The 144,179-nt window shown below is 39.0% G+C and overlaps 2 protein-coding genes and 1 non-coding gene across 7 annotated transcripts; 1 reads left to right on the top strand and 2 right to left on the bottom strand.

Moving 5' to 3' along the window:
* Positions 1-40,470: 40,470 nt before the first annotated feature.
* Positions 40,471-41,712, top strand: GPR151 (G protein-coupled receptor 151). Its single transcript, XM_037163349.2, has one exon. The coding sequence runs from the start codon at positions 40,471-40,473 to the stop codon at positions 41,710-41,712; it is 1,242 nt and encodes a 413-aa protein (XP_037019244.2).
* A 3,172-nt stretch (positions 41,713-44,884) lies between these two features.
* On the bottom strand, positions 44,885-107,124 carry TCERG1 (transcription elongation regulator 1). 5 transcript variants are annotated; one of them, XR_005084967.2, is made up of 24 exons: positions 107,018-107,124; positions 100,600-100,825; positions 97,666-97,818; positions 96,313-96,700; positions 91,046-91,288; positions 87,186-87,248; positions 85,849-86,049; positions 85,015-85,127; positions 84,151-84,239; positions 74,777-74,937; positions 73,568-73,624; positions 73,347-73,413; positions 72,223-72,273; positions 70,730-70,865; positions 69,830-69,919; positions 61,916-62,034; positions 56,952-57,102; positions 52,359-52,523; positions 51,670-51,852; positions 49,257-49,436; positions 48,500-48,583; positions 47,121-47,221; positions 46,208-46,301; positions 45,853-45,940 (listed from the first exon to the last, which is right to left on the bottom strand). XR_005084967.2 is itself a non-coding variant. In XM_037163334.2 (23 exons), exons 1-23 carry the CDS (start codon positions 107,074-107,076, stop codon positions 45,739-45,741), a joined length of 3,282 nt encoding a protein of 1,093 aa, XP_037019229.2. In that variant the 5' UTR covers positions 107,077-107,124; the 3' UTR covers positions 44,885-45,738. The 5 variants fall into 5 exon arrangements, 4 of the variants coding, with proteins under 4 accessions (XP_037019229.2, XP_037019231.2, XP_037019230.2 ...); XM_037163334.2 differs by lacking the exon at positions 46,208-46,301 and having other exon boundaries at positions 44,885-45,940; XM_037163336.2 differs by lacking the exons at positions 46,208-46,301; positions 87,186-87,248 and having other exon boundaries at positions 44,885-45,940.
* A 17,921-nt stretch (positions 107,125-125,045) lies between these two features.
* Positions 125,046-125,152, bottom strand: LOC119062378 (U6 spliceosomal RNA). The gene has a single exon (XR_005084968.1). It is a non-coding gene; the product is annotated as a U6 spliceosomal RNA (small nuclear RNA).
* Positions 125,153-144,179: the final 19,027 nt, after the last annotated feature.

The raw sequence follows: 144,179 nt of genomic DNA on the forward strand, positions 1-144,179 counted from the left end.
GTATTTCTCTCCCTCTCTCCTTCCCTTCTTCTCTAAAGATAAATAAATACAATCTTAAATAAAATAAAATAAAATAAAATAAAATAAAATAATATCTGAGAGCTACAGTGAAGCCCCAGGAAAAACCAAGAATTTGGTTCAATGTTGCATGGAATATATTTACTTAACTACATTTATGACCTTCAGTTGGGAAGGGTACAAACAATTCATTTAAATTTTATCAAAAAAATGCAATTGGTGACAGAGAGTAAACCATTTGGTCCATATTCATTTCAGCAGTCACAAAAATGATTTGTACAAAGCCCATCGTGGGCTTGACTTGCATGTCTTAAGTAGAATACGCTTTTTTGCTTGAAATAAAAGGCACGAGAAAATTCTATGCCAGAAGCTTCTTTTCATTCAAATATCACCTAGTCCTATGCTACCTTCTACTCATTGCCGAGTGGAAAAGTTCAGTAGGTGATTCTCTCTCACACACTCCACGAAGCTGATATTTCAGCACAATTTTTTAACAGCATGCTAAACAGAAAAGGCACTTTCTGAGACACCTTTTATTTCATCTTTTACTAAAAAGAGAACACTAAGAGCCTGATCAAAAAAGTAGATGGGATTTGTTGAAAACCCGCTTCATATGAAATATTTTCTTCCCTAGTGATTTGAAGGAATGCAGTACTCTGTAATCAGTAAGATTTGACTACTACTTTGTAATCAAATAGAATACACGTGAAACCGTCAACGTGTATTTTTAGTTTTACATTCACTTAATGCTCACAAACTGATAGAGTATGATTTATGTAGTACGACATACTTAACATTTCTTAGCTATGCTACTATTTTCTCCTAGATAAAAATGCATTGAAGTAAACTATGGGTTAGAAGTTTCCTCAATTTCACAGATACCATAGTCCTATGCCAGCATATGTTGGGACACAAGTAATTGGTAGTTCTCTTACTGTATTATTTACCTAACAAGTGATGCTGGAAAAAAAAACACTTCAACAGAAGCGCTAGGAAAGTCTATTACCAAAAATAGCACTGAGTTTGTGTTCTACTGAAATGAGTTCCTCGCCTTACCTGTGGAAACGTATCAGACAGAGTTTGCCTAAAACAGGCTTTGTAACAAACTTGATCATTCCCAAGTGATTTCAAGTTTCCAACCATTCATAATGGTTCTAAAGAAGAGAAATAAACCTGGTTAAAGAAAGTAGACTGTTCAACTCCTTTTCATTTTGACACTCAGAAACTCATTTGTCCAGGTCTAGTTTAGGTTTAGGGTCAGGTTTAGCGTTAGGGCTAGGGTTAAGGTTAGGGTTAGGGTTAGGGTTAGGGTTAGGGTTAGGGTTAGGATTAGGGCTAGGGAAAGGGCTAGGGCTAGGCTTATGTTTAGAAGAAGGGTTAGGGTGAGAGATAGTGTTAATGTTAGGGCTACAGTTAGGGTTAGGGTTAGAGTTAGGATGTGCTTTAGAGTTTGGTTCACGGTAAGGGTTAGGGTTAGGGTTAGGGTGTGCTTTAGGGTTTGGTTGATGGTAAGGGTTAGGGCTAGGGTTAGTGTTAGCATTAGAGTTTGGTTTAGGAATAGGGTCATGGTAAGGTTAGGGTAAGGGTTAGGGTTAGGTTTATGGCTTGGGCTAAGGCTAGGGTTAGGGTTGGTGTTAGGGCTAAGGCCTAACACCTTAGCGGCGTTAGGGTTAGGGTTATGTGTAGAGCTAGGTCTAGTGTTAGGTTTAAGTTTAGGGTTAAGGTTAGGGTTTGGTTTAGTGTTAGGGTCAGGGTCAGGTTTTAGATCAGGGTTAGGGTGAGGCTTAGAGTTAAGGTAAGGATTAGGGTTACAGTTAGGGTTAGTGTTAGGGTTAGGGTTATGAGTAGGGCTAGGTCTAGGTTTAGGGTTAAGAAGGTAGGGTCAGGGTTAGCATTAGGGCTAAGTTTAGTGCAAAAATTAGGGCTAGTGCTCGGGCTATGGATACAGCTGCAGCTAAGGCTAGTTTTAGGATAGGGTTAACGTTAAGGTAGTGTTAGGGTTAGGTTTGAGGTTAGGGTTTGGGCTAGGGCTAGGGCTACGGTTAGGGTTAGGGTTTAGTTTAGGGTTAGAGTCAGAGTAAGGGTTAGGATTAAGGTTCGGGTGAGGCTTAGGGTTAGGGTAAGGATTAGCATTAGGGTTATAATTTAAGGTAGGGTTAGGGTTAAGGTGAAGCTTAGGACTAGGATTAGGGTTTGGGCTAGGTCTAGGGCTAGGGTAGGATTAGGGTGAGGGTTAGGGCTATGGCTATGGCTAGAGCTAGGGCTAAGGCTAGGGCTACGGTTAAATTAGGGTTAGGGTTAGGTATAGGTTTAGGTTTAGGGTTAGGGTTTGGGCTAGGGCTTCCTAGAGTTAGGGCTAGGGCTAAAGCTTGGGCTAGGGTTAGGGTTAGGGTTTTGGCTAGGGTTAGGGCTGTGTTTGGGTTCGGGTTAGTGTTAGTGTTTTAGTTTGGGTTATGGGTAGACCCAGGTTTAGGGTTAGTGTTAGGAATAGGGTTAAAGATAGGGTTAGAATTTGGTTTAGGGTTAGGTGTAGGTTTAGGGTTAGGTCTAGATTCAGGGTGATGGTTAGGGTTAGGGTTTGGGTGAGATTTAGTTTTAGGGTAAGGATTAGGTTTAGGGTCAGGGTTATAGGTAGGGCTAGGTCTAGGGTTAGGGTTAGGAAAAGGTTTAAGGCTAGAATTAGGGCTATGGGTAGGATTAGTTTTAGAGTTAGGGTGTGCTTTAGTGTTTGGGTAAGGGTAAAGTTTAGGGCTAGGGTTAGTGTTAGCCTTAGGGTTTGGTCCAGTGTTAGGGTCATGGTAAAGGTTAGGGCTAGGTCTAGGGTTAGGGTTAGGGACAAGGTTAGGGTTAGGGTCAGGGTAAGGGTTTGAACTATGGTTAGGGTTAGGACTAGGTCTAGATTCAGGGTTATAGTTAGGGTGAGGCTTTGGGATAGGGTGAAAATTAGGGTTAGGTTTAGAATTTGGGGTAAAGTTAGGGTTAGGGTGAATCTTAGGTCTAGGGTTCGGGTTAGGCCTAGGGTTAGAATGAGGGTTAGGATTAAGGCTAGGGCTATGGCTAGAGCTAGGACTAGGGCTAGGGCGAGGGTTATTGTTAAAATTGGGGCTAGGGCTAAGGCTAGGATAGAGCTAGGGTTAAGGGTAGAACTAGGGTTAGAGTTAGGTTTATGGTTAGGGTTAGGTTTTAGGTCAGGGTCAGGGTTAGGGCTAGGGTTAGTGTACAGGTTAGGGCTAGGCCAAGGCCTAGGGCCAGGGTTATGGTAAGAATTAGGGTTAGGGTTAGGGTTAGGGTTGGGGCAAGGGTTAGGGTTAGGATAATGGCTGGGGCTAGAGCTACGGTTAGGTTTAGGATTATGGTTAAAGCTAGGTCTAGATTCATTGTTACACACAGGGTTAGGGTTAGGGTGAGGCTTAGGGTTAGGGTTAGATTTAGGTATAGAGTTAGAATTTGGGGTAGGTTTAAGGTTAGGGTTAGGAGTAGAGGTAGTTCTAGGGCTAGGGCTAGGGCTAGGGCTAGAATTAGGCTAGGGCTAGGTTTAGGGTTAGGGTTAGAACTAGTGTTAGAGCTAGGGTTAGGATTAGGGTTAGGGTTACAACTAGGGCTAGCGTTAGGGCTAAAATTAGGGTGAGGGTTAGAGAAAGGTTTAGTGTCAGGGTCAGGGCCTGGGCTAGAATTAGAGTTAGGGTTAGGGTTAGAATTAGGGTTATGGGTATGGTTAGGTTTAGGGTTAAAATTAAGATTAGTGTTAGGGATAGGTTTAGGGTTAGGTCTGTGGCTAGGGTAAGGGTTAGGGATAGGGTTAGTTTTAGGGTTAGGGTTAGGGCCCGACATTAGGGCTAAGGTTAGGGTTAGTAGTGTTAGTGTTAAGGTCAAGGGTTAGGGTTAGAGATAGGGTTAGTTTTAGGGTTAGGGTTGGGGCTAGGGCTAGTGTTAGGGTGCGAGCAAGGGTTATGGTTAGAACTAAGGTTAGGTTTAGGGTTAGGGGTAATGCTAGGGATAGGATTAGGGTTAGTTTTAGGGCTAGGCTTAGGCTTAGGGTTATAGTTAAGTCTTTGGTTATGGATTTTGTTCGGGCGAGGTCTAGTTCTTGGAAAGGTTAGGATTAGGGTTAGAGCTATGACTAGAGCTAGGGTTATGATTAGGACTAAGGTTAGTGCTAGGGGTAGACTTAGCTTTAGGACAAGGGTAGGTTTAGTGTTAGATTGTGCTTTAGGCTTTGGGTAAGGATAAAGTTTAGGGCTAGGCTTAGGGTTAGGGGTAGGGTTTGGTTTAGCATTAGGGTCATGGTAAGGGTTAGGGCTAGGCTTAGGGTTCAGGTTAGGGCTGGTGCTGTGGCTACAGATAGATTTTGGATTAGGGTTAGAGCTAGGTCTAGATTCATTATTATCCTTAGGGTATGGTTAGGGTGACTTTCAGGGTTAGGGTTGGATTTAGGGTTAGGGTTAGAATTTGGGGTAGGGTTAGGGTAAGGATGAGGCTTAGGGCTAGGGTTAGCATTAGGGCTAGGTCTAGGGCTAAGGTTAGGTTTAGGGTGAGGTTAGGTTAGGGTTAGGTCTAGGGCCGTGTCTTGAGCTAGGGCTAAGGCTATGCCTAGGGTTAGGGTTAGGATTATGGTTATGATTCGGTTTAGGGTAAGGACTTTGCCCAGGGCTAGGGCTAGATTTAGAATTAGGATTCAGGCTATGGCAGGGATTGGGGCTAGGGTTATATTTAGAATAAGGGTAAAGGTGAGGGATAGGGTTAGTGTTAGAGCTACAGTTAAGGTTAGGTTTAGAATTAGGGTCACAGTGTTCTTTAGGGTTTGGGTCAGGGTAAGGGTTAGGGCTAGGTTTACTGTTAGGTTTAGGGTTAGCGTCATGGTAAGGGTTAGGGTTAGGGTTAGGGCCTGTGCTAGGTCTACAGTTAGAGTTAGGATTAGGGTTAGATCTAGATCTACATCTATTGTTACTGTTAGGGTTAGGATTAGGGTGAGGCTTAGGTTTAGGTTTAGATTTAGGGTTAGGGTTAGAATTTGGGGTAAGGATAGGGTTAGGGTTAGGCCTAGAGTTAGTGCTATGTCTAGCGCTAGGGCTAAGGCTAGGGGTAGGGTTAAGTTTAGGGTTAGGGTTAGGGTTATAGTAATGGTTATTATTAGGGTTAGGGCTAGGGCTAGGCCTAGATTTAGAGCTAGAATTAGCATTAGGGTTAGGGTTGTGGTTAGGTTTAGTGTTAGGGTTAGGGCTAGTGTTATGGTTTTGGCTAGGATTAGGGCTAGGACAAGGCTAGGGCTAGGGTTGTGTTTAGAATTAGGGTTAGGGTTAGGATTAGGGATAGGGCTTGGGTTAGGTTTACAGTTAGGGTTAGGTGTTGAGTGAGGGTGATGTTTAGGCTTATTGTTAGGCCTGGGTCTAGGGTTAGGGTTTGGTTTAAATTAGAGTTAGGGCTACGTCTAGGGTTATGGTTAGGGTTAAATTTAGGTTTAGGGGTAAGGTTAAGGTTAGGGTTAAGTTTAGAGCTACAGCTATGGTTGGACAACTAGCGTTTTATGGTTGGAATTAGGGTTAGGTTTAGGGCTAGGGCTAGGGTTATCATTAGGGCTAGGACTAGGTTTTTGCCAAGGTTAGGGTTAGTGCTAGAAGTATGGCTAGGGATAGTGTTAGTGCTAGGTTAGGGTTAGGATTAGGGTAAAGGTTAGGGTTAGTTGTAGGTTTAGGGTTTGGTCTAGGGCTAGGGCTAGGGTTAGGGTTAGTGTTATGTGCAGGGCTAGGGCTAATTTAGGGTTAGAATTAGAAATAGGTTTCAGAGTAAGGTTAGAATTTGGTTTAAATTTAGGGTCAGAGTTAGGGCTAGGGCTCAGGGTATGGCTGGAGCTAGGCTAAGTCTGAGGCCAGGTTTAGGGTTAGGGTTAAAGGTAGGGTTAGTGTTAGGTTAGGGTTTAGGCTAGAGCTAGAGCTAGGGTTAGGGTTAGTGTTAGGGTTACGGTCTGGTTTAGGTTTAGAGACAGGGTAAGTGTTAGAATTAGGGTTAGTGTGAGGCTTATGGTTAGAGTAAGGATTAGGGTTTGGTTTAGGTTTGGGGGTAGTGTTAGGGTTAGGGAGAGGCATAAGGCTAGTGTTAGGTGTATGGTTAGGGTTAGGGTTAGGGTGAGGGTTAGGGCCCTTGATCAGTCTATGGATTGAGCTAGGGCTAAGGGTAGGGCTAGGGTTAGAGTTAGGGGTAGGGATAGCATTAGGTTTGGGGTTAGGTTTGGGGCTAGGTTTAGGGTCATGGTAAGGGTTAGGGCTAGGTCTGGGGTCAGGGTTAGAAATAGAGTTTGGTTAGGGTTAGGGCCACCGTTAGGGTTAGGCTTAGGGTGTGCTTTAGTGTTTGGGTCAGGGTAAGTGTTAGGGCTAGGGTTAGTGTTAGCATTAGGGTTTGGTCTAGCATTAGGTCATGGTAAGTGTTAGGGGTTTGTCTAGGATTAGGGTTAGGGCTAAGGCTAGGTCAAGAATAAGGGTTAGGTTTAAGGTAAGTGTTAGGCTGAGGGTTTTATTTTATTTCTTTTAATTTTTAAAAATTCATTTAATTATTGTTCAAGTACAGTTTTCTGTTTTTTACTCCCATTCCAGCCCACCCTCCCTCAGTGCTCCTCACCTCCCTCCCATTTCCACCCCCATTGTTGTTGCCCATGTGTCCTTTGTACTAGTTTCTGTAAATCCTTTTCCTTTTTCCCCTGTAATTCCCTCCCTTCTCCCCGCTGGTCACTGTCCCCTTGTTCTCTATTTCAGTTTCTTTGTTTTTATTTTGCTTGCCTGTTTGTTTTCTTGTTTGGCTTTCTGTTTAAGGTGAGATCATATGGTATTTGTCTTTCAACACCTGGCTTATTTCACTCAGCATAATACTTTCCAGTTTCATCCATGCTGCTCCTTCTTTCTTTCTGCTGCACAGAATTCCATTGTGTATATATATACCAGAATTTTTTGACCCATTCATTTACTGACGGGCACCTAGGTTGCTTCCAGCACTTGGCTATTGTAAATTGTGCTGCTATGAACATTTGGGTGCACAGGCTCTTTTGGATTGGTGTTTTAGGGTTCTTAGGATATAATCCCAGCAGTGGGGTTGCTGGATCAAAAGGCAGGTCCATTTTTAGTTGTTTTTTTAAAAATTCCATAGTGTTTTCCACAGTGGTTGTACCAGTCGGCAATCCCACCAACAATGGATTAGGGTCCCCTCTTCTCCACAACCTCTCCAACACTTGTTGTTTGTTGCTTTGTTTATGATGGCCATTCAGACCGGTGTAAAGTGGTATGTCATTGTGGTTTTAATTTGCATCTCTCTATTAGCTAGTGATATTGAACATCTTTTCATGTGTACCTGGATCTTCTGTATGTCCTCCTTGGAGAAATGTCTGTTCAAGTCCTTTGCCCACTTTTTAATTGGGTTGCTTGTCTTCTTTAGAGTGGAGTTGGTTAAGTAAGTTCTTTGTATATTTTGGAGATTAAACCCTTGTCTAATATATCATTGGCAAATATGTTTTTCCATACACTTCGATCTCTTTTTATTTTAATACTCTTTTCTTTAGCCGTGCAAAAGCTTTTAATTTTGATAAGATCCCATTTGTTTATTCTTTCCTTTACATTCCTTGCTCTAGGGGACATATCGGTAAAAAAGTTGCTGCGTGAAATATCTGAGATTTTCTTGCCAATGTTCTCCTTTGGGACTTTAATGGTGTCATGGCTTATATTTAAGTCTTTTATCCACCTTGAATTTATTTTGGTGTATGGTGTAAGTTGTTGCTCGAGTTTCATTTTTTTTGCACATAGCTCTCCAGTTGTCCCAACACCATTGGTTGAAGAGGCTAGTATTAGTCCATTTTATGTTGCTGCCCCCTTTGTCAAATATTAATTGGCCATAGAGATTTGGGTTTATTTCTGGGCTCTGTGTTCTGTTCCATTTTGATGATGTTAATTCTTCCAATTTATGAATATGGTATATGTTTCCATTTGTTTGTGTCTTCCCTGATTTCTTTCTTCAGTGTTGTGTAGTTTTCTGCATACAGGTCTTTTACGTCCTTGGTTAGGTTTATTCCTAGGTATTTTATTTTTCTTTTTGCTATATCAAATGGGATTATTTTTCTTGACTTCTGCTTCTGCTGTTTCATTGTTGGTATACAAAAATGCCTTTGATTTCTGGATATTGACTTTGTATCCTGCTGTTTTGCCAAATTCACTTCTTAGGTTGAGCAGTTTTGGGGTAGAGTCTATAGGATTTTCCATGTACACTATCATGTCATCTGCAAACAGTGACAGTTTTGTTTCCTCCTTTCTAAATTGGATGCCTTTTTTTTTTCCTTTTTCTTGTCTGGTCACTGTGGCTAAAACTTGCAATACTATATTGAATAGAAGTGGTGAAAGTGGACAACCTTGTCTTGTTCCTGATCTTAGTGGAAAAAATTTTAGTTTTTGCCCATTGAATATGATGTTGGCTGTAGGTCTTTCATATATGGCCTTTATTATGTTGAGGAATGCTCCCTCTATTCCCACTTTTCTGAGTGTTTGTATCATAAATGGGTGTTGTACCTTGTCAAAAGGTTTTTTCCATGTCTATTGATATGATCATGTAGTTTTTCTCTTTGCTTTTGTTTATATGATGCATTACATTTACTGATTTGCAAATATTGAAACATCTATGCATCCCTGGGATGAATCCCCCTTGGTCATGGTGAATGATCTTTTTAATGTGTTGTTGGATGCAGTTTGCCAATATTTTGTTGAGGATTGTAGCATCTATGTTCATCAGCGATATTGGCCTGAAGTTTTCTTTCTTTGTCGTATCTTTATCTGGTCTTGAAATTAGGATGATGCTGGATTCATAAAAAGAGTTTGGAATTCTTCCATCATTTTGGTTTTTTGGAATAGCCTGTGAAGAATAGGAGTTAGGTCTTCCTTAAATGCCTTGTAGTATTCTCCTGCAAAACCATCTGGTCCAGGGCTTTTGTGCTTAGGGAGATTTTTGGTTACTGCTTCAATCTCATTTGCTGTTATTGGTCTATTCAGGCTTTCTGCTTCTTCTTCATTGAGTTTTTGAAGATTATATTTTTCTAGAAATGTGTCCATTTCACCTAGGTTTTCAAATTTCTTGGCATACAGTTCTTCATAATAATTTCTTACAATCCTTTGTATTTCTGTGGGGTCAGTTGTAATCTCTCCCCTTTCATTTCTGATTGTGTTTATTTGGGTTCTGCTCTCTTCTTTTCTTGATGAGCCTGCTTAAAGGCTTGTCTATTCTGTTTATCTTTTCAAAAAACCAGCTCCTGGATTCATTGATCCTTAGAATTGTGCTTTTAGTCTCTATGTCATTTAATTCTGCTCTGATCTTGGTTATTTCCTTTCTTCTCCTTGCCCTGGGCTGTCTTTGTGGTTGTTCCTCAAGTTCATGTGGGCGTAGGTTTAGGTTGTTTGTTTGAAATGTTTCTATCTTTCTTAGGTAGGCCTATATTGCTATGAACTTCCCTCTCAGGACTGCCTTCGCTGTGTCCCATTAGTTTGGGTTTGTCATGAGTTCATTTTCATTTGTTTCCAGAAACTTTTTGATTTCTTCCCTAATTTCATTCTTGACCCATTCATTGTTTAGTAGCATGCCATTCAGTCTCCATGATTTTAGGTGTTTGGGGTTTTTCCCTTTGGGGATGGTTTCCAGTTTCAGTCCCTTGTGGTCAGAGAAAATGCTTGGTATGATTTCAATATTCTTGGATTTGTCAAGGCTCGTTTCGTGTCCTAACATGTGGTCTATCTTCGAGAATGTTCCATGTGCATTTGAAAAGAATGTGTATTTAGCTTCTTTGGGATGAAGGGTTGTATATATATTAGTTAAGTCCAATTCATCTAGGGTGTTGTTTAATGCCACAATATCATTGTTCATATTTTGTTTGGAAGATATGTCCATTTTTGGCAGTGGGGTGTTTAAATCCCCAACTATAATGTGTGTTGCTGTCAATATCTTTCTTGAAGTCCTCTAAGATTATTAAAAATATTTTATTTGTTTTTAGAGAGAGAGGGGAAGGGAAGGAGAAAGAGGGGAAGAGAAACATTAATGTGTGGTTGCCTCTCATATGTTCTTTACTGGGGACCTGGCCTGCTACCCAGGCATGTGCCCTGATTGAGAATCGAACCGGTGACCCTTTGCTTCACAGGCCCGTGCTCAATCCACTGAGCCACACCAGCCAGGGCAATTTTCTTTATATATTTGGGGGTTCCTATGTTGGGTGCATATATATTTATGATGTTAATGTCTTCTTGGTGGATTCTTTCCTTGAGTATTATGAAGTGACCTTCTGGGTCTCTCTTTATGGCCCTTTTTTTGAAGTCTATTTTGTCAGATATGAGAATTGCTACCCCAGCTTTTTTTTCTGTCCATTTGCTTGGTAAATTTGTTTCCAGCCTTTCACTTTTAGTCTGTGATGGTCTTTTATCCTGAGGTGGGTCTCTTGTAGGCAGCATATGTGAAGGTCATGCTTTCTTATCCATTCAGCTATTCTATGCCTTTTGATTGGAGCATTTAATCCATTTACATTTAAGGTTATTATTGATATGTACTTATTCACTGCCATCTTTGTACCTGTGTTCCTTTCTGTCTCCCTCTTTTCCTTCCTTTCCTTAAAGCAGTCCTTTTAGTATTTCTTGTAGAGCTGGTTTGGTGGAGGCATATTCTTTTAGACTTCTTTTGTCTTGGAAGCTCTTTATTTGGCCTTCTATCTTGATTGAGAGCCTTGCTGGGTAAACGTTGTAGGCCTCTGGTTCTCATTACTTGGAATATTTCTTGCCATTCTCTTCTTTCTTGAAGTATTTCCATTGAGAAGTCAGTAGCTAACCTTATTGGGGCTCCATAGTATGTTACTTCTTTTTTCTCCCTTGCTGCCTTTAAGATTCTGTCTTTGTCTTGGGATTGAAGTGGGCTTCCTTGGGTTCCTCTTGAGTGGGACTCTCTGTAATTTCTGGATTTCTGTGATTTTTTTCTCTCATCAAATTAGAGAAATTTTTTCTCATTACTCTTTCAAATATGTTTTCTATCCCTTGTTCTTCTTCTTCTCCTTCTGGTATATCTATTATTTGGATATTATTACGTTTCATATTGTCTTGTATTTCTCTTAATTCCTCTTCACTCTTTCTGAGTTTCTTTTCATTTCTGTCTCTTTCTGTGAGATGCTTTCTACTTTGTCCTCCAACTCACTAATCCTGTCTTCCGTCTCATTAATCCTATTTTTGAATACTTTCAACTGTGTTCTTCAATTCAGAAATTGTATTCTTCATTTCCTCTTGGCCCTTGCTAATAATTTCCATTTCCTTTTTCATGTTGATATAGTTTGTAGTGAGATCATTGTAGCTCCCTGTAGTTTCTGGTAGCTGATTGTGAGCTCTTTGAACTTCCTGATAACCAGTGCTTTGAATTCAATATCTGATAGTTGACTAGCCTCTATTTCATCTAACATTCTTTCTGAGAGTTCCTCTTTTCCTTTCATTTGGGGATTGTTTCTTTGTCTTCCCATTGTTTGTGAGACTCTTCTTGTTAGCCTCAGCTTCTTAGATTGATCTATTCTGACTCCCTGGGTTTATGTTGTGAACCTCTGTGGTAGAATACCGGTGAATTTCAGTGGTGCAGACTCCTTCAGGTATCTTGATGTTCTCTGTTTCTACCTACTACTTTTATTGTGTATGTCTAATCAGTTGGAGGGGGAGGCCAAATGGTTTATGACAGCAGAAGAGTTTTTTTATTATATTTATAGTCACAGCTGGTAGAGAGGAAATGGGCAATCTTTATATGTAGTGTTACCCGTATTCTTCAGTCCAAGTTACCACTTTTACGAGAGAATGGACAAAAGATAAGCCTCTTGTTGGGGAGGGAAGGCTTGTTAGTTGGAACTAGAAAGCATTGAGGTTTCAGACGGTCAGATTTTTGAGGTAAGGTGAGAAAAATAAGGGACATTAAATAGGTGTAGTGTGTGAGCGAACAAAGTCAACCACGACAGTATTATAGTTCAGGGAACAATGTAAGTGGGCTAAGATCGGCGTGGGGTGTTGTGTAGTATTTACATACATGCAACAACTATTCTTTACAATAATATTAGAGCAGCAATCATATGACAGAATCTATTGATCTGCCAAGAGTAGGGGGTACTAGACTTTCAATAGTGTGCTAACAGGGCAAGTGGGAGTAGAGGGCTTTAGAGGTTTAGCAAAACACTTAATGGAGGGGACAGGGGGAACCTGTCAAATAATACAATATAACCACCCAAGTAACTAGAAGCCTATACAGAAAGAGGAGGAATACAGAGATAATATTAAAATATAAAAGAAGTGAGAATAATGAAAAATATGCAACACCTCGTGGCTTCTCTGCTATAGGAATGTGAAATTTGCCTCTACTGTTGAGATTTCCCCACTTTGGATCCCATTCTGGTCCTTTCACCATTTCAACTGGTTTGTCTCACTTGTGGGTAAAGGGAAACAAAGAACGAAAAAATCAAACAAAAAGGCAGGAGAAGGGAGGCAAAAGTGGTAAGTTTGGAAAGAAAGAAAGAAGGACTAAAATGGGAAAAGAAAGGAGAGGATCAAAGTATAGAAAGATAAAGCAGTGATAAAATTAAAAATATATAAGATTACTAAACAAACGCACAAAAAAGTTACTAAAAAAGGGAAAAAACAAAACACAAACAAAAAACAATAACAGTAACAACAGAGAAACCCTTCCCTTGTTCGTTTCAAACTGTCCAGACAGGTTTTTCCGGTTGCAGCAGGATCTCTCTGTGGGCTGGGATGCCAGCGCAAGTGCGCACACCAGCCAGGCTACCAGAGTGGGGTGTGGGCGCCTGAACACTCCCCAAGCTGCTTGGGACCCACGGGTTCTGGTAGTGTCCTTCCCAATCTTGTGGCGGGACTCAACCGCTTCTGTGCCTGCACACACCGGCCAGTTGAAACTGGCAAGGTGCTTCCCAGTCCTGTGTGGGGGACTCAGAGGCTTCTGCGCCTGTGTGCACCCACCAAGCTGTCTGGGATCTGAGAAACCAGCAAGGTGCCTCCCAGCCCTGTGGTGGTGACCCTGAAGTCTCCGCACCCGCGTGTGTCTGCCAGGCAGTCCAGAACCTGTGAAACCGGCAGGGCGCTTCCCAGTCCTGTGGCAAGTTCCCAAATGCCTCCACTTTCCCCCTGGCTCACTGCAAGGCTGGGTGGGATGCAAGCCAAGCTGTCCTGGTAGGAGAACACCTCAGTCCACTTTCAAAAAATCCCAAAACTCTCCAGACAGCCTGCCTCTCAGTTCAGCCCAGTTCCCAGCGAGACCAGTGAGGCCAATGCGTCTCTCAGTTCTCCCAGGCTTGCGACCACAGAGTCTGCAGTTGAACTGGGACCTCTGTCTTTGTAACCCTCCCTGATAATGCAAGCAGGCAAGCAGACAGGTCTCTGCCTGGTGTTGTCCAGTTTTGCTTATACGGGGAGTAGGGGAGCTGCTGGCCCACGCTGGTGGCCACTGGGGCCGCTGGGTGCCCAGGCTCCTGTGGCAGACACCCCTGGTGTTGGTCTCAGACCAATGGCTCTGGTCCCTGGCCATAAAGGCAGCACCAGGGCTACCTGGCCTGGGGCGCAAGCCCCCACCGCTTTGTCTTTACTCCGGTCCCAAGACCCCACTGACTTGCTGCTTTCTGGTGTTTCAGTGTCCGTCACAATCTCTGTTCTTTTAATTTCACAAATGTTGGATAACCGATGGATTAGTGCACTGCTGCTCTATAGATCTGCCAGGATTTTCACCCATGAGTACGGGAGCTAGAATCTGCTCCATCCTACTCCATCACCATCTTCCCAGCACCTCCATATTTTTCTGTTTGGTCATTTTTTCTTCCTTCTGGTCTACTCCCTTGATTTGATTCCCAGTTTCCTTTCCATCACTATTGGTTTCCTGTGCATTTCCCTTCATTTCAATTAGTTTAGCCTTCATATGTTCCTCTAATTTGTGGCTAAAATCAACCAGTTCTGTGAGCATCCTGATCACTAGTGTTTTGAACTGTGCCTCTGATAGGTTAGCAATTTCTTGTTCACTTAGATTTATCAGCTCTGGGGCTCTGAGTTCTTCTTGAGCCATGTTTTGATCTGTTCGCACCTGTTATGTTTGAGGAGAGGCACCTTAGATGTTCACCAGGGTGGGGCAACTCATTCTCTGCTTTGTGATGCTGTATGTGGGGACGGGATCAGAGAGGGAGCAATAGTGGTCCTCTCTGCTCCCTCACACCCAGTCCACCTCACCACTCCCGCCCCCCCCACACACACACAAATGTGCAGCTGCCATGCACAAGGGCCTGCTCGGTCTGTGTCAATGCTCACTTCTTTGCTAGTTTATCTGCGTTCAAATGTGTGACCTCGGTTAGCCTGCCACCTGCACTGGGGCCTGCGCAGTCTGTCTCAATGCTTGTCTTTTTGCTGGTTTATCTGTGCACAAATGCGTGATCGAGGTCAGCCAGCCACCCCGCGCCTTCCCTGGGTCCACCCATCACTACCCAGCACCTGGGATCTGCGCCCTTGGCTGCCTGCGTGCCTGAGTCAGGGGACCTTTTTTGCCTGACCCGCTCCGCTGCTGGGCCCGCCCCTCTCACTGGTTTTCTGAGCGGTTGGTTGTTGTTGGACTCCGTATTGTTTGATTTTATCTGGCTTGGCAACATTTATTGTTGTTAAAACTTTATTGTTTTTAGATTTGGTTGTGTGAGGAGGCAAAGTGTTTTCACCTATGTCTCCATCTTGACAGAAGTCCCCCCTTTATAAAAAATATATTTTATTGATTATGCCATTACAGTTGTCCTATTCCCCTTCTTCATTCCCCTCAACTCTGCACACCCCACCCCCATCATTCCCCTCACTTTCATTTATGTCCATTTGTTACAAGTTCTTTAGATTCTATGTTTCCCCTACTATTCTTGCCCTGCCCCCTGTCTATTTTCAACCTACCATCTATGCTTCTTGTTCTTTGTACCTTCTCCCCCATTCTCTTTCTCCCACTCCCCTGGTGATAATTCTCCATGTGATCTCCATTTCTATGGTTCCACTCCTGATCTAGCTGTCCTTTTAGATTGCTTTTAAGTGTGGTTTTTAATAACTGTGAGTTTACTGTCCTATCACTGTTCATATTTTTATCTTCTTTTTCTTAGATAAGTCCCTTTAACATTTCATATAATAAGGACTTGGTGATGATGAACTTCTTGAATTTGGCCTTATCTGAGAAGCACTTTATCTGCCCTTCCATTCTAAATGAAAGCTTTGCTGGATAGAGCAATCTTGGTTGTAGGTCTTTGGATTTCATGACTTGGAATATTTCTTTCCAGCCTCTTCTTGCCTGTAAGGTCTCTTTTGAGAAATCAGCTGACATTCTGCTGGGAACTCCTTTGTAGGTGACTGTTCCCTTATCTCTTGCTACTTCTAGGATTCTCTCCTTCATTTTAATCTTGGCTAATGTAATTATGATGTGCCTTGGTATGTTCCTTTTTGGGTCCAACTTCTTTGAAACTCTCTGAGCTTCCTGGATTTCCTGGAAGTCTATTTCCTTTGCCAGAATGAGGAAGTTCTCCTTTATTATTTGTTCAAATAAGTTTTCCACTTGTAGCTGTTTCTCTTCCCCTTCTGGTACCCCTATATTTCAGATGTTGGAGCATTTAAAGATGTCCTGGAGGTTCCTAAGTCTCTGCTCATGTTTTTAAATTCTTGTTTCTTCATTCTCTTCTGTTTGGTCATTTTTTCCTTCCTTCTGGTCCACACCCTTGATTTGAGTCCCAGTTTCCTTTCCATCACTATTGGTTTCCCATACATTTCCTTTCATTTCAATTAGTTTAACCTTCATATATTCCTCTAATTTGTGGCTAAAATCAACCAGTTCTGTGAGCATCCTGATCACCAGTGTTTTCAACTGTGCATCTGATAAGTTGGCTATCTCTTGGTCATTTAGAAGTATTGGCTCTGGGGCTTTGAGCTATTCTTGAGCCATAATGTTTTGGTCTGTTCCACCTGTTACATATGAGGGGCGGAGCTCTAAATGTTCACCAGGGTGGGGCAACCTAGTCACTGGGTTGTGATGCTGTATGTGGGGGCAGGGTCAGAGAGGGGCAATAGCGTTTGTTCCACTCTTTCTCAGATTTCAGTCCTCTCTGCTGCTTCCCGCAAGCAAACCTGACCCTCTGGTGCTGGCTCCCAGGTGTGTGGGCTGTGGACCCTCCAGGAGCTTGTGGGTCTCTCCAACAAACTCTCTGGGAGCCTCTCCTAGCACCTCAACCCCAAAAGTTTTTCCAATCAGTGCTTTCAGGCTCTAATTCCCGTCGCTGGGGCCCTAGCCTGAGCAGTCTGTCTCACTGCTCGCTCCTTTGCTTGTTTTATCTATGCACCAATGTGAGCACAGTCAGCCAGTCTCCTTGCGCCTTCACTGAGCCACCCCACACCTGGGATCTGCCAACCGCTGCCTGCACTCCTGGGTCTGTCCAGCAGATCTTTCCTGCTGCAACCCTGCTCCAAGAGCCACTGACTCCGCCCCTCTTACCAGTTTGGCTGAATGGTTCCTTGTTGTCAGACTTTCATACAGTTCAATTTTCTGTATTTTAGCTGCATTTTTGTTACTAAAACTTTATTGACTTTAAACTTGGTTGTGCAAGGAGAATCAGTGGTTTCACCTACACCTCCATCTTGGCCAGAAGTGTGAAGTATTTTTTTAAATGTTAATTTGTGATAAGTTTGATAGTGAAAGACTTTCTGAATGATCTTTCTTTCAGGGGATGAGTCAACACACACACGGGTATATGTCATCTATGAAATACAGTTAGGAACTATACCATAATTTTCCCCAAAGTATTTTTTTGGAAAAAAAAAACATTGCCTAACTGGGATATGCATATAGAATGTACTCTGTGACCTTGAACACAATTGTGAACGTCTAAGTGAATATGAACCCCAAAGTACAATTTTGGGACATCTAGAGTATTACACTCTCATCCTACAATAGTGAAATGTTTGAAATTTTCTAAGTCACCTGGGACTGGAAACATTTCCTTTGAAGCGGGTTTTCAAAAAAAGAAAAAAGCTATATACACTGTTTATTGCCTTCCAATGGGGCTGACTATACTGGAAGAGGAAACCAGTTGTATCTCAGAGTGTATGCGCTGTTTTCAGAACTCTGTTGAGGTATTTCTCTTAATTATGAATTCTTAGGATTGCTATTCTGTAAGAAGCATTTTTTAGGCCAAGTAAGTCTGTCTGCAGTGTTTATATGGCTCAGTCAATTACTCCTCTCAGGAACTGTGGAACTGGATGATGTCCTTGGTAATACATACTGTTGTTACCCTTTTGTTTGAAGTATTTTTCTAAAATGTCACTTTGTGATAAGTTTGATAGTGAAAGAGTTGCTGAATGACCTTTCTGTCAGCCAATGAGTCAGCTCTAACACAGGAATATGTCATCTATGAAATACAGTAAGCAACTATACCACAGTTTTTCCAACATTATTTTTCTGGGAGAAAACCATTGCCTAACTGGGACATGCATATAGAATGTACTCTGTGACCTTGAACGCAATTGTGAAGATCTAAGTGAATATGAAGCCCAAAGTACAATTTTGGGACTCCTAGAGCATTGAATTCTGATCCTACAATAGCAAAGGGTTTTAAATTCCCTAAGTGAAATGGGAATTGAAACATTTTGTACGAGGCGGGTTTTCAGAAAAAAAAAATCCACACTGTTTATTGCCTTCAGACAGGACTCACTATAGTGGAAGAGAAAAACAGTGGTGTCTCAGAGTGTATGCACTGTTTTCAGAACTCTGTTGAAGTATCTCTCTTAAATATGAATTCTTAAGAGTGCTGTTTTAAAAGAAGCAGGTTTTAAGCCAAGTCTGACTGCAGGGTTTATATGGCTTGGTCAATGTACTGCTCTCAGGAAATGTGGAACCAGATGATGTCCTTGGTAATACATACTGTTGTTACCCCTTCAGTTAAAGTATGTTTCTAAAATGTCACTTTTGAGATAAGTTTGATAGTGAAAGAGTTGCTGAGTGACCTTTCTCTCAGAGAATTAGTCAACTCACACACAGATGTCATCTATGAAATACAGTTACCAAGTATACCACCACTGTCCCAAAAGTATCTTTTTTCAGGAAAAAACCATCCCCTAACTGGGACATGCATATAGAATGTACTCTGTGACCTTGAATGCAATTGTGAAGGTCTAAGTGACTATGAACCCCAAAGTACAATTATGGGACATCTAGATCATTGCACTCTCATCCTACAACATTGAAATGTTTGAACTTTTCTAAGTTACCTTGGAATGGAAACATTTCATAGGCAGTAAGTTTCTTTAAAAAAAAAAAAGCTATGTAGTGACTGGTGGGGAGAGGGGAGGGAATTTCAGGAGAAAAGGGGGAAGGATTTACAAGAACTAGTATAAAGGACACATGGACAACAACTAAGGGGGGTGGAAATGAGAGGGAGATGGGGGGCACAGGGGGGTTGGCTGGGATGGGAGTAAAAGACAGAATACTGTATTCGAAAAATAAATTAAAATAATAATAATAATTTTTTAAAGCTATGTACACTGTTTATTGCCTTCCGATGGGGCTCACTATAGTGAAAAATGAAACCAGTGGTGTCTCAGAGTATATGCACTGTTTTCAGCACTCTGTTGAAGCATCATTCTTAAATATGAATTATCTGGAGTGCTGTTCTGTAAGAAGTGTTTTTTAAGCCAAGTCTGTCTGCAGTGTTTATATGGCTCGGTCAATGTACTCCTCACAGAATAAGTGGAAATGGATGGTGTCTCTGGTAATACATACTCTTTTTACCCCTTTGGTTGAAGTATTTTTCTGGAATGTCACTTTTGTGATAAGCTTGATAGCCAAAGAGCTTGTGAATGACCTTTCTGTCAGCTGACAAGTCAACTCACACACAGGAATATGTCATCTATGAAACCGAGTTATTAACTGTACCACAGTTTTCCCAAAAGTGTTTTTCTAGGAGAAAACTATCACCTAACTGAGACATGCATGTAGAATCTACTATGTAACTTTGAATGCAATTGTGAAGGTCTAAGTGAATATGAACACAAAAGTACAATTTTGGGACTCCTAGAGCATTGCACTCTGATAATACAATAGCAAAGAATTCTAATCTTTCTAAGTTACTTGGGAATGGAAACATTTCGTAGGAAGCAGGTTTTCAACAATAGCTATCTACACTGGTTATTTGTCTATTTCAAAGGGAGAGAGAAAACATTGAAAGCAAAATGGCTCCTACATGAAACTTGGTTTAATATTTTCAGACCCATATAGGAATCATGTTTTTTGCATAGTTTGAAGTCACATTAAATTCGTGGATCATAAAAGTCAGATTTAGGCTTTACAAAAACTCTAATCAAATTCTTTCATTTTAAAATCAAGGAGTCCGGAGGAGGGAGGAAGATGGCCACGAAGTAGGACAGAATGTACTCCAGCTCCCATACACGTGGGTGAAAAGCCTGGCCGAGCTACTGAGAAAAAGCGTAATTAAGTAATAGATCCACAGCATTTATGAAGTTGGGAGAGCAGCGATTGTGACAGACGTTGACATTCTGGTCAGTGGCAGGTTAGTGGCACATAGGGGAGTCGAGTGGAGACATGAGTGGCGGTGGGGCCAGCGCCCGAGGCCAGGCAGTCTTGGTGCTACGGCCCCTGCAGTGGGGCTGGGACAGGTGCAGGAGGCGTCCCTCTCGGGAGCGGGGGTACCAAGCGGCCCCAGTAGGCAATCAGCGAGGATCAGCAGTGTTCACCCCTCCTGCCTGGGCAGCTCCAGGCAGAGGTCTGTGTGACTGAGTTTACACAAAGAACAAAGAGCAACTTGAGAACAAAGGGTCGAGTTCATCTTTGGACCCTGATCCATGGCGGTTGGGGTTCAGAGACATTGGTCTGGGACTGGCGCTGGAGGCGTCCTCAGGGGGCGGGGGTACCAAGCGGCCCTGGTAGGCAACCAGCGAGGATCAGCAGTTTTCTCCCCTCTCTCCCGTCTAGGCAGTGCCAGGCATAGGCCTGTGCAATTGAGTTTACACAGAGAGCAGAGAACAACAAAAACAAAGGGCCATGTTCATCTGCAGACTCTGTGGTTGCCAGCCCTGGAGAATTGAGAGATGCATTGTTGCCACTGGTCTGGCTGGGGATTGGGCTGGGCTGAGAGGCAGGCTGTGTAGGGAGGCTTTATTATTATTATTATTATTATTATTATTATTATTATTATTATTATATATTTTGAAAGTTGGACCTAGCAAGATGGCGGTGGACTAGGACGGAGCAGATACCAGTTCCTAGTACGAAAGGGACAGAAACCTGTCCGATCGGAGGAGGTGAAACCAGCAAGCCAGCAGTTGCCAAGCATATATGAAAATAAGAGACCAGAAACCTCATCGATCATGGAGGAACCAGACGGTAGGGAGACAGCAGCGGTACAGTAGTCTCTAGGACGGAGAAAAGAGAAACAACTGGTGCAGGGTAGGGGAACCAGCGCCCAGTGGCGAGAGCCCAAAGGCGCACCGGAGAGCCTTCAATGCCCAGATGGCTCCCTCCCTAAGATTTTTGGGCTGGGGGCTTGCCAACTGGCCCAACCAGAAAGGAGCAGAGGTGATTTCAGTCTGTGCATAGTTCCGAGGTCCAGCGCCTGGTGGGAACTGTGTTTGGGAGAGTGCCTAACAGCCCCTGGGTCAGCGTTCAGCGCCCAGACGGCTCCCTCCCTGGGGTTTTTTCTGCCGGGCAGGCCGAGTGGCCCAGGCAAAGAGGTGTGGAAGAAATTTCAGCCTGCGCACAATTTGGGGAACTACTCACTCCACACGCAGTGTATCTGGGAGAGTGCCTGAGGGCGCCTAGGCCAACGTTCAGCACCTGGAAAGCTCCCTCCCTAGGATTTTTGGGCCCGGACCTGCCAAGAGACCAAACCAGAGGGGAGAAGAGGAGATTTCAGCCTTCACACACTGGGTCCAGCGCCCAGCTTGGTGCTGCTCCATCCCTAGGTTTTTTTTTTGGCGGAGGTTGGCCAGGGGACCCAGACAAACACAGGAGGAGAAGGGATACACACCACGCAGCGTGCCATGATGTGTGCACAGTTTCTAGTTCGGCGCCCAGTCCTCAGATCGGCTCCCAGCTTCCAGTCCACCCCTCTCAGACTATCTGGAAGGCCCTGGAGCTGAGGGGTCCTGGGAAAAGAGCTGAGACCCTCAACCCCCTCCCTTTCTGGCCAAGCAAGGTGGGGTGCCAGGAGAATCTTGTTTGATAGCGTTTGCAGAGAGGGTGCAGAGGACAAAGGGCCCCAACCAAGGACTCTGTAGTTGCCAGCCCAGGAGAACTCAGAGGTGCAGCCTGGGGCTCTGAATCCAGTAGACATGGTGGCCTGGTCTGCTTCACACCCAGCTTGGCAGTGAGCCCAGGATTGGGCAGAGGGCCTGGGGCTTCCCAACTGAACGGGGGCAGGTCTGTGCTCAATCCCGAGGGAACCAGGCAACTAGGCCGGTGCAGGTGCCCGCAAACACAGCAAACCAGACCATGGCCGTAACCCCGGGGAGGGGAGCACTGTGAAGAAGTCCTAGTTCCCCATTGTAGGGAGCTGGGGAGAGGCACCAAGTGTCTGGATCCTGAGAGGGGCTGGCTGAAAAAATCACAACAATCAACCCTCAGCCAACTGCAACCAGAAAAACCGGTTTGGCTAGTTTGAAGCCAACAAGTGACATTTTCTTTTCTGGTGTTTTTGAGGGATTATTTCTGTTTCTGCCTTTTTTGTTTTTTTTTGTTTGTTTGTTTCTTGTTTTTTGTTTTTGTTTTTTTTACTTTATTTTATTTTTCTTTTTTCTTTTTTTTTTACTTTTCTTCCTTCTCCATTCCTTTTCTTTATCTTTTTGCTTTTTAAAAGTAATCTGTTATTTATTTTAAATTTTATTACTGTTTCATCTTTCCATACTTTTGTCCTCTTTTCCCAGATTTTCTGTTTTATTTCTTTTTCTTTTCTTTCTAAACTTGCTGTTCTTTCTTCCATTCCCCTACCATTTTTTCTTTCTTCATTTTATTTCTTTCCTTGTCATTTCTTTCTTTTACCCACAAGAGTCACGATCAACTTGAAAATATGAAAAGACCAGAGCTGGACCCATAGAAGAGGCCTCCCAATAGTAGAGTCAGAGAGACAAATTGCATATTGTTGTAGGAGAGAAGCTAAAAGTTGCTGCATATTTGAGTAGGTGGAAGCAGAGAACGACAGGATAACCAAAAGAGACTGCAACACTGAAATTCACAGGCATTCCACCACAAAAATTCACACCATAAACCCAGGGTGTCAAAAGAGATTAATCTAAGAGGCTGAGGCTAACAAGAAGAGTCTCACAAACAATGGGAAGACAAAGAAACAATCCCCAAATGAAAGGAAAGGAGGAACCCTCAGAAAGAATGTCAGATGAAATAGAGGCAAGTCAACTATCAGATACTGAATTCAAACCACTGGTTATCAGGAAGTTCAAAGAGCTCACAATCAGCTACCAGAAACTACAGGGGAGCTATAATGACTCACTGTGAACTATATCAACATGAAACAGGAAATGAAAATTATTAGCAAGGGCCAAGAGGAAATGAAGAATACAATTTCTGGATTAAAAAACACAGTAGAAAGCATGAAAAATAGGGTAGATAAAACAGAAGATTGAATTAGTGAATTGGAGGACAAAGTAGAAAGCATCTCACAGAAAGAACAGGAAAGGGAAAAGAGGCTCAGAAAGAATGAAGAAGGATTAAGAGAAATGCAAGACAATATGAAACGTAATAATATCCGAATAATAGGAATACCAGAAGGAGAAGAAGAAGATCAAGGGATAGAAAACATATTGGAAAGAGCAATGAGAGAAAATTTCCCTAATTCGATAAAAGAAAAAGTCACACAAATCCAGGAATCACACAGAGTCCCAAACAAGAGGAACCCAAGTAGGCCCACTTCAAGACACATCATCATTAAAATGGCAATATTCCAAGACAAAGAGAGAATCTTAAAGGCAGCAAAGAAGAAAAAAGAAGTAACATACAAGGGAGCCCCAATAAAGATATCCACTGACTTCTCAATAGAAACACTCCAAGCAAGAAGAGAATGGCAAGAAATATTCCAAGTAATGAGAACCAGAGGCCTACAACCAAGGCTACTTTACCCAGCAAGGCTCTCAATCAAGACAGAAGGCCAAATAAAGAGCTTCCAAGACAAAAGAAGCCTAAAAGAATTTGCAGCCACCAAGCCACCTCTACAAGAAATACTAAAAGGTCTGCTTTAAGAAAACGAAGGAAAAGAGACACACCGAGAGGAACACAGGTACAAAAATGGCAATGAATAAGTACCTATCAATAATACCCTTAAATGTAAATGGATTAAATGCTCCAATCAAAAGACACAGAATAGCTGCATGAATAAAAAAGTATGACCCACACATATGCTGCCTACCAGAGACCCACCTCAGGACAAAAGACCATCACAGACTAAAAGTGAAAGGATGGAAACAAATTTTCCAAGCAAATTGACAAGAAAAAAAAAGCTGGGGTAGCAATTCTCATATCAGAAAAAATAGACTTCAAAAAAAGAGCCATAAAGAGTGACCCAGAAGGTCACTTCATAATACTCAAGGGAAGAATCCACCAAGAAGACATTAACATCATAAATATATATTCACCCAACATAGGAGCACAAAAATATATTTAAAAAATCTTAGAGGAATTCAAGAAAGATATAGACAGCAACACAATTATAGTGGGGGATTTTAACTCTTCACTATCAAAAATGGACAGATCTTCCAAACAAAATATCAACAAAGACATTGAGGCATTAAACAATGCCCTTGATGAAATGGACCTAACTGATTTATACAGAGCTCTTCATCCCAAAGAAGCTAAATACGCATTCTTTTCAAATGCACATGGAACATTCTTAAAGATAGACCACATGATAGGACACAAAACAAGCCTCAACAAATTCAAGAATATTGAAATCATACCAAGCATTTTCTCTGACCACAAGGGACTGAAACTGGAAACCAACCCCAAAGAAAAAAACCCAAAACACCCAAAATCATGGAGACTGAATGGTATGCTATTAAACAATGAATGGGTCAAGAATGAAATTAGGGAAGAAATCAAAAAGTTTCTCGAAACAAATGAAAATGATCTCACAACAACCCAAAACTTATGGGACACAGCGAAGGCAGTCCTGAGAGGGAAGTTTATAGCAATACAGGCCTACCTAAAGAAGATAGAAACATTTCAAACAAATGACCTTACTCTACGCCTGCAAGAACTCGAGGAAAAACAATAAAAACAGCCCAAAGGAAGTAGAAGGAAGGAAATAACTAAGATCAGAGCAGAACTAAACAACATAGAGACTAAAAGTACAATTCTAAGGATCAATGAATCCAGGACTTGGTTCTTTGAAAAGATAAACAAAATAGACAAGCCTTTAAGTAGGCTCATCAAGAAAAGAAGGGAACGGACACAAATAAACACAATCAGAAGTGAAAGAGGAGAGATTACAACTGATACCACAGAAATAGAAAGGATTGTAAGAAATTACTATGAAGAACTGTATGCCAAGAAATTTGAGAACCTAGGGGAAATGGACACATTTCTAGAAAAATATAATCTCCCAAAACTCAATGAAGAAGAAGCAGAAAGCCTGAATAGACCAATAACAGCAAAAGAAATTGAAGCAGTAATCAAAAAACTCCCATCACACAAAAGCCCCGGACCAGATGGGTTCACAGGAGAATTCTACAAAGCATTTAAAGAAGAGCTAACCCCCATTCTTCACAGACTATTCCAAAAAATCCAAAAGGATGGAAAACTCCCAAATTCCCTTTATGGAGCCAGCATCATCCTAATTCCAAAACCAGATAGAGCTAACACAAAGAAAGAAAACTTCAGGCCAATATTGCTGATGAACATAGATGCTAAAATCCTCAACAAAATATTGGCAAATCGCATCCAGCAATATATCTAAAAGATTATACACCATGACCAAGTGGGATTCATCCCAGGAAATGCAAGGATGGTTCAATATTCAAAAATCAGTAAAAGTTTTGTGAATCACATAAACAAAAGCAAAGACAAAAACCACATAATCATATCAATAGATGCGGAAAAAGCATTTGATAAGGTACGGCACCAATTTATGATAAAAACACTCAGCAAAGTGGGAATAGAGGGAGCGCTCCTCAATATAATAAAGGCAATTTATGAGAGACCTACAGCCAATATCATACTCAATGGGAAAAAACTAAAAGCTTTTCCACTAAGATCAGGAACAAGACAAGGATGTCCACTTTCACCACTTCTATTCAATATAGTATTAGAAGTTTTGGCCACAGCAATCAGGCAGGAAAAGGAAATAAAAGGCATCCAAATAGGAAAGGAGGAAACAAAACTGTCACTGTTTGCAGATGACATGATAGTGTACATGGAAAATCCTATAGACTCTACCCAAAAACTGCTCAAACTAATTAATGAATTTGGCAAAACAGCAGGATACAAAGTCAATATCCAGAAATCAAAGGCATTTTTGTATACCAACAATGAATCAGCAGAAGCAGAAATCAAGGAAAAAATCCCATTTGATATAGCAAAAAGAAAAATAAAACATCTGGGAATAAACCTAACCAAAGAGGTAAAAGACCTGTATGCAGAAAACTACACAGCACTGAAGAAAGAAATCAAGGAAGACACAAACAAATGGAAACATATACCTTGTTCATGGATTGGAAGAATTAACATCATCAAAATGTCCATACTACCCAAAGCAATATACAGATTCAATGCAACACCTATTAAAGTACCAATGGCATATTTCACAGACATAGAACAAACACTCCTAAAATTTATATGGAACCATAAACGAGCTCGAATAGCAGCTGCTCTTTTGAGAAAGAAGAATAAAGTAGGAGGGATCACAATACCTGATATCAAACTGTATTACAAAGCCACTGTAATGAAAACAGCCTGGTACTGGCATAAAAACAGGCACATAGACCAGTGGAACAGAACAGAGGGCCCAGAAATCAACCCAACTCTCTACAGTCAATTAATATTCAACAAAGGGGGCAGTAACATAAAATGAATTAAAGATAGCCTCTTCAACAAATGGTGTTAGGAGAACTGGACAGCTATGGGCAAAAAAATAAAACTTGAGCACCGACTTACACCATACATCAAAAAAAAAAATTCAAGGTGGATAAAAGACTTAAATATAAGTTGTGAAACCATTAAAGTCCTAGAGGAGAACATTGGCAAGAAAATCTCAGATATTTCATGCAGCAACTTCTTTACCGATATGTCCCCTAGAGCAAGGAATATAAAGGAAAGAATAAACAAATGGGATCTCATCAAAATAAAAAGCTTCTGCATGGCTAAAAAAAAGGTATTAAATTAGCAATACAACCAACTGTATGGGAGAATATATTTGCCAATGATACCACAGACAAAGGTTTAATCTCCAAAATATACAAAGAACTTATATGACTCCACTCTAAGAAGACAAATAACCCAATTAAAAGATGGGCAAAGGACTTGAACAGACACTTCTTCAAGGAGGACATACAGAGGATCCAGAGACACATGAAAAGATGCTCGATATCACTAGCCATCAGAGAGATGCAAATTAAAACCACAATGAGATACCACTTTACACTAGTCAGGATGGCTATCATAAACAAAGCAACAAACAACAAATGTTGGAGAGGTTGTGGGGAAAAGGGGACCTTAGTTCACTATTGGTGGGATTGCAAACTGGTACAACCATTATGGAAAACAGTATGAAATTTTCTCAGAAAAATAAAAATCGACCTGCCTTTTGACCCAGCAATTTCACTGCTAGGATTATATCCTAAGAATCCTAAAACATCAATTTCAAAGAACCTATGCAGCACAATGTTCATAGCAGCACAATTTACAATAGCCAAGAGTTGGAAGCAACCCAGGTGCCCATCAGTAAATAAATGGATCAAAAAATTGTGGTACATATACACAATGGAATTCTATGCAGCAGAGAGAAAGGAGCTACTACCCTTTGCAACAACATGGATGGAACTGGAAAGCATTATGCTGAGTGAAATAGTCCAGGTGATGAAAGACAAATAGCATATAATCTCACCTTTAACAGGAAGCTAAACAACAAAACAAACAAGCAAGCAGAATAAAAACAAAAGACAGTGAAACAGAGAATAGCGGGACAGTGACCAGAGAGGGAAGGGAATTTAAGGGGAAAAAAGGGGAGCGATTTGGAGGAACAAGTATGGAGGAGAGAACTAAGGGGGGTGGAATTGATAGGGAGGTGGGGCGCACGGGGCGGGATGGATTGGGATGGGAGAAATAGACAGAAAACTGTACTTGAAAAATAAGTCAAAAAAATAAAAAAAAAGAATCACCCATGTGTTTTTCATATACTTTCTTAATAACCAAGTAATCTGTATCTGTTGGCTCTTTTAGTCCATTTGGACTGCTATAACAAAACATGGGCATGACTCATGTTAGGTCTCGGTCGCTCAAGAAACCAGATGGATGCGGTGAACTAAGGGGCAGGGTTTATTAGCAGGGAAGAAGAGGAAAAGTGGAGCCAACCAAGGGAGGTTAAGACTTGCTTGATTGTTCTTGGGGCAGGGTTTTTAAGTGCAAAAACCCTTGAAGGGTAACTGGTTGGAGTATCAGAGTCTAACTGGCTAGAGCTGGTTTCTGGGTGCCATTTCTGCTGACCATTGTTCTTGATACATCTTGTCAGGCTCAAGTTAAAGGTGCATCCTGTTATGCTTGCTCAGCCGACCCCAGACTCCAGTCTCAGCCAGGCATCTGTTTGTCTTGGGTAGGGTCAGCAGGCATTTTCCCAGGCAGGCATTTTCCCAGGCTACAGTTTCCCATGGTACGGTTTTCCCACCTGGTGATTTTTTATTCCTCCTAGGCCTATCTAGGTCTGTCACCTTGTTTTATGGGGCTTTGCTTTATTGGGCTTCACATATGTCACGTTTCTTACAAATTGAAGGTAAGAGCCTACACCAGCAAGAAAGATTCCAACCCACTTCAATGTGAGGGTCTAAAACTGAACCCCCAGTATGTCTGAGGTAGGCCTGTCACAGACTGAGAGGCTTATAAACAACAGAATTTTATTTCTGACAGGTCTGGAGGCCACAAAGTCCAAGATCAGAGTGCCTGTGTGGTCAGGCAAGGGCCCTCCTCCCAGTCACAGACTTCTCATTCTGCCTTCCAATGTCAGAAGGGGCTGCTGAGTGAGTAGGGTGGTCTCTGTAAGGGCACTAGCTCCACCTATGAGGGCTCTGCCCACATCACCCATTCACCTGCCTGAGCCCTACCTCCCAGCACCATCCACCTGGGGGTCAGGGTTTCGGCACATGAATTGGAGGGCAGGGTGAGGACATAAACACTCAGATTGTAGCGGCAGCCAATAACCACATGCGCCTATTTTCATTTAAATTAAATTAAATGGACTATTCCATTCCTCACTGGCACAGCCTCGTTCCCTATCGGACAGTACAAAACAGAACATTTCATTCACGGAGGAAAGTGCTATGGGGCATGGCTGATCTAAGCTGCCAGAAGCAGGCAGGTGGGTGTGACATTCACAGGAAATTGGGGTTTTTGTTTGATTTTACTTTTAAATACATTGCTTGGGTTGATTACAGGAATATCAATAAGCAAATGGCCTGTGATCATTTGGTGATCAATATTCTTCAACAAACATCTTTAAAAATGCTGTTTTCCTTTTAAGTACAGTAGCTTAAAAGTTACAGGTCTACAAGCCTTGGAAGATAACTATGAAAGCCAACATTATTACCAAAAACTTCTTTGTCCTATTTAAGTGAACACTTAGAAGTTCAACTTTATACTGATAAGATAATATGTACATATGTAACTCAAATTTTGTGGTTTCCAATTTGTTCATATTCTCTATCCTCTTTCCTATTTCTCTAAATAAGGAATAAACAATAACCCTAACTCAGAACACCTGTTTCAACACCACTTTTACTTAGTATTTCTTATCAGGAAACTTGTTGCCTGTGGTTTCTACTATGACTTTAACCAAAGCTCTATGGGGAGCGGGAGTGGGGGGAGTTGCGGAGGGTTAAAATGTTGGATGGGCCAAAAAGTTTGTTTAGGTTTTTTTTGTCCAATGGCTCTCATAGTGCTTAGTTTTCTTTAACTTTATTTGAAATGATTTTGTTAGATTGTATTGTGACAGCTGTTATATCAGTGTGCATTTAAAAAAACGTATCAAAATTGGTAAATTTTTGTGCAGCCATTTTAATACTGAAGATGAAAGAAAATATGCAACATTTTCAGCATATTATACTTTATTATTTCAAGAAAGGTAAAAATGCAACTGAAACACACAAAAATATTTGTGCAGTGTATGAGAAGGTGCTATGACTGACTGATAGAATGTCAAAAGTGGTTTGCAGAGTTTCTTGGTACCATTGGTATTCTAGAGAAATAATTCTTTGTTGTGGGGCTGTCTTCTGCATTGGAAGATGTTCAGCAGCACCCCTGGAGTCTACCTACTAGAAGCCAATAGTGGAAGATAGCCAACATACTAAAAATATCCAAATCAATAATTATTGGTGAAAATGAAAAATGTGTCTTTTATTTCACAATGGATTCTTTGGACAACCCAATGGTTTTGTTCCAAAGCTTGAAGTGAGGAAGAGTGGTCATTACAAGGCTGGAGTGTCTGGAGTGCAAGAGAAGGAGATGGTTAAGATAAATCAGGAGAAATGGGTGCAGTCTGGCCTATGGAGAGTTCTATCTTAACTGAAGGAGCAATGAGAGTAAAAGGGAAGCACATGGAAGCAGGAAAACCGTGATCAAATCTGAGTGTTTGAGAGATGGCTCAGGTTGCTGTGCAGAGAATAAATAAGAAACAGCCTATTTTCGTTTGAATACTGTTTTCTTTAGCCATGCAGAAGCTTTTTAATTTGATGAGGTCCCATTTGTTTATTCTTTTCTTTATGTCCCTTGCTTTAGGGGACATATCAGTGAAGATATTGCTGCATGGAACATCTGAGATTTTTCTGCCAGTGTTTTCCTCTAGGGCTTTCAAATACCATGTGCTCTCACCTTGAACTGGAACATCATCAACAAAAGAAAAAAAGCCAACAAAATATAACCAGAGACATTGAAATTAAGAACAATCTAACAACAGCCAGAGGGGAGCAGAGAGGGGACAGTGGGGAGAAGGGTTTTCAGGAACTACTATAAAGGACACGTGGACAAAACCAAGGGGGAGGGTGGAAGCAAGGGGGGAGGCGGGTTTGGCTGGGGTGAAGGGGAGTGGTGGGGAGAAAATGCAGACAACTGTAATTGAACAATAATAAAGTAATTTTTTAAAAAAGGAACAGCCAATGGGGCCAGAGTAAATGCAGTGTATTTCAATACTCAGCAGTGTGGCACTAGTGCGTAAGGGCAGGCTCTGGGTCACCACGTTTCCCAGATCAGAGATGAGACACCATACTGACAAGCATGGAAGCACTCCCAAGGAAATGAGGCCGAATATTTAAAAGTAAAACAATACTGCAAAACCTGGAGTATGTGGTCATTCCCACAGCAGTAGGCTTATTATGAACACTTACTACAGACACTGAGTATAAATACCCCAAAATGTAATTTGTTTTGGAGGAGAACTGTCTGACAGGCAGGCAAACTTCTACCAAAAGGTTTCAAAACAAAAATGTGTCATCATCTTGCTTCATCACAAAGGAGATTTTTTCCTTAAAATGTTAAAGCCACTCTGTCTTTGTGTTTTATATTCCACTCTTCTCCCTTTTAAGGAAATACTATGGCAACTTCCTTTTATAAAAAGAAACAAATAGTCTTGGCCAGTTACAGACCTGGGATGCTATAGGTGTGGGCAGGCCACAGGCCACATTCACGTAATGTGGCTTGGAGGAGGGCAGGAGTGCTGAATGGTGCCTTAAAAGAAATTAAGCGATATTTCAAATCAGAACAGTATACAGGGAATCTGGAATGCTTTCTTCTATTGGGGGGAAAAAGAAAAAGCAGAGGACTTGGCAACACTGAGGCTTTCTTTCACAAAGCAGCCATCCGCCAGAACCGAAGGCATGCAAGCTGGTCCTTCCAGACCCAGAACTCCTTGCAGTTCACCAAGACCTGCACTGCCCGGTATGATCTTTGTATTTGCATCCACACAGGTTAAGTCGCACCTGTGTCATCAGCTACAAAATACTTTATTCCATTGCCCTCTGCTGGTCAATTTATGCAACTGCACAAAACTACCAAATTATTCCAGCTTTCCAACACCATACATATTCAAATAGAGAGACTGCTTTATTATTATTTTATATCATTACTATTACTATTGCTATTACCATTACTACCGCCATTCTCTTCTCTCTAGCAGATGAAATAGGACATGAAAGCCAAGAAATGCTTTGGGGCACCTGCAACTTAATCTCCACATTCTAAACTAGAAGCAGCCCAAGAATGCAAAATGCCCAACTTTTTTGCAGCTGAACTGGAAATCGAAAGGTCATTGCCAAGTGCACCTCATCGAAGACTCCTATGGAAATACAATAAAACCAACAGGTGGGTAATACCAATCCAAATTAGCAAAAACTGAGAATTAGAATTCTTATGGAAATTCTGTTTCATGCATTTCAAGTACACCTTGGAATCCCACAGAGCACTGTCCCTTTAAGCAGCTAATCAATGTAGAAGAATAAATAGTTTGTCTTCATCTATATATATTTGCTTACAGTGAATGAACTTTAATCTTTTAAGCTGTTTCCTGGGAATCCCTGAGGCCCTCTTGGGAGCACACAAGATCAAAACTATTTTCTAATGACACTAGAATGTTATTTGCCTTTTCCCAGTCTCTCATTCTTTCATGAGTGTACAGTGGAGCTTTCTAAAAGCTACCTGATAAGTGGTACTTCAGCAGATTGAGTGCAAAAGCAGATGGAGAATCCAGCCTTATTTTATTCAGCCGAGCACTAGAGAGATTTGCAAAAACATAAAACTATACCAGTCATCTCACAAACTTTTTCATTTTAAAAAGTGTAGTTATTTCTTATAAAATACTACTTATTGGGGGAGAGGGATATAAGGAGGATAAATGGTAATGGAAAAATACAATAAAAATAAAAGCAACAATAGCTAATTAAAAATATCACTTAATGTATCATGGAATGAGTTGATTATTCTTATTTAAAAATAAGTTAATATTTTAATTTTCTCGGGTTTAGTTTCAAATAAGGTGAATATTGACAGATCTAACAAACATAAAAAGCTCTTTGGGGCCCTCAGAAACTTGGAGAACCCCTGTTTTAAACAGTTTTCCTGTTGTTTACAAGATTAAACAACCTCTCTGAAAACTGATTTTACCTTAAATAAGTCATCTTGCATTACTAATCCAAAGAATGGGTCAAGGGTTCAGAATTCAGCCCTGAAAGTTCCCAGCAGGCTTCAGTGTTGCTGCCTCCTCTCGCCAAATCTTCAGTCTCCACTAGGGGCATCCCCTTCCACCCAACCTGTTCAAAGGCCAGGCTTTACAGTACTTGTGATAATTGCAACCCATTACTTTTTAAAATTTGATGAGCATTTACCACTTGCCCAGCCAGTAGCCTTCAATATCTTGCTAATGAATTAATGAAATGGGCTTAGAAGAGTGTCTGGACTGTGGCAAGCCCTCGTTAAATGTTGGTGACGATGGTGGTGACCACTGCCTTAGATAATCCTCTGTGGGATGGATTACAGATGAGAAAACTGAGGCACAGAAATGTCACCCAGTCAGGTTCACGCAGCCAATAAACTACAGACCTGGGATTCTAACCCAGTTCCAAGTTTTTTTTATTTTAATTTTTTTTAGTTTTTAAAAAAATTTTATTGATTATGCCATTATAATTGTTCTATTTCCCCCTTTATTCCCCTCCACCCTGCACCTCCTCTCCCACCATTCCCCCCCTTTAGTTTATGACCACGTGTCTCAAGTTTTCTAGAGTCTATATTTCCCCTACTATTCTTACCCTCCCCCTATCTATTTTCTACCTACCATCTATGCTACTTATTCTCTGTACCTTGTCACCCCTTCTCCTCCTCCCACTCCCCTGTTGCTAACCCTCCATAAGATCTTCATTTCTATGGTTCCACTCCTGATCTAGCTGTCCTCTTAGTTTGTTTTTGTTTTAGGTGTGGTTGTTAATAACTGTGAGTTTGTTGTCCTTTCACTGTTCATGTTTCTTTAACTTCTTTTTCTTAGATAAGTCCCTTTAACATTTCATATAATAAGGGCTTGGTGATGATGAACTTCTTGAATTTGATCTTATCTGAGAAGCACTTTATCTGTCCTTCCATTCTAAATGAAAGTTTTGCTGGATAGAGCAATCTTGGTTGTAGGTCTTTAGATTTCATGACTTGGAATACCTCTTTCCAGCCCCTTCTTGCCTGTAAGGTCTCTTTTGAGAAATCAGCTGACAGTCTGATGGGAACTCCTTTGTAGGTGACTGTCCCCTTGTCTCTTGCTGCTTCTAGGATTCTCTCCTTCATTTTAATCTTGGCTAATGTAATTATGGTGTGGCTTGGTGTGTTCCTCCTTGGGTCCAACTTCTTTGGGACTCTCTGAGCTTCCTGGACTTCCTGGAAGTCTATTTCCTTTGCCAGATTGGGGAAGTTCTCCTTTACTATTTGTTCAGATAAGTTTTCTACTTGTTGATCTTCCTCTTCCCCTTCTGGTACCCCTATAATTCAGATATTGGAACATTTAAAGATGTCCTGGAGGTTCCTAAGTCTCTCCTCATGTTTTTGAATTCTTGTTTCTTCATTCTCTTCTGTTTGGTCATTTTTTCCTTCCTTCTGGTCTGCTCCCTTGATTTGAGTCCCAGTTTCCTTTCCATCTCTATTGGTTTCCTATGCACTTTTCTTCATTTCAATTAGTTTAGCTTTCATTTGTTCCTCTAACTTGTGACTAAAATCAACCAGTTCTGTGAGCATCCTGACCACCAGTGTTTTGAACTGTGCATCTGAAAGTTTGGCTATTTCTCGGCCACTTAGAATTATGGGCTCTGGGGCTCTGAGTTCTTCTTGAGCCATGTTTTGGTCTGTTCATGCCCTTTATGTATGAGGAGCGGAGCCTTAGGTGTTCACCAGAGCAGGGCCGCCAGGTCGCTGGTTTGTGACACTGTATGTTGGGGTGGAGTCAGAGAGGGGCAATAGCAGTCCTCTCTGCTGCTTCCTGCAGCTGGAGCCTGCGCATTCTGTCTCAATGCTCACTCCTTTGCTGGTTTATCTGAGTGTGAATGTGTGACTGTGGTCAGCCTGCTGCCTTGCTCCCTCACTGGGTCTGCCCATTGCAACCCCATACCTGGGATCTGCCAACCACGACCCACGTGCCTGGGTCAGTCTGGCCAAGTTTTCCTGCACAACCCCACTCCATCAGCTGCTGACTCAGCCCCTCTTAGTGGTCTGGCTGAAGGGGTTGTTGTCGGGCTTCTGTATAGTTCAATTTTCTGTGTTTTAGCTGTGTTTTTTGTTACTAAAATTTTGTTGTCTTTAAACTTGGTTGTGCGAGAAGGCACAATGTTTCCACCTATGCCTCCATCTTGGCAGAAGTTCCCCAGTTCCAAGTTTTAAATCTATGAGGCAAACACTTCCGCTGTTCCTCACTGTACACCAAAATTTCTCACTCTTCTGGGCAGATGAATCAATCGTTTGAGGTTCTCGTTAAATGCAAGTTCTGATTCTGGGGTGAGACAGGGTACTTTGCATTTCTAACAAGCCCCCGAGCAATACCCACACTGCTAGTCCTTGATCCACAGTTTAGTCATTGATCCCCTCATGGGCATTTTAACTATTTCTTTTTTTTTAATATTTTATATATTTATATTTTCGAGAGAGTGGCAGGGAAGGAGAAAGAGTGGGAGAGAAATATCAATGTATGGTTGCCTCTTATGAGTCCCCTGCTGGGAACTGGCCTGCAACCCAGGCATGTGCCCTGACTGGGAATCGAACCGTGATACTCTGGTTCACAGGCCTGCGCTCAATCCACTGAGCTACGCCAGCCAGGGCCTGAACTATTTCTATCTAAGTGTTCATTTTCCTCTACCTGTACTCAAGTATCCTTTTCCTAATTAAAAGTATTTTTATCCACATCCCATTCAAAAATAGTCCTTATCTTTATTGACGTGTATTTTTGCTTTTGAGTTACACCCACCCGCTGAATGACTGGTATCTTCAGCTGTCACTAGGGGGCACTACCTGCTAAGCAATTGTTCGGGCTCAGAGGCAGAGTCTTTATAATTAGAGAGTCCTGCCATTGTATGAATACAGGAACCTATTATTAAAAATGGATGGTTACTGGAAAAATAAAATTGCAGTGGTGACCAGAAGTTTAGTTCTCAAACATAACATAGATGAAATAGCAAGAGACATTTTTAAGCCTGTCAAAATGAAATAAAAAAAAAACACACAAAATGACTTGGCCTTAGTGGAGGCTTTATGGCAAATAAAAACTGTTGATGAAAAACAAGAATAAAATTCAGGACTTGTCTGATTCCGGGAAATAAATCAGATACTAGAGGCAAGCTATTATTGGGTATTCTATAACATTTATCAATTGCACTCGAGGAGAGCCCTGCCTCATCTTCCCTCTAGGTCACCTGCACACACTCCACCCCCCATCAAAGTCTCTTGGGACACCAAGTTTCACACATTACACAATAAAAAATGAAGTAGATTTTTCAAGTGGCTTTCAAGCCACTTGAAACCAGCTCTTGGAGGCTGATCTGGTGGGAGGGGTGGGAGCAGAGCTGAGACCCAAGGTTGGGATTAGGTTGGCACCTTATTGGTTGTGGGACCACCAGAACGTCTAGCCTCTGGGTCCTTCAGTTTCTTTTACAAAACAATGACATTATCATCTCCTCTACCCAAAGTTTTAAAATTTTATGAGGGTAAAAATTATAGACATACTTTGTGAGAATAACTCAAACTTCTCAAATACACCTACTAAGCAATGAGGCATAAAGTGGTTTTAGGAGAAAAGTTTTAGAATTTCCTGAACTTTCAACAAGGATTTGTAATGAAAGACTGAAAAGTGTTAACTTTTGTTTGTTTTAATGCATTCAGCAGAAAGGCTGATTGTCAAACACTGTGCGCACAAGTTGAAATATGCATAGTCTTCCTTCCCTTCCATCCAAACATCTTGCCTTTCAAAGAGAACATTTTGTTATGGGGGAAGGATTTAAAACAATTTTTTTAACTTTTCTCCTCCCAAGAGTTACCATGAAGGGTGAAACCTACAGACAACAAGGGCTGCCTCTCCCGTTTGAAAGAGGAAGGCAAAGTCTGGGCCTTGGGGGTGGCAACGTACTCTGCTTTCTTGGCAAGCCACCCAGCAATCCTATTCACCACCATTCTCTAAAACTCAGCATTCCTTCCCAGGGCTCCTCCAGTCTGGGGATGTTTAAATCACGAGTGGAGATGCCACGCCACCTGCTGGACTTGAGAGGCATAGAACCAGCTTCAGTCTGCACCAAATGGAGTGCATTACATCAGTACACTCAGGATGGGCAAGACAGTGGAAAGATTAAATGCCCCAAACCACCGGTTTGGCTAAATTAAATGGGCAAATTGTATGGTATATGAATTATATATCAGTAAAGATATTTTTTAAAGAATGTGGAAAAGATTATTCTGCAAGGGGATGACGGCAGTGGAATTTTTATTCAACACCTAGATTTTCCTCTAAATGACAGCAGGTGTTGTTTAGTAGATCCCCCAGCAAATGACAGCCTACAAAACAAAACAGCTGGAGCCAAGAAAAGGTTGATCATGTCCAAAGCTTGAGTTTAACTGGGGATCCACCTAGATATTTCAGTCCTTCCCTTGCAGAAAGCCTGTTCTCTCAGGACAATGTGCCCCTACAAAATAGCAACCACTGTCATTATGACAGTGAAATCCATCCCTGGGAGTTCTCTCCAGTGTCTCTGGTTGACCAGGGCCTCTCATTACACTCTGGCAAAACTCATAACTGCCATTGTATTCTGCACCACAACAAAGAACAAATTCTTGCAAAAGGAAAAACAGGTGAAAGGAAACAACAGCACATTATCAATCACAGCTGTGTTTGATAGGACCATGAATGATTTTTTTTTTCAAGAAAGTTGGAAGTTCTTCCTAAGTTGACACAATGCAGCTACCCCTCATATTCTTATCAGCCTCCTGCTTTGCAAAGGGCCTTTACACCCACGTCTAGTCTTTATCCTCCGCACAGTCAAAATGTGAGGTCGCTACAAAGGCAACAACCCAGGCAGGGAAAAGGTGCAAAATGGCGTAAAGGGCAAAAAGCACCACCCTGGTCGCTGAGGCTCCTGAGGCCCAGCTGGAGTCCTGCTCCCAAGGAACCAGTGATGGAGAACAAGCCACTTACACTTTCTGAGTGTCTGTCACACCTGGAAAATAAAGGTTCCACCCAGACAATCTGGACAGTCCTTTTTCAGATCTGACAGCCTCATCTTTCAGGGACAAGGCTCAGCTCTGGCTCCCCAGTCTGTGGCACTGGAAACATACAGGATGGCCACCAAGCCTAGAACGTACACAAACACACAGTACACAGTCACAGACATTAAATAACAGGGCAAAGGAATCCCCTCTTTCCAGACTTGTCAACCACTTTGTGAGGAAGGGCAGTCGATCTCCTTCCATCATTTTTCCTGCAGTGGTCTTAACAGGAGAAAGGAGGAGTTGGAAGAGGACAGGGGACCATCTTGTTAGGAAGGGCCATGGAGCCCCAGCCAGACCTCCTTGGTGCTTACCTTAGCAATGGACTGTCACTTAGCTAGCACCTGCAGCACCAGATGACACTCCACAACACCAGATGCCAAATAACGGAGACATGCCACTTGAGAAGGCGCCACAACAAAAGACAGTCCACCAAAACAGGATAATGGAAGTCCAAAAAAGAGCACAGCCAGAGGACTGGAGAAAGGAAGCCTGCAAGAGCAAGGTCATGGGCACAGAAGGAAACACCAATCGTGCGATACAGCCTTTCATCCACTTCGGGAGTGGGAGTGAGGGCCAACTTAGGTCGTGCCGTGCGGACAGAGCCCAGGTGCTCAGCACACTGATGAACCGCAGCTGGTCAGCGAGGCCCTGCGGATCACTCTGCCCACCCTGGGCTTCACATGCAATGTGTGGAGCCTGACAACCTGGAGGCAGAAGAAGAGGTCAGCTCTGGGAGACCTGAAGTAAACCATGCTAATGTCCCTGATTAGAAGCAGCTGTTTGCCTGGGTGCTGCATACAAGAATACTGAATCCACAGCAGTGGATGGGCCCACAAAAGGCTCCACTGGAGATGAGCAGGCAGGTGCAGGGCAAAGCCCCAGCTCCGATTTTGTTCTCCAAGGAAGCCTTTGCCTGACTCTTCCTTACCAATTCTCAGGTTGCTCCAGGTGCCCCTGGTCCAGGCATCATCAGCCAGGACACTTGTAGTGTTGTCATTGACCTTTCTTGGTTGGCTATCTCCTCGACTAGATTGTAGCTTCTCAAGGAAATAGACTCTCTACCACACTGGACTTTCAGGGGCTGGTGTCATGGATGACAAAGAGGAAGGGGCTCAATGCTTTGTATTCAGTGCCAAAGGGCTTGACATACACTTGCACAGCTGAAATCTAGTCTCACAATCTCAGTGCTTAAGAGTCAGAAACTCACAACATCCTTAGCGGAGCCAGAGAGCAGACTGCTATGGATACCAACTCTGAGGGCGGACCCACAGGTGTCTCCCTCCCAACTGTGTCATCTGCTGGCTGTGTGGCCTTCAGACCCACGGGCAAGTCCTTTCACCTCTCTATGCCTTGATGTCATCATCTCTAGCAGGGGCATTAACAGTACCCTCTCTGTTTGTCCTGAGAATGCTTAGCATGGAAGGTGGCACTTAGAACTCACACAATCTATCATGGCTATTACAGGCATACCCCGTTTCACTGTGCTCCACAGATGTTGCATCCTTTACAAATTGAAAGCCAAGACCCTCCACCAGCAAAAAGGTTATGACTCTGTTTGTGGCAATACTTTATCTTTATTGCAGAGCCTGGAATTGAACCCCATCTACCTCCGAGGCTTGCCTGTATCATTCACCCCTTCCTGGAGCTCAACTATAGGGTAAACTTTGCCCAGCCCTAGTAAGAGGTCACACGCAGCTCTGCTTGGATCAGAAGCCACTTAAAACCTTGGCCACCAATTTGCTTTGTCTGGGGTCTTTTGAAAATTAAGGGGGCTGGGGTCCCTTGTAACTTGAAATTAAAAAAAAAAGTCTACAGCTGAGATTTGCCATTGTTTCGTCCGTGCTTCTGAGTTTCAAGGAGCTACCTGTTGCCATTATCACTATGAGTGGTGTCTCTGTCAAGAGAAGCAGCCTGGGACCCAGCCGAGGTATCTGGGGTGGCAGCCGCCCCATTGCTGGGGCTTTAGTGTGACTGTGGAGGCCCAGGTCTGAGACAGGGACACCAGGTGTCAAAGGCAGCAAATTCTGAGTCCCAGCATTCTGTGCCGCCCTTTCTCCCTGCAGCCCTCATCTGTCCTCCCTTCCTACCTAGTACTGAACTTTTTGGCTTGATCCTTCTAAGCGACAATCTCTCCCTAGTTCCATAATTTTTTTTTAAGATTTTATTTATTTATTTATCTTTAGAGGGGAAGGGAAGGAGAGAGGGAGAGAAACATCAATGTATGGTTGCCTTTCATGCATCCCCTGCTGGGAATTGGCCTGCAGGGAACTGGTCTGCAACCCAGGCATGTGCCCTGACTGGGAATCGAACCGCGATTGTCTGGTTCGCAGGCCCGTGCTCAATCCACTGAGCTACACCAGCCAGGGCTATAATTTTTTTTTCACTCAGTCTCAGAACAGAATACTCCCTCTACTGAAGGGCTGTTCAGCATTCCAAGAGCAAAGAAATGTGCTGTAACCTACACCAGATCCACTGAATCAAACTGCCGTGGTGATTCTGGTGCATGTGTAAGTTTCCAGGATGTGGCGTTTACTGAATTACAGACTGCAGTCAAGATTTCAGCAACAGCTGGTTGAAAATAATTGTCTTGACTGGCTCTGATGAACCCCAGGAACCTACCCCACTTACATGTTATGCCCTCCTCATTTATTATTTATGGGTATATTGGTTTTTTTCTCCATGAGGCTGACACTTTGATATTAGATTTGCTAATGAGCAGCAACCATGTGCCCCTGCTGCCTGTCATTCAGTGCAGTTGATGGATTTTCCGTGCAGCAGAGAAGAGCTTAGCAGTCAACCTCCTTCCGCATTCTGCTCTCAGAATAGGCAAGGGGAAGGTCCAGCAGCATCATTTGACACGGACGACAGTGTATTTACTTCCTACGCAAAATAGTAAAGGCGAAAAGACAAAAAGGCTGACCTCTGGAAGGAGGAAGAATGGAAAAGGTGATGCTGGCAGCCACCTTGGCAGTCTCCAACTCCAGCACCATGAACGTGTCCCTTGCTCACCTCCACTTTGCTGGAGGGTATCTACCCTCTGACTCCAAGGACTGGAGAACCATAGTCCCAGCTCTCTTGGTGGCTGTCTGCCTGGTGGGATTCGTGGGGAACCTGTGCGTGATTGGCATCCTCCTTCACAGTGCATGGAAAGGAAAGCTGTCCCTGATCCACTCCCTGATTCTGAACCTCAGCCTGGCTGACCTCTCTCTCTTGCTGTTTTCTGCACCTCTTCGAGCTACAGCATACTCCAGAGGTGTTTGGGATCTAGGCTGGTTTGTCTGCAAATCCTCTGACTGGTTCATCCACACGTGCATGGCAGCGAAGAGCCTGACCATCGTTGCAGTGGCCAAAGGATGCTTCATGTACGCAAGCGACCCAGCCAAGCAAGTAAGTACCCACAGCCGCACCATCTGGTCAGTGCTGGTGGCCATCTGGGCTATGGCTAGCCTGCTGTCCCTGCCAGAATGCTTCTTTAGCACCACCAGGCTTCATGCAGGTGTGGAAATGTGCCTTGTGGACGTACCCGCCATGGCCAAAGAGTTCATGTCAATGTTCGGGAAGCTGTACCCTCTCCTAGTATTTTGCCTTCCATTACTCTTTGCCAGCTTTTATTTCTGGAGAGCTTATGGACAATGTCAAAAACAAGGAACTAAGACTCAAAATCTTAGAAACCAGATGTGCTCAAAGCAGCTCACAGGGATGTTGGTGAGCATCGCCGTCACCTCTGCTGTGCTGTGGCTCCCTGGGTGGATAGCATGGCTGTGGATGTGGCATCTGAGGGCTGGAGGCCAGGCCCCACCACAAGGTTTCATAGCCCTGTCTCAAGTCCTGATGTTTTCCATCTCTTCAGCAAATCCTCTCATTTTTCTAGTGATGTCGGAGGAGTTCAAGGAAGTCTTGAAAGGTTTATGGAAATGGATGCTAACCAGAAAGCACCTGGCTACCTCAGAGTCTCAGGAACCACCAGCTGGTCACTCAGAGATCCTTCCTGACAACACGCCCTTTCCAGAGTCCCCAGTATCCATACCAGAAAAAGAGAAAAGTGGGAAGGAAAAGATCCCTGTCCTCCCTGATGTAGAGCAGTTTTGGCATGAGAGGGACATGACCCCTTGTGTGCAAGACAATGACCCTGTCCCCTGGGAACACGAAGAACAAGAAACAGGAGATTGTGCTAAATAACTAAGTTTCAGAGAAAAACAAATTGTGATTATGGTATTGTATTGCTGCTTATATGGCTGACGTTATCATGTAAAACAAAATCATTCCCTTTAGGAATTACAAAAATTGCTTCAGATCCTGCATTTTCGAAATGTGCAATTTGGTAAGTAGAACGTCATGTTAGGAGCAGTGATTATGTTTCAGAATTAAAACTAGGCTGCCCAAAGAACTGAGCTGTATGTTTATGCCACAAGGCATTCAAGCCTGGCTAGTCTGTCCTTGTTCACAGTGGCTGTTTCATGGGCTGCTCTTTAGCCCTGTATGTACTGGCTGGAGTGAAGCTTATCTGTCAAAAGCTGAACCCTCTTACCTTTAGCTTCTTCCTGAGCCTGCTAGCCCTGACTTCATCTATTAAATTTTATTTCACATAACCAAAGCTCAAAATCTATGTCCATACAATGAGGTTTTTTCTTTAGATTTTATTTTTAGAGAGGGGGAGGAAAGGAGGAAAAGAAACATCAATGCGTGGTTGACTCTCGTGCGTCCCCTACCGGGAACCCTGGCCGAAACCCAGGCATGTGCCCTGATCGGGAATCGAACCCACACGACCCCCTGGTTCTCAGGCTGGCTTTCAATCCACTGAGCCACACCAGCCAGGGCCAAGGTTTTTCTTTATCATAGTAATGAACATATTTCAATGAGCTATCTTCATTTGCTTAAAATAAGTAAATTTACTTGATGAAAATCTATACAGAATGTCTAGGACTGAAGATGCAGAGTAAGAAACATCACCTTATTCCAGTTCTGGGCTGGTTTCAAATCATAGCTTATTTGGGCCAAGTTTAAGTAAATTCAAACTTTGCCTTATGCCAAAAGTTGCTTCACTGAGCTTTTTAATGCCACCTGAGCTTTCAGTTTCTAAGTCTAAGGATTTGAGCCATGCGTGACATTCTCTATTCTGATATGGAGAGAGAACTTAAAAAACTACCCTTCTGTCTCTTCCCAAACACAGGAGACAGGTGCTCTTCCACAAGCTGAAATGAATCTGTTCCTCCCAATACTCCTTTCTCTCAAGATAAATTATAACCTGTGGCTAAAGATACCAGTATTAATTACCACAGGCAACATCAAATATAATTAATTATAAAGGGGGATACAAATAACCTTTCTTGTTAAGTAGCATTAAATAACCTTAACATTGAACTTGAACTCCACTCAACTTTTAAAAGGCCTCAGAAGTTTTAAGTTATAAAGATGATTAAGAGTAGCAAGAGAAAAAGGGGAGTGGGCAATGCAGAAAGGGAAGCAATAAAATTCAATTCTATGTTTCCAAACACATTACCAGTATAACTTGAATAGGCAATAACTGTTCATTTTACAGTAAGTTAAAGCACCTCCCATAAACATGATTATGATACATTTCTTCCCCTATGACATATAAGGACACTTATCCATGGTTCTCAATTACTCTGCAATGGAACTTCTGAGGTATTTTCACTGAAAGTTCTCTCAGGGGGAAAAATTTGTCTTTAAGGCAAGTGATGAAGAATTAAAATATAATAAAATTGCTATGGATGGAATTTTTAAAAAAATGTTCAGTCTGAATGTTAGGATTTTTATTTTTACAAGTGATCATGGTTTGTTTAACACAAAAGATAGGGCTGTTCTTACTTGATTGATTACAAATTTTATTCTGAGGCTCACATGATCACATAAAGTACAATTTAACCTGAGTATCTAAAATATTGTTTTTGTGATAAGATAGTTATACAGAGATTACCTTTAACACTTGTCTATGGTGAACTATTTGAATTAAAGGTTTTTATGTATATTATATGTAGTAAGTGTAGAATGTAAGATTCCAGTGTTTGATATTTTAACTTATAAACAAAAACTGTTTCACTTCAGATAGTTTTGAAGATTTTAAATCTCCTGTCTTGAATGCTCCTTTCAAAATCATTTGGCACAATGAGGCTTTGTGGGGAGGTCCTGGAAACTGACTCATTGATTTGTCAAGTGTCTGCTGATAAGCAGCAAATCAAGACGCAGGACTGAAAAAGTGTAATTTCCACAACCCTTTCATTAAGAGCTGAATGCACAAAGTCCCAACCTGATCTCTTAAATCTGCATGAAAAGAGTCTGATCTGCAACTTATACGAGCAATCAACCCCAAATACTTTGTAATAAAAGCAGGAAATCAGGTATCTCCAAACCTTTTTCTTCCCACGTCTCTACTGTGAACAAGAGAATGCTGTGAACAGGGACACAACACCATGTGGGACTCAAAAGAACCAACCACTCCATAAGTTTCCCCTTTGCGAGACAGTCATGTTTCTGGAATAGCTGTGCTCCTTTTGTCAAACACTTCTGTTTCACTCCTCATAAAATGTAAAAATCATTCAATGAATTTATATAAATAAACTTTAAAAATAGAGAAGGGGGAAAAAAGAAGGAAACAATCCTGTTGACTAGCAGTTGTACAGGTTTAAGCCTTAGTGAAGCAATCAAGTCCAGGTCACTCCATACAGAGTTCACCTGAATTTTGAGGCACAGAATATATTTAAGCTGAGTACCAAGTAACACAGATGTGAATGTGTTTGTGTATGTGGGTGATGTGTGTCTGTGCACATAACAGATCTGTTGGTATTCCCTCTTTTTAGGTTTTGTTACAATCATAATTTGTGTAAGATTAACAGAGAAGATAGATTATCCTATTGACATCTATTTTTTCTAAAGATTTTATTTATGTGGTACTGAAACTAGAAACCTATGAAGGAATGAAATAGAAGGATCTTTCTAAACTGGGAAGGTAAAGCTACAAAGAACAACTGAAAATCAAAGGTTAAGTTTCATGGCACAGTATGCATGACACCTTGAAAGGATGCCAAAAACAAACAAAGAAGCATTAACTGTCAGTGGTACTGTAAAGTAACAAGAAAATAAGAAAACAAAAAACAGCTTATTTTAAAGCAGTTAAGATACTGCTAAGAGACCGAGCACCAAAATGGTTCTTTGCACATCCCATCCCTTTTATACTGCAAATAATTTATTATGGTCAAGCCTTTCAAAACTGTGTGATATTCAAGACTTAAAGTTAACTTTTTCTTGTACCAATTACATTTGCTACCTCTTTTAAGAATAGGTTTAAAAGAAATCTTTATAAACTATGTAACATAATCATATACAATCCACATATATAAAAAGGGTTGGTTTATTGTAGTTCAAATACATAAACTGAACATTCAAACATCTTAAAATTAAACTTTAGAAACAAAAGTTTAACATTCAAACAGGAGTATAGTTTACAGGGAACACCCAGAAAGGTAATCTGCTGTCTAATCCATAATATTGATAAAGATCACTGAATGGTGAGCATGTTTAACCAGCAGTTCTCTATTCTGGCCAACATGTTAAATTATGACCGTGGTTCCACACCTGAGAAGAAATTACTAAATAAATCTTCTCTTATGCTAAACAAGACTTGGCCTATAATTCAGAGGGGACAATCAAAGCATGTAAATGAATAAAACTAAAGTGTTCTTTACAGACAAAGGTAAAAGTATGTCCATTATAATAATCTTAACCTCTGGAAGAATTCAATTTTCAGTGTTTTCTCTTTTACCCGCTTTAAAAAACAAAATCAAAACAAACCAAACCCTAACTTAGGTTTTCTTGGAGTCTGTGGTATTTGTATCTTGCAAGTTCAAACCACAAATGCTCCTACATCTTCAATGTATAACACTGCTAGAAAGAATGTCACCAAAAGTCAATAACTTCCACACCTCATAAAAGGATGATCTTTAGCTTCAAGATTTGAGACTTACTAGACACAGCCTACATTTGAGTATGTATGTCAGTCATGCCACACAAAGAAAAGCATAAATATTTCCAAGTGTTCTCTGTTAGCAACTGTTCATGAATGCTCCTCCTTCTGTTCGTCAGATGGTTTTGCAGTATTTGACTAATGCACATACATGTAAAACCCTGAAAGTTGGCTCATGCAAGCATTTTGAACTAATAGATACCCCTGTGGCAGAGTGTGCGGAATTATTTCGTTGACCGTCTGGTGGGCTCAGACGCGGTGGGAGGTGGGGGCGGGCCCCGGCGGTCAAGGTCGTCCACATAGGCCACGATCAGTTTCCGCCTCTCCTCTGGCACACAGTCTAGTACCAGATACCGTTTGTCATTCTGCAAAATTTTCTCTACATCTTTCAGGTGCTGATCAGATTCCTGGATGAGCTTTTTGGATCTGAAATAAGAAAAGAAGTCCAAGAATTACTGACTGCTGTTCATAGGTCTTTCAGTTATGAGCTGGAAATGTCCATCTAGTTCCTAATTGTGTTTCCATTTTTTTTTTTAAGAAAAATTTCACTGCAGTGGTCACCTTTGTAAGTCACCTCAGCAAAGACTCCAAGGAGTGAAAGGGCCTCAGAAGCTGAATTACCCTCCCACCCCTACTGGTGGTCCCTCCAGATCAGGACTGAGGGTGGGTGGGTAAATCTTGCCCGTGCTGTACCTGTTCTGTGGATGAACAGAGGACTTCAGTCTGCGGGGCTGCCAATCCCAGCATCTTTCACAAGCTTTCACTTTCACATCTTTCACTAAATTAACTATAAAAATGTAGAAAGAAGTCTTACTTCACATCTAATTTAAAAGCCCAAGCTGATGCAAAACATTAAGGATCCTGACCAAAAAATCCAATGACAAAATACCTAAAAACCACACCCTCAGCACTATCTATCCTCCCGTGCACATACCCTTCATTAAGATGTTTCAAATTTCTCTTTTAAAGGAAGAAATGCTGGAGTATGAAACAACCATGGTTTCCTGCGCAGATTACTAACAATGCCAAACTGTTCTAATGGCAAATTGTCAGGGCTGGGGGACGACTGGCTATGCTACAGAGAAATCTGGTTTTAAAGTTCTGATTTTATAATTTAAAATGTTTTTAAGTATCCAGCAAACTGCTTTCCTCTGAGAAAAAAGTTTTTACTGAGCTTAAATAAGATGATTGCAAGCTTGAGAATGGTTCAGCAACACTGAATAGTCTTCAGAGGAGTCAAAGATAACTGAAGGATTATTAGAATAGTGAAGGATTATTTTAAAAGTCTCTGTGTGAAATACAATTCTTATATAGTTGGTGGTACTCCTGAAAAAGCAGTGAAGTAAAAATAAAAGTCTGTTTTAAAAAGTGGATGGGTGGGTAACACAAAGTAAGAATTGACATCTGGGCCCTTTCTTAAAAAAAAAAAAAAAAAGTAAGGCAGAGATGGGCTGACTGTCTTTGGCCTTTGATAATAGTTGGCTGCTTCTTATTCTTAAAAATTAATAATGTCGACATGTGTGTGAATGCATAGTATGCTCTGGCCATTAGAGTAAGGACTAGTAAAGACACCAACTGCGGACATAGGACATTTCGCTGCACACACCTATATGTTATAAATTTGGTCTCTTTCAAAAGCGTCCTGAAGTCAGCTTTGGCAGTGATGTATTTGTCTCGGATGTATTCTTCAAACTCCCTTTGTTTTTTCTGCAAAAAAAAAAAAAGAAAATCCAAAAAAACCAGTAAGATTGGGGGGGAAAGGCAATAAGGTACATTTATTTTCTAGTAATTGGACAGAAACTCTTTGGGCTAAAAAAAAAAAAAAAAAAAAAAAGACTTTACTATCAATTCTAAACAATCAGAAAAGTTAGAAACTGAGACGGGATCTCTCAGCTCTCAGTCTACCATGCTACCCAGCCTTGTACACTTTGTGGTCCACACCTACATCTAAAACACAACTTAGTAAGAATAGCAGATCTAGGGGTTTCTGGACTCTACTAGGGAAACCAACCAGGAAAGGAGAATGATGGGACACAATGGACTGTAGTAAGCTCTACTTCCTGACATCATTGACTGTTTCAAACCCTAACCGAGTCTGTTTCCTACACAGGAGTCAGAGAGCACCAGAACAGAGTTTTCAGTTCACAAACCTCAAGCATCTGAGATTCCTCTACTCCAAGGTCTCAGGAGCATGTAAGAAGAACTAGAGATCCCATTACATTGTTCTACACGTGTAGCTTAACTCAGGCACTTTGACACTCTGGTAACTAACTGCCATCCTGAATACGTCTATCTAGTGGATCCTGGCTACAACATAAATTAAAACTATGTCTTCATCAAAGCTCTAAAATCCCAAAACACAGGTTAAGTTTAACCCCAACAATTTTTATTTATTTTTAGAGAGAGAGGAAAGGAAGGAAAAAGAGATTTTTTTCCCCCTCAATGTGTAGTTGCCCCCACCAGGGAGACCTGGCCCACAACCCAGGCATGTGCCCTGACTGGGAATCAAACCAGTGATCCTTTGGTTGGCAGGCTGACACTCAACCCACTGAGCCACACCAGATGGGGCAGATGAATTTTTAAAATTTTTTGAAATTAATTTTAAAGAGAGTAAGGCAGGGAGAGAGAAACATCAATTTGTTGTTCCACTTATTTATGCATTCCATTGGTTGCTTCCTGCATGTGTCCTGACTGGGGATTGAACCCACAACCTTGATGTATTGGGAAATGCTCTAACCAACTGAGCTACCTGGCCAGAGTCCCAAGGATTAACTTTTTAAAGTTTCCATTGTGCTGTCTTGTTAATATATTGTGCAAGAAAAGAAAATATAAACTTAAAATTCAGATTTATTTCTCATACACTTGAAAGTTATTCACATAAAACCATCAGCTTAGTTTTGGTCAACATACTAGTGATGCTGAATAAGCACCTAATTAATATTTATAAAGACACACACACACAGCTGTCAGACAAAATCCTCTTACCCTGTCACTGGAGGAGAACTTAATGCACCGAGGATCTTCCTTAATGATTTTTTTTACTTCTTTCCATGTGGATGTTAAGGTAATCTTTGAAAAGACAAGGTGATAAAAAGCATGAACACAGCGTGCTTTCACTGAGGGGTTGAACTGCAGCACGCACATGGTATATAACATTACACACTAGCCCTCGGTCTCCTGGGATACCAACCGTTAAGTGGACTAGTTAGGGACAGGGAAGCAGCTTTAACACAATTTCTTTGTGTTGGATTCCATAAGAGTCATTGTCGTGGCCATACTTTCGAAGTAGCCTAAGACAATCACCTACAAACCCTTTATCTTGAGGTGCAAAATTCTAACTTTGGAAGAAATCAGCACCAAAAGAGAGCAGATAAACAGGAGCAAAACCTGGACAGCAGAGTGTACACACTGACAAATAAGGGACTCTACAATAAATTAAAAATTGAGCAAAAGAAGGAATTTAATAAATTTAGTATACAAGGAGTGACTAATGATGAATCATGCATGCTAATAAGGACATTCTGAATAGTAGCCACAGGAGCACATATGAACTTGAAAACCACGAAAATAAATAAATTTTAAATAGTAAGATCATCAACATTTTATGAGAAGTATCATAACCCATAAATTCCAGTAATGTAGCTAAAGACTAAGACATTACAAATCATGCTGATGTTTTACTTTTTGGAATTATTAACAAAGATTCATCTAGATTTCAAGAGAAAAAATAAGAGATTCTTACTGCAGAAGTCTCATCCAGAAGTTGCCTAAAGTGCTCCCTCTTCTTTTTGGTAAGTGCTTCTATGTGCTCGTTGAAGAGCTTCTCCTTCTCCTCTCTTTCCAGCAAGGACCCGGACTCCCAGCGGTGGTCCTTCCGCAGAGTCCTCCGCGTGTCAGACCACGACACGTCTGAAGAACGCACCTAAAACAGAGAGCTGTATCTATCACCAGGTTTATCTTTCCATGCTTCAACAATAAAAGGCTTATTTGTTTAGGAATGATACATTTAATAAAAGAAGTTTCTGGTGACTTCACCTTAGTTAAGCAGTTAATAAGCAGTCACCAAAAATCCACTCTTTAAAGCCAGAAATCTCATCTCCCAGAGCTCACCTAACCTACTGAGTATGTGTTCAGAGGTGATGAAGGATGAAAAGAAGATAATTTCCATCAACTGTGGTCTCTAATCACTTTAAGAGTACTTAGGTACTCTATTTAACATCTTACCAACTTGTAGTAGAAGAGTTGGATACAAGTAAAATAAGAAATACATGTCTTATTATAGCACCCAGCAGCTCACACACATACACAAAAACCACTCAATAAATCCTGAGCTCAAATTGGAACTTATCAACCACAATACATACTAGAAGTGACACTTCCAAGCATAGGCAAGAATTGACATGGTTAAGAAAACCATAAACAGACAACCAGACAGATTCGCTGGTTCACCAACCAGAAGAAATGTGAGCTTCATTGTTGGTAATGGCATTAGCAGTTAAGTCACTGCTGCCAATGCTAAGAAATGTGTGAGGATAGAAAGACAGAAAGGTAAGAAAAAGGGAAAATATAAAAACATTTAACCAATATTTATGAAGCATCTAAATATATATCAGGGTAAATACTATGCTTGGCACTGGGAATAGAAAGTAAGTCCTTCCTTCAAAGGGCTTGGTTTTTCAGGGAAGACAGGCACTGTAAGCCAACAACTGCAATGACATTAGTAAGTACTGCAGAGAGATACACGCTGAGCACAAGGGTAATAAAAGCAACGGTGAGATCAGATCTGCCCAAAGGGCTGGGATCAGTCTCATAGACAAGACGTTTGAGTGTGTTCTCAGAGAATGATGAAGTTTGCCACTGTGGTGGGAAGTTTAAAAGCACTGTAGGTGGAGGGATTAGAAGGAGCAACAGCAGGATTCTTTAAATGTAAGTATGGTTCATTAAAGGTTAAGTTCAGCAAGGCTAGAGCCTAATTAGGGGGTAAGAGAGGAAACCAAAGAAGGTAAGGTAATAAGAAGGCAAGGGAGTCAAGGAATGAACAGTCTTTTATATCACGCTAAGGAGACTGAAAACAAAATGTAGGCAACTGCTAAGCGCAAGGAGGACTTTAACCTTCTACAAGCACCAAGGAAAGTCACAAAATCAGATCTGCCTTTTACAAAGATTCTTGTGATTGCAGTAAAGATGAATCTGAGCCCTAGCTGGTGTGGCTTAGTGGACTGAGTGCCAACCTGCAAACCCAACTGTTGCTGGTTTGATTCCCAGTCAAGGTACATGCCTGGGTTGTGGGCCAGGTCCCTAGTAGGGGGCGTGTGAGAGGCAATCACACATTGATACTTCTCTTCTTCCCTTCCCCTCTAAAAATACATAAATAAAATCTTTAAAAATAAATAAATAAGAAAAGATGAATTTGGGGGAAGAGGCAGAGAGGGAAATGAGGAAATGAGTCCATCCGTCCAGAGAAGAGATGGGGGAAAATGAAAACTGATCAGCAGAAGCAAGGGAAGAAATCTAAAGACCCAACAGAAGTGATCTGAAGAGCCTCACTGACAGAAACAAAAGAGACGGTGGAAAGATGGTAACAAAAGGGGGGGCGGGAGATAAGCAGAACAGCAGAGCCATCTGAGGCATTCACTGTAGGGACAATGCACCTTACATACCTCAACAACCATGGGTAATGCAGAAGTATTTTCAAGAAAATCCCAGGTTATCTCCTGGGAAGAGCACACCTCCAGTCCTACATCTCATACCATCTCCATGGACAGTAAGTGGCCATCACAGTGATGACCCCAAATCATCAACAAAAGAGTCAATTATGTCCAGCACACTCTGTTTCTTACTATGGCCTGTTGAGTGTGTAATAATTTAGGGCGATTTCCATCAAAATCAATAAAACTATAGCTTCAACACCAAAAGACTATGACTTTTCACATATACAAAGCATTGAGTTTCTGAAAATGTTAAACACCTCCTAGGGGTTTGCCTGTTTCAACAGGCAAAGTACAAAGTACTCAATTTTAATACACTTTATAAATAAATTACCAAATCATACCCCTCAATTTAAAGAATACTAAGATGTCCATTATGAGATAATGAAATAGATTTCTAACATCCAGGACTTAGCAGCAAAGACAGTAAAAGAGTTGCATATATACCATGTCAGACAGAAGGGCCTTGAAATTCTGGATAGCTTCTTCCCGCTTGTGCTGCTCCCTCTCTCGGTCTATTTCTTTTGTTTGTTCTGATCGAGCCTTCTGAACCTCTCTTTCTCGTTCTCGAAGGCTGGCCTCAATGCGGGCTTGTCTTTCAAGCTCCTTTTCTTTTTCTGAATCTAAATTCTGTAAAAGTGAAATTACATTGTGCTTTTTACCAATTGCATCAAAATGGTTCCATAATAAGACTAAGTTTGCCAAATACAAAATTTCAAACCTACTTTTTACCAACAATACTGTTTACCTAAACACTGTACTTCATTTCCAAAGCAACTACTAGGGATTCCTATATTAAGAATATCAGCCCTGGCTGGTGTAGCTCAGTGGATTGAGCGTGGGCCTGTGAACCAGACAATCGCGGTTCGATTCCCAGTCAGGGCACATGCCTGGGTTGCAGGCTGGTTCCCTGCAGGCTAGTTCCCAGCAGGGGGCACACGAAAGGCAACCATACATTGATGTTTCTCCTCCTCTCTCCTTCCCTTCCCCTCTAAAGATAAATAAAAATCTTTAAAAGAAAAGAATATCAGTAAGAAAATTCCCAAACCCCCAAAGAGCAGCTAATACCTTTATAGTGAGTGCAATTAAGGATTTTATTATTCCATGGTTACAGTAAAAGTAAACACAATGGTTACCTTGGCTATTTTTTCAATATACTGTTTGAAAAGGTCTTCTCTCATTGATGAACTATCCACTGCTTTGTACCGTGGATCACCTTCTACTTTGTCTTTTACTTTGCTCCATCGAGACTGACTATCCAGGTGATGATTAGATAATAGGTCAAAGAAATCCGATTTAATCTACATTTCAAAACAGAATGAAGGAAAAACAATGAGAAATTCCTCATATCTAAATGCTTACACTAAAAAAAGTTCACTTACCTTAAAAATGAACATAACTTTTTAAGCACACTTAAGTAAGAGTAAATTTTAGTATGAGTATTTAGACTTGTTTTTACATGAAAAATATAAAAATCAATATACATATAGGCTGTCATTTAAAATATACCAAATTCTAGGTAAATCATACTCTCCAATAAAATTATTCAGATATATAAAAAACTTTTATGTTGTTTATAACATATGATCTGAGAACTGCCATGTTTTCATAAGAAATATAAATTTGCACTTATTTTTAGCTAAGAACCAGCTTATAAACTGATAGTAAAGTCTTTTAACATAAAGCTAGTTAGAATGATTTATTTTAAAAAGCCAGTTAGATTTATTTAAAAAAGCTAGTCAGAATGATTTATTTAAAAGACGAATAAAATTTTTGTTTGTTAAAATTAATAGGGGAATTTAGAAATAGTTGAGCACCAATAGCAAGTCTTATTAATCATTACAAATCTGAAACTACTGTCAAATGTCTAAAAACAAAAAATAAGTTAAATTTTTATATTCTAGTTTTAAAAAAGAGCAATGTGTTTATCCTTATATACAAGAAAATTATAGAATTTCTATCTTGGTCATAATTAATTACTAAAAAAACTACATTCAGATTTTCTGTACTTTTTAGCCATTAAACATTACCGTTATACAACTAAGAATATGTGTTAATGAAATAACATACTTAACAACTGAATTATTAAGTTAGTAATATTATACCAGAAGGATTAAACAAGATTAATCCTTTAGTATCAACATATATAATACTTAGGAACCCTCTCTCAAAATGTATTTATAAAGTTTTTTTTAAATAGGGAAAGGAGCCCTGGCTGGTGTAGCTCAGTGGATTGAGCGCTGGTCTGTGAACCAGAGAATCGTGGTTCGATTTCCAGTCAGGGCACATGCCTGGGTTGCAGGCTAGTTCCCTGCAGGGGCCAGTTCCCAGCAGGGGACGCACTAGAGGCAACCATACATTGATGTTTCTCTCCCTCTTTCCTTCCCCTCTGAAGATAAATAAAATGAAAATTTAAAACATAAATAAATAAATAAATAAATAAATAAATAAATAAGGAAAGGAAGGGATAAATGAAGCATTTATTTTTGGCACTTTTGAGGTCCTGTTCTAAAGTTCAGTCTCATCTAAGTTAGCTTGTATCCCTCCCTAGGAAGACACCCAATAAGCCAAGTCATTTCTTCGGACTAAGTCAAGAACCTCTTGAGAACCCACAGAGATTAAAAATGCTGCCTTCCCTCCCCACCAAGGGAATGAGAAATTAGGAACAAAATCAGAATTTAAAATGTGTGCACACAAAATAAATGAATTATCCCTTCTGCCTATTCCAACCCTCTCATTTCCTATAACCTCATTTCTCCTATTAGAGGACTAAAAGGGAAGTCGGTGTCCTTTCTGCAAAACACTCATCAGGGTTTTTGCATTAGAGAATTTTTTTAAAGACAAAAAGCTAATCAATCAGCTGTGGAGCTGCTCAACCTGGCTCTTGACTCTGTTTGGATTAGTGAGAAATACTCTTAAACCCAACATTTCCAGACAGTGACAAAGAAACTACTTGATACTACGGTATAACAAATTTACTGTTCATCTTCTCTACCTTGTATCTGACAAGATGAATATCAAATCCTAGATGCATGTGATAACTAGAAGGCAAAATTTATAAAATTCATACTAAATAAAAACATGCACATTTTATCAAATAGGAATCTTCCCAAGCCATAGAAATTTATATTAACCAAAAATGATTTCCAAATATTACACACAAAGCTTATAAAATAAAAATTACTGAAGTTCCTAAAATGTGTGATGTATAATCAAAATAAACTTTAAATAAAAACTTTTTCACCAAATATGAAAGTACCTTACCATCTGGGCTGTTTAATTTAATAGGGAGAAATAGTTTGCTTGGCCTTATGTACTATAATAAAAACACTTAAGTGCCCTGGCTGGTGTAGCTCAGTGGATTGAGCACGGGCCTGCGAACCAGACAATCGCGGTTCGATTCCCATTCAGGGCACATGCCAGGGTTGCAGACAGGTTCCCTGCAGGCCAGTTCCCAGCAGGGGACGCACGAAAGGCAACCATACATTGATGTTTCTCTCCCTCTCTCCTTCCCTTCCCCTCTAAAGATAAATAAATAAAATCTTTATAAAAAAAAAAAAAAAAAACACTTAAGTTGTTCAGCAAAAAATCTGAAAGAAGAGAATGTATAACTTCAAATGTGCTGTTCCAAAACGTAAATTATTTGAACCAAATTTTTATAAAAATTGGTTATAATAAAAATTATAATAAAAACTTGACGGAAGCTACTTTAGCAAACAAAACAGTCAAGTAAAAATTCAGTTTTGCGGATATTTTTTCATAAAATAAAAAATTACCAGTGAAGGCTACATGAAAATGTACCCTTTAGCCTGAACATCCCCACTGAAAGGGAAAAAAAAGGACTTCACTGAAAGTCAATGTCCTTCACAGGCTTTTGATTCAGCAAGCAATTACCTCTGAACTTTTGCTATGCAGCTACTGATCCAATTAGAGAATCAATCACAAGAATAAGGAAAGAAACTCCAACATATTAGCATGATACTGGTACCAATCTTACACTTTAATCACACGGTTAAAATGGGATTAAAACAACAACAAAAAATATACACAACCTACTTCATTAAGATTATACAAAGGAAGTCATGAAGAATGCGATCAAACTTCATCAACCAAACCCTATATTTAAACCCTTACTTTAAAGATGTTTTATGCTTTCATGGTCTAGTTAGTAATTGATTTTGCATTCTTTAATTGGCTGAGAAAGTTTTACTTTTTCAAAAAATTTAGTAATGGTACAAAACCAAAGTTGTAATTTAAAAAATTAAAATTTTGCAATCAAAAGAAAATAAAGCTGAATGTATTAGGTTGATTTAGATGTAAGTTTATTTAATTTCTTAATTTAATTGACACATTCTGGGCACAACTCCCATCCCTTCCTAAGGAAAAAGACTAAAGAAATGTAAAGTACTGGAACTGCAGGACACTAAAGTCACCATACAGAGAGAAAGCAATTCTTTCCTCACTAGGGAATCCCAAAACACTCTTTGAGTATCAGTGACTGACAGCTGTGGGACTGAACTGATTGACAGGCCACACAGCACAAAACTGTAAAATCTATCCACTTGTTATAAAACTATAACTATACATAAAATAGTTGCACAAAAAAAGTGTTCAGGAAAAAAAAGTTACAAATGGAGAGAAAAACATTCAACTTGTAAAAAAGCAATCATACTAATCATATAGTACCAATCATTTATTTACATGGTTTTCTTTAATCAAAAAAGTTATTACTACTAAAAAAAGTAGCAAACAATTAACATTTCTGCTATACCACATAACATGTTTAAGTAGAATATGATTTTGCACATTTCCTTTGAAAAGCATAATCATTTTACACACAAAAAAATGTTAATACTAAAATAATTCTGGAAAAATCTACTTTTGAGGCCAAATTTCAGGTATTTCTGACAGAAGTTATTTCATCTAAAACTGTTACTTTCTTCAATGAAAGAGGCTTTCTTCCCAACAAAAAAGTGGTATTACTTCCCTAACATTTAACAGTACTTGTAATGGTCTAACTCCTGGAACAGGAGGCAATTTTAAATGTCAAGAATGATTAGGCTTCAGAGGTGGTTCTTCTCTTTGACCAAGCAAACAGGGACACTAAAGAGAGTGGTTGCATGTGTTGATGGCCCACACACCACTGGTGCCATCACCACCCTCCACCGTCCCCTCCCCCCTCCCTGCCCCATGCCTGCCTCCTCAGTGGTGAGCTCCTCTCCACTCCTGACACTACCACAAATGACATTTAGATCTTATTAATCTTTAATCGTTGACCTTTAATTCTGATAAGCAATAATTTATACATAAGATATGTTTATTAAAAGATTAAAAGTCACTCAAATGCTTTTAGAGGGCAAAAAAGATAAAGAAGCTTTTGAAACTTAAATGTAACCACCTATAAAGAATCTTGAAATCTTAGCAGACACTGTGCTGGCTAGTGAACAGACAGGCCCAACAACCAGTTCTGGGTTTAATGGGCATCTCAGTATTAATAAAATTTAAAGCAAACCTATGTAGTTTAGTGAAGCTACTAAAAAAAGCATTATGGAAGCAAAGTGACAGAATGTACACATATAAACAATTATAAAAATTAACTTAAAAGCCTAAACAGTAAACATGGCTCCGGTTATTTACACTCATGGATGATGTTAGAAACACAGCACCAGCTTAGTACCTCCCCTCTCACTCTCCCATCAGTCATAAGACTGGAACCAAAACCATCTTACCTTCTCACCTCTGGTCTTCGAATCTTCTTTCTCTTTCTTTCGTGCAGCTGCCACAAATTCATTAAACAAGGCTTCTCGATCTTTCATCTTTTCAATTGCTTTGAATCTCGAGTCTTTAGCATGCTTGGCTGCAAATTCACTAAAAGTAGCTCTGTAACAAAATGGCAAGTGTGCTAGCTTTGGTAGAGCTATTTCTGCTTGTAGAAAGATATCGCAGTCATTTTCCCAGCAAGATTGTGTGCCAAAGAAACACTGAGTCCCAACCCTGCTAAACAGTCAACAATGAGATACAGAAAGGAGTCTAAAGGTAATGTGGTTGGAGATTTGTTTACTATCAGAATGGTGGTGGGAGGATCCACACACCAGAGAGCAAAGAATGCAATTTGCTATAAGAGACTTAAAGAGCTCATTTAGCGCTATTCTGAGATAAGTCTGAGTCCAGCTTCCGCCTCTTATTGAATTAGCTCTCCTTCTGTAAGCAACTATAAAACAGGACAAAATACATAAGGCACCTAATTTCAAGCAGTAGACAACAAACAGTAAAAATGAGAGGTAAGCCACACTGCCCTTTGCTTTGGGGCAATTTCCCAAGGTGCAGAGGTCTAGTGTCCAAAGCAGAGTACAATGGTCCCAATGAGCTAGAAGCAGCAAAGATCAGAGTTTGGGTGCTAAAATGCTAGAGAAAGAAGCTATAGGGAGGGTGCCCAAGCAGGATGTCTCATAGGATTCCCCATGAGTCCAGAGCCAAGGCTGAGCTGTACAAGGGCAGAAAAAAGCCACTCCCTATACCATGTTGCTGCATGGTTGGGAGCAAAGGAGAGACACTAGAGACTGAAGAGTGCTGGCGGGGAGGGGAACGGTATTATGACAACAAAGATCAAAGATCCACAAGGGAGACAAAGTTGGATGGTTAAGAGAAACGCCTTCCAGTTTCTGAGATCCACACTAACAAAGCATACATATCAAACCTAAAATTACTGTGATGAGCCAGTAATTGAAGAGTGAATTCACACTCTTCAGAGGAAGACAACAGACCTGAGTCTACCCGTTATTCAATTTCCAATATTCAACTAAAAATAACTGAACACACAAAGCAATACAAGACCCATAGAAAAAAACTTAAAAACCAACAGACATCAAACTCATATACTTTAAATACTACTTAATTATATTGGGCAAAAATATATTGGGCAAATTAGATATTGGGCAAATACTTTAAAACTACTTAATTATATTGAGAAAATTAAAGGAAAAATGCTTCAAAGAACTGCAAACATGGCGAGTGAACAAATAGGCAGCCTGAACAGATATGGAAAATATTAAAAAGTAACTGATGCATTCACTTGATGGGCTTAACACAAGGGTAGAGAGAGTAGAATAAAGTGCCAGTAACTAGAAGTTAGAGCAGTAACAATTATCTAATCAAACGAGGGCACAGTCATCAATGTATAGAACCAAAAGAGCTCAGCAAACACCAAGCAGGCCAAATACAAAGATGAGGTGTATGAGACCTAATGAGGAAAGACATAAAAAAAGAAGTTTCCTTATGAATAACAGCATTTACACAACTTTCATACATTTGGATATATTTTAGTATTTGAGGCTTTTACTTTATATAATAATCATTCATTCATGTAACACATACTTCCATAGTTTTTAGAGGAAAAAAATAAAGCAAATTAAATAAATTACAGGCTTTAATCGTGAAGAAAAAAGCTGGCTGGTTAACTTCAGCTCCAACTGAAGATTAGGAGCACCACTCACAGGTAACAATTGCTATTTTTAAGCTTTGCTAACCAAAGGCAGAGTCTAATAATCTTTTATATGAAACTGATACTACTCACAATATCTAATTCCATTAAATCAATAATTTAAACAACAGGATCTATCACAAAGTTGGTTCGAACAATGGATATGTAACCATAATGAAATTCTAAAGTAAAAGTGTATCCCAGAAAAGGTATATGTAGCCTATTCAATCTGTTTTATTTTCATGATAAATCAAGCACCTTGCTTTAAAAATTTTAGGACAGAGCCCTGGCTGGTGTAACTCAGTGGACTGAGCGCAGGCCTGCGAACCACACAATCGCGGTTCAATTCCCAGTCAGGGCACATGCCTGGGTTGCAGGCCAGTTCCCTACAGGCCAGTTCCCAGCAGGGGATGCATGAAAGACAACCATACATTGATGTTTCTCTCCCTCTCTCCTTCCCCTCTCCCCCTCTAAAGAGAAATAAATAAAATCTTAAAAAAAAAAGGACAAAAAAAGCAATACTATGATTAAACAAAAAAACCTTTTTTAAAATGTACAAGTAACATGTAAAAATGTGAATTCAATTATTTTACATTACTTTTTTTAAAATTTTTACAATGTAAACATTTTAAATATTTTATTTTATTTTTTTAAAGATTTTATTTATCTTTAGAAGGGAAGGGAAGGAGAGAGGGAGAGAAACATCAATGTATGGTTGCCTTTCATGCGTCCCCTGCTGGGAATTGGCCTGCAGGGAACTGGTCTGCAACCCAGGCATGTGCCCTGACTGGGAATCGAACCGCGATTGTCTGGTTCGCAGGCTCGTGCTCAATCCACTGAGCTACACCAGCCAGGGCTATTTTACATTACTTTTAATACATAAAAGAATTAATATTTTACCAGAACAGACTAAAATGAAATTTTAGCATTAAGTTGCCATAGAGATGTTTTTATTTGACTCATCTCTTAACTCCAAAGAGTACTACTGTATAAAAGACTTGTGTTTATGGTATAAAAATCCTTTTTGCAGGGAGGGGATGAAGTGGGGGGGGGTAAATATTGGTGGGTAGTAAAGAATTAGGAAAAACACAATTATCAGGTGTTGACCTGAAATTTGTATTAAAAAAAAGAAAAAGACAAAGAAGAGACAGGCACTGAAGTTAAAGTAGTTCTCCCCAGCCATTCTTTCCCTTGGAATAACTTCCAATGCTTTATATCTATAAACTCTACTGAAAAGGCCCTGGCTGGTGTGGCTCAGTGCATTGAATGCCAGCCTGTGAATCAAAGTGTCGCTGGTTCAATTGCCACCCAGGGCACATACCTGGGTGTGCAGGCCAGGTCCCCCGTTGGGGATATACAAGAGGGAACCACACACTGATGTTTCTCTCCCTCTCTCTCCCCCTCCCCCTCTCTAAATATAAACCAAATCTTAAAAAAAAAACCACCCTCTACTAAAGAGTTTTTGTGATAGTAGCCTTTTCCCAATTCAAACAGAAATTTAGGTCAGTGGACAGTATTTTCTCAATTTTAAGTTATTCCTCCTTATTTCCACTACTTACCAAAACTGGTTCTAATCTCTAGGCTAGCATTAAATGTATTGACATAGCAACATATAACTGCACAATGCCCAAAATGCCAAGGCTTCCAGTTATGTGCCTGATGACTTCCTTTTCTGAAGTAACCTGTGTAATTCAGATCACTCTAACAAGTCTAGTTGCTCCAAAAGAACATCAGGAGGGTACTGCGATACAGCAAGACTTAATCTGTCAAATCCACAAAAGGAAAGCACCTTTAGAGTCTCAATTATTCCCAGATCCATGAAAGGGATAGTTACATTTTACTTAATCATTTGAAAATAAGGTGTAGACACCATGAGACTTCATCTATAAATATTTCATCATGTAAATACTTCTTCTCCACAACCACAACACTCAAGAAAAGTATACTAATTCTCTAATATCATGTAATAACATTCCATATTCAAATTTCCTCAACTATCTCTAAAAATACCCTTTACAACCCAGTGGATCAACTACTGTGATCTTGAACTCAAACTCACTCTCTGGATTAAGAAAAAGCCCAAGCCCCCCTGGTGAATTTGAAAATCTATTGCCCCTTGAAGACTAACTATGACATTCTTCATAACCACAAATCCTCTGCTAGCTTTATTTTCTGAAATTTGTAGTAATGCCACAGAAGGTTTCTCTTCATAGTTCAAATACAAAATTAAAATACCAAAGATACTGTCTCAAACAACATAGCTCCATTGACAAAAAGAACTGTTTAAAACAAGATGAACTTATAAAAAGTGTTACTTAACCCAGAGACTCCATGAGTCCAACCTATAGTTTTAGAAATCCTCCTCATTGTGGGGTGTTCACAACCACCTACTACAACTAAGGCAAAAATAAAAAAGTAAGTCTCCCACCTGGACTGCCTGTGTCACACCAGAGTCTGGCTGAAATCCCACATTCATGTGGGTAAGTTACTTAATTTGCTGTCTTACTTCCCCCTTCTCTGTAGAACAGGTATGACATGGGCACCTAAATCACAGTGGCTGTTTTAAAGACTTGTGCATGTGCACTTATGCACACAAGCACTTAAAGATATATGTATACGTATGTACCTGAAGTGCACAAAAAATACCCAATAACTGATGTTATTATTGTTATTATAATGCTAGGCACATAAGTTTAAAATGTCTCATTTTCTTCAGCCCACCGCATATATTCACTATATATTAACAATTAATTAAAAACATTGGACAAAACTATAATCCATACACTTAGAAAACTGCAAGGTCCTTCACCACTTCAATCAAAATAATATCCCTGTTCTACAATTTATTATATGTAAAACTTTAGAAGATAGAAACAGCCTTTCTATGATTTACCAGTTTCTAGGGAATAAAACTTGTTCCCACAGGAAAACATTTAAAACAAACATCTCCTTCAGAAAAGCAGTACCTCTCCCATCACACCAGGGATTCCTCCACGGGACACAGATCAGGGATGAAGATTAGAAAAGCAGAAATCAGTGATCATACCCAAACCTCCAAAACAGCTCATATATATGCATATATCCATTTATACATGTAAATGTATACATACACATTTATACATATACACACACATATAATATGGATATAATTTTTTAACTGGCCTTAGGAGAAAACACACATATTTTGACTGTGGGCAGTAATGCACCACATACCTTGGATTAAATTTTGCTTCTTCCATCATTTTTTTGAAATCTTCTTTGGCTTGCATAATTTTATTTTTCTTTTCCCTGCGTTCTTCCTCCGCCCTGGTCTTTACATACTGATCAAATACCTGTCACAAAAACAAACCAATTTGACAAGTTAGTCATTCATATAGGTAATTTAACTACCAAATTATGGAATCTATAAAAAATGCTAACTTATTATCTCTACCCAATCTATAATAAGAAAAATATAGGTAACTCCATTATATACAGATTACCTATAGCAAGTCTCACTTTAAAGTTCCAGTTGATAGTATTATAAAATCATACGACCTTCTGCTTAGGCTTCCAGAATAGAAAAAAGTTAAAAGCCTCTCTAACTTTTATTTTTCCTGATTACATATTGAATACATGTTTTTTAAATTTCAAGCAATTTAGAAATGTCTAAGAGAAATCACAATCCTATCAAATCCCTTATAGAAAAAAACATTAACAGTATGGAATCTATATTTAATTTTATTTCTCTGCTTCTCTTAAAGACATAATTTTCACCAAAATAACCATGCTTTACATCTATTTTTCTCCACTTAATTTTCTTTTATTTATTGAGCAGAAGGGGAAGTAGGGGGAAAAGACGGGTTCTTTGTTATACCCATCTGTACATTCATTGGTTGATTCTTGTATGTGCCCTGACCAGGGATCAAACCAGCAACCTAGGCATATCGGGATGATGTTCTGACCAAATCAGCTACCGGGCAGTGGTTTCACACTTAATAATTCATAGTCAAAGATAACTGAATATACACATCTATTTCTTGCCTTCTACAAACACTAATAAAATGATGGTAGAGGGATTGTTTTTTAAGTCATAACAAGAACAAGGAAATGCAAAGAGAAACAGTAACTCTGGAAGATGAAAAGCATATGGACAAGTGGTAAAGGATTTGGCAGACATGAGAAAGCTGGCCCTAAACCAGCAGTGAAGGAAACAAAGGAATTAATGAAAAACAAATTGTTTCTCTTAGCAGTCCATCACCTTAACCACTGGGCTACCTCTTCCCGACCCTTACAAATTGTTTCTCTTAAAGACCAAGAATTTATAAAGTACCCAGTTTTATTAAAATCACTGGGTAATTGCTCTAAAAAAATAAAAGAGAGGGAGGGAGGGAACTCAATTTTTTTTTTAATTGAAGAACTCTCAACAGCTCAGGGATTGGTGGCACGCACAGAGGTGAGAACGGGGAATTGCTACAATAAGGCTATTTAGGAAGCAGTTCAATCACTAGATCCCCTTTGCCAAGTTTATGTACCTGGGGGCATTGCCACTCCTGAACTTCATTAGTAAAAGGCCAGTAAGTGTTTATTCTCTACAGCAAGTATTGGCAAATCATGGTCTGCTGGCCTCCACTGGCCTGCTGCCTGTTTTTATACAGACCAAGAACAGCTTTGACATTTTTAAGGGGTTGCTTGATAGAGAAATAGAAAATTTCATTATATGAAACCCAAATTTCAGTGTCCATAAAGGTTTATGTGAACATGGTAGTGTTCATTCCTTTACATACATCTATGGGTACAGTTACACAATTGTGAAAGAGATCACAGGAGGGACATGAATTAGGAATGAAGCATACAAAGCTGAGAACATAGGGAACTAGGGAAACATTTACATATTCAATACATATTACGACACAGCTCCTTAGCTTATAACCGAAGCAGCAAGAACTGTCACTCCAGCCAGATGACCAGAAGAAGTTCTTATCCAGAAATCTGACCAGCCTAAAAATTACTTGTTCCTGGGGATCCTTAACGAACCCTAGAGCAGGAATTCTCAACCTCAACATTTTTGACATTTTGGGTGGGATAGTGTTTAGCAGCACCCCTTCTGCTACCATAAGCAAACTGCCCCTGGCTGAGAATAAAGCTACTCTACAATAAAGCCCCAATCATAAGACGACAGCTAGATGGTAAGATTTAAAACTTCAGTGCTTCATTCCTAATCTTGAGCGGTCAGGGTCGATAGTCTTCTAAGGCAACTCTCCATCTTGAAAAAATAGAGACCAAAACAGAAAAACTTTGGTGGAAACAAACACTATGTAGGAAAATGAAATTTTTTAAAAAGAAGGCAAAAAATCAAAAGCTATCTCATAGAATTAAGATAGTGAAACCATAAAACAAGAACACTCAACAAACAACTCCTAGAAACTAAAACATGACAGAATTAGAAAATCTAATTGAAGGGTTAGATAATAAAGGTGAAAAATCATCCACGAAGTTTAAACAATATGCTGAGGTAAAAAAAGAAATGGTAAGAAACTTTGAGGGCCAGCCCAGAAGGGCAAAATCTGTCCCAGAATGAAAAAAATAAAAGTTAGAAGTAAATCAAAAAAGTAATGCAAGAAAATCTCCCAAATTTAAGAGACTGTGTTTCCACATTCAAAGAGCCAGCATATGTGCAGTACAATAGGCCTTTCCACTGAAGTACATAATCGCCATGAAATTTCAGAACACTAAGGACTAAGGAAAGATCCTACAGGCTTAATAAACAAACAGGTACGTACACACACACACAAATGTCAAAGCACCACCAAAACCAGAAGCAGAACAATGGCTTCAAAATCCTGAAGGATATTTCCAACCCAGTCAAGCAATTTCAAATTAGGATACAATAAACACGTTTTTTAAGTATGTAAGCCTCAACTATTTATTTCCTATGCATGTTTCTCAAGAAGCTACCATAGGACTGAAACACATCAAAAAGGAGTAAACCAAGAAAGAAAAGACTTACGATGCAGGAACAGGTAAACTCTTTCATATCCTCTTAAAAAACAAACCCAGAGAGATGAAAGAAATTCCCCCAAGATAATGGTAAAATGCTGTCATCCTCAAAAATGACAGCTGTATATCAGGTGCAGAGGGAAACCAGTCCAGACTGAAGTAAGTCAGAAGACTGTGAAACATCTTCAGGAAGATAAAACTGGAGCAAAACGCTTAATATTTCTCCTATCTTAGAGAATTATTTGGTTCTCTAAGTATGTACATATGTATATCTTTGGAAAAGACAAAAAATGTTTTCTTTAAAATACCGTCGGCACCTTTCCAGGTCAGTCTACATGTACCCACCTATCTTGAACAGCTTTACAGAAATGTCTGTAATTATCTCACCAGTCCCCTGCCCCAGGCACAGGTCATTTTCAGTATCTTCTAAATACAGCACTGCAGGAAATCATTAAGTATTTGCATGCTGATGGGAGAGGGAGAATTGTTTCCCCTTTCTCTCTCCTTTCTCAGTATATACTTTCCCACTTATAAAAAAGTATTAAAAAGTTTCACTTGAGAAACTGGAGAAAACTTCATATCTCACACCAAAGTTAGGAATCATTCTTTGAGAAGAATATCACATAGAAAACCAGGAGTTCCTCCAAGGAACAGAACCTTCAAGTTCCTCCTAATTATTTGTTCATTCTTCCCAAAACACTTGACTTTATGTTCTCTATTTTAAGCAGTTATCTTCTTATAACACTAACTTATGAACAAGATGTTATAAAAGTTTTAAAAACGATTCCTAGTTCATTTCACTTTAGTATACAAATACTAAAGAGCTATATACTGTTTAATCCTTCAAGGAATGCAGCCCCTGGGGTGCTGGTAATATTCCATTTTTTTCCTTTTTCTTACAGCCATTTTACTGAAGTATAACTGACCTACAAAAAGCTATACGTATTTAACTTGATGAGTTTGGAAGTAAATACACATCTGTAAAACCATCACCACAAGCTGTGACATAAACATTCGCATCACCTCCAAAAGGTTCCTCCTGCCCTTTTTATTATTGTGTTTGACAAGAACACTTAACATAAGATCTATGCTCTCAGCAAAATTTTTAGTATACAAAACACTATTGTCAACTATAGGCAATATGCTGTACAGATCTCTAGAACTTAGTAATCTTTTATGACTATATTTCCTGAGCCTGGTAATTAACTACATAGTATGCTCACTTTGTGAAAATTACCCTCATGATTTTCCAAGTTTTCTATATGTATATTTTTCTTCACAATATAAGTTTATATAATATGGGTGTGATACTGTGATATAAGAAAAAAACAAAATAGATTTGGTCTCTCTGAGCTCCTGACCAGTGCTCCTAAAAAGTCTTATAATTTTCTAAGCAATCTGGCTTTTGTCCTGTTCCTGAAATAAAGGAGAAAAAATAGTCCTTCATTATTCGTAAGGAACCCCTTTCTAGCACAGCTAAGTTTATGTCAATGAAGTGATTTTGGGGAAAGCCTTTAGATAACCACAGCACAGGGGCTGGTATTGACCATTCAGAGGGACGGAACCTTCAGTCCACTCTCAACATGCAGGAAGCAGGGAGGGGCTAGAGACTGAACTTAACAATGGCCAATGATGTAATCAATTATGCCTATGTAATGAAGCCTCCATTAAAGTCCTAACCAAAGACATGCAGAGCATTCCTGACCTCCTGATAATGAACACATCCACATGCTGGGAGCAGGGCATGCCTCAACTCCACACAGACAGACTTTGTCCTTTGTATCTCATCATCTGCCGTTCATCTTGTATCCTTATGATATCCTTTATTGTAAAATAACCCAGTAAACAAAAGGAAACATTTCCCTGAGTTCTCATAGCAAATTAACTAACCTGAAGAGAGGGTCATGGGAACCCCGGAAACACAACTGAGTTAAACTGTGTGGGTAAGTTGGGGGCCTATGATTTGTGACTAGCGTCTGAAATGGGTGTACTCTTAAGAGGACTGAGCCTCTAATCTGTAAGGCCTGATGCCTACTTCTGGTAACCTGTCGGAAATTAATGGCAGGACACCCAGCTAGTGTTTGGAGAACTGGTTGGTATGGGGAAAAATGTACACACTGTTGTCTGAGTATTCAGTGTACAGAGGAATAGTTTTCCCTTTTCAACAGATCTCCATTATTTAATTTTCACATCAATGTAATCCAATTTATAATTTGACACCACTTAGGTAAACAGTGGCCTAGATGAACAGCTGACAATCATGAGTAATTACTGGTATATTGGTAATGTATTACCATACTGCAACATTCTCAATCTTAAAGAGGTCTGAATAATGTATACTATGTGAAAACACTTATTTTAATTTTTGAAATGTTAGCATAACTTCTCCCTAAATCAGAGCTTAACATCCTGCATGGAAATGGCCTGGTTATTTTGAAAAATGCCACGCATTTTGATTTGTTTGAACAAATAAAAATATTTCTGATCCCTTAAGTAACCTTTTATCAAAAACAATAAGAAAAATCAGAAGTTAAAATTTATGGTAACAATTGTATAAAACACATCTTTTACTATGATGTGTTGGTATTTATATATACTCTACAGATAACTAAAAAGACTGAGAGATGTAATTTTACATTGAGGTATTTTAAATGAAAATTCAGTTTTTTAAAATCAAAGCACAAATTTCAGATATGAACTTATCATGTGCAAATACATAATCGTGTACTCAGTTGTCTTCTCCTTGATTTTATACTCCCAAGAAAATACTTCACAAAATATTGAAAAATATATGTATTAAACCCAAATGTTACGTTCTCCTTTCTCTCACTTCTTACACTCAAGTTATACAGTAATAAAAAACTTCTACTTGAAAGCCATGATAACCTTTGAGTAGAGTTTTTATTTCAAATAGAGCAATGCTTAACACTTTTTTAAAGTGTAACTCTAGTAAGGAGGTAACACTATCAGCTTATAAAATGTTTCCAAACCTGCCCTGGCTGGTGCAACTCAGTGGGTTGAGCACAGGCCTGCAAACCAAAAGATCCTGAGAACTGAAAGGTCTTTGGTTCAATTCTCAGTCAGGGCACATGCTTGAGTTGCGGGCCAGGTTCCCAGCTGGGGTTTACAAGAGGCAACCAATCGATGTTTCTCTCACACATCAATCTTTCTTCCCCTTTTCCCTCCCTTCCCCTCTCTCTACAAAAAAAAATTAAAATCTCCAAAACATTCCCAAATTTCAGAAGGATTTTAGTTCTCAATATTCACTTGTAATGTCACTCAGTCAGAAACTGTCATACTCAGTGCCATAAATATTCTTAAGTGAAATCATAAAAATTTTAAAGTCTTTAATATTTAGGTTAAGCACTGTTCTGGGAATTAGACTTAGAGCAATGCATAAGACAAAGTTCCTCCTCTCACAAAATTTACATTCTATAGAAGGAAAAGACATAATTTTAGACAATGAGAGCTATGAATGCTATGAAGATAGTAAAGAAGGCAAAGAGACAGGTTGACCCAAAGGCATCCGAGCACCTGAATGACAGACTTGCTGTGCAAACAAACACCCCAGAGAGAAAACATTCTAGGCAGAGGGAACAGCAAGTACCAGAATGTGCCTGAGTGCCTTGTGCAAGGCATATCAAGGCCAGTTGGCTAGGATAGATAAATTTAAGAAAAGGGTTTCAAAATGTACGCAGGCATAAGTGTATGTAAAATCTTATAAGCCATACAGAGAGTTTCATTTTGTCCTTACAAAATGGAAATACTGCACAGATTTTAAGCAAAGGAACACTGCCTAAACTTGTCACTTAAACTTCAAAATCAGTCTAGCTGCTGTGTGGAAAAAGAACTTGACTATGGAGGAGCAAAACCAGAAGGCAGCAGGTAGAGCAACTGGGGGCTCCACAGGTGATAACAGCTGATCATGGTGGCTTGAGTTAGAGTGTTTGTGGGAAACAGTGAAGGGGTTGGATTTAGAAACGTTTTTAGAGGGAGATTTGCTGACAGACTTGAAATGTACCTTTGCGACAAGTAAGGAATTAAGGTTGATTTACAGGTTTTGATAGGGCCATCGACTCAGGTGATAATGAGACCATCACACACAAATCAATTGTGGTTTTTTCTTCTTTAAATACTGTGCTTGAAATGCAATGATGAAAAGATATTTGGAAAGCCACGTCTTTCTGTTATAAGTACTAAAATACTGTAAGTACTAAAATACATGTCTGGCATACTGTAGATTTCCTCTTTTCATAAAAAGTCTCAATTAGGCCTACATGCAAAATAATACAAACTGTGTACAGAATTATTCCAACCACTAAATTACAAACATGGAAGATGGACACTACTATTACCAAATGAAATCTTGTAGCTCAACAGCTCTGTAGCAAGTGACTCAACATACCATTTTTTTTACAGAGACCAGTGGAGAGGCAAAACAGGTAATTCAATAATTATATAAGTTGGAAGTGTGCAATGCTTTAGAGGAAGAAGCAATCACCACGAGATGATATGTGTTAGTGAATCATCATAAGAATAAATGGCAAAAAAGCAACTCTAGCTCAGCAGAGACCCTGAAGCACCCATCATTTCTCTAAGCTTAGGGTGAAAAGACATTTTAGGAGATGCCACTCAGATATCGAACTTTGTGTATGTAGTGTGTGAGAGACATAACATGCCTTGAGTCTTTTCTATCTACCGCGCACACACACACACACACACCAGAAAGGCTGGTGTGTTCAATGTTCAAACCAGTGTTCAATGCTGGTCCTATCTACTAGGTAGAATTTTAAGTAGTTTTCTTTCCCTTTTTACTCATCTATATTTTCCTATTTTTTCCACCCCAAATTGGCATCATTTTCAAATTAGTAAATGCACTTGAGATGAATTTTCAACCAACCCCTTGAAACCTTCTTAGATATAATCTCAGTGTGTACAAGGCATAAAGATAAAATGTTCATGAGGCAAGAGCTATGTACACATGCGCAAACATGTCCACGCACTTCTGCAGCAGAAATGTCCACACAGAGGAAGGATGGCTGTGTAATATATGACTGTGTTTTTTAAGGCACCATGTTAGGAAAACGAAAACACAATTTATACTGGCAAATGACACACATTTCTTACATAATATTATTTTCCTTTTACCTGTTTTCTCTCTTTAGGGTTAAGAAGTAAGTACCGAGGATCAAAAACTATCTTGTGCAACTCCTTCTCCCATGTTGAAAACGCAGACACCTTTAAAATAAAAAATGCATTGCCCTTCATAATTAAGTTGGTTCTAAAAACATAAAGGTCATATCATTTTGCTTGAAATCTATAGGACATCTGCTTTAAAAGAAGACATAATAAAAACCATCCTGAAGTTCCATCACTAATAAATGACAAGCAGTGGGAGGTGAGCAACAGCAAATTTCCACACTAATTGGCTCTGAACATTTCTATATTGTGTAGAAATAACCCACAGTAATTACTCATTAAAATAACCACTACTGTGTGACATTTCAAAAACCATTACATCAGAAAAAGCCTTGAAGATTTGTATTTTGATTTTCCATGCTTGCTCCAATCTTGTGAACAATGTTGTGATTTAAAACTGAACAATTTTACTTATTCAAATGAGTCTGTGAATATAACCAAAAGAAACCCCTTCTCAACTAAGCTTCATTAATAAGATCATAAAGTATCAGTTCTCCTTTAACCAGAAGTCATTCTTAAGATATTAAAGGAAGAATCATATATACCTTACCTACTCCAAGTACGCCATCATTCTGCAATGTTAATATTCGTCTTACATTACTCACCAAAATTTAATGACCCAATAAATGTTAATGTTATTTGTACTTAAAAGGATAGTAAACGGCACTAAGTTAAACATGATAAAATTAGCCAAGACAAAGGCTGCCTGAAAAGATAAAGTCATTTGATAGGCTTCCCTTACCTCCCCCCCACAGCATGAGCACTAACCTTAGATTTGACCTTTTAGCAAGACATATTTATATTACTTATACAAAACAGAAATATCTCCCCCAAAGATTGTTTTCTGACCCCTCTCTCTAGCAGCATGTCCTTGAACTGCTTCATTCGGGCCTCCAGAGGGACAATGGCCCTTTCTCGGGCAGCTTTAATTTCAGCTTCCATTGCAGCTTCTTTGTCTGAATCAATGTCTTTATTATCATCTCGCCTATAAAAAATAAAATATAAGGCATCAACTGACAAAATATTAATTAGAAATCTTACTAAAATCTTAAATGGAATATTCAAGATTCACTACTGAGCAGCATGTTTTTGGCAAAAACAAATTATATTGATGGTATCAAATGAACTCTAAGGAATAAGCAACTTTCAGTTTATAATAATAGTTATGATAAGCTTCTAATGATGTTACAATGGCTACACTGTACGAAAAAATACATACTTTTACTCTCCCTGACACTAGATAGCACAAAATGAACTACCTTACTTAAAAAAAACAAAAAAACTTATCTCACATTGCAGTAGAACTCTGTGTTAGAATTAAATAGCACAGAATATAATTTTTAGTTCTTGAAATAATATAGAAAAAACAGTATTGTCCAAAATGTTTTATATTATAAACACACAGACTATTTTAAAACTCTAATAAAAAAATTGGTATAAGTCTTAGTCATCTAAAATATTTATTGTGGAAGTAAAATGAAAATATCTGCAAATTTGGCCAAGTGGATGGATATGTGCAATATACACCTTACCTACCTGACATTTTTTTTTTACTCACTTTCTGGGTGGTAAGTTGAGAGTTAAGTTGAAGAACAGGTCCCAGAGAGCAACATAGGCCCCGAAGTAGTTAGGTGGAATTAGAACTGTTCATCAGTGGCTAAAACTACTTGTTCCTCCAAAAACACACCTCAGGGCTAGAGGCAACCCTGCTGCTGTGTGGTACTCCAGTGAGATTATGAACATGAAATTGAGTACCCTCTCAAACATCTACACTATGAAGAAGGCCCATTTATGTGAATAATCAAAAAAATTTAATCCAATAACAGTTTGTGTTTGAGCAGATCCTCCTTCTTAAATCTGATCTGCTAAGTATAAAAACAAAAGTGGTTCATATTATTTTCATAAACTTAAGGGAATTAGGAACACAGAACATTACAAAATTCAAAAGTGAAGTCCAGGAAATTTAAATGAAACTAAGGCCAACTGACAATTATGGTGAGAGATAATTAACAATTTAGGGAATAAAAATAAAACAAAAATAAAGAACAGAAGACATAATCCATGACCTGCAGGAACTTAGCGAGATAGTCTGTGACCTAAGATATGCAACAAAACAAACAGGTAAAAGCAATTTGCCAAACAATATACCCTCTTATAATAATTTATTTAAGAACTATTTAAATAGAATTAAGAGACATCCAAGAAGTATAAATAATAAAAGACAAATAACCTTTATAGAATTATACTAAATAAAAATGCCACAAGACAAACTACCAGTATCTATCTCAATAAACGAAATAAAGAAAAACTAAGCCAGGAAAAATAGGCTTTTAGCTTTGTACCTAAATAGAGAAGCTCGGGCAATCCACATAAAGGACTTCTTTGACATTCTCCTGATAAAAGCAGTTAAAAACCTTATAGAGTTGTCTATAAGAACAAACAATTAAAAACAACCTAAAAGTTTAACATTGTAAACATCCAAAATTATGGTACATAAACAGAATGAATACAGTAATTAAGAAAACAAATTTCTTATTCTAGAATTTTTAAAAAACACAAAATCAGTTGATTACAATTAATAAAAATACATTTGGTCAAGAACTAAAAGGTTAAATGGAAGAATTAAAGTGTTACTAGGGGTGATTATGAGCGACTTTTTTAATACTTTAATTTCTTTAACATTGTGGCCAATAAAGACATCAAAAATAAAAACGAAACAGTAAAACCCTTGTTAGGGGTTGTCTTACTGGGTTTTTCTTTGCCATAATTTGGCTGCATTCAGTCTGTCCTTTGCAGATAAGGACTATGATAAACCAGTCTCTAATGTCTTCAAACCTTCCTTTTTATGCTGCTAAATGATGGTCCCATTCTCCCCACCCTGCTCACACACAAATACCCTCTTTCCTACCCTTCTACCCCCTCATAATTAGTAATATTCACATTTTACCCAACTCTACAGCACTGGCAAAGTTAATGGTTTCATTTAATAGCAGTCTCTTTCCCTCAGAATACTTTCTAAGCTTTTGGGTTTTCTCTTCACCAGGCAAAATGAGCACAGATTTAAGGACTAGAGAAGTGACAAGTATGTAAAAAGAGAGAAGTCTGTGTCTCTATTTAAAAGCTATCTGAAATGGAGTCTGTTGGGATCTATATTAGGGAGAAAACTTTAAAAAAAAATCCAGGCCAAATGAATGTCTGAAAATAATTTATCAACTAATTCCTAAAATGTCATTTGGCTTCATAATATGTAACTGAATAACAAATCTTTTGCAAATCTAGCAACAGCAGGGACACCATTTCTATACTCTAAAGCAAAGCTTTAAATATCAGGCCCAAGAGAGCAAGCAATCATCACTTCTGTCTTCTAACATAATACACATTACTTGCCCCCAATCGCAGCCTCACTATGATCTAATCAACAATTAAAAGCTAAAATTTACCTGATTACATAAACTGTATTACTTACTTCCGTTTTTTGGCTTTAACAGGTTCATCTTCATTAAGATCTTCCATTAATTCATGTTCTTCTTTAACTGTAAGATAAATTTTAATTAACCTCTGTCAGAATAAAAATAAGCAAGCAAACAACTGAAATATTTAGGTGTGAATCCCTCTGCTAACCACTACCAGGACACTTGCTTTAACAGGTACTACAAAAAAGCTGCAATTTACAGTTAGTTCACTTACTTGCACTCATAGAGAACTGCCACTTTTGGATGGACAGCATCGTCGGGGTTGGGTGCCCTGGCAAAGATATTTCAAATATTATGAACAACAGTGATACATTATACAGTCTTCTATTCTAAAGTTACTATTTATATAAAATATCCATCTGACAACATGCAGTCCTCTATGAAACATTAAATAAAGAATGGTAATTCTATACCTCCTCTATTAAGCCTCCCTTTACATTAAATATTCACTTCATTTTGAAATGACTTTTTGATACACATATTTATTACATAGATGGACTGAATATTTGAAAATAGATTCATAAAACTCCCTTGGCATGACTCAATACCACAGTTATAAAGTATTATCGATATCACAGCTATACAACAGATATTGCTGAAGGGGAAAAGGAGGGGTCTAGTATTTTTAGCACCACGTAGGCAAAGTTTGAGAAATCACTTATAAGCAGAAAATGTTAGTACCACATGTACACAATCCATTACGATTTCTCAATCATTATAAATGACACATACTAAGTTTTACTTCATTTGAAATATGTACAATATTAAATGATTCATTTATCATGCTTCTAAACTATACAAGGGGGATTCTCTACAAACAATCATATCAATACAAAGGCAAAAATTGCTTAAAACTGCAACTGATAAAAAAAATTGTAATAAAAATTATTTACAAATATTTGTCTTCATTATATATACTGGAATGCTATCTGAACACGCCCAGGCACAAAGCTTACCATCTCTAAGTTTCACCTGCTTAAAAAGCTAATAAGCTTCTGTGTTTTTACAAAATCTTGTTTTTGTATTTTAGAAAACAGTATTTAAAAAACATACAGTTTGGTTATTTCAGTCACAAAAGGTGCTCAAAGGCTCACTGAGGATCATAGTGTTACTAGTCATCACATAACACCAGTGGTAGTGACTGATATATCCTAAATGAAATGAAATGTTGACAAGCACAAGAGGGAAAAAAACTACACATATAAATATTTTACAAAGCAATATTTTCACCCAAATTCTCTATTTTCTATATCTCTACTACAGAGGTCAAACTAGCATAACAGTCTAATTTCCATTTTCATTTCTTATGTTCCTTGAAAACAAAGTTTTTCTAAATGGCCTCATATTTTCTTAGCGACAATGCCTTGTTGAAATAGTAAATCAATGTTAATATCAGAGGATAGATTGCTAATTTAAAACTTACTTAGCTTCCTCATTTCTTCCATTCCTTTTTTGTGAGGGGGCTCCTGAATAATTTTGTCAACATCTGCCCTTCCAATGAGGTCGTCAGGCCGGTCCCACATAGAAAGCCGGGTGGTTGGGTTATAGAAGAAGACCCGCTCATCGCCAGTCCAGACAACACACCTAGGAATTGGTTCAAGTATCACTGCCTTACATTAAGGAACACATTCTACAGCTAGGTCTTTCACTGCCATCCTGTCAAAAGGGATGGTGGTGGCATAGGGGAAGGACATGCTTATGTCACTAAGAGTTATTTAGAGAACCAAATAGGGCTTTTAGGAGAAGAGAACTAAGATTAAAACAACAGTTTAACAAATTGAGAAAACCAGGAAAAGCAAAGCAATTTGTGGTCAGAGTTTAAAATGTTCAGCAACTCAGTCTGGCACACTCAAATTGAGAACACTACATTTTAAAGTATCATAGGACAATGTTTCATGGCAACAACTAATACAATTACTCAGTTCAAAACTACAGAAACACACCACAGTTTCATATTACATAACACTTCTTAATATTTCTTACCAAACCAGAATTACTTAAATGTCACCTTCTACAGAGCCTTTCTATCTGATCATATCTGGTTTTCAAACTAAAGAGAAGTGCTGACTGCGCTAAGGCATTGTCGCCCACTGAAGCTCACTGTTCCTGTTCATTACAACCAGAAAGTTGGACAAAACAGGAAAAACAAACAAGCCCACCACAATTATGTGAGGCCTCTGTAACATTAAAAAAAAAAAGTATGGAGGAGAGCCAAAATTAGAAAGCAACCATGAAGGTATAAACATCCCATTTTTCCCCCCTCAAACCTCTGTTAACTTAGGGTGGTTCCCAGTCACACAGTGGGCATGACAGCAGTATAGTACAGGCAGCTGAAACTCCTATAGAAACCAGGTCTTTTTCAGCAAGAAAAATCAAGTTTATCAACAGCTGCCAAGCCCAAGGTAACCTAGATGTTGAAATTATCAGAGTCACTATGATTCAAATAATACAAAGGCTTTATTTAAAGCAGCAGTTACAATTAGGTTTCATGAGATAAAGAAAAACAAACTTGAATAAAAAGATAGGAGTTCTCAGCACAAGAAAAAGAAAATGTACAAAAACAAAGAAATTTTAGAAATGAAAAATACAACTGAAATTAAATTTCTCTGGATTGGCTCAGGAGCAGAATGGTGCTAACACAGGAAACCATCAGTGAACCAGAAGATTAGTGCCGATCCCCTCTGAAGACCAGGGTGTATGCACACAGCCCAGGGATGAACAGTCTCAGAAACCTATGGGACTATATCAAAACACCTAACATACATGATACATGGCACTGGGATCCCAGAAAGGAGAGGATACCAGGCAGTAAAAATCTGAAGACATAATGGCCAAAAAAGAAAAAAAAAAAAAAACCTCCAAATTTGGTAAAAGACATAAATATTAAAGATGCTTAGCGAACACCAAATGTATGGTGCAAATGAAACTCATACAATACTGAGGGAAATTTCGAAATGGTTGGACCACTTTGGAAAGCAACTGGGCAATTTCTTAGGAAGTGAGGCTTATATACCAAGTAATCTAGGCACTACATTCCTAGTTATTTACCTAAGAGAAACAAAGAGATATATCTACACAAAGATTTGTACAAGAATGTCCATTAGTTGTAATTAATTTGGGATATATCCACTTGGGAGCTATTATAAATAGCCAGTTATCTAGGCATGAAGGGGTTGGATATTGTAAAAAGCCCACAGGTAGGTGCATCAAACAGTGAATTGCATACACTATGGAATAGCCAAACACAGGTATGCTAATCTAAAAATAAACAAACTAATGATATATCCAATAACATGGATGAAATCTCAAAATTACTACTGTTCAATGAAAAACATTACACAAGCCAGTCATGAAAGACCATATATTACATGATTCCATTTATATGAAATTCCAAAATAAAGAAATCTAGACAGAAAGCAGACCAATGCCTAGCACTGAGGGAGTCTAATGGTTATACAACTCTGTGATTATAATAAAAATCATTAAGTTGTATACTTTAAATGAGTGAATTGTATGAGGTATGAATTATCTCAATAAATCTGTCATATTTGTTAGAAAAAACCATACAGAAAAAGGATTTTTAAAATGTACTATATGATTCCTAATACAAAATTATAGGAAATACAAAAGTAATCTATAATAATAGAAAGCAGAGAGATGCTCAGAGATGGGGAAAGAGGGAGGGATGGACTACAAAAGGGACACAAGACAACTTTTGGGGATACTGGAAATGTTTATCCTGATTATGGAATAAACTTAAGTATGTTCAGCTTATTTTACTTTAACTATACCTCAGTAACACATGTAAAAACAAACACGTACACATATAACGTAGTACTAAACCTAAATCTTTTGTGGAAACAGACTGGATACCTTTTTTGTTACTTCATGAAATCCAGCCCAAAACTATAGCTTCCTGATCTGTATTTTCCTAGAAAATACAAAATGCTCTAAGTCTGACCTCTGTCTGCACTTAATTTTAAAATTAGGGTCAATGGGGGTGGCAAGTGTCAGAGATTTTCATCCAAACAGTCAATGCAGAATTCTCTTGAAGAGTTTCCATTAGAACCATCCTGAGACACTTATGCCATCCTGTTACACGTTTCCCTATGTTTCTTGGGGAAGAAAACTAAGTCTAAATTTTTATAGTATGTCTGATCTATATTAACAGCAATAACTACTTTAACATGCTATTCTAACTCATGCTGTCTGTGCAACTTTTAATGCATCAAAAAATAAGACTGATGGGGAGATGTATTTAGGGATGGATAGAGATAAGTGACAAAGTAAATATAATACAATATTAGCTGTAGAATCTAGGTGGTCAATATATGGTGTTCACTGCTCTAGAAATATTCTTTAAATGTTTCTGTAAATTTCAACTTTTTCATAATAAAATACTGGAGTAAAAACCTATGGAAACAAAAATAACTATAGAAACACAGCAGAAAAATAAAGAGTCTTTGCCACACTTTATAAATAGAAAAGTGACTAGAAGTTCAGAGATAAATTTTTCGTAAGTTAAAACCCAACCTGGATTAGACAAACAAGGCCAATACAGGCAGGCCATACTTTGCATAAAAATATAAAAATAAATGCAGGTTAAATCTGTGTGATGTAATCTTAGTAAGCAATGAGAAAAAATTACAATTGGTCTGTGACCTTTAAAAAAAAGGTAAAAGCAATGCTGTATAATGCCAAAACAATACCAATATAGGTAAGGGAAATATGAAACTTCATGCTTTACATTTAGCTTATCTCTAAAGAGTCATTTGAAGATATCATGAGATATACTAATAAAAATTATATTCTCTAAATAAATTGGTATACCCTGCCTTAGCTGAACAATCTTTTTTTTAAAAAAAGATTTTATTTATTTATCTTTAGAGGAGAAGGGAAGGAGAAAGGAGAGAAATATCAACATACGGTTGCCTCTCGTGCGTCCCCTGCTGGGAACTGGTCTGCAACCCAGGCATGTGCCCAGACTGGGAATCGAACTGGTGATCCTCTGGTTCACAGGCCCGCACTGAATCCACTGAGCTGCACCAGCCAGGGCTGAACAATCTTTTTCACTTAAAGTTATCACTTACCCATTTTATAAAAACCAAAAAACAGTAAATTCTGAATTAAAATTATACTGATAATATATCTCTTCATTGACAGAACTTGGAAAATAACTTGAAGAAGTGGTTATTTTTCATATAGAAGTTTTCTCTGCTATTCAAAAGTAGAACACTACTAGGAAAGCTTCCTAAGCTGAAACTGTGTAAAGCAAAGAAGCAAATATCATTCATATTTATGGAAAAACTTGAGCACTCCCAGACCAAAAATTCAAGATATGGGCAATGTCTTTATTTTGTTCACCACAAGTGAAACACTTAATTACATTCAGTTTTACGCTGTCAAACCCTTATGAACTCTCTTAGGCTTTTCTGATACCTTAGGGCACGTCTTGCCACATGCACAAAACAAACTGAGAGAAAGCACAGGTGCTTACAGACACACGGTTTAAAGCTATAGAAGCTTGATGCTGACCGTATTCCCAGGGAGAGAGCATGGCAGGGCCAGTCTACCTGCCTCCATAAGAACTGCAAAACAATCACTGAACACTATTTGCTTTCCACATTCTTTCTTAAAAGTGAAAATCCTCTTCAGATGTTTTTAAGTTAGAGAAAATAGTACTAAAAGCAAAGTGGCATAAGATGAACTATATTCAGATGAATTGTAAAAGCACTAAAAACGTATAGTTGCTGAGACTTTCAGCCAAGACGAGGCATAGGTAGACATACTGTGCCTCCTCCCACAACAAATATAAGGACAACAATAATTTAGAAACAAAATAACAACCACAACTGACAGAAAAATTGAACTGTGTAGAAGTCCAACAACCAAGGAGTTAAAATAGACACATTCATCCAGCCCAGTAGGAAGGGCAGAGTTGGAGGGGCCAGGGGGAAAGGGGTTGCGGGGGGGGGGGGGACACGACAAAAACAAAAACGGTGGCACCAGGCATACAAGGCAGAGGCTGACAAACCCCGGGTGCACAGGTGGCAGCTGGCAGACCCTGGGCGGAGGGTGGCAACCACAGACACAGCGAGACAGTGATTGTGAACTGGGGCATGTGTGTGCAAGGCAGCTGGCTGACTGACTGGGCGGCCCCACATTGGCGCACAGGTAAACCAGGAGAAACTGGGGAATGGGACAGACCTCACAACCCAGGGCTCCAGCGCAGGGAAATAAAGCCTCAAAACACCGACTGAAAACTCCTGTGGGGGCTGAGGCGCAGGGAGAGACACCCATCCTCACATGAGAGTTTGCTGGAGAGACCCACAGGGTCCTAGAGTGCATGCAAGCCCACCCACATGGGAATTAGCACCAGAAAGGCCCAGTTTGCTTGGGGGAAGCAGCAGAAGGGACTGGAAGCTGACAGAGAGCAAAGCAAGCACCATTGTTCCCTCTCAGACCCCGCCCCCACATACAGAGAAAGAACCCAGCAATGGGGGTTGCCCTGCCTTGGTGAACACCTAAAGCTCCGCCCCTCATACATAACAGGTGCATCAAGACAAAAAAAAAAAAAAATGGCCCAAACGGAAGAACACATCAAAGCTCCACGGCAAACACAACTAAGCGACGAAGAGATAGCCAACCTATCAGATGCACAGTTCAAAGTACTGGTGATCAGGACACTCACAGAATTAGTTGACTTTGGTCACGAATTAGATGAAAAAATGAAGGCTATGCTAAGTGAAATGAAGGAAAATGCACAGGAAACCAGTAGTGATGGGAAGAAACCTGGGACTCAAATCAATGGAGTTGACCAGAAGGAAGAAAGAAACATCCAACCAGAAAAGAAGAAACAAGAATTCAAAAAAAATGAGGAGAGGCTTAGGAACCTCCAGAACATCTTTAAACATTCCAATATCTGAATTATAGGGGTACCAGAAGGGGAAGAGGAAGATCAACAAGTAGAAAACTTATTTGAACAAATAGTAAAGGAGAACTTCCCCAATCTGGCAAAGGAAATAAACTTCCGGGAAGTCCAAGAAGCTCGCAGAGTCCCAAAGAAGTTGGACCCAAGGAGGAACACACCAAGGCACATCATAATTACATTAGCCAAGATTAAAATGAAGTAGAGAATCCTAGAAGCAGCGAGAGATAAGGAGGCAGTCACCTACAAAGGAGTTCCCAGCAGACTGTCAGCTGATTTCTCAAAAGAGACCTTATAGGCAAGAAGGGGCTGGAAAGAAGTATTCTAAGTCATGAAATCCAAAGACCTACATCCAAGATTGCTCTATCCAGCAAAGCTTTCATTTAGAATGGAATGCCACATAAAGTGCTTCTCTGATAAGGTCAAATCAAAGGAGTTCATCATCACCAAGCCCTTATTATATGAAACGTTAAAGGGACTTACCTAAGAAAAAGAAGATAAAAAACATGTACAGTAAAATGACAGCAAACTCACAATTACTAACACCCACACCTAAAACAAAAGCAAACTAAGCAAACAACTAGAACAGGAACAGAGCCACAGAAATGAAGATCACATGGAGAGTTAGCAACAGGGGAGTGGGAGGAGGAGGAGAGGGGGAAAAGATACAGAAAATAAGCAGCACAGATGATAGGTAGAAAATAGACAGGGGGAGGGCAAGAATAGTATGGAAAATGTTGAAGCTAAAGAACTTTTGACACATGGACATGAACTAAAGCAGGGGAATGTGGGTGGGAGAGGGTGTGCAGGGTGGAGGGGAAAGAAGGAGGAAAAATGAGACAACTGTAATAGCATAATCAATAAAATATATTAAAAAATTAAAATTTGTCAAATTTAAAAAAAATAAATAAAATAGCAATGAATTGGAAAAAAATATATATATATAGTTGCTGTTCAGGGTGTGGGAGAGGGAATGTAAATGCTTCCTAGAAAATACACAGAACCTGGAAGCTATAAATAAAAAGATCAATAAATGTGACCTCATCAAAATATAAAATTTATGTATGCTGTCAAAAAAAATCAACAGATAGGGAGAAATTGTAATACTTGTAAAAGTTTCCCTTACATTGCTCTTACTGGTACAGCTCAGTTGGTTGGGCATCATTCCACAAAGCAAAGGGTTGCTGGTTTGGTGCCTAGTCAGGGCAACAGCCTGGGTAGCAGGTTTAGTCCCTGGCCAGTGCGCATTCAAGAGGAAACCAATTGATGTTTCTCTCCTTCCCTTTCCCTCTCTCTAAAAATAAGTAAAATTTTGGGAAAAAAAGTCTCCTATGTATCATTAAGAAACTTAGGGATATATTCTTTGAATGCAGACTGTTTTCATAACTTTAATTTTGGGTTCAAGTACCTATTTTGCATAGTTATTTTTTAAATAAGCCTGTGTATCAAGTTGGTGAAATAACTACATGGAAAACAACTCTTCCAAATGCCTTGAAAATACAACCTTACCACACAACCCTAGAGTAATATACCCTTAAAGACAAAAATAACTGGGGAAAAAAGCAAAAACTATCTTTACTGATGACACTGTTAGTGATACTGTTAGTAGTGTTATTGTGTGAGTTGTGTGTGTGAAAAGCAAATAAGTAAATAGAATGAAAACAGATGTTAAGTTTCAGTAAGAATCTTATAGTAGACCTGAGTGAAAGCAATGAAAGGAACTCCTGATATATCTTTCAATGCAGTAAGCGTCTGCCATCTATGTCCACCAAGGAGGTCAAAAATAACGACTAATTCAGTACTAATAACTCCCTCTAGATCCCATACTGAGGCCCATAAGTGCCACTTCCCACAAAAAGAAATCAGGGCTCCGTGGAGAAATGGCTGAATCTAAGTCTGAGACAGGAAATTCGTAAGATAAGCCAGGAGCTTCATGTAAGAGCAGAAAGCAAGGAAGGTATCAAAGGGTTGTAACAAAACAAAACAAACCCTCAGGAATCAACCTTAACAGGCTTCATACATGGCCAAAGATGAAACGAGTAAACATCAATAAGGATAATAAGTGCAATGGGTGGAAACATGTATTTAAATCTATGAATTTGTAACACTCAAACCAACTCATTATTCTGAAAACTGGTGTATCCGTTCTTTCCTATGCAATTTGTATCTGTAAGTAACCAACATTAGTATGGGGAAGCATCTCTAAGCATTTCAATCAATAAATGGAAAAGGAATGATAGGAATACATTACCATCACTTTCAACCCTTAATGATTTAATGGACCTAGGCCAGGTTTTGCAAATTCAGCACTACTGACACTTGGGGCCAAGTAATTAATTCTTGTAGGGAGTGGTCCTGTGCATGGCAGGATGTTTAGAAGTATCTCTGGACTCTCTACCCACTAGGTATTAGATGCTATTAACACCTTCCAAGTTATGACAAGCAAAAATGTCTCTAGACATTACCAAACATCCATTAATAGAGGTGCTGAGAAGGGAGGGAGGGGGAGCTGCAAACTTACTCCTCATTGAAAACCACACTGATCTAAGCCACAATAACAAGCAATGGCTGCTAACATCACACAAACACCTGGATGCACCCTGCGGGAAAGGCACATAATCACTGATAAACTAGTCTTGCCAAAAGGATCAAACCTGAATATGATCACATCTCCATATCTGCTTGCTACTTGAGAGGAAATTCAGAAATGCAGGACTCTTAACAAACAACATCATAGTGAGGCAAATATAAAATCCAGACTACGGGACTCTACAGAACAAACATGCTTACTTTTTCTATAACAAAAACAAGGAGGAAAAGGCAAGAAAAACAAGTTGGGGGGAAGCTGTAGATTAGCGATTTTCAACTGTTGTTCTGCAAGAATTTTTTTATAGTAACTTTTTTTTTTAGATTTTTTATTTATTTATCTTTAGAGGGGAAAGGAAGGAGAGAGGGAGAGAAACATCAATGTATGGTTGCCTTTCATGTGTCCCCTGCTGGGAACTGGCCTGCAGGGAACCAGCCTGCAACCCAGGCATGTGCCCTGACTGGGAATTGAACCGCGATTGTCTGGTTCGCAGGCCTGCGCTCAATCCACTGAGCTACACCAGCCAGGGCTACTGCAAGAATTTTTAAAACATGTAATACCTGACTAGTCAGGGGCACTGACTTCTTTTGACTTCATCGTCACACAGAAAAAAGGACGAGAGACAACACAATCGCCATCTAGTGTGGATGAATCAAAATCATACCTGCCAATCTGACAAAAAATTTTTTTGTCAGATTGGCAGAAAATATGTATGTTTTTAGTGTGCTGCAGAATTTCAGTATACAGTATGTGTGCCATAAGATGAAGGTTGACAATCACTGCAACAGATTATAAATCAATTTCCTGCAATGTGTGGACTACAGATGGATTAAATGAGTTGCAGCAGGAACAGAAAAGAAAGCACTGACGTGGGGAGAAAAAAAAAGGAAGAACCAAACAAATGAAAAAGTAGACTATTCAACAATTAGATAAAAAGACACAATTTTACACAGTTCTAGAAACAAATTCACGTGTGGTTATATACACAAAAGCAAATTTTAAAAATGTTACACAATAAACAGTGGATTCAGGATCTCACAGTGTTTCAAGCCCACAGTTATGAACAAGAAACATTAATAGACAGCACCATGAAGGAAGACACTACAGCAACTGAGTTTTAGATTCTGAACACCCAAAGTACAATAAACAAAAGCCAACATATTCAGTAGATAAAAATATTTATCTGACATATACTTTTTAAAAGTACCTTTTATAGGATAAACCATGTAACAAAAAAGTACGACAAGCAAACACTTCCTAATCAAACTAAGTACATACATACCATGGCGTGCCAGGAATAGGGGTAGTAGCTACTGGTTTGGCCTTCTGGGCAGCCTTTTCTTCTTCGGTCATCTCCTCTTCTTTGGGCTCCTATGAGAAATATTACTTCCATTTATTTAGTATCTTAACAGTATACCTGGACATTCAACCAATACAAGCATCACTGCAAATACCTCCAAGTACAACCAATATCAAGTCTTTTACTAGCACAAGAAGGGGAGACTCTGAGTAAGAATTTCTAATAAAATTCTAAATCCTTGTGCTCTAGACAAAGCCAAGTGCCACAACAGCAGATCCTGGCAACAGCAGACAGTCCTCTCTTACAGATCAAGTAACCATTTGCTTAGAAACAGAAATGGGAAATAGAGTATACAAAATCAAAGAAGACCTCTTCACTAAAGGTCATTTGTCTTTTTGTTAACTCTTTACTAATAAAACATGACTACCACTCTTCCCTCGCTGAAAGAAGGAAGGACGCTTACAAAAATCAGAGCTCTTTTAGTGCTGTATGGAGATCATTCATTCCATGCCAGGACAGACAAAATTCCCCAAATATGAATTTGTACTTATAATTTTAACATGTGCCAGTCTGTAAATCAGGAGGTTGAAAATCAGGTCCAAGCTCTGTCTAGCTTTGGGCCTTAGACAGGCCCAAAGCTCTGTCTAAGACCCTTTCTTTCTAGGGCCCTTGATTTACTGTAAGAGTAATTGCATGAAATTTATAAAAAAAAAAAACTCAATTACAAACTTCAAAGAACCCTAAAATTTCAGAAATCAGATTTATAACAATTATCTAAAATGATTTCCATTAGATCTTCAGTTACAAGTAATGTGTACACATCAAAGTACCCATGTGTCCCTTTACCTCCTTTATCTCCTTTATTGGCTCTTCTTTAGGATCCTCCTCCTCTGTCTCCATTGGCAAAGGTTCTTCAGAAGGTTCTTTCATCGGCTCTTTAATCTTCTCTTCTAATTTTTCTATTTAAAAAGTTAAGATAATGTCACTCCATATTTTTTATGTAATTTTCCAAAAGCTTTCAGAAACTAAGTAGTCAAGATATTCAATAACCAGAAGTTATAACCACAAAAATAAAATGTTCATCCTTGTGATATCATTAACTTGAATATAATGTAATACTCAACTTCAAATACCTTGCTCTACCAACCAGGAAACTGCCACTAAAAAGAACTGCTGATTTCAGAGGGACATAAAGTCTTTCAGCTCACGCATGTATCATTTGTACATAGCAACCATTCATTTTGCTAAAAGGGATAATATATTAAGATATTTAGGAACAAAAATGGAGACTTTGTGGCACAGAAAATTATGAGTCTTTATCCGAGACACCGAGGGCCTAAATTTATTTCAGAATATATATAATATACACATTCCTTTCTGATCACTACTATCAAATCTTAATAAGGAAACTTAATATGTAAGAATTAACTATACAATTCCTCACAACAATAATTTGTATGTGTGTATAATTTAATTTCTCCAGACAGAAAAATGATAGGACAAACATGTAAGTATATGAACTGGCTTTTTAAAATGTATTTATTAATTCATAGGAATAAACAATCCAACTATATAATTAGAAAATCCCTTAACTGTGTTAAAAAGAAATTAACTCAATTTCAAAAAGCCTTCTATTTTAATATAGTTTATACTATGTCCCAACAAGTCAATCAACTATACCTTTTTCCTTTAGTTCTTGGGGTTTTTCCCAGGTTGATTCTAATGTTCTATTATTATAATAATATGTCTTCCCATCTGCTGTTTTATATTCAGTCCACTCAGACACTGCTGTTGCTCCAGCTAAGGTAGCAGGTGAAGCTGCAATAGCAACCTGGGGATGTATCATGGGTACAATAGGAGGGGCCATTCCTGGCAATACACCTAAAAGAAGAATAATAAAAAGTTAGACCCAAGTACCAAACTGCAATTCAAAATAAAGCTTTAAAGTATGAGCTAAATTTTTCTATTAAATAGTAATGAATGAACCAGTTGGAACAAAAAAAGTCATGTAAAATGTGATTTATTTACTCAAATCTACTTCCCTGGTTCAGTTCTAATGCCTAAATTCAATTAGAGTCATACATTCAACCCAAGAAGTACCTTAAGAACAGCCAGAAAATTGGGTCACACCTATGAACGCTTAACATAATAAATTATAAAAAGCAGAGTACATTCTCCACTTATTCACAGAAATATATTTTATAAGAATTTCTCAAATTGTAATGAAATCAAGGCAATGAGCATATTTATTTAATGAGGCAAATATATTTCCTGAGGCAAAATTATTTTCTAGTTCTAAGGTACCTAAAAGGGTATGAACAAAATTCTCAGTTTTCAAGTACATGACTGAGTTTATTATTAAATCTACTTTTAATAGTGATTAAGTCAGACATCCCTGTAAACTCTGTAAATCAGTTTAGTCTTTTCCTAAAAGAGAAAAAGTTCCTTCTATTTTTCAAAGAATTACATTTTTTACAAGACAGCTAAAAAAGCTGATTGTTACATAAATAAAATAAGAATATGTCAATTAAAATGTAAAAAAAAAACCTCAAATCCCTATGAGAATTTAAATTTTAGGCTGTTATCACCAGCAACTTTAAAATGTAAGTTTACACTATACACACAAACACACACATATACTCACTAGCATGCAAGCATAATCACAGCACTTTACACATGGAAATGGTTTTTTATATTTAACTTAAAAACACATCAAAAATAAAACTAAATGTTATGAATATGAGAATGAAGTTGTTTACACTTATTATAAAAAGTAAGATATAAAGAGATCTGACCTTATTTGCTTTTGTGAACCAAAGAAGCTAGTACTACTGGCAATTGGGAAAATTAAGTGTTGGCCAAATATTCAACAACTGCATTTATAGTGCCCATTACAAAGAAAAATATTAAAAAACCCACTCACTTGGGCAAAAATAAATAAATAAAAGGATAAACAACAACATTCACTACCATGCCAACTTACAGACAAAACAAACTAAGATGGTTTTAAAAATTACCGGTCTTGGTGGTAGCGACTGTCTTTACATACGGGCAGCTGACTATTTGCATCATTGCTACACCTGTAAAATGGATAAGCAAGCATACGTTGGAAAGCTGCCATTATATGTCAGCTACCACTGGGATTCGGGAAAATAATTTACCACTACAATTTAGAATGCTATTTCCAATGAAAAAGACCAAGAATGAAATTTCTTTGTGTTTGACATTTTGCGGGAAGTGGCACCAAATCCAATAAAACTAATTCTAAATGAGAGCATCAATTACCTTTTCATCAAACCAACTCTGATAATATTGAAGGAGTCTCAAGATTTTAAATTCAACAAAGGAAAGACTCTTCAATACATACACATAACAAGTCCTCAATGGAACATTTTCTCACAGGACATCAAACCCATGCTGCTGTTGCTTAGATACCAGTGAAAGGCAGATGCAGCATGATACCAAGACACTTTCTCTGTGCTGCTTCTATGTAGGAACTACATGTAGAAGCTGAGGCCTGGAGCACAATCATGCAAAAATAGAAAAAGATAAGATAGGACCAAAAAGGTGAGAGGAAAAAGAGAAAAAAAGGTTTGAGATCGATCCAAATATTCCACTGTAGATAAAAGAAGGGCAAGGATGACGAGGAGGGTAGCATTCAACTAATGACAAAATATTCATTTGATGTCTGCCCTATTCAATGCCATGGGCTTGGAACTGTTAAAGCAGGCTAACACTTTTAAGAAAAACATAGCCTTTTAATCTCATTAATGACTACAGGGGCTGATTTGCTTCAGAAATCTCTATCATTTAAGTCAGCTTAAAAGGTGGCACTTGTATTAAAGAATGGAGCCTTAGCCAATGGCTCAGAAGGTTGGAGTATCATCTCATATACCAAAAAGGTTGCAGGTTTGATTCCTGGTCAGGGCACACACCTAGGTTGTGGGTTCAGTCCCTGGTCAGTGTACATAAGGGAAGCAACAGATAGATGTTTCCTTGTCTCTCTCTCTCTCTCTCTCTCTCTCTCTCTCTCTCTCTCTCTCCTGTCTCCCTCCCCCCCACTTCCTCCTCTCTCAATAAACATATCCTCAGGTAAGAATTATTAAGAAAAAAATAATGGAAATGAAGTTCTTAGAATGTGGAATCATTATGATGTATAACAATGGTGATATAAAAAGTGAATGAAAGGATAAGCTGGAACTAAGACTGATTGAGGAAATTCAAAATTAAAGAGTGAATTTAACAAAAAATTTTAAAGGTTTTGCTGAAGGATGAAGGAAAAGGGTGGGGAATTAAATTTCATTTTCTATTTGTTTCAGCTAAAAATACTAAACCTAAACTAAACTGGTACTAATAAAATTAAAAACTATAAACTCTTTCTTCACTAACGTATAAGAAATGTCTCCTAATTAAGAGACAAAAATTTAAAGTTAAACCCTGGGTTTGTATATAATGTACCTACATTCATGCACACACACAAAAAAATACTGCCAATTTTTTAAAAGTGGCTTTTTTATTACCATCTCAAAGAAAGCTAAACTTTCTATTAACTCTGAGAATAAAACAAAAGGACTGGATTATAAAAGTATGCTGAGTAAAGTTATATGTATAGTTGTATTTTTCATAATGTTTAAAGAAAGCAACGAAAAAATTCATTTAGTTAAGGAAGTTAACTAAAGCTAACAGCATGTATTAAGTTTAAATTGGTACAAATGCTGCCATCTGCAGGACCACTTAAGTCAGCACTAGAAATTTAATGTCTAGAATAGGGTAGTGCAAAAGTAGATTTGCAGTTGTAATACAAGTAATATAACTAATAAATACAAGAATAAACTGTTTTGTGCACTCACAACTGTAAACCTACTTTTGCCCTACTCTAAAGGGGAAATGAGAAAAAAAGAACATTAATATAAAAGATGGCTTACTATACAAATATTAATATTTCTTTCGATAAAACACTAGCTCCCTCTCCAAAGAGGAGAGGGACAAAATTTTGCAGCCTATCTAACTCAAGTTCTCTTCCAACTGATCTACAAAATGTCATTAGTGCCTGCCATTTAAAAAATGCCTTTTGCTTCCAAACTTCCTATGTAACACCCATCTGGTCAAATGCTCACCACCAACTGTTCTAACATTTGATAGGTAGGGTCACAAAACAAAGACCATAATATCAAAATGGAGTAGTTGAAGGAATTTTATTGTGACAAAACTGCACTTTTGTCAAAAGAAATGAATTCTGCTATTCTGTACCTTTTCATCCACTGATCCTATTAAAAACCTCTAAAATGAAATAAAAGTCCTTTAATAGACAGCCCTCCAAATACTTCAATACTACTACGCGACCTCTCAATCTTCTCTCTACAGAATTAACAACCCCAGCTCCTTCACATCACTCAGAATCCAGGATCTGGTCTTAATACTGCCCTTGACCCCAAAGCAGACCAACATTGCAAGATGTTTTCAAGAATGTCAAGCTATTCTGTATCAGTTTTCTACAAAAAGTATGTCCAAAGAGGGAAGTATCCAACTACATGTCTCACGTTTAATTTAGAAAAAGGGCAATCCCTACAATCAGAAAAAACACTTTTGGCTTTCCAAACTTTTTATTGGGCATGTACCTAACACTATGTCAGCAACATGTAAAAGGTTTTTCTACAAAAAAATCCCACTAATTCTTGAAAATTTTTGGTTTCTTTCCCGCAAGATACAGTATCTGACAGTGTTCTCTTCAAAGCGGTCACAGGAAAAAGACAATTAGAGCAATAGTGATAATTAAAATGTGTGTAAGTCTAAGAAGCAGCCATATCACAATCCTATTCTTACACAGAAACTAGTACAAAAGTAGCAATACCAGACAGTGGGAGGAATGTAAAACTGGGAGACAAGAGGCCTAAGTTCTGTTCATCTTTGCTACAAACTAGCCCTGTGTACTTGACCTAAGGTATCAGTATTTTCAACTAGAATACTAAGGTATCAATATTTTCAACTTAATATTTTCAACTTATTCCTAAATCCATCTACCATGGATTAAGGATTAAATGTGTGTGACAACAGCAAATGCAGTCCAATTAGGATGCCAAACATCATCACTGCTTAATCCCTACAAGAATTATATTCTACAATCTTTTAATTCCTTAAGACAGGAAATTCCCTGTCTTAAGGATTTCCCCTAAGACAAACAATAAATAAAAAAATAAGTAATTCGCCATAATTATCTAAGTGTTTAAATGGTGCATGTTATACTTTACAACTGTTACAAGGGAAACTTGTGATTTCTGTTTCAGATAAATTATTTTGCAATTAATAGCTCACACTTTCATACCAGTACAACTTAGTTATTAACAGCATGGTATTTGGATCTGAAGTGCTCAGGCTCAAATCCTGGCACCATCACTTATGAGCTATGTGACCATGGACAAGTAATTTAACTTGATTCCATACCTACCTCATAAGACATTTGTGAAAATTAAATGACTTACATGTAAAGTACTTAGAACCATGCACAGTATGTAATAAACCACTCGGCTTGTGTTAGCTATCAATGACTTGTGAGCTCTCAACTTCACACAGACTCAATTCCTTTAAAGTACTGCATTTAGAACATATTTACACATGATGATCATTTTAATTCTTTGAGGCCACTATTCAAAATGAGTGTAGCTTTAAATGTGGCTCTAATTTTAAGACATGTAAACAACAACAACAAGGACATTTACCAAAACTGAAGAGAAAAATATTGCACTTAGCCATGAATCGTTCAAAAAAAACGTTTCAAACAGGTGCGATTCAAGGCAAATTTCAAATGCAACAGACACATGAGAACAAACTGACAGTATGAAAACACAGCTGAAAAGACTATTATAATCTACTGGTTTACCTGGAAGTGGAATTGGCATGCCAGGAAGAGGAACACGAAATGGAGGTACCATTACTGGTGGAAAAGCAGGTATTGCTGCTGCTGGCTGAGGTACCGAATGAGGGACAGCCGGAGGTAACGTCTGGGGGTGCGGCTGGGGAACAGTTTGCACAGGTGTGGCTGTAGGAGCAGGAGTTGAAACACTAACTGTAGGCGTGGCAACTGAAACAGCAGAACTTGGAGTCTGATCTTGTGTTGTGGGTGCTGATAAAAGATAGAACAAAAATATGTATCATTCCTTCATAAACCATTTTACTACAGTCAGTCATCATTCACTCATTCAGTAAGTATTTTAAGGGCCCATTCCATGCACTGCAAGAAATTTGTAATAAGGTCTCTCTGTCTTCAAGAAGCTTGAACATAGTTAAATGAAATATTTAAAAAATAACTAAAATACAAAGTGAAATGAGATAAATGTACGGAAATGTAAATGAAGACCCAAAGACCATTTCTAACTATGAGAGGGTACAGAAAATTTTATGCAGCGATGGCAGGCTTTGAAAGATTTCAATAAGAAAATGACAAAGTGAAAGGAGAAAATTAGCAAGTAGTGGGAAAAGTAAGTAAAAATAAAGAGTAGGGAACAACAAGGAACTGTTCAGAAAACACTAGGCATAGAACCAGTGAGTTATGGTGGGAAAGGTGGGCCAGAGGCACAAAGGAGAAGGCCCTGAACAGAAGACCAAAGGAGTGTGCATTTTACTGGTTAGGGAAAGGGAAGAACTTATGTAAATGCAGAAAAATGGTCTAGAAGAATACACACCAAAATGTATTAACTCATGACACCTGTATATGCCTTTCACTTTTTACTATACATGCTTCATTAGTTTGAATTTTTAATAAGAATACATTCACATGTTATTTGTGTATGATTTCATTAATGTAAAAGGTGTGTGAGGGAGGCTGACTGAAGGTTTCTGTATTGAAGACTAATAATTTGTTCATTTGTTGAATTAACTTGGCGGATACATAGGAAGAAGAAAAGGAAGGAGAGAGGTGGGAAAATCAATTTCAACATATCTGGAACTGTCCAAGCAAAAACGAACAGAGAAAAAGATATGCAGTAACTAATGACTGACTAGATAGGAACAAATGGAGTCAAAACAACTTGTGCTTCTCTAAAATTACTTTAAAAAAAAAAGGAAAGAAAAGAAATGCCCAGGTTGCCAGTATAAGAAACAAGAGAATGAGGAATTAAGGATAATTTGGTTCTAATACATTATTTTTAAATATCAAAAATAAAATAATTCTATCCCTAGCCTATTAATCATATTTAAAGTCAAATTGTGACCTAAAAATAAAATTCATATTTCAATTTTTAAAGTTTCAGTACTCAAATATTAGAAAACATTTTTTATTTATTTATAACCCATATAATTCCAAAACAAAATTCATTTTGGTGAATCATTGGTAAGAAATACACCATCTTTTCCTTGTTGTAAAGAAAAATGTCAAACTCTACCTATATTGAACTAAGAATGAATTTAGCAAATAAAACAGAACAGTGCTTTCCCAATATTTGTGCCAATGATACTCTAAGGAAAAACACAGTTTAATAAAAACCACCCAGAACTCCAACTGACAAAATTTGTATCATTTTTCAGTGCCTGATAATGAAAAACTCACTTAGGCTGGGAGATGTGAGCAATTTCATACTTGTTAATAAGGGACTCACCTTGGCTAAATAGACAGCAGGGCCAACAAGTATCTTCAGGGGCCCAGGAATGAATTGTTGGTCTAGCATAGACCTAGCCTTAGGGTACAGTATCATATTAATATAATTTTATAACAATGTAAAAAATACAAATTACATGCAACATTTGCCCATTCCCATACATATACCATTTAGCACTTGTAATGGCTGAAAATATCTAGTTATCCTTCCCAACTTCCCTGAGAAGTAGGATTTATCAGCATTTTTCACAAATTTGCACAGAATTAAATGACTATGCTCATCTGGAGTTAAAAATATAAATATCTCAATTTTCAGTCCCATCTACCCAGGTCTACACTGCAGTTCACAGAATTACATTTTTAAAGATATTATGGCAATAGTATTTAGATGGAATTACCAAAATTTGATACAAAGTACCAAATGAGTTATAGGAAAACAATGAGTTATAGAGGCATCAAATTTCAAGTGGAAAGGAACACCCAAATGGGGATGGCAAAAAGTATTCATGCAACTCATTTCTCTTGTAGACACAGGATTTTCTGATTTGATTAAGTTGAGATAATCATGAGAGAAAAGGATAAAGGCAATAAAAGAATTAAATGGAAACTGGGAAAGCGGCAGCTAGGACTTTTATTGTGGTTAAATACCTACTAACTCCATTTGCTAAAATAGTGAAACACTAGGCCTCAAAATACATTACAAACCCAGCCTCAGATCTCAACTAAAAAAGACAAGTGACTATAACAAATGGAGAAATATTAAGACTGTAGCAGGACAATACTTCATGACACTGAATCAGTGAAATACAAACGGACGTCAAGAACACTCAGAAAGACATCAAAATTGATGTTAAAAGGCAATGAAAAGAATGTAATTTTGCTATTCTGGTCTTAGAATAAAAGCCTCCCAATCTCTGAAGGGCAGAGCAAAAATGACAAGTGGGGAGTTCTGAAGAGAATAACTAATAATCCCAAGATAGTGATAGGCCTGAAGACCACCCTGATATAGAAATGAAATACACGCTAGCCCTGGCCAGGTAGCTCAGTTGGTTAGAGCATCATCCCGATATGCCAAGGTTGTGGGTTTGATACCCAGTCAGAGCACATACAAGCATCAACCAATGAATGTATAAATAAGTGGAACAACAAATCAATGTTTATCTCTCCCTTCCTCTTTTTCTCTAAAATCAACAAAAAAAATAAAAAGAAATGGAATACACATAGGATAGTTAAAGTGTGTGGCTACCCACCTTCCTCAATACAAGGTATTTCTCCTTCCTGAGAAAGCAGGGAACAAAACCTAACACAGAGCCTCCGCATAGAACCACATTGCTGTTGTTAATCTCCCCTCTCCCAGTACCACCACAGGTACCCCATGAAACATGAGTTTTCAGCCTTGTCACGCAGGTTTTAGAAGCACTAACCTATAAAACAAAGGGCAAAGACCCTCAACCAGCTAGCTGCTGACTTCCATATCAGAGTTTACCTCAGCTACAAAAAAAAACAGACTTGTAAAGCATTTATATCTTCCCTTAGTATGTACATTTTTGTCTAAAATTTATCAAGTAGGGCCTTTAAAAAACTGTCTCCATAGTACATGTACCTTATTTTCAGGTTACTTCTTGTATCAATAAAATAAAGTCAAATTTGAATCTACTATGATTAAATTTCTCATATAACACATTCCTTACAATGTAATTTACACTAATAAATCCCAGGTCCCTGAAGCAACTGAGGAAAGGGGCACTTTTTATTCTTATTCCCATTTCTATTATCCATGTAACAAAATAATCCAAATTACAATCACCCTGTTGGGATATGTATTTTCGTAATAGTATCATAAACCACCAAATCAATAAAATCATTATTTAGCCCTGGTCGGGTGGCTCAGTTGGTTTGAGCATCGTCCTGTGCACCAAAAGGTTGTAGGTTGAATTCCTGGTCTGGGCACTTAACTAGGCTGCAGGTAGAGGTGCATACGAGAGGCAACTGATTAAATGTTTCTCATTCACACCAGTGTTTCTCTCCCCCCATCTCAGGCCCCATCCCGCCTTTCTTCTCACTCAATAAAGACCTGGCTGGTATGGCTCAGTGAACTGAGAGCCAGCCTGAGAACCAAAGTGTCGCTGGTTCGATTCCCTGTCAGAGCACGTGCCTGGGTTGCAGGCCAAGTCCACAGTAGGGGGCGAGTGAGAGGCAACCACACATTGATGCTTTTCTCCCTCCCTTTCAAATGAAATCTTCTTTAAAAAATAAATAAAAATGAAGTCAATAATAAAAAATATCCTTGGGTGAGGATTAAAAAAATTATTTTAAATTATTATTTAACCCTGGCTGGCTAGTGTGTCCCAGTGGATTAAGCGCAGGCCAAGAAACCGAAAGGTAATGGGTTTGGTTCCCAGGCAGGGTGCATGTCTGGATTGCAGAGCAACTGTTTCTCTCCCTCTTTCTCCCTCCCTTCCCCCTCTCTCTAAAAATTAATAAATAATTTTTTAAATTATTTAAATATTCTGGGGTTCAAGGTCAACCTGTAGAATAAGCAGCAACAAATAAAAGGTAGCAGTGTAAATATTAATGACAATCTTTTAAGCAAACAGATTTTTCTTTCTTTATCCCTGTATTCTACTATTTATTACCTCTAATCTTTTCAGAAAAGAGCTAACCTTTGAGCCTCTGTGACTTTATACCTGAAAATTCTACCTTTCTCACTGCTTCTTTTTCAACTCATTTCATTTGCCTACATACCATTCTAGGACCTAACCACTTCTAAATATGATTATTGAAAACTTCCAGGTAAGTTTCCAGTTTCAACACTACCCAAAAATTGAGCAGCAAAACATCTTCTAGGATACTGCATTTCTATAGCCTCCCTAGACCTGCCTGAGTCACCCATTTGCCTGGTTCTTAAAACTCTTCATAACCTGATTTCACTTATTCAATTTATTGACCAATATATACCTTCCCACCTCAAAAGAGTTTAACAACCCCACAAACTACATTTATCCTCATTTCTTGAACTCTGTTTATGCTGTTCCCCCTCAACTTGAAACACCTCTCATTTTTTAACCTACTCAAATTCTACCACAAATCCTTCAATGATCAACCTTAACACCCATGTAGTTTACCCCCTTGTCTCTCCATTTTCTTGAATTGTTACATCTTCTATTTTAACTGTATAATTTTGCACACTACACTCTGTTTTACAGGCATTACGCTGGCCTCCTCAATTAGAAAAACTGGAATTTCTGGAAGATAGGAACCAAGACTTCCACTGACTTTGCAAAAGCCCCCAGCAACCAGCAATACTGTTAACCAAGTTGAATAGATTAACTCTGCACTCCCCCAGTTTTGTTTTATGAATTGCAACTAGGCAAATAATCCCTTCTACTAATGTAAATTTCTGTTCTTCTTTAACCCAAAATCTTATGCCAAAAATGTTTTTAAAATAACATCAAGGATAATACATGAAACAGTAGGATCAGTTTGGAATGCAGTCCCTACTTATCCATTTCCCTGGTCCCTAAAAAGGAAAACACATGCTGACTGGTACTCACTTGATACTGTCTGCGAAACCGAAGAGGCAGTTGTCGTGGTAGAAGTGGTAGAGGATGGGGTGGATGATGATGCTGAAGTTGATACTGCAGGTGCTGGGCTACTGGTTGTAGGGGTGGAAGCTCCTACTGCTTGTGCTTGCACCTGAACTTGCACCTGGGCCTGGGCCTGGGCCTGGGCCTGGGCCTGAGCCTGAGCCTGAGCCTGGGCCTGAGCCTGGGCCTGGGCCTGGGCCTGGGCCTGGGCCTGGGCCTGGGCCTGGGCCTGGGCCTGGGCCTGAACTTGCGCCTGGGCTGCAAGCATAGGTGTCAGTTCTGACTGCTGAATAACCTTAACTCCATCTGGCTTGCTCCATGCAGATTCACGTGTCCGAGCATTATAATAATAAACCTGCGGAGGAAGCAAAATCACTGGTATCATAGAATCTGTCAACTATCATTAAAAAACAGTAATGCAACTACATTTTGTCTTAAAAGTTACTGAAAAAGAAACTTAAGAGAAAACACATCAAAATTGGCTGTTGGGATATTTCAAGACAGTAGGTAACACACACATAAAAAGAAAAACCAAGATTATTTTTGTGCAAAAAAGTTACATAGCAGGGCTGACTGCTAACCCTAGAAAGCCCTGATTGCAAAAATGACTTTTGCCTGGCATCTGGAAACTTGGATTTTGAGGTTACCACTATTCCCTAACTAGTTAAGAACAGCTCACTGTGCCCAAACTGTTTAAACAATAATGCAGTTTATGTTAAACATCTGCTTTCCCATTGGGAGTTTAGAATTTTGGTTATGTGCTAGGCAGAGGGTGCCAATCCCCAATGACAACTCTGGACTTTCCAGCTGAGGCTAGCTTCTCTGGTAGACAATCCTTCACATATTTTGTCACAATGCTATGCTGGAAAAAATATACACTCCACATGCTCTGGAGTGAATTCTTGGAAGCTTGTGCTTCATTTCCTTCAGATTTCACCCCATGCCCCTTCTTCTCTTGGCTGGCTTTGCTTTGTACCCTTTTCACTGTAATTTGTCTTAGCTGTGGGTACAACATGCTGAATCCTGTGAGTCCTCCTAGTGAACACTAAACCTAAGAGTTGTTTTGGGAACCCATGGCACACATTTAAAATGCAAGCTTCCAAATCACAGGTAAACATACATAAGCACTCCATTCTGCGCATAAGTCCAATCCAGTGAACCTTTCCTGAAGTCCTGCCCCATCCCTTGCTTACCCCAAGCTCATTCTTATAATTGGGAGCAAAAATATCGTCAGTCATTGATCTCAATCTGCCAGAACTCTCTAAGTCTTACTCTTCTGTCACCAAGAAGTTAACAACCTGAATGTATTTTCTAATTTACCTTCCCATCTGGAGTTTTGTTTTCCACCCATATCTCTTCAGTCGGAGGCAGAGCTGGAGTACCAGGAGCAGTCACAGGAGGCATTCCGGGAGGAAACATCATGCCTGGAGGAGGAGGCATGGTTCCCATGGGTGGAGGCATGAAAGGTGGTCTCTGTTAATTCACAAGAACAGTCAAGGTCACTTGTATTTACCTTTTCCCTTCAACTTACTAAATTCTACCCAAAAGTAAAGCACTATAAGAGAAACTGAACTAGCATGCTAATCCATTCAAATATAACATTTATGATGTATAAGCGAAATTTCTCTGTAACGAAAATGGTTACTGAACAGGCTAGAAACAAATACATCAGCATACAGTAGTTATTTCTGGGTGATAGCATTACAGGTGAATTTTGCTTCATTCTTTATAATTCAAAGGGAATCTTCATATTCTAAGCACTAGATTACTTTCGAGAGAAACTGATTTTTGTATCTTTTAAAAGCAGGCACACCAATGCCTTTACACTTCACTTACAACAGGAACCAACCAAAGAAGAAACATAATTCTACAAGTAACATAGGAAAAAAAATCAGATATAGCTAATCCTTCCTTTTCCTACAAGAAACAATGTATTAGCTAGAAAAATATTCATAATTTTCTATTTTTCAAGTAACAATACTATACAGTTCAGCAATGACATAAGCATCAGTTAAATTTAGAAGATAGATTTAAAAAGTTAACCATTTTACTTTTAGTGGAAAAAAATTTAAATGGTATATATTACCTTAAAAAATTTTTTCCCTGGAGTCATTACTAACTCAATACTATCTTTGATAATTCTTCAGTCATTCTTTTTTTTTTTTTACAATTTTATATTTATTTGAAAATATGTAATTATTTGCAAAGATGTTAGTCAGTTTAGATCATGAATGATTGTGGGACCTCTCAACTTTCATTTGTGTTATGGTATAAATTCGAAGTCGAATTATGTGAATTTATTTGGATACTTTAATAATATTTAGTTATTTTCCAAGAGTTACTATTAACAATAGTTTATCTAATAGAATAAAAGTATGTTTGGTAATTTTTCTTTTTTTTCAATATTAAATTTTATTTAGTTACTTTTCAAGTACATTTTTTTTTTAATCTATTTCTCCCATCCCACCCCCCCGCCCGGTCTCCCCCCTCCCTCCCATTCCCCCCCCCCAGTCCTCATCTCTGTGTCTTTCATACTTGTTCCTCAAAATCCCTCCCCCCTTTTCCCCTTAAGTTCCCTTCCCTCTCCCCTCTGGTCGCTGCCCACTTGTTCTCTATTTCAGTGTCTTTGTTTTTATTCTGTTTGCTTGTTTGTTTTATTCTTTAGCTTCCTGTCAAAGGTGAGATCATACGGTATTTGTCCTTCAGTCATTCTTTAATGATTGCTGACACAACCTAAGACCCTGAGCCACACAATTCAACTGTCACTGCTATACTTCACTTACTAAATAAAGCGGACAGGTGGTCTAACATTGTAACAACAGATTTGAACAGGTATTAAAAGATGTCCTCTATAATACACTACTAACACTAAAATTTAATTATCCAAAGCACCTTAATCTGAATAATGGAACTGACACTATGCTAATAATGTGAAACTGTACTTCATTTTCTTAAAAATATTTTCTTCCTCATACTCCAGGTTCTTGGGATTCAGTTTAGTATCTTTCAAGCATTAGCACACAGACTCATGTTCTATAAAACATCCCCTCAGATATGTCTCATGCACATTAGCTGGAAATCTCTTGGATTTAATGTAAAGCCACACAATTATCTATCAAGACCAGAAAAACATCACAACATCTGTTATATTTCTATTAGAGGGTTATATTAGTCCACTGCATTTTTAAAATATTCTGCAAGCAGCTCTAACTCTTAAAGGAACAGATTAGAATAAATTCATATGTACAAGTTACACAGAATCATTAGGTCAAAAATCTATTTCTTATTCTAAGCTTGAAGAAAATATAAAACTTTTAAACAATCTGTTTAAGGGGATACAGGCTATAAAGGAAGTCAACAAATTTATTAAACAAAGTATGAAAACCTGTGTCTCTTCCATAAATATTACCCTATCTAAACAGAATTAACATTACTCAAGTAGTACTTTATTATCTTTTGCCATTTTTAGTAAGTTCATTCTCAATTATGCTAATGAAAGAAAGAAAACACTAGTATATTTATTTGGTTTCAGAATTGTAAAGGCTGGATAAACTGATAAAACTGATGTTCATACCTAACCCCCCCCCAATTACAATCTCAGACAGAGGCATATGAGAGATGACACCTTCATGGCTTCATTTCAGACACTAATTGACTCTATACTAGAAAGGGGTATATGCCTCAGGTTAAAATGCCAGAAATGTTTTTATTTAAAGAAATCTCATAATAATTCTATTTCTAAAATTAGAAAATAACCCCAACCTTTTTTAGGGAAGAAAAAAATCCAAACAATGTTCTTACGAAATGTGTTTGTTGTTCTAGGTTCTATTCTAGGTTTCATTTATGGCAAGAATTGCTCAGAATATATATATGTAAATATATAAATACAAGTATATATTTATACTTAATGATAAAATGTATCATTGAAAATAAATAGCAATAACTAAAAAAGTTATAAATTTCAAATTCATTTCCCATAGAGAAGACGAATTACTAAAGACAATTCTCAGGGATAAAGGCAAGTAAGAACTTCTCTAATTAATCCTACCTTCCTATATAGTATCTTTTTCTATCTATATTCCCATTTTAAATTTCTCTTCAAATTACAGTTACCACTACTTTTGGAGCAACATGTTAATGTATGGATTACATTTTTCTATAAAGAGAAACTAAGAACACAGTTTTTAAGGAAAAACTGTTATATAATAGTGTTACTACCAACAATGAAGAAAGAGCAACCTCTCCATCCTTTACCTGAAGGTGTGGAGGGCCCATCGGTGGAGGAATCCCTCCTGGAGGAGGCATTGGCGGCATGTTAGGATCAAAAGGAGGACGTCCAAAGGGGGGCCGAGGTGGTGGGGGAGGGCCTCGCATCATGCCAAACGGTGGAGGAGGTCGCATGAGAGGTGGTGGGCCTCGCATCACTGCATTTGGTGGGGGAGCTGGGCCTCGAAATCTCAAGGCCTGCTGTTGAGCCATCCTATGTGGAAAACAATGAAGTTTTTTCTTTCCCAAAATTACAAAAATACAGGTACTGATCTCTTATCACATCAAATTTAATAGGCCCTTATGAACAAGTGTAGTTGGAAAGTCATTCTTTTACAACCAACATGGTAAAAAGTGCCTCAGTAAGAATGCTCAATGGACACTAGATCTGGAAGGAAATCTAGATGAAGATGATATCTGGATGGTCTTAAAATTTGTCTCCCCTCATGCTGCTTATGATTTGAAAGGGAAGATGGAAAAAACCCTTATGTAAAAGGGAAATCACGCAGCACCTTGACCAGGAGATTTAAATTAACACCACCTAAAAAAGACCGATAGACATCATTTGAATGGGAGGGACACAACACCACCTATTTCAGGCAAGAATGTGTAACCTCAAATTAATAACGAGAAAATATTAAACAAACACAAAATACGAAATGTTCTATTTAAAAGGGCGGAGCAGAAGCTATGTGGTCCCGAAATTCAGATGTTATACATAAAAGACAAAGGCAAGCTGTGGAAATGTTCTACATTAAAGGAGCTAAAGAGACATGGCAATACAACCTTAATTCTAGACCAAATCCTGTACTAGAGGGAAGAAATGCTATGAAAAAATACTGGATTGATGGACAACACTGGAATATGAACAACAGGTTAAAGTATTGCACCACTGTAAACTTATCAAGTTGGTAACTGTGCAGTAATTAAGCAAAAGAGTATCTCTATTCTTAGAAAATACACACTTAATAGCCCTGGCTGGTGTAGCTCAGTGGATTGAGCACGGGCCTTCAAACCAAAGGATCGAGGTTCGATTCCCAGTCAGGGCACATGCCTGGGTTGCAGGGCAGTTCCCAGCAGGGGACACTTGAGAGGCAACCATACATTGATATTCCACTCCCTCTCTCCTTCCCTTACCCTCTAAAGATAAATAAATAAAATCTTTTGAAAAATCCCCCCCCCAAAAAAGAAAAAGAAAATACACACTTAAGTATTTAAAAGTAAAGGGCCTTGGTATATGCATCTTATCTTCAAATGGTTCAGCGTACCAGAGAGCATGCATGTGTGCAAATAATAAAGCAGAAGAGGTAAAATATTAATACCAAATGCACTATCTTTATTTTTTGCAACTTTCTGTAAGTTTGACATTACTTCCAAATACAAAGTTTTTACAGGGATGGAGGTAGCAGCTTAAGAAATCACTATATTTCTCTATCTAAAGAGAAAGGTTTTTTCTCACAGCACCCTACCCCATCCTCTAATCTCTAGCTAAATACCCTAGTTTATTTTCTCCACGGTATTTAAGCAGATATGTAATATCTCATTTATTATCTATCTCCTCTCACAAGTGCTTTCTAAAAAAATTAAAATTATTCAGTCTTAACAGTAATTACTATGTGTTAGGCAGTGCTCTGAGCTCTCTTTAAGTCATTTAATCATCATAACAACCCTATGAGATAGACACTATTATCAACCTTGTTTTACAGATGACACTAAAGGCACTCAGAAATCAAATAACTTGCCCAAGGTCACTGAGCTGGTTCAGTGGAAAAGCCAGTATTCAAACACAGGCAAATAGCTCTTACAGCTCTTAAATCACTACATCATGCTGTCTACATAGGCAAGCCCCTTTGGAGCAAGAATTCTGTTCATCCTGTTGACCCTTACATCCCCAGCATGTAGTTAGGTCTGTGCATAGAAGGCCGCAGTAAGTATTTGTTGAATGAACAAATGAATACCTACCTAGGTGACAGCTATGCTGCCCACAAGTAGGGTAGATAGAATCTTATAAAACTTATTTCTACTATAATTTGCCACAATTTACTGAGCACCTATCAGTCTTCCTGGCAGCTACTATAAATCGCTTCATTATATGAAGCTTACATGTCTCAAAAAGTGATTAACAATTATGTTCCTCATGTACATTTGAAGATAATCATACTTATAGTCTCTTCTCACCAGGCCTTTCCAACTTTCCTACATTTTCAACCCTCTGCTTCAGATTATTTTTTTAACTTGTTCTAAATTTTCTACATCACAGTTCAATTCTCACACACAAAAAATCCTAATAAAACCCAAGTTTCCTTTAGAATAGGGTTATAAACACATCTAGAACTGTATATACCAACTCTATTTTACCAATTTGCAAATAACCTCCCAAAATTAGAAAGTATGAGTTAAAAACAATGACTGCAAAGAGGAATATGGGCTATGTCAGAATACTCTGTCTTTTCCAAATTGTATGTACTCCCAAGATACATGGCTACTGTTAATGAAGAAACACCTGAACCTTTAATGCAGAAACAAAGTTAACTACCAAGAAAAGATACTGTTTCAGCCTTGAGTTAACAATGTGCTTAATCTTAACATTTCTTTTGAGCCTGCCTCTCCCCTTTCAAAAAATCTAAGTATTTTTTTCTTTCGAATCTCAACACTTCCTAGCTAATAGTTTGAAGTTAAGCATATACACTCTAAATCATGAAAAAGTCAAATCAGGGCTCTGCCTTTTGCTGTCAGACTAGTTACATAATTTGAGCCTGAGTATGCGCAGATGTAAATGAGCTGAGGAATAGAAATAAAACCTACCCCATATCCCCGTTCAATGACATAACCCCTGTGAAACATTTCGAATAGTACCTGGCACACAGGAAACCACTTTAACAGTCACTACTTTCAGAACCCTAGCACTGTGTCTGCCTATGAAAGGCACTTCGTTGTCAATTTGACTAGATGGCTTTCAAAAGTCGGCCACTAAAATAGCGACAAAATGTAAGTAATTTGCTGTCAGCAACTTAAATTGCCCTCTTTCAATGCCACATATGCACTACCTCATCACAACCAACATACCATAACTGCAGCAAGGATCAAATGAACTAATAAAGCTGCCCTGGCTGGTGTGGCTCAGTGGATTGAGTGCAGGCCTGTGAACCAAAGGGTTTCTGGTTCATTCTCAGTCAGGGCACATGGCTGGGTTGGAGGCCAGCTCCCAGGTAGGGGGCACACAAGAGACAGCCACACAATGTTTCTCTCCCTCTCTTTCTTCCACCCTTCCCCTGTCTAAAAACAAATAAAATCTTTTAAAAAAATGAACTAATAAAGCACTTGGAACAGCATCTAGCACATCAGTGCTCTCTAAGTAGAGCTTTTACTACTGCTGTTATAACACTAGTATGGTAGTGGTGTTCATGTTAATTGTATTAATATTAGTAATACTGTTAGCTATTATTATTATGACTATAATTATTATTAGGCTCTACATAACCTGCCTCTTGTTGACCTCTCCATAGACTCCATTCTTCTTTTTTTAAATCAAATACTTCAAATTCATTACCTTCAAACCTCTGAGCTTGTTTGCTGTGCCTGAACGCTTTCCCCCAGATCTTCATATAACTGATCCCTTTTTATCATCAGTCTCAGTTCAAATGTCATCTCAACTCCTTTCCCACCTCTACCTTCTTCCAGACCCTCTCTGGCTCATTACCCAATTTGAGTTTTCAATTATGATAAATGTTACAAGGACATCTCTCACTTACTTACTTTTGTATTATACCCACTAGTATGTAGTTTTCCCTTAACACACTGATGCATCCCAGTGCCCAGGATGATGGGTGTTCAAATGTCACTGTTTTAATAATGACAGCAAACACTGGCACTTCATATAAACCAAGCACAGTTACATGGACACTATTTGTACTAACTCTTTTAATCCTCACAGCAACATAATGAGGCAGGTTTGTAATCAATTTTACAGAGGAAACTAGAGTGCAGAAAAATAGCTTGTTTAAGCTATCTAGTCAGTGGTAACACCAGAGTATACTTACTCTTGTTTTACAGCTGAGGAAATTCAGACTGCAAGTACCTCGTCATAAGGTAGTAATAGGTAAACTGAGTAAAGGATCTATACAAACAGGATTCTAAAAGGTATCTTAATGACCCTCAACTATAAAGGGATGAATGACATTTGGATCTCCAAATAAATTGTCTATTGCAGGTTATTCGCATTCCTGCCACTTTCAACCTTTTCAGAAAACAGACACTGCTTGCAAAAATAAAAACACAAATTCTTTTTTTACAAGATCAAAATGTATTTCCCTAGAGGTAGTCTATTCAGATATGCAATCCCCCCCAAAGGTGAAGACAAGCCTGCAATACTTTAATAGGAGGGACAAAATGGAAAAAAGCTATTTGATCCATGGAAGGCAAATCCAGACTGTGCCAATTACTCAGTGATCTTGTATAAGTAGTCACTTCATACTTGCAGGTTGATTTCCTCATGTTAATGTGGTTAATTTAGTTCAAAATTTAGATCCGTCTTAATTAGCATAGATGTTCCTTGAGGACAAAGGATTTTGGTCTGGTTCAAGGCTCTACTGCCAGCACCTAGGTCAATGACTGTCATATAGCACACAATAAATGTGGGTCTAATAAGTGAACCATCTTTAAATTGCCCATATTCATTTACTACCATATATCTGCCGAAAATCTTACTTGTCAGACAACCACAGACACACCACGAAATATCTTCAGGATACACATACAAAAACTAAGGCCCAATTTCTGCCATCAAAGAGACCATATATACAGCCAATGTATCTTAAACCATGAAAAGTGCCAAAATAAAGGTCTTTACAATATGGTCTGAAAGCAACTTCCAACCGGAGGGGCTAGGTATAAATTTTTTTTGCAATGTAACACCTAATTTAAAGTCCTATTCGAATCAGTTCTGCATCAACATCTGAACTGTTAATAAAATTTAAACTCATTGTAGAGCTGAAGAAACTTTCTTAAATGCAAAGTAATGTTGCCAAATAAATCCATATGAGATTAAGTAATCATCTCTTGAGATCAGAATCGAGAATAAACCTACCACTAATATTGAAAAACCCTGACAATGCATTTGATCACTCATTATTAAAGTGAATATATGTATATTTGGTTTAAAGTATTTGAGACGATCTCTGAAACAAAACAAGATTTTATTCCTGCCAAAGTAAGGATTTTTGTGTGTAACAATTCAAAACCTAAGACGTATTTTTGCCCTAAAACTTTAAAAAGCAATACCCATTTCCTAACACAATTTTATCTTGAACTCTAGAGACAGTAATAGACTGCTCATAACCTACACTGCTCTTTCATTTTCTAATGCTGACAATGGCATAATTCACAATGGGAGCTAAACAACTGAAATGACATTTTTCCCACCCAGGGGGCCAAAATGTATCAAATACAAACAAATAAAGTTTAGTACCTGTTTTTCCTCAAAAACCACTTGACTAAAGATTTTTCCATCACTTTTACTTTACCAAACCTTAATTACAAATTCCATAGGCAATGAGACAACAGAAGAAAGACACTGTGCTCTTTAAGGCAAAGGCGTGATAGCGACTGCGGGCGTCTGTCTGGGTTCAAGTCACTTCCTAGTGCTCCAATTCCACCTTTGCGACCTTGGTCTACCTCCTCGACCTCTACTTGGTTCAGTTTCCTCACCTGTAACATGGGCCAGTAACTTAACTAAAAAATGGCTCTGGTCTGTAACCTGCAAAATGGCAAAAGTAACTACTCCAAAGGGAGGTTGTGAGACAACTGTAAGAGCTTACTGGCACACAGAAGTACTTAAGGAATGGCCTCTGCTATTGTTATTATTCATAAGTATAGGATAAGAGATTAAAAGATAAGAAAAATAAAGTCCACGAAGAGAAATAAAGAAAGGCAATATGGGGAAGAAGGAACCGAGCAAACGTGGAGACCCTAAAGGGCCGCGCGGGCGTGGAGCTGCCCCAGGAGTAGTGAAAGGTTCCGGGGAGTTAACTGCGGAGTGGAGGGGTGTCCTAGAGGAAAATGGGCCCGTAGCGACGACACGCAGCCAAGTCGGCCCGGGCGGAGGCGGCAAGCGGCCGAGGCGAAGCCCCAAGGCGGGAACGCCCGGCCTAAGGGCTGCAGCCTGGAGGGGCGCTGGGCCCTCTAAAGACCGCTGGGAGCACCCCGAAAACGCGCAGGAGGCCGCGGCCCGACCCGAGCCCGGCTCTCTCATTCAAGCCACCTTCCCCTTCCCCCTTCTCCAAACCCATGAGGTCTTGGACCCGAGCTGCCGCGGCTCCTCTACCCACCCTCCACCCCGCATTTCCGCCACAGGCCTACCCCCGGGACTCCAGCATGCCGAGAAGTAATGAAGAGCAGCGCCCTTTACCTGAGCTCCCCTGGGTTGAATCGCTCGCCGTCCCCACCGTCCCCGCCACGCTCCGCCATTACAGAAAACCGCGTTTATCCACCCGCCGACCGAGCCTCTTCTATTGGCCAGACAGATCATCAATCTCGTGCGAGAGGCGGAGACAGCAGAGATCTGTGACAGGAATGGTGAAGCTTTCCATCATTCCGCGAGCTGACGGAGGCATCTGCCTTACTATTGGTGAAAGGGCCCGCCGACTTTGAAAGCGGTATGGAGACAGCCAGTTGATTGGTCGCTTGGAGGCTTTATGGGGAATAATACTTCAGCAACAAGGGGCCGCTGGCGCCCTCGCGCGGTAAGCAAAACTAGGTCCTCCCACGTACAGCCTAGCCTGTGGTAGCCACGTGTCTGCCCGCCTCTAGGAAGGTCAATTGTGAAGCCATATTGGCCACAGGCTGGCGACATGAGCTTAGTCAGAGACTTCCATTGTATAAGCCAATCAAAAATCGACCTGAGTTGAGTTTCTGTGGAAAAGAGCTATTTTCCAGCTTTTGAGAATCAGGAGTCTTGAGCCATGACTGGATTATAGCCACGTTATTAAATAATATATTATCAACTAAAGAATATATTCTAAATTGTATTAAATAATTAGTGTCAGGCCGATGAATGTTCTAAGTTGCTGCATTAAGTTGGAGAAGGCAAGTCTCTTCACAATCTAATGTTTGAAGCATCTGTTCTTCAGTTTCAAAATACACCTGCCTGAAATTAGCACACCTTGAAACCCAGAAGGAATTCTGAATATCAATTTCTCTTTTTATTAAAGGGGGATGGGCAGGAGAGCCCTTAGGTCTGGGGTTTCCAAGGTATAGTGAAGGTGAACTCTACCATTAAGTTGCTCAAAATACTAAAATAATAAATTTTACTGAGACCTAATTGTATATACACTATGCTAAGTATTTTCCAATTATTATGTCTTTTGGGACTCATAAACACTAAGAGGTGGGTACTACGAATTGCCACTTTGTAGATGAGACTGAGGCACAGAGAAGTTAAGTAACTTGTCCAAGTTCATACAGCTTATGAATGACAGAGCCTGGCCTTAAACCCAAGCAGTGTGGCAGTGTAGCTGCATTTTGAAACATCACTATCCAAAAAAAATTGGAAACCCATATCCACACAAAAACTCATACACAAATGTTCATTGCATCATTATTCATAATAGCCAAAAATAGAATCAACCCCAGCTGTCAAAAAAACTGGATTGATAGCTTTTTGGTGACTGGATTAAAAATGTGGTGTATCAATACCACAGATTATTATTCAGCCATAAAAAGGAATGAAGTACTGATGTATGCTATAATATGAAACCTTGAAAACATTATGCTAACTGAAAGAAACCAGACACAGAGGCTGCACATTGCAAGATTCCATTTCTATGAAATGTCCAGAACAGGAAAATCCCTTGAGACAGAAAGTGGATCAGTGGTTTTCAGAAGATGGAGAGTGTGACTGCTAATGGGTATTGGTTGTTGTTTTTTGGATAATGATAATGTTCCAAAATTAGACAGTGGTGATGATTGTACAATTTGGTGAATGTACTGAAATCCATTGAACTGTGCACTTTAATGGATGAAGTCTATTGTATAAATTATAATTCACTAAACACCATGCTATACTGAATCCCAATTCAATACTCAAAATTAATTGTGGTAATATGTGATAAGGACTGAACATAATCCCCAGCATAATCAATTGGAAAAGGAAAGGATAGTTGAAGTTTCACTAACGTGTGATGTTCAGAGAAACTGGAGTCGGTCTAAGAATGGGAAGTGAGATCCTTTTTTCGACATCAGCATGCATCCCCATGGCCTGTCAAACTATTGTGAAGATAATACTGTTATAGATGGCTCATGACAATCTAATCCCCTGTGCTGGAAAAAACCTCAAAAGGGCTACTTTACAGGAACCAAGTTACTGATATATATAAAAGATGAAAACAAACCATCATTTTGAATGAATGGAAGAAACTCCTTGCAGATTTAATATGGGTTTTATTATTTGATAGTTTTATTGTATTGTCTATATCTATATATATTTTAAGATATTTACGTCTTGGTTGAATATCAGAAGATGAAGCTGAAAAAATAGCACAGGGACTTCCGCCAAGATGGAGGCATAGGTGGAGAAGCCGTGCTTTCTATCACAACCAAGTTTAGAGACAACTAAATATTAGCAATAGAAAACACAGTCAGAACACAGAAAATTGAACTTTTTGGAAGTCTGATAACAACAAATTCTTCAGCCTGACCAGTAAGAGGGGCGAAGCCAGCAGCTGGCGGAGCGGGATTGCATAGGAAAACTCGGTCAGACGGACTTGGGCGCACGGAACCCAGGTGCAGGGTTGGACCTAGTGAGCGACCCAGCGAGCGACCGCGGGGAAACAGCGAGGGAGCAGGGCTGTGGATTGACTGTGGTCGCGCTTTCGTGCGCAGGTAGACAAGCGAGGGAGTGGGCGGTGAGACTAGGGGACTGAGCAGGCCCCACGGCGAGCAGCAGCAGAGGGCGCTACCATTTCCTGCTCTGACCACACCCCCACATATAGTGTCACAACCCAGCTACCTGAGAGTCCAAGGCTCCGCTACTCATACTTAACAGGCAAGAACAGACCAAAAATGGCTCAAGAAGATCTCAAAGCCCCAGAGCCTATAAATCTAAGTGATGAAGAAATAGCAAAACTCTCAGACGCACAGTTTAAAACAGTGGTGATCAGGATCCTCACAGAACTGGTTGAGTATAGCCACAAATTAGACAAACATATGAAGGTGAAATGAATTGAAATGAATGGAATTGCACAGGAAACCAATAGTGATGAAAAGGAAACTGGGACTCAAATCAATGGAGTGGACCAGAAGGAAGCAAATAATGGCCAAACAGAAAAGAGTGAAGAAGCAAGAATTCAAAAAAATGAGGAGAGTCTTAGGATCCTCCAGGACATTTTTAAATGCTCCAACATCCGAATTATAGGGATACCAGAAGGGGGAAAGGAACAGCCACCAGTGGAAAACTTATTTGAACAAATAATAAAAGAGAATTTCCCCAATCTGGCAAAGGAAATAGACTTCTAGGAAATCCAGGAAGCTCACAGAGTCCCAAAGAAGTTGGACCCAACAAGGAACACACCAAGGCACATCATAATTAAATTAGCCAAGATTAAAATGAAGGAGAGAATCCTAGAAGCAGCAAGAGATAAGGGGACAGTCACCTACAAAGGAGTTTCTATCAGACTGTCAGCTGATATCTCAAAATCTTATAGGCAAGAAGGGGCTGGAAAGAGGTATTCCAAGTCATGAAATCTAAAGACCTACAACCAAGATTGCTCTATCCAGCAAAACTTTCATTTAGAATGGAAGGACAGATAAAGTGCTTCTCAGATAAGATCAAATTCAAGGAGTTCATCATCACCAAGCCCTTATTATATCAAATGTTAAAGGGACTTATCTAAGAAAAAGACATTAAAAAAACATGAACAGTGAAAGGACAGCAAACACACAGTTATCAACAACCACACCTAAAACAAAAGCAAACTAAAAGGACAGCTAGATCAGGAGTAGAAACATAGAAATGAAGATCTCAAGGAGGGTTAGCAATAGGGGAGGGGGAGGAGGAGCAGGGGGGAGAAGGTACAGAAAATAAGGAGCATAGACAGTAGATAGAAAATAGATGGGGGGGCAAGAATGTATGGGAAATATAGAATCTAAAGAACTTGAGACACATGGTCATAAACTAAAGGGGGGTAATGGTGGGGACGGGGGGGTAGGGTGGAGGGGAATGAAGGGGGAATAGAACAACTGTAATGGCATAATCAATTAAAAAAATAAAATTAAAAAAGATATTTACATCTTATTGTATTATTTTAAAATTACAGCCCTGACTGCTGTGGTTCAGTGGACTGAGGATTGGCCTATACACCAAAAGGTTGCTGGTTTGATTCCCAGTCAGGGCATATGCCTGGGTTACAGGCCAAGTCCCCAGCTGGGGGCATGCAAGAGACAACCAGTCGATGTTTCTCTCATACATTGATGTTTCTCTTCCTCTCTTTCTCCCTCCTTCCCCTCTCTCTAAAAATAGATAAATAAAATCTTTCAAAAATAAGTAAATATATATTGAAGCAGCATATATGTATCTTATATATATATGATTTATATATAATCATTTAATTGTTTCATTGCTATGATTTCCTTCAAAAAACATGCCCTTGATGGTCAGGTATTTTGTACTCAATAGCTTTATAAAAATACTGCAAATATATAATCTTAGCTGTGTCTACAATGAACCATTTTATTGAATCAGTGCAAAAGCTGAATTAAAAAGACTCAATGTATCTTTTAAGAAACCTGTAATCAAAGCTTGAAAACTGCCGAGATACTAAAAATGTGCATAACTGTACAGAACAGAAAAACAAATGCCATCCTTGCCCAAGCAGCAGTAATTGAGTTAGACACTAAAATTTGAAATACCAAAATGAGGTGAAGAAACAATATTGGCTTATTGCTACTAATTAATATCATCAGAGTTCTAAATCCTGGCCATCAAGTCACTCTCCAGAAGGGGCCCCTGAGAAGTGGTTCCAATGCAGAATCAGGCTTGCCATTTTCATAACTACTACTTTTGAACACCTCTCTTAAACTCATGGTAGGCACTTTACATACACTGTTTTTATTCCCCTAACAGCCTTGCAAATTAGACATGTTGTCCCCATTGTACACATGGTGAAATGGAACCTCAGAAGTGTCACGACTGCTGCAAGGTGACATTTACTCAGCTGATAAGAGCCAGGACTCACACAGAGGTGTTTCTCACACTAAAGCCAATTGGGAACTGCTAACTCCCAAGTCTTCCCCAAGTCAGCAAGGTAGTACAGCTGAGATGTCATTGTTTTCTCTTTTTTGTGGACTGCAAATACTTTGGAAAGACTCTATTTTCCTCACCGAATCCCAGGACCTAACACAGTGTTCACTATCAGGCCAGTACTGTACTGCACTGTACAGCTATATTATTCCTTATATACAGTCTTTGAAGCATTTGACGAGATCTTAGAAATGGAGAATGTCTGGCCACATACTTGCTGGCTACCTTGCAGGCAGGATGGTAGCAGTTGCTGACAGGCTTTGAAGTAAATGAGCTCCAGAGTCTAGTCCTGGCTCTACTTGTGTCATCCTGGGCAAGTGAGTTACTTGATTTCTCACAGCTTCAGCTTCCTCACTGGTAAAACAAAGAGTTGTGGAGAGATTTGATAAGTAACTGTTTCCCATTGGCTAGATATCAACTAATACGCTTCAAACATAATATTGGTTAATTGAACTGATTTGGGACATTTTACTAGCTAGTGTTTTACCCAAAAGGTCAAAATCATGATAGTTTCCAGCTTTTTACACATGTATATGTGAAGACGATGAGTTTTCAGCCCAGAAACTAGAGCAACATAAACTATTCATTATGAATAGTGAATATCATCCTAAATCAACATATGGATCAGAGCAGAAAATACTAGCAGCTTACATTTGTTGGGTTCCTGGAATGCTGAACATACTACATAAGCATCCCATTTATTAAGTAACATTTATTGATTCTTTTTTATTTGTTAAACATCATTTTAAACACTTTAAACGTCTTAAAACATTTAAGCCTTTATTAAAAAAAAACCTATGAAGCAAGCATTGTTATGTCTATTTCACAGATAACAAAAGTACATTGAGTTTAAGTAATGCACCCTGAGTCACACAGCTAGTAAGTGGGAAAGCTACAATCCAAACCCATGCTGTCAGGTGACAGAATTCATGTTCATGACCACTATGCTCTGCTTGAAATCAACATTTAGAGGGTAAAGTCTCCCCTGTGCTATTGCTACTCTGTGTAGACATATCAGGGCAGCAGTCAATGCTTTTCTAGCATCTCAGTTGTATCTACCTTCTGTTACTTCGTCATCCTGTGACCTGATTATGGAATTTAAACAAAAGGTTCTCATCTCCATTGGATCTCAAGATACAAGAAACTCAGAAATCATTGTTGTATAGTCAACCATTATTTGGGCTGTCAGGACGAAGCTGAGTACACCTGAGAGGAAGCAAGTGCATCTTTATGAATATATTGTGTCCAAAGATGTGTCCTCAGTAATTGTGCACATATTCAGAACAGCAGAAGACAGAGCATTTGTATTCTATACCCCACACACACATTTTTTAACTTATAGAGATGAAATTATCCACTCAGTCGTGATGTAAAAATTGGTTCTAGTCAAGATATGTTTGGGGTTGCAAAGAAAATAATTCTACTTATCTATGGATAGGAAAGCTAGTTGCCCTGACCTTTCCAGGGACTGAAAACCTTCAAGAACATGAGGAGCTGCCCTCCCTGTTCCATTCTGTCTTCTTTCCAAGTATCTTTGCCCATTTATTTTAGCCTCTTCTTTCTGCAAACCCACTTCCTCCCTCCACTCAGTCTAGTTACCACACATACAAATTCAACACCCTGGCTCACCTCCCTGCCTGGTATCCCAACATCACTGTCAAGTCTCTGGTTGCCTGTAGGTTCAAATTCTTCAGAAAGAAAATGTGATTGGTCACTGGCTGGCCAGCACATTACCTGGTGTGGACTCATATGTCCATCCCTGCACCAGTTTTGTGTAACCAGAGTAAAGTCACAGAGTAGTGCTGACCTTTTCAGAGTCTCGGTTGAGAAAGGCAACAGCATCTGTTTTCTCTAACCTTACCTAGGTGATTCAGCCCTTCCCCCAGATTAGCTTCCACCACTGCCCACTTTATTCCACTACCTGTGAAGTATCCAAATGAAGTTTTTTAAATGCCCTCCACTTAAATTCTTTCAATGGCTCCTCATTGCCCTTGGGAGAAAGAACAGACTTGATCATCAAAACTTCATGTTTGACCTTATATTGAAGAGCTGACAATGATGGTACTTAAATACCAAATCTTATAAAAAATCCAATGACTACAAAAGGAGAGGGGAAAGAAACCTGTGACTCTATATCCTAGAAGAAAAGATACTCTCAACAGGACTTATTCAAGTTAGCCAAGTTGAGGAGCCAGGTCACAAAACACACTGGGGTACAAACAGATACCCACAAAAATATTGTTTTGAATAAATGTAGCAGGAGTGAGGAAAACAGAATATCACCATTAAAACATTACCATGACTATTGGGGCAGCAAAATTTGCTGATGCTCGCTAAATTTAGTGGGTGAAACTTGAAGGAGAAGCAAGATATGGCATAGCCTCAAAATACTCCCACACAAAACTACAAAACACTATGGTAGTCTCAATAGATGTTCATGAATTCTTTGATATTCTTTCTTCCAAAAGGTAGAGCTTCATTTCCCTCTCCTTGAGCATGAGTTTAAATTTGTGCCCTGTGTGTGTGTGGTGGGAGGGAACAGGGGCACACAAACAGACAATCCTCGGGCACTAGCAGGGTGTCAGAGAAGTCAACTCAATTCTGACACTACCTACCCTGGGGCCACATTCTGAACCTGACCAGCTCAGGGGAGGTCAGTATGGTGGGCCTTACAATCTCAGAGACTTATGTAACCACAGAAGATGGCTTTAAATGAAAACATCTTAACTAAAGGCAGGCCATAGTGAGTAGTCATGTCTTAAGCAGGTATCTTCCTTGACAAAAGTCAATCTTTATGTTACATGAGCCTGTCTACTGTCTTTTTGCATCTACAACAATGGTAGCATGCCTTTGGGATGTCAGGGTCATTCCCTTGGTCCACATCCCTCAGGGAGCAGCTTCCCAGCCCTGCACAGACCACAGAGCCCCTCCCTGTCCTCTTGTTCTCCACAGACCATCTCCATGTGCTGCAAATGTTCACGGTTAACTGCCCTGTGCCCACCAATGTAACAGAAGTATGTATCTCTCCATTTTTCTTTTTATCCACCCTAGAGATGTGCCTGCTTTGCTTTTTTCTGCCCCCCTTAATCTACCATCATTGGATTTCATGTGACCCTCCTTGTGTCTCCTTTGATTGTAATGTATGAAATAAACTGCAAAACTGCCATTCTCTGGAGGCTTTTTCTCAATCCATTGAGATTTTGCATTCTGGCAATTGTCTTCAGTTTGTCTCCAATTAATTTATAGAAATACACACATCTAGCTAGTGACAGAGACAGGACTAGAAACTCAGTTAAATTTGACTGAAAGCTCTGTCCCTAAAATCTACAAAACTCCTCGCCTACAATGTGTCATTAAGCACCACACCAGTCTCAGGACTTGGAGTGAGGTAATGCATTTTTATTGCTACAGCAATAACTCACCATTTTAGCAGTTACTCGAACTTTTCTCCATTGTACAACCGTATCAGACCAAGTGTTCTAATTTTGAGTTCAGAGATCATTCATTTGTTCATTTGACAAATCCATTTCCTTGTCCACCCAGTAAAGAGTAAATGAGCACCAATTTCATGCCAGGAAATATCAGAGTTGCTGAAGACACAAAAGTCACTGTCATGGAGTACACAGTCTAGAAGAGGAAGTAGACAAACCAAACCTTAGCCAAGACAAATGACTAGTATTTACTAAGTGATTAGCAGGCATTTTACATGAAACTTCTCATTTAATGCATGACAGTTATATATGGTAGCTACTAATTACCCCCACTTCACATACAAAGTAACTGGGGATTAGAAATCTAAAGCAAGTTGCCTAAACTCCTACCACCTAAATGGTAGTCAGGCAGGTCTACAATACAGCATTTACTCTGAATTTTTATGCCACACTGCTTGAAATTCAGGCAGAAACACAGGAGTGAATGTACTTGGAAGGAGACTCCAATGCAGTGGTAGAAACTGAGGAAGCAAACAAGGACCAGGGAAGGATGCATTAGGGATGATATTTTGGAATTCATATTAAAACTAATTTGAAATTCATATACCACTAATGTACAGGGGAGAGGCAGGAGATGGGCCTAGAAAATGAATGGGGTTATATTTTATCCTGTAGGTGATAAGTTATTATTTAAGGATTTCAAGTGGGGAGTGACAAGATCAGCTTTGCTTTTTAAAATGATCTCTAACTACAGTGAAAATGGTGCTTGCTTAGGGAAAGAATAGAGAGCTATTAAGACTGACCACAATGGGATCTTGAGCTGAGACAATGAGAGTGAGACTGGAGAAAAGGAGACAATTCAGGAGCTAAAATGTGTAATCAACAAAACTAGGTGATTGATTGGATATAAGTGTAGAGTGGGTGGGAGTTTTAGGCCACACTAAAATTTGACTTGGGAAGCTTGGGTTAATACATAAGGATCACTTATTAACGTTACAGGTCAAGTTCATAGTTATAACCACAGACATATATTCTAGATAGACTTGTTCTGCTTTTGGACTTTGATTTATACTTATCATATTCAGATCCTATTGCTAATAAACTCCATATCACCAGATCTTATAGGATTTTTAGAACAAAATGGAAATGGAAGAATGATTCGATCCACAGCCTAGTCACTTGCCTTAGAATGTCAAAGCTTAATGAGCTTTGAATTAGGAAATTTCTAGAATTGCCATAAAAGGTCACAAATCCCCTTATGAGAAAAACTTGTTAGGCCAAAGTAAATGATAAGGTAAATTGCTGTTAATGAAATTCATTATTAGTGAAATGACACAGATAATCATTCAAAATTTTTCATAGTCCTGTAACACCCAGCTCCTCCCCTGAAGGAGCTCTTGGTCTAATGAGGAAGACAAAGAAGCAAAAATTCAGGTGCAGATGATAAGATCTCAAACAAAAATTAGCTCAGGTGAGTGGTAAACTCAGCCCAGGGGCAGGAGACCCAGACTGGTGGGCTTGGCCCCCTCCTCCTGGAGGTTGGGCTGACTCCCTAGAGGGAGCAAATGATTGTGTTAGGCATAGTTGACATGGGAGGGCATTTCAGGTGGCAGCAAGTCATGGGATGGAAGAAGGACATTACGACTCACCTCACCATCTTGTTCCAGAGGATGTTTTGGCACTGCATGTCGACATACACAAACAGCTACAGCTTCTTGGTCGCAGGCTCGCCTAGGTTTGAATCCTGGATCTGCCTTTACCAGCTGTGTGTTTGGAACAATTTGTTTCCAGCCTTTGCACCACAGTTTTCCACCTTAAAGTGGAAATAATAATTATATCTCTGCAAAGAATTGTTGTGAGGGTTAAATGAATATAAACCCATGTATAGTGTTTAGAACAGGACTCAGGTAAATTCTCAATATATATTAGCTATTCCCATTACAATAAATATAATTTTTCTTCTCATTATTTGATCTCCTTTTGCTGTTCTTATTTCTCCACACTTGAATCTTTGTCTGTGTTTTACATAGCCCTCTCTTTTGTACAAAATGATCTCTGTTTTCTCACTGGTTAGCTAAGAAACAAATACAAACTATCAATTTGCTGTCCAACTCACAATGAATATTTCTGAGAAAAACAACCAATGCAAGTTAAAACTGAAAATGGCTATGATTGCATGTAGTAAAATGTGGTATTCACTAAAAATGGACTGAAGATCAAATTTGGAAATGCAGATCTGCAAAATTTGACCTAGGAAAGTGGGATTTAGAGGTAATAATAGTCATTAAAGGAAACTCACACAGTGTAAAAATCAGTAAAACCTGATGCAGACAGAACTTCTGGATGACTCACATCTTCACCCTGAAATTTAAGTAAAGAATTAATTCTGTCGGAAATAATTTTAGTAAATAAAAAAATTAATAGCAAACATTAAAAAAATTATAATATAGGAAATTACCCTTGAAACCTATCTAGTTTTATTAACCAATGTAATGCTGATAAATTCAATAAAATAAATAATAAAAAGGAAAACTGATCCAGAAATTTATTGGTGTTTTAGGGGGTTAAGTATGTATTGGGGTTTTTTGGAGGTTGTTGGGGCTATTGGTATTTGCTCCTGAAAATGCTTTCTCAATGAACAGTATTGGCAATTATTTTAACTCAATGTTGAAGCACCATGAAGGTCCAAAGCATCAGAATGGGGGTAATGGATCAATTTGTGTGTGTGTGTGTGTGTGTGTGTGTGTGTGTGTGTGTGTGTGAGCGAGAGAGAAAGAGAGAGGGAGAGAGAGGTGGGAGGGAGAGAGGAACTTAGAAAAACAAAAGGCAGCATGGCCTCAAAATAGGGGAGCAAAATAACCCCCTATCCCCTACTTTGAGGAATTTCATATCCTCACCAATAGGCCACAGACAGAGACATGCAGAGGCGGGATCAGGACCAGGCAGACTTGGTTTTACAAAGGGTCCTACCACTCACTAGCTGTGTCACCCTGCAAAAGTCACTGCCTCCCTGAGCCTCAGCTTCCTCCTTTGAGAATGAGAATGGCAATAGTGCTCACCTCCTTAGTTTATCAGGAGGCCACCTATAATCATGGCCTTGGTGGGTGCCTGGCTTGAATCCACCTTTATCTGTCATTGTTCTACTTTTCTAGTGTCTATGTGCTCCCAGAAGTTTCCATCCAGCTGACCATCAACTAGATGGGTTGCTTTTTCTGAGTAGGGTCTTCATATTCTATTTCTCTGTCCCCCAGTCCCATTTCCAGGACCCCTGGCACAAAGCCCTACTGTCATACGATCCCAGTGATTTTTACTTGTATGTTGAGTGTGTATTAAAGAGAGAGAGAAATGAAAGGGGAGAAAGAATGGGAGTTGGGGTCAAGTCTGTTAGACATATGGGGTACATCAAAGGATTGCCAGGCAGATGGTAAGCAGGGAAGCACACCTGGGTGCTATATACTAATTAGCTGACAGGTGGGGTCAAGGCTGGCAAAGGTGGCAAACAGCATGTTGTTTATTCCCTGAACTCTGTGGCTGCCTGAGGCCAGGTTCCCTAATACCCCTACTCCTCCCCTCCTGGCTGAGTTAGTACAGATGGAGAATATATTCCACTTCACCCTGAAAAAGCCCTGGACCAGGTGAAGGGAAGCATTGCTGACAGGTCTGATAACAGCTTTTCCAAAAGGCTCAGAGCCACTTTGGCCTCAGGGGACCCTCCACTTCCTCTGGTCACGTCTTCCCTAAAACTAAAATACAGCATGGAAAGACAGCTCGGTGCCCTCACAGTCGCTGTGGCTTCCTCAGGCCACAAAACACTCTCTCTTTTATGAGCCTGCAGGGCTGTAATTCTTATCACCTGACATTTATAGGAGGCTTCATATTAGCAAAAGGCTTTACAGCCATTTTTATGAGGGATGCCTCCCTGAGACCTGCCAGATGTAATCACCCAGACTGCACCTAAAGGAAGTGAGCAAAGGCCCACAGCTGGACAGCCTTTACCTGCTGGCCTGCGAGGAGCCAGGAACATAGCCCCAAACTGCCGATGTTCATCAGTCACATACCAGAGCTGATTTTCTCACCCTTGGAGACTTGGCAGCCATCTGTCTCACCCCATCTTCTACATCCAAACCATCAGCAGGTGCTGAAGGGGCACCTCCTAGAGGCACCTCAAATCTACCCATTTCTGTGCATCTTCATGGCATCACCCTAGCCCAGCCCAACTCCCACAAAGCCCTGTCTGTGTCTGGCTCTCATCTTCTGACCTACCTCCCATTACCCGCACAAGAGACAAAGTAATCCTCTAGATGTTTACTTATTTCTTTAATGTATGCACCTTTTTAAACTCTGGTATTTCTAGGAAATTTTGTATTGCTATTCTATAGTGAATAGGTAGTTTTTAAAAGAATAATATTTAAAAATTTTTATTTATTGACTGATTTGAGAGAGAGAGAGAGAAATGTCGATTTATTGTTCCACTTATCTATGCACTTATTGGTTGATTCTTGTATGTTCCCCAACCAGGAATCAAACCCACAACTTTAGAGTATCAGGACAACACTCCAAACAACTGAGCTACCTGGCCAGGGCTGAGAATAATCTGTTAAAAACAAAAAGAGCAACATTTCAATAACTTCTTCCCAATAAAGTTTATCCAGAATAAAACTCAAGTTTATTCGTGGACTACCTCTCCAGCCTTCCCTCCACACTGCCCCTGTGCCTGCCCTGGGTTCAGGGACCCACCAAGCTCCTTTCTGCCTCCAGTTCACAATGCTTCTCCATCTGCCTGAAAAGCCCTTGGCCCTGCTCTCAGAACAGCCAGCTTTGTCTCACCTTTCTGGTCTTAGCTCACATGTCTCTTTCCAATCCTCCCAAACTTAAATTGCCCCTTCCATATTACCATGTTAATTGCTTTCAAGAGCATTTTGAACAACCTTAAAATGTTTATTTGTTGACTTACACAAACTCTGTCTTTTTGTTAGGATGTATGTCCCATGAGAACAGAGAGGTAGTCTATCTTTTGCCACTGTATTTGATGCCTAACACGGCATCTGCACAGAGGATAAGCTAAGTAAATGTGTGTTGAAAAAATTAAACGAAGAAATGAAGTAATCTACTGAGAAGTCTTCTTCTCACAATCCCTTGCTAGTCACCATTATAATCAGTAGAGGGCAGCAAAGATCCTGAGTTATCTGATTCCTGGGACTTACGCTAGAAAACTTACTCCCCTTTGTGAAACAGCAGGTTCAGGTTTATCAGAAATTTCAGGGAAGTAGCCAGCTGTACAATTCTTTCTCCCCTTGTTTCTGATGCCTTCTCTGCTCTGAACCATTTACAGATATTTTTTAAATTTGAAAGATGTTTTACTATTTCAGGCTTATAATGCGCTTCACAGAATAAAAGCAGATGTTGTACTGACTAAGCCAAAAGGAACCTCAATGGCCTGGAGCCTGAACCTCCCTGCATGACAAGTTAGTGTGGGAAAAAAAAAACACCCCCATCAAAGCCAGCAGCTGCTTGGAACTTTAGGATTTACAACTCTCTCTTATGGTGTGTGGGGTGAGCAGGCACCAGTTAGGCAGCTGTTTGTGTTTTCAGCACTTGCAGGAACAAGTTGCATGTGTTGATAGTTCTGTCTTCTGCTTGTATCTGTTCCTGCTTATTCCATCCTCTCTTTTTGTTTAATAGTTTCCCCACCGAGGGCAGAACTTCAACACCATCTGCCTCTGTGGACCCCTCTCCTCAAGTATGCACACTGAACAGGGGAGATAAGCAGAACAATCAGTAGCCAGCCACACACTCATAGACTGATGTTTCCATTCACCCTCTGCCCCCAAAATAAATTTATTGAGTCTTATGACCTACCAGGCCTGGGGTGGTGCTCTGTGGATAAAGATGATCCATTTGATTGAAATAACTGTTATTAGAATCAAAAGGACAGATAGGATTTCTCAGCCTCAGCGCTACTACCATTTCATACTAAAAAATTATTTGTCATGGGAGCATTCTAGGATGTTTGGCAACATCCCTCATTTCTACCCATTAGATGAATGTTGCATCACTTCCCTAAGTTATGGTAACCAAAAATGTTTTTAGACATTGCTAAATGACCCACGAGGAGGGTCAAATTCCCCACCTCATCTTGAAAAACACTCTTAACCATCATGGTGAACACCTTTTGGGGTACATTTCCACCCTTGAGGCAATGACTCCTTTCTCCTATCCCATCCTTATCTTTTGTGACCTGAAGTCTATGGACTTGGTAGATTGGACATCTGACCCAACAATGAGTCTCTTGGCTTCTTTCTTCTGGGAATTTGAGACTGGGACTGGGGGACTCGCTACATGTGTTCTTTGTGAAGCCAAAATGAATGCGAGTTTAGAAGTTAAGGGCAGATGTATGGTAACAGAGGGACCAGGAAGCAGTGATATCCTACTGCAAAGGTAAGAATGATATAGACTATGGAAAAACACCAAGAATGAGCCAGAGACAAGTCACCAAGTTCTAGCACATTTTCGTTGTTGTGCTTCCTAAGGACAGGCTAAACTTACCGCCTTGGCTAGTGTAAGGCAGTCCTGTACATTTATAAATAATTCTGTTTTCTGCACTAGAGCACTTTTTTTCCCTGTTATTGGGAAGTTCGTTCTAACTGGTACATTCTCTATGGCCTGGAACTGAAATTATAACCAGAAAATATCAAGGATCCAGGCAGCTGAAGGAGGAGCAGTGTCTAACCCTCAAGGCAGCTCCACCCACCTGGGCACATGGATTCCATTCTCCTTTCTCACCCAAGGGTTTTCTCACCTTCTATAGAGGTTTTCCTCTCTTAACCTTGGCTTGTACCAGGCTGGCTTTTCATGACCTCTACTCAACTTCTTGTTGCTCATTTACTACCAGCTTGACTGCTAATGACAAGCCCAGGCTGAGTCTCTTGGCTCAGATTTCTGAGCAAATGAGTCTCATTGGTTCTCATGGCAAACACAGTTGACTGCCTCAACCAACAGCCATCTGTCCCTATCAGTTTTGTTCACCTGAACAATCCCAGCTGCCGACTCAGAACTGGTTTGTAAGGTCAGTGAAATGTAAAAGGAATCTTCAGGTGGTGACAGGTGGGGGGCTTGCTTGTGGGAAAGAGTTTTATAGTTTTATCCTTGACACAGAAGGCAAAGTCTTCCAGCTAGCCTGCCCGCTTCTGCCTGCTTTGGATGACGGTAGAAGGCTATAACATTTTGGAACTGATGAATTAACCAGCCCTGGAGCAATTTATCTTTCGACTTCTTGTTACATGAGATAATTAGGTGTCCTTACAGTTTAGGCTATTTTGACTCAGGTATCCTGTTACTTGAAGCCAAAAGGATCCTGACTGATACAGTATATAGCTCATCTTTTCTGTCCAGGTCACCCAGGTCCAAGGTCACTAGCTTGGCTCCCTGGCAGATTGATTGCCTTGAAGTCATGTACCTCCCCGCAGTCCATGCGTTCATTCCCCTCCCCTGACCTTGTATTATGCAATACTTTAAACCCCCCCTAAAAAAAGTGAGAAAATAATACCAAGGACACTCAAATATCTTTCAACTCTCTTCACCACTTGTTAACATTTAGTTACCAATCTAACTAAAAACATTTAGTTACACATTTCCATATATATGGGAGTATTTTTGACTTATTTGAAAATAAATTAGAGACTTTATGAAGTTTCACCTCAAAGTACTTCAGCATTTATCTCTTAAGAAACAAGGATATTTTACTCATAGATACAGAAAGCAAATTGGTGGTTACCAGATGGGTGATAGATGGGGGAGGATGGGAGAAAAAGGTGAAAGAGATTAGAAGTACAAAAAGTTAGTTATTAAAATAGTCCCAGGGATGTAAAGTACAGCATGGGGAATATAGTTAATAACATTGTAATAACTATGTCCAGTGCCAGATGGATGCTACACATATCAAGGTGATCACTTCATGAGGTTTGTAAATGCCTAAGTACTATGCTGTACATCCAAAACTAATATAATATTGTATGTCAACTGCAATTCAAATTTTTTAAGTTATTTTTTAAAAAGTGAATTAACCTAAATAAATTTTTTGAAAAAGAGAAAACAAAAGAATCAGGACATTCTCTCATATAACCAAACTCATTATAATAGTTTTAATTATATTATTATCTAATATAAAAATCTTATTTAATTTTCCCAGTAATGTCCTTTGAAGCTTTTGGGGGGGGTTATTTTGACTTATTTTTGTCTTTGTTCTTTTCCAGGACTCATCAAGAACCATGTGCTGTTTAAATGGTCTCCTCTCTATTGTGTCCTTTATTGTGAAACAGTTTCTTTGTTTTTTGTCTTTCCTGTCATTTACTCTCAGGTCAGTTCTTTTATAGGGTGTCCCACAATTTGGGTTTTGTTTTTTTACTTCTTTAGTAAAAATTAGCTTTAGTAAAGATTTTTAGCAAAATCTTTACAGAGGTGATGTTGGGTCTTAGTGTATCTCAGGAGCCACATGATGTCCTTCACTGAGTCCTGCAATTGGTTGTGCTGGGTTTAATCTGCTGAGTAAGGTGCTGTCTGCTAGAACTCTCCATTGTGAAGGCATTTATTTCCTGTTTATCATTAAGAAGTGATCTGTGAGATGTACTCACTAATTATGTGTTCTGAGAATATGACAATAACTTGTTCCCCAAGTTTTATTCAATATTTTGGTATGCATTAATAGGCTTTGCTTGAATCAACTATTATTGTTAGTGATTACACAAATCACACTTTTTTAATTCTATCATGTCTTCCATATTTATTATTTGGCACTATACTTTTTAAGAAAAGGAGTTTTCTTCATGCTCACTTTTAAAATTTTCTTGAGCAGCATTATGAACTCAGATTATTCATTACCACCAATTTTCTATTTGATTTTCAATTTATCCCAAATTTGGCCCCTTCCACCTAGTCTCTGTGTCCTTCAGACACAGTCCCATCAGTTTTTGAGCACTTCTTTGCTCTCTAGCAGAGGAAGTCCTAAGCTCATTTTGTAGTTTCCTTGATCCAGACCTGGAATCAGCTATTTCTCCAAGGAGACTTGGTTCCTTTCAGCAGGAACTGGCTTTTAGAAACTAAGAACTGGGTGGTGGGAGTGCTCTTTGTTATTGAGGTTTTATTGCTTCTAGGCCCTTTCAGTGGACAGATGGCAGAAATGTATTTTATTTTAAATCATGGCTTTATTTTGATCCCCCAGCTCCAATCCAACACCACAGGGTTCTTCCTCTTTTTTCTCCAGTGCATATTTTTATCATCTTCCTTCCACAGTGAGAACCCTGGTTTTCACCAACATCAATATACTAATTTGCTCCTTACAATACACCTAATAGCATCCGAATTACTATACCAATCACACTACCAATACAAACCTGCTAATAAAGCTTAAGGCTGTTCACAGCTTATTTTCATTCTTAGAATATAGGCCCCTAAAGGAAAAGACCTGTTGTTTAAAAACCTTTAAACCTTGAAGTAGTTTCATGTTCCTCTTGGTAGTCAATGTTTGGGTTTTCTTATTCTTGTTGATTTAACTTTTTCTTTGTGGTAGCAGGCTTTTAAACAATTATCTTTCCAGTTTTATTGATATATAATTGACATATAACATTGTGTAAGTTTAGGGTATACAGCATAATGATTTGATGTACAAACATATTTTGCAAAATGATTACCATAGTAAGTTTAATATTCAGCACCAGAATTTGGGATGCTTGATGAATTTGGGTGTTATCTTTTTTCAGGGGCCATGCCAATCTTCCCTGTATCTTTCCAGTTTTAGTATATGAACTGCTGAACCAAGCACTAATTGAATTTTTTGAAAATGTTATATTCTTGTTTAAAAGTCAAAACAATAGGGAAAGGTAACAGAAAATTTTTCTTCCACTCCTGTACATAACCAGTTTTATTAGTTTCTGGTTTATTTTTTCTTATTTGCAAAAATTAGCAAATTTATACATATGTGCCATATACACATATAGTCTTATTTTGCCTTCTTTTTCTATCCAAATGGTGGTATGCTATGTGTACTCCTATTATTTTATGTTTTAGTATCCAGCTTAACCATGTTGGATTATTTAGTATCCAAGGAATCTTACATATGCAAGTCATTTTATTTTATTTTTTTACTTCAACAAAGATGTTTTTATGTGAATACAAAATGACATATGGCACATTACACAAACACACCTAAATCATGCCCCATCTTCCTGTGCCTTTTGTTCCCCTCATTCTGGTCTCTAGTTTATATATATATATATTATTCATTATGCTATTACAGTTGTCCCAATTTCCCCCCCTTTTCCACCCTCCAACTGGTATCCCTATTCCCCCCAGCAATCCCCTCCCTTAGTTCAAGTCCATGGGTCATGCATATAAATTCATTGGCTTCTCAATTTCCTATACTGTTCTTACCATACTCCTGTCTAACCTACTGAACCTACTAATTTGTACTTCTTAATCCCTGCACCTCTTCCCCTCTTCTCTCCTTTCCCCCTCCCAGCTGATAACCTTCCAAATGATCTCCATATCTATGATTCTGTGCCTGTCCTGGTCATTTGCTTAGTTTGATTTTTTAGCTTCAGTTGTTGATAGTTGTGCATTTGTTGCCGTTTTAATGTTCATAATTTTGATCTTCTTGATCTTCTTTTTCTTATATAGTTCCCTTTAACATTTCATATAATAATGGTTTGGTGATGATAAACCCCTTTAGTTTGGCCTTGTCTGGGAAGCTCTTTATTTTCTCTTCCATTCTAAATGATAGTTTTGCTGGGTAGAGGAATCTTGGCTGTAGGTCCTTGTTTTTCATGACTTTGAATACTCCTTCCCAGCCCCTTCTTGCCTATAAAGTATCTTTTGAGAAACCAGCTGACAGCCTTATGGGCACTCCTTTGTAGGTAACTCTTTGTTTTTCTTTTGCTGCTTTTAAGATTCTCTCTTTATCTTTAACCTTTGGCATTTTAATTATGATTTGTCTTGGTGTGGTCCTCTTTGGGTCCAACTTGTTTGGGACTCTCTGTGCTTCCTTGAGTTGTATATTTATTTCCTTCATCAAATCAGGAAAGTTTTCTTTCATTATTTGTTCAAATAAGTTTTCAATTTCTTGTTCTCCCTTTTCCCCTTCTGGCACCCCTATGATTTGGACGTTGGTATATTTGGAGATGTCCCAGAGACTTCTTATTCTATTCTCATTTTTTTAAATTCATTTTGCTTATTGCTGTTCTGATTGAATGATTTTTTTCCTTATGCTCCAAATTGTTGATTTGAGTCTTGGCTTCATCCCCTGCACTGTTGGTTCCCTGTGGATGTTTCTTTACTTCACTTAATGCAATCTTCATTTCTCCCTGGGTCTTTTTTATGTTGTAGCCATACTCAATGAATTCTTTGAGAATCCTGATCACCAGTGTTTTGAACTCTGCATTTGACAGATTGGCTATCTTTGTTTCATTTAGTTCTTTTTCTGGAATTCTGTTTTGTTCTTTCATTCGGACAATATTTCTTTGTCTACTTCATTTGGCAGCCTCTCTCTGTTTGTTTCTGTGTATTAGGTAGAGCTGCTTTGACTCCCTGTCTTAGTAGCATGGCCTGTTTTAGAAAAGGCACCTATAAATTGTGTGGGGCAGAGCCTTAAGTAGTCACCAGGATGGGTCAACATGTTTCACTGCTTTGTGACTCTCTGTGGGGGATGGCTCAGAGAGGGGGCAATGCCACTGCCTGGCCCTGGAGATTTGCCCAAGAGGAAGCTGTCTCCCTGGGATTTACCCACTCCAGTTACTTTACTTTCTTCCCATATGCCACTTGTGCCCTTCCAGCTGTTGCCCTGGTGCTGAATCCCAAAGGGGGTGGGTCTGTGTGAGTCCTGAGTCCATTGGGGCCCTTTAAAAGAAGTGTCTTGAGAATTCCACAGTTTCTTCTGAAGTTCCTACCCCCACTGGTTTTTGAAGCCAGAAGTTATGGGGACTTATCTTGCTGGTGCTAGAACCCTGGAATGGGTGGTCTGGTCTGGAGCTGGATTCCTCTCTCCTAAGGTATTCCTCCCATTTTTTAGACACCACACAAGAATGTGGGACCGAAAGTTCTGCCACCTCTCTGCACCTCCTACCAGTTTGGATGAAAGTGGCTTCTTTAAATCCTTGGTTGTCTAATTTCCATTCAGCTTGACTTTCTGGCATATCTGGGTGAAATTTGTTCTGTAGTTTAGGCGTAATTTTTGCTGTAGTTGTGGGTGGAGGCAAAGATTGTTTACCTAAGCCTCCATCTTGTCCAAAAGTCTGCAAGTCATTTATAGCACTAGTTTTTTACTATGTAATCTATTTTATTTGCTCTCTCAAATATATGTGATATTTAGGAAGTTTTTAGTTTAGTGGTTACTTTTATACTAATGCTTGTATACTAATAACCTTAGTTCCCTCTCATCTTATATTTGTTATTTTCTTGGTTCCCCAATAAAATGGAAATCAGCTCATGATTTCTTCTTTCCTCTCTCCCTTCTATCCGATAGCATCTCATTTGAATAAATATCTTTTTATCCCATCAGTAACTGTAAAATAATCAACAGATATATTTTATTTTTAACCTCGCTTCCCATTCTCTCTTTTTAATTATTGTATAATATTTACTTTTCCCGGACACTTATTTTTTAAAGATATTTTTTATTTATTTTTAGAAACAGGGGAAAGGAGGGAGAAAGAGAGGGAAACAAACATCAATGTGTGGTTGCCCCTCACGTGGCCCCCACTGGGGACCTGGCCCACTACCCAGGCATGTGTCCTGACTAGGAGTCAAACTGGTGACCCTTTGGTTTGCAGCCCACACTCAATCCACTGAGTCACACCAGCCAGGGCTGGACACTTACTTTTCTTATAATCATTATAGCCTTATGGATAAACATTTAATGCTTACCATCAGTCCTTATGCCAACATCTTTCTATTCTAGTTGTCTGGGGAAAAAAAAAAACTTTCTTTAGGAAAGGGCACATGGAAGCAAAATTCTTGGGTACTTTTTTTTTTTAGGATTTTATTTATTTACTTTTAGACAGAGGGAAAGAGAGGAAGAGCAATATCAATGTATGGTTGCCTCTCACGCACCACCCCTTCCACTGGGGACCTGACCCTCAACCCAAGCATGTGCCCTTATTGGGAATTGAACCGGTGACCCTTTGGTTTGCAGGTTGGGCTCAGTCCACTGAGCCACACCAGCCAGGGCCTTTGGTTCTTTCATATTCATAATTTGCAGCATTGTTAGCTACATATAGAATCCTTGGTTCATGTTTTCTTTCCTTGGAGCTCCCCAATATGTTACTTTGCTTCTTCTGGAATAAAGTTCAAAGGCAATCTCATTTCCTTTCCCATTTAGGTGACTTGATATTTAGACCTACCTACATGATTTTTTTGTAAAGTCTAGAAATTCTTTTAAAAATATATATTGACATTGATTATTCTGAATGCATTTTCCTAGGTATTGGTGTGTAGGTATTTCCAGAAAGTTTTCTTAAATGTTAGCTTTTTACATTTAAATTACTTTTAAAGTTTCCATTGCTTACTGTTTTCTTCCTTGTGGGTCTTTTATTTTATATTTATATTATATAATATAGCATATTGTCCAATTATATATTATATACTATACAGGTTACATTATATAATTATATCTTGCCCTGGCTGGTGTGGCTCAGTGGACTGAGTATTGGCCTGTGAACTGAAAGGTTGGTGGTTCAATTCCTCATCAGGGCACATGCCTGGGTTGCAGACCAAGTCCCCATTTGGGGGTGTGTGAGAGGCAACTGATTGATGTATCTCTTGCACATCAATGTTTCTCTCCCTCTCCTTCTCCCACCATTCTCCTCTCTCTAAAAATAAATAAATAAAATCATAATACAAATTATAGTATATAATATGCAACTGTTTTAATTTTATGTTATACAAATATATTATATAATATTTATTATACTATAATATTATACATTTGTGTTATATTTTATAATTCTGTATAATTTATAATTATATAACATAAATCATATACTATAATTTTTTAAAACTTATTTGTTTATTTATTCTTAGAGAGGGAAAGGGAGGAAGAAAGAGAGGTAGAGATACATCAATGTGTGGCTGCCTCTCTTGTGCCCTCTACTGGGGTCCTGGCCTGCAACCCAGGCATGTGCCCTGACTGGGAATCAAACCAGCAACCCTTTGGTTCACAGGATGGTACTCAGTCCACTGAACCACACCAGCCAGGGCTATAATATGTAACCTTTTTTTTTTAGGTTTTTTTAAAAAAAATTTTTATTGATTATGCTGTTACAGTTGTTCTATTCCCCCCTTCATTCCCCTCCACCCTACCCCCCCATCCCCACCATTACTCCCCCTTTAGTTTATGACCATGTGTCTCAAGTTCTTTAGATTCTATATTTCCCATGCTATTCTTGCCCCCCATCTATTTTCTCCCTACCATCTATGCTATTTATTTTCTGTACCTTCTCCCCCCTTCTCCATCTCCCACTCCCCTGTTGCTAACCCTCCGTGTGATCTTCACTTCTATGGTTCTGCTCCTGATCTAGCTATCCTCTTAGTTTGCTTTTGTTTTAGGTGAGGTTCTTAATAACTGTGAGTTTGTTGTCCTTTCACTGTTTATGTTTCTTTAACTTCTTTTTCTTAGATAAGTCCCTTTAACATTTCATATAATAAGGGCTTGGTGATGATGAACTCCTTGAATTTGATCTTATCTGAGAAGCACTTTATCTGTCCTTCCATTCTAAATGAAAGTTTTGCTGGATAGAGCAATCTTGGTTGTAGGTCTTTAGATTTCATGACTTGGAATACCTCTTTCCAGCCCCTTCTTGCCTGTAAGGTCTCTTTTGAGAAATCTGCTGACAGTCTGATGGGAACTCCTTTGTAGGTGACTGTCCCCTTAGCTCTTGCTGCTTCTAGGATTCTCTCCTTCATTTTAATTTTGGCTAATTTAATTATGATGTGCCTTGTGTGTTTCTTCTTGAGTCCAACTTCTTTGGGACTTTGTGAGCTTCCTGGATTTCCTGGAAGTCTATTTCCTTTGCCAGATTGGGGAAATTCTCCTTTATTATTTGTTCAAATAATTTTTCCACTGGTGGCTGTACCTTTCCCCCTTCTGGTATCCCTATAATTCGGATGTTGGAGCATTTAAAGATGTCCTGGAGGTTCCTAAGACTCTCCTCATTTCTTTGAATTCTTGCTTCTTGACTCTTTTTTGTTTGGCCATTATTTGCTTTCTTCTGGTCCACTCCATTGATTTGAGTCCCAGTTTCCTTTTCATCACTATTGGTTTCCTGTGCAATTCCATTTATTTCAATTAGTTTCGCCTTCATATATTTGTCTAATTTGTGGCTATACTCAACCAGTTCTGTGAGGATCCTGATGACCAGTGTTTTAAACTGTGCATCTGAGAGTTTTGCTATTTCTTCATCACTTAGATTTATAGGCTCTGGGGCTTTGAGCTCTTCTTGAGCCATTTTTGGTCTGTTCATGCCCTTTAAGTGTGAGGAAGGGAGCCTTGGACTCCCAGGCCACTGGGTTGTGATGCTGTATGTGGGGGCGTGGTCAGAGCGGGGAAATGGTGGCACCCTTTGCTGTTTTGCACTGCTGGGTAGGAGCAGAGCCTTAGGTGGTTTACCAGCGCCGGGCCACTCAGAGTCGCTGGGTTATGATGCTGTATGTGGAGGTGGGGTCAGAGCAGAGAAATGGCGGTGCCCTCCCTGCCGCTTGCCATGGGGACCCACTGGGTCCCGGTCCAATCGCCCACTCCCTAGCTTGTCTATCCATACATGAATGCACAACCACAGTCAACCCGCAGCCCTGCTCCCTTGCTGTTTCCCTGTGGTCACTCGCTTGGTCACTCGCTCGGTCGCTCACTAGGTCCAACCCTGCGCCTGGATTCCGTGCGCCTGAGTCCATCTGACTGAGTTTTCCTGTGCAACCCCACTCCACCAGCTGCTGGTTTCGCCCCTTACCGGTCAGGCTGAAGAATTTGTTGTTAACAGACTTCCGAAAAGTTCAATTTTCTGTGTTCTGGCTATGTTTTCTGTTGCTAATATTTAGTTGTCTCTAAACTTGGTTGTGTGAGAAGGCACGGATATTCACCTATGCCTCCATCTTGGCGGAAGTCTCCTGTAACTTTTAGTTATATATTATATATAACATGACCATATAAACTATAATTGATAATTTTACCTATAATTAATTTTTAGGAATGAAGTTAAATAAATTTTGACAAATATATATAATCAAGATACAGAATATTTGGGGACAATTGTAGTAGAAAAATAATAAAATATTGTTTTTTACGGAATATTTTCATCACCCAAAAATATCCCTTGTGCCACTCTACATTTATGTTCCTTCTTTACTCCAGCACCCACTGGCCTATTTCTGTCCCTATAGTGTTTCCTTGTAGGGAATGTCATATAAATGGAACCACAGAGTATGTAACTTCTTGAGCCAGACTTTTTTCACTCACTCTTATGAGCTCTTGTCATTCAGACATGTTGTTGCGCATATCAGTAGTCTGTTACTTTTCATTGCTGAGTTGTATTCCATTTAACACATTGAAAAGGTAAATCAATTAAAGAGCCTACACACTCAGGTGCCCACTGCTGACATAGAGCAGCTGTAAACCTAGACATCGATACTGGTGACTAACACCAGTCAGGTCACCAGAAATACTTCTCCACATCTCTTAACCTCTGTCCTGGAAACAAAAGGGGACTATGCAAATGTGAAAAGAATTCTGGCTGCCCCGCTGCCAATATCATGGAAGGGCACTGCCTCAGAGTATAAGGAGAATTTGAGCTGTGGGAGCATTTGGGTAAGAGAAAAGACAAATTAATTAACTTGTCAAATCCTTCTTCCCAGATGTCAAGAATGCTATAGATTCTTGCATAATAAAGTATCATTTCCCAGGAGTGCTGAGCATCTATTTTCCTGCTTCCTTCAAGTTCCAGTTTGTGGACCTGTAAGTGTTCATGGAGTACTACAGTATTTGCAATAGTTACATGGCAATCAAAGGACATTTAGCAACATTAAACAACATTATTTTTAAATATTTTTTATGTATAGGCTAAACATAGCATGCCTGACACATGAAGCATAATACCAACTTTTTGCAATAGCAATAAATGAATACTGAATACAAGAATTATAAACAATTTATGTTTATAAAACTATTTTATAAGGTATACTTAAATTTAAAAATAAAATAATGCAGCTTTATTTGAATATTTTTGTTTGGATTCTAATGTTCATTAATTATTATTTCTATTTTGCTCTTTAATAGATACTTTCAAATATTTTAGAGTAACAACTCCTTGAGACCATATAGAAAAAATAATTATAATTTTTCAATGTTTTTAACACTGATTTTAATTACATATTTAATTAAGTATATGCAAACTTAGAACCTTTGTGATATGGTTACATTTTATCTTTTAATTATAAAGATCATTGAAAATGAGAACAAGTTGAGATTGGAATAGAACCACAAAATATGACCATATTTTGCCAGGTATAATGCACACCTTTTTGTTCAAATTTTTGAGGGAAAAATTTGGATGTGTATTACACATGGGTAATACTAATTTCATATCTATATAAATGTTTTTAATTTCTTTATTTATGCTTAGGTGATAAAATTGTAAATCTAGAAAAAAATAACGATATCCATATGCAAAGTAGTACCCTGGAATACAATAGTTTTGTTTCTAAATATAAATAAATAGAAATTGAATTAAAAAATTAACATGAAAAGATTTTTTCCCTGAAAGTTTGGGCCAAAAATGTGAGTGTGCATTATACACAGCAAATACAGTAAAATGGAGCTCAGCAAGTTAAGGGCTGAAAAGAAAAAGGTAGAACATATCCAAGGGGGTGATCTGCTTCAGTTTTAAAAACGGCAGACAAGGGAAGTAAGGACACTGCAAAATATGACTGACATACAATTCATGGTAGGCATTAGAATTCTTTTTTTAATGAAGATGCAGTTACCAAGCAAAACAATGAAAATAAGGAACGAACATCATCTCAGCACACCCACAACTTGAATAGGTCAGATGAAACATCCATATCTTTCTTTCTTTACTAATGAAATTCTTTTCTGGACAAATGGAAGACAATGAAATGTATAATGTTTTATATAAAATTCACAGTTCAGAAGGCCTAACATTAGAAGATAAATAAATTATAAGAAAATTGACAAAGAAAAATGAAAACTTTGGATCTTTACCGTTTAGTGGAAATTGATCTTGGAAAAAGTCTATCATACCCTTTCTGAAATCATGGGAATGCATCCAGGAAAACATATGTTGATTCAAATGATCAGTTATGAATTCTCCATTGAATAGATATAGTAGAAAATTTAATACTTCATATTAAAATAAAATGTTTTTCAAATGGAGAAAGGAAGTGTAGAAACTTTTTTTATATTTTAAGTTGAAAGACAAAGTATTTTGTTACTATTATGACATATTTCAGTCAGCTTTCGCAATCAGCTTTGGCCAGCAAAAACCACCTGTGTCTGGAAATATTTAGGTTCTTGAGTAAAAGGATATAAAATGTTACTTGCACTGAAAAATAAAATAAAATAAAATAAAAACAAGCAAACAAAAACCTCAGCATATACAAATACTAGAACTTAAAAAAAAGTCTCAGACATGAGTGAACAATCAATAGTAACCAATGAAGGAAACAATAAACAGGTAAACACAGATACAGAACATTCCTGTGATATTCTTTGCTTTTTGCTGTGATACTTTTTTTTTATAAATTTATTTATTTTTTTTGAATTGATTATGCTGTTACAGTTGTTCTATTCCCCCCTTCATTCCCCTCCACCCTGCCCCCCAACCCCACCATTTCCCCCCTTTAGTTTATGTCCATGTGTCTCAAGTCCTTTAGGTTCTATATTTCCCATACTATTCTTGCCCCCCCCATCTATTTTCTATCTACTGTCTATGCTACTTGTTTTCTGTACCTTCTCCCCCCCGTCTCCTCCTCCCACTCTCCTGTTGCTAACCCTCCTTGAGATCTTCATTTCTATGTTTCCACTCCTGATCTAGCTGTCCTTTTAGTTTTCTTTCGTTTTAGGTGTGGTTGTTAATAACTGTGAGCTTGTTGTTCTTTCACTGTTCATGTTTCTTTAACTTCTTTTTTCTTAGATAAGTCCCTTTAACATTTCATATAATAAGGGCTTGGTGATGATGAACTCCTTGAATTTGGTCTTATCTGAGAAGCACCTTATCTGTCCTTCCATTCTAAATGAAAGTTTTGCTGGGTAGAGCAATCTTGGTTGTAGGTCTTTAGATTTCATGACTTGGAATATTTCTTTCCAGCCCCTTCTTGCCTGTAAGGTCTCTTTTGAGAAATCTGCTGACAGCCTGATGGGGACTCCTTTGTAGGTGATTGTCCCCTTACCTCTTGCTGCTTCCAGGATTCTTTCCTTCATTTTAATTTTGGCTAATGTAATTACAATATGCCTTGGTGTGTTTCTTCTTGAGTCCAACTTTTTTGGTACTCTCTGGGCTTCTTGGATTTCTTGGAAGTCTATTTCCTTTGCCAGCTTGGGGAAATTTTCTTTTATTATTTGTTCAAATAGTTTTTCCACTGGTGGTTGTGTCTTTCCCCCTTCTGGTACCCCTATAATTCGGATATTGGAGCTTTATAGATGTCCTGGAGGTTCCTAAGCTTCTCCTCATTTTTCTGAATTCTTATTTCTTCATTCCTTTCTGTTTGATGATTTTTTTCTTCTTCCTTCTGGTCCACTCCATTGGTTTGAGTCCCAGTTTTTTTTTCATCTCTATGGGTTTCCTGTGGAATTTCATTCATTTCCCTTAATTTAGCCTTCATATGTTTCTCTAATTTGTGGCTATAGTCCACCAGATCTGTGAGGAAGCTGATGACCAGTGTTTTAAACTGTGCGTCTGAGAGATTTGCTATTTCTTCGTCACTTAGATTTATCTCTGGGGCTTTGAGGTCTCCCTGCGACATTTTTGGTCTGTTCTGGCCCTTTAAGTGGGAGGAGCGACGCCTTGGATTCCCAGGTCGCTGGGTTGTGATGCTGCATGTGGGGGCGTGGTCAGAGTGGGGAAATGGCGCCGCTGCCGGTCCAACCGCTCACTCCCTCACCCCCGTGCAACCAGGCAACCACAGTCAACATGCTGCACCGCCTCCCCACTGTCTCCTCCGCAGTCGCTCACCCGGTGGGTCGCTCGGTCACTCACCAGGTCCAATCCTGCGTCTGGAACCCGCGCGTCCAGATTCGCGCGTCTGGATTCCGCGCCCGGGTCCCACCGAGCCCTCCTTGCAACTCCTCACCAGACGCCCGTTTCACCCCTTACCGGTCGGGCTGAAGAATTTGTTGTTAGCGGACTTCCGAAAAGTTCAGTTTTCCGTGTTCTGGTTATGTTTTCTGATGCTAATATTTAGTTGTCCCTAAACTTGGTTGTGTGAGAAGGCACGGCACATCCACCTATACCTCCATCTTGGCGGAAGTCCCCTGTAATCAGGACAGTTTGATTTTTAAAAATGTCATATTTGCCACCAGAACTACATCTGGACGCTCACAGGGAATACCAAGTAAACTCTGTTAAAGCAGCAGAAGTTAATTTACACAAGATGCACTAGAATTGTACAGGAAATAAGACAATCTTTAGTAAAGAGAATTGTGATCTTTGACAGAAAATCATTTTCAAATTTGTTCTGTCCCTAGTTATTTGGTGTGAACTGTTGCTTGCTGTTAATAATGTTAGCCAAAATTTGCAGGAGATCCAAAAATGAGAATTGATATGAGTTTGGCTAGTCTGTCTTTTTCTCTAAATTGAAATAAGCTGTATGTGAAGTATGTAATAAATGTGGCACTTCTGTAAAATATAAGAACACAAGAACAAGTATACAGAAATATTTGTGTCACTTTAAAGGAGAATATTTATACACAAATAATTCCCAAACTAATTTCTACTGAGTCAGTTTAGGGGTTACTATCAATCAAGGGGGCACTGTCAGTGAAAGAGGTTTGAATAAATCACAGACCATTCTGCTATTTTTTTTTATCTTCCTTATAATATTCCGGCCTTGAAATTTTTGAAAAAAAAGAACATAAATATTTTATGAATCTAGATATTGCTTCAGGAGAAGGTGAAAGTCGCAATATAAATGATAGTGATTTATATGGTAATGTTAGATTATTTTATAATATTTTCCATGATAATTTACGTAAGACTCCATCAAACAATTTGAGCTATGTATGTAAAATCCATTGTCAATTTCTGGATGTAAATGGTACCACAATAACTTTATTGACAATTTCAGTTGCTATTGGCTAAACAGCAAGTTTTCTCCATATTTTTTTCTTCTTTTTTTATCAGTTATGCCATTACATTTGTTCTATTCCCCCCCTCCATTCCCCTCCACCCTGAACACCCCTCCCCCACTATTCCCCCCCTTTAGTTCATGAACATGTATCTCAAGTTCTTTAGATTCTGTATTTCCCCTACTATTCTTACCCTCCCCCCTATTTTCTATCTACTGTCTATGCTACTTATTTTCTGTCCCTTCTCCCCCCTTCTCCTACTCCCACTCCCGTTGCTAATCCTCCACGTGATCTTCATTTCTGTGTTTCACTCCTGATCTAGCTGTCCTCTTAATTTGCTTTTGTTTTAGGCATGGTTGTTGATAACTATGAGTTTGCTGTTTTTTCACTGTTCATCTTTTTTATCTTCTTTTTCTTAGGTGAGTCCCTTTAACATTTCATATAATAAGGGCTTGGTGATGATGAACTCCTTGAATTTGGTCTTATCTGAGAAGCACTTTATCTGTCCTTCCATTCTAAATAAAAACTTTGCTGGATAGAGCAATCTTGGTTGTAGGTCTTTGGTTTTCATGACTTGGAATACCTCTTTCCAGCCCCTTCTTGCCTACAAGGTCTCTTTTGAGAAATCAGCTGATAGTCTGATGGGAACTCCTTTGTAGCTGACTGTCCCCTTATCTCTTGCTGCTTCTAGGATTCTCTCCTTCATTTTAATCTTGGCTAATGTAATTATGATGTGCCTTGGTGTGTTCCTTCTTGGGTCCAACTTCTTTGGGACTTTGTGAGCTTCCTGGATTTCTTGGAAGTCTATTTCCTTTGCCAGAATGGGGAAGTTCTCTTTTACTATTTGTTCAAATAAGGTTTCCACTTGTGACTGTTCCTCTTCCCCTTCTGGTGCCCCGGTTTAACTGAGCATTTTGTTGTTTTCAGACTCTGTATTGTCAATTTTCTGTGTGGTTTGGTTGCATTTATTATTGTTAAAACTTTATTGTTTTTAGATTTGGTTGTGTGCAGAGGCAAGGTGTTTCCACCTATGCCTCCATCTTAGTGGAAGTCCCCAAGTTTTCTCCATATTAAAATCAACTTAAAAATGAAAGTACGATGACCTAACAAAGGTTGAATAATTTGGTATTACTATCATTAGAACTCAAAAATTCTGATTATAATATAATTACTAACTTTGGTAAAATGAAGACAAGTAAATTTTATGTACTAAAAATGTCATAATGTATGAATGATACATGCTTTTATTACTCATTCACACATCAGCCAAACAACAGAACTCCCAAATATGTGCAAAAAATTAAAGATCAATGAACTTTAAAGTTTGCCAATACTCAGTTATATAAAAATGTGTGTTTGCGGATCTCATGTTAAGTGTTCCTACCACAATAAAATAAAATTTTTCTAAAAGGACAATAAAAGGCTGGTGTTCAATTTTGTTTCAAAGATAGAACAGAACATATTTTATCGTGTTTAACAGTTTGTTAGCTTGTTTATAACTTTTAAATATTTTGACACATTGTTCTCCATTTGTATATATTTTTGCCCTAGGCCCACAAATTTAGGGGTGCTTCTGATTGAACAAATGCTAGTTTTATATTTAGTGCTAATGGGAACTACTGTATGTGCCGGGCACTGAGCTAGTTTTTATATGGTAGCTGTAGAAAACTGAAGCTTACAGGGGGAAGTAACTTACTTTAACACTGTCAAAGCTGAGTCAAATCAGTATTTACTGTTCCCAGTCTGATCTGGAACTATCTTGGTAAGGGCTGGCAGCACACCAGGCTAGCCCTTACCAGGGCTTTACAAATGCAAGGCTTTTTCTGGTAAATATCTGCTCCTCTACTCCCATGCACACTGCCTGAAATTCTGCCATGGTGCACTGATTCCTAGTGGTTTTGAAATCCTTTCCAGTCTCCAAAAGAAACCAAAGGAAATGCAAGTATTTCTGGTGGTATAGATAATAACATGTGAAGTCACTAGTATTTCTCATATATTTTTCCACAAAACTAACCTTGATGACCAAGAGTGAATTCTTAACCCCAGGAGGTCTGGGGACTCAGCCCCAAACATTTTGATGAACTTCTTTCAAGTCTTGTGCTGTTTCTTTAAAATCATGCATATATTTCTACATCTCTCTCTCTCTCTCTCTCTCTCTCTCTCTCTCTCTCTGTAGATAGATAGATAGATAGATGATAGATAGATAGATGTATACACACAAATATATATACAAATATATCTATATCTACATATAGATATATTTGAAAATGTGGAGGAAAAACATAAAAATGATGCTTCAGAAGAGATATCATGTTACCCTTAAGGGTCCAAGGACTTAGAGGTCAAGGATTGGTCCTCTGGTATTAAAAAAGGAGACTTAAACTGCTACTAATGGCTGCTTCAGTATTAATGCTCAGCTGAAATCAAGACCCCACAGAAAAAGGGGAAGCTGGATTAACCACCTCTCAGTTTAGTTCAGGACCTGCCCCGTTTGTCTTCTACTTTCCTCCTCTTCCTTGGTCATTTCTGACTATTTTGAAGGGAGGCAAACTCCCTGTCATTAGAAATGTGTCAACAAACTGAACAACTGCTTGCTTAGAGAATATGGAGTTTAGGGCATCAAGCAATAAATGGAGGAAACTTCCTAACTTGATGGCCTATGATCTTCCTGAATTTTCTCCATTCTCTGCAGCAGTAATTTCAAGAAAAACTTACTCTATCCAATAAATATTTATTCAGCACTTTGTAAGTGCCAGATCCTATGCTGGACAGTGGTGGACAGGATGATTTTCTTGAAACTTGGTTTGGTAGAGAGAGATACAAACAAGCAGGTGTCTATAATATAGCCTAAGGGCTCTAGTAGGAAAAGCACAGAAGTTATGGAAGCTCAGAGGAGGGGCACCAAACAGGGGAGATGGATCCTGGTAGGCTTCCAGGAACAGGTGATGTATAAACTGATGTTTGGGAAATGAATTTGCTCAGGCCCTTCTGAAAGCCTCTGAAGTTGGGTTTGATCTCAGCTTGTTTCAGGTCCTTTCTCTGCCCTACTACATTTTGTGCATGCAGACTTTTTAATTTTCTATTGTAACCATGGGGGTGGTTACAATAATACAATAAGTGGTCCATCTCATTTTACAAAACTACATGAGACTCCAAGTTTTTGGCATTGAAGTTACAGAGCAGATCCTAAAGTCAAGATTCACAGCCGTTTAAACAGCTGTTTAACCGCAGTGCAGCAACTGTGAGTCGTACTGCATTTGCCTCCACGGCTGTGAACACAAAGGAAAGAAAATACTGTTAAGGGAAGAAGCAGGCTTGTTTCTTTTGGTCATCATGCAGACCAATAATCTGGTTTGCAAAATTGTCAGCTAATAAAATCAGCCCTGTTGAAGTGGCTAATGAATACATGCTTTTTAACTTATTCTGATCTCATCACTGAGAGCTGCACAGTTGCTCCTGGGTAGAAGTTTCACTAATGCAGGGATGTTGACTGGCTGCTGCATCAAATATTTATTAAGTCACAGATGGGAATCTACAAAGAGTTTGCAGAGAGGTTTAGTGTCTTTCTTTGGTTCTAGGGGATGCACTTCTGCAATGCAAAATGCAAGTCCACATATACACATTTTACGCTTGTGGTCACTGACCCATTTTAAACAGGTTAAATGGAGCCTGATTTAGAGAAATCACTTTTTTCCCCTTAAATTAAAAGTAGTACATTTTTACCCTCAACATCTGTAGAAAGTACCTTTGCACTAAAAGAAGAGAACTCATCCAGATGTACTGTACCAATTTTTTAAACAAAAATTTAATCATGCTGTATCTATTTCTGTACTTTTCACTCTTTTGCTTTTCTCTGTTAACAGTGGATTCATAACATCATTACATAACATTGAATGTTTTTATGTATTCACACAATATTCTAGTGTATCAATGTGCCATGATTTACCCAATCTCTCAAACATTTAGGTTTTATCTAGCTTTTCACTACTACAGGTGATGTTTTTGATGAGCATTCTTATAATTAATTATTTGTGTCCAGTGATGATATTTTCTCAGGCAACTGAATAGAAAAGGAATTTCTCAGTGAGAGAGTTAGCCTGATCATACCAGTTCACATTTCCATGGTCAGAGTCAGGAGAGGATGTGGGGTTGTCATTTGTAATGGGCTGTCACTTGCCCATCTCAAGTGAGACGGTCTGTAAGATCACTGATAGCTACCTACTGGTTTAGGAGTTGGTGGGTTGGTTGGTTTGTATATTTCTTTGTAACAGCCTCCTTGAAACTTGAACTTTTTTCCTCTTTAATTTAACAGCTATCTTATTTCACTAATCACCTGTCTTTATTTAGTTACACTGGAGAGAAAGAAGGATCTTTTCAATGATAAACAGCAGTGCCTGGGTTCAATAAGGATTTATGGCTGGCTGTTTTGCACTGCTAATGACCACAGTTATAATGTTGGGTCTATCAATACCTTTTTCCTCTTACAATACAAGGTGAGCTGTTTCCTGCAATTGAAGTCTGCTAGAATGGAGGTGCAGTGATATATAGGAAAAATAGAGGACAGGGTGGTTAAGATTGCCACCTATTTATCTTGCCAAGTAAAGATACTGAGCAAATCCAATAAACAATGGCCATCTACTTCATCAATCAAGTAATCACTAAAGAAGGAGCATTTATTTATTTTTTTTTTTTTTACTTTTCAATTACAATTTACTATCAGCATTATTTTGTATCAGTTTCAGGAGGGCAGCATAGTGGTTAGATAATCATGTACTTTACAAAGTGCTCCCCTGGATATTTCTAGTACCCATTTGGCATTGTACATAATTACAGTAGTATTGACTCTATTTCCTCTGCTGTACTGTACTTTACATCCTCATAACTATTTTGTACCTGCCAATTTGTACTTTTTAATCCCTTTATCTTAAAGATTGGGCATTTTAGCACTCATGCACTTGCACCAAAAAAAGAAAGAAGATAATTCCAGGATAAAAGGTCATTCTTACCTAAGAAAAAAACAATCACGTTCTTGTGCTGATATACACGTTGTCCTTATTTTGTTTTTCTCACAGAGGATTTGGAAACAACATTTTGGATGGGTATCTGTGTGTGGCCCTTGCTTGAGAACAGCTGCCTGAGGCAGGCTCGTGACCGCATCTTCCACTCGCAGCAGGACCTGACCTAGACCTTGTCCCCTCTGGGCAAGAGAGGAGAAGAACCTTCTATCCACTCCAGAAGTCCCTTCCTGCTTGCTTGGCCCACACAGTGCTCCCAGATGGCCGCTGTTTGGGCACTGTTTTCATGATGTGCACATACCAACAAACCACCCATATTATTATTTATTTAGTATTTGTTCTAAATCAACATTTTTTCTTCAAAAATAAATTTATTTCAAAGGAAAACTTAGTATCTCCAACACAAATGAAAAAATATTGCTTGTCATAATAAAGCAAAATGTTATTAGATTCTAGATGTAGTTTACCTGCTAAAGGTTCTGAGGCTGAGCCCTGCACTTTCTTGGTTGATAGAGAGAGAAGTGTTAACAAGTAAAAAGTGTTAAAGGTATACTTGAGAGCACAAAAGAATTGAAGGAGAATTGAATTGTAAATAAACTTCCCACTGGGGGAGGTAATTTATTCTCATGTTGTCTCTGTGTGCTACTGCGAGGTGGGGCGGGGCATCCCACAGTTTGGAAGGTTCCAGTAAAGAGGAAAGAGAACAGGACTTGGCCACTTGCTGATTATAGATGCTCTGGCAAATCACTTCCCCTCTTCTTAAAACCTCAGCTTCCCCAGCTGTGAACTGAGATGATAATAATTTCTATCTAATTGGGTATAGTGCGAGAAATAAAGGATAATAGTTAAAGCATTTTGTAGTCTCTAAAATGCCATTAACGTCCTGAAGGCTTATCCTCACTTGGGGAATATTTCTGTTTATTAGAATTACATCTTTTTTCCACGTGCCCAGAATACACTTCCACACCAAACATCTCACTAGAATTTAAAATAAATAAGTGGATTAAAAATGAATTAATGGATCCCATATCACATGGGGTAGATCTGGTAGGACTGAACTAGGCAGTTAAGAATTCTAATTATTTAATCAATGACCATAATTATCAGGAGGACAGGAAGGAAGCATGTCTTGTTTGGTCACTTCTATGTCCCTTTTAGTTAGTTCAGGGTGGGCCACATCAAAGATGGTCAATAAATATTGAGTAAATAAATGAATGCGCGAATAAATGAATGGCTAAATGAATGAAATGGCATGTTTATATAAGACTTTGGTCTTTGTAGTCAGTATCTGTGGCTTTTTGACAACTGGTACTATATTAATCATGTTGTTAATTCACTATTCCTTATGATGCTTTTGTTACTGAACAGGGACCCAAGGCGGGTAATATTTGGCCCACCCAGGGATGCAAAAAAACTGTTACAGAACAGATACACTGGGGCCTGGACTCCAGAGGATGGTATACTAATACTGTCTGGACCCCCTACTGGGTCCAATTGGCCGCCTCCAATTGGAAAGACATCTCTCAATGCCAGAGATTTGTGAAAAGGAAACAAAATGTTTATTTAATGCTATTCAAACCTAACGTCTTCATTAAAATATCAAAGTCCTTTAGGATATCTACCTAGGATCACAGCGCTCCCTTCTCTCCCTGTCCTAACTCTGGGTACCGTAAATCAGGAAAAGAGCACACGTTCGTTTTTCCTGGCTGCTGGTACCGTCAGCTGTGTCGCTGTCCAAGCATGATCTCCAGTTAATCCAAAGTCATGTGGCACCTTCCCATGATCCACTGGCAAGAGTTCTTTGTACCCATTTTTCCAGGCAAAGTCTCTCCTGCTTCCCAGGCCACACACCCAGAAGGAGCACCCCAAAGTTGCGTGGGCCTCTTCTACCAAAGCTGCAGGGGTCTGCACTCCAAAAGCGCATGTCTTTCTTCTTCTCCTGGCTGCAGGGGTCCCCACTCTGCTAAAACCACATGGTTGTCTCTCCCACCTAGGCAAGAGGTGGTCCTAACTCTGCCCAAAACCACATGGTTCTCTCCCCAATGGCTATCATGTCTGGGTTTAAATTCCCATGCCAATCTTCCTCTGTACCCTTATTTCGAACTCCTCCCATGATCAGTTACACCTGCCAGTATTTCTATATTATTACAAGTTTACTGAGCTGCCATCATGAGTCTGGGCAGGTATGGCCCCATGTCATGGAGCCAATATTCTCCAAGCTCCCACACAGACGCTGTAACTCAGGGGAACTGCCCCCCAGTTACATCTTTGGGGAGGAAGTGACTTCATCCCCCTGGCTCCAAGCCTGGCCACAGCCATTTAACATATCCAAGTGACCCACCAAAGGCTATAGATATGTTAAATGACCAGGCCATGGATTAGCCTCAAGGCTGTGGCTGTACAAAACAGCCCTGCATGTTCCTGTTCCATGTGTCTCTTCCCCCAACTCACACCTGTGGGGGAAGGGGTGAGGACATCTTATATGTCTCTCC

This window comes from Artibeus jamaicensis, unplaced genomic scaffold (genome assembly GCF_021234435.1).
Source record: "Artibeus jamaicensis isolate MK-2021 breed Jamaican fruit bat unplaced genomic scaffold, CSHL_Jam_final contig_456, whole genome shotgun sequence".
NCBI classification, from domain to species: domain Eukaryota; kingdom Metazoa; phylum Chordata; class Mammalia; order Chiroptera; family Phyllostomidae; genus Artibeus; species Artibeus jamaicensis.

Coding starts and splice junctions, on each gene's coding strand:
- GPR151 (XM_037163349.2), top strand. CDS start 40,471: ATGGAAAAGGTGATGCTGGCAGCCACCTTGGCAGTCTCCAACTCCAGC.
- TCERG1 (XM_037163334.2), bottom strand. CDS start 107,076: ATGGCGGAGCGTGGCGGGGACGGTGGGGACGGCGAGCGATTCAACCCA. Junction 57,103..61,915: donor GAAGCAAAATTTAATCCAAG/GTATGTGGTGCA, acceptor ATTTTGTTACAG/AGCTACTTTTAGTGAATTTG. Junction 52,524..56,951: donor CGAAGACCAGAGGTGAGAAG/GTAAGATGGTTT, acceptor TTTGAAATGTAG/ATTAAATCGGATTTCTTTGA.